The 143339-nt window shown below is 44.3% G+C and overlaps 4 protein-coding genes and 1 long non-coding RNA gene across 18 annotated transcripts in view; 4 read left to right on the plus strand and 1 right to left on the minus strand.

Annotated features, from left to right (window-relative positions):
• Window positions 1-7834: 7834 nt before the first annotated feature.
• Window positions 7835-41942, plus strand: LOC144599649 (uncharacterized). Of its 3 annotated transcripts, none has more exons than XM_078410807.1 (28): window positions 7835-8076; window positions 9535-9576; window positions 12024-12138; window positions 14218-14333; window positions 15365-15453; window positions 17390-17521; window positions 19512-19607; window positions 20517-20654; window positions 22322-22363; window positions 23948-24094; window positions 24200-24323; window positions 24428-24459; window positions 25169-25295; window positions 25850-25881; window positions 27438-27584; window positions 27690-27813; window positions 27918-27949; window positions 28667-28793; window positions 29348-29379; window positions 30936-31082; window positions 31188-31311; window positions 31416-31447; window positions 32157-32283; window positions 32837-32868; window positions 36385-36510; window positions 37485-37507; window positions 38223-38278; window positions 41438-41942. In XM_078410807.1, exons 1-28 carry the CDS (start codon window positions 7953-7955, stop codon window positions 41575-41577), a joined length of 2625 nt encoding a protein of 874 aa, XP_078266933.1. In that variant the 5' UTR covers window positions 7835-7952; the 3' UTR covers window positions 41578-41942. The 3 variants fall into 3 exon arrangements, with proteins under 3 accessions (XP_078266933.1, XP_078266935.1, XP_078266934.1); XM_078410809.1 differs by having other exon boundaries at window positions 30939-31082; XM_078410808.1 differs by having other exon boundaries at window positions 27441-27584.
• A 7439-nt stretch (window positions 41943-49381) lies between these two features.
• Window positions 49382-89196, minus strand: LOC144599650 (uncharacterized). 6 transcript variants are annotated; one of them, XR_013548019.1, is made up of 32 exons: window positions 89026-89196; window positions 86525-86566; window positions 83968-84166; window positions 81749-81864; window positions 80582-80670; window positions 78530-78661; window positions 76445-76540; window positions 75660-75797; window positions 73926-73967; window positions 73328-73534; window positions 72195-72341; window positions 71978-72089; window positions 71842-71873; window positions 70222-70368; window positions 70005-70116; window positions 69869-69900; window positions 68249-68395; window positions 68032-68143; window positions 67896-67927; window positions 66276-66422; window positions 66059-66170; window positions 65923-65954; window positions 62474-62597; window positions 62338-62369; window positions 61682-61828; window positions 61465-61576; window positions 61329-61360; window positions 56565-56690; window positions 55574-55596; window positions 54811-54866; window positions 52590-52701; window positions 49382-49605 (listed from the first exon to the last, which is right to left on the minus strand). XR_013548019.1 is itself a non-coding variant. In XM_078410810.1 (31 exons), the coding sequence occupies exons 1-31, from the start codon at window positions 89138-89140 to the stop codon at window positions 52664-52666; spliced, it is 3030 nt and encodes a 1009-aa protein (XP_078266936.1). In that variant the 5' UTR covers window positions 89141-89196; the 3' UTR covers window positions 52181-52663. The 6 variants fall into 6 exon arrangements, 5 of the variants coding, with proteins under 5 accessions (XP_078266936.1, XP_078266937.1, XP_078266938.1 ...); XM_078410810.1 differs by lacking the exon at window positions 49382-49605 and having other exon boundaries at window positions 52181-52701; XM_078410811.1 differs by lacking the exon at window positions 49382-49605 and having other exon boundaries at window positions 52181-52701; window positions 83968-84082; window positions 89026-89195.
• Window positions 89197-98530: 9334 nt separating this feature from the next.
• On the plus strand, window positions 98531-123875 carry LOC144599250 (ubiquitin carboxyl-terminal hydrolase 47-like). 5 transcript variants are annotated; one of them, XM_078410012.1, is made up of 16 exons: window positions 98531-98716; window positions 98896-98946; window positions 103647-103743; window positions 105367-105493; window positions 106141-106229; window positions 107690-107821; window positions 109729-109824; window positions 110422-110559; window positions 112671-112712; window positions 115041-115167; window positions 116632-116663; window positions 116777-116905; window positions 118230-118252; window positions 118563-118618; window positions 119733-119829; window positions 121948-123875. In XM_078410012.1, the coding sequence occupies exons 5-16, from the start codon at window positions 106179-106181 to the stop codon at window positions 122036-122038; spliced, it is 1014 nt and encodes a 337-aa protein (XP_078266138.1). In that variant the 5' UTR covers window positions 98531-98716; window positions 98896-98946; window positions 103647-103743; window positions 105367-105493; window positions 106141-106178; the 3' UTR covers window positions 122039-123875. The 5 variants fall into 5 exon arrangements, with proteins under 5 accessions (XP_078266138.1, XP_078266136.1, XP_078266135.1 ...); XM_078410010.1 differs by having other exon boundaries at window positions 105367-105482; window positions 118563-118623; XM_078410009.1 differs by having other exon boundaries at window positions 105367-105482.
• A 2955-nt stretch (window positions 123876-126830) lies between these two features.
• Window positions 126831-139567, plus strand: LOC144599252 (uncharacterized). Of its 3 annotated transcripts, none has more exons than XM_078410014.1 (4): window positions 126831-127166; window positions 127991-128088; window positions 128199-128372; window positions 139382-139567. In XM_078410014.1, exons 1-4 carry the CDS (start codon window positions 127106-127108, stop codon window positions 139424-139426), a joined length of 378 nt encoding a protein of 125 aa, XP_078266140.1. In that variant the 5' UTR covers window positions 126831-127105; the 3' UTR covers window positions 139427-139567. The 3 variants fall into 3 exon arrangements, with proteins under 3 accessions (XP_078266140.1, XP_078266141.1, XP_078266142.1); XM_078410015.1 differs by having other exon boundaries at window positions 127994-128088; XM_078410016.1 differs by lacking the exon at window positions 139382-139567 and adding an exon at window positions 132092-132476.
• Window positions 139568-141216: 1649 nt separating this feature from the next.
• The window catches only part of LOC144599253 (uncharacterized), a 2205-nt gene continuing 82 nt past the window's right edge, over window positions 141217-143339 (plus strand). Inside the window, exons 1-2 of the long non-coding RNA XR_013547983.1 lie at window positions 141217-141614; window positions 142140-143339. The exon at window positions 142140-143339 is cut by the window's right edge and continues 82 nt beyond it. This is a non-coding gene — a long non-coding RNA (uncharacterized LOC144599253). The remainder of the gene's footprint in view (window positions 141615-142139) is intronic.

The following is a 143339-nucleotide window of genomic DNA, read 5'->3' on the forward strand; positions in this document are numbered from 1 at the left end:
CATATGCAAACTGGAGGGATAGCACCTCATATTCCGCCTGTGTAGTTTCCAACACATCAGTGTGTACATTGAAATCTTGGATTTTAGGTAATATCCCCCTTCCCCCCTCTCTTTCGTGTACTCCCCCCTCCCCAGTGTGCATCCATTTTTCCCACCATTCTGCCCCCTTTTCTTCCCTTTATTCCCTTTACAGACAATGATGGTCCAATTCTATACTGCTATCATTGAATCCATCCTCACCTTCTCCATCATGGTCTGGTTTGGCTCAGCCACCAAGCACGACATCCGGAGGCTGCAACGGATCGTTCGATCAGCTGAGAAGGTTGTTGGCTGCAACCTTCCCCCAATTGACGAACTGTACACTGCAAGGGCCAGGAAGCAACCGGGCAAGATCATCTCTCACCCCTCTCACCCTGGCCACAAAATCTTTGAAGCACTTCCCTCTGGAAGGCGACTCCAGACTGTCAAAGCAGCCACAGCCAGACATAAAAACAGCTTTTTTCCATGAGTGATAGTTCTACTCAATAACCAAAGTCTGTAGTCTCTTTTTTGCTCTGGTTTATTTTCACCCACATGTTTAGACTGTAATGTTGTATCCTTATTGTTTTGATGTGGTTATGCTTTATTCGTAATTGTTAACTGTATGTTTGTGTTGCCATTTGTGAGCGGAGCACCAAGGCACATTCTGTGTATATGCGCATACTTGGCCAATAAACCTATTCATTCATTCATTCTTTGTCTACCTATCTCAAAATGAAACCTCCCTCACCTGTACCCACCTATCACTTGTCCTGTCCCATTACTTTCCTAGTTTTCTCCCCCTATTACAGTCAGTCTGAAGACGTATCCCAATCCGAAAGTCTGCCTACCCATCTTTAAACGATGATGCCTGACATGCCGAGTTACTCCAGCAGCTGCAGTTCCTTGTGATTGCACACTCTGGCCCTCTTTCTTCTTTCATTATAACATAGCTGAAACATGCCTCTTTGACTCAGCCTTTGGTTACCTGATCTAATATCTCTTTGGCATAATTTCTTTCATTTGGTAACACTCCTGTGAAGCATCAAAAAAGTGCTGGAGCAACTCAACGGGTCAGGCAGCATCTCTGGAGAACATGGATAGGTGACGTTTCCGGTCGGGATGAGCTTCTTGTGAAGCATTCACTTGCGCATGAAAAGGAATATCCCGGAGAGGCCAAGGAGGGTGAGTCAATTAATATATATGAGGTATTCAACATTATCAAGGACCACTCACACCCTGGGCACGTCTTCTTCACAACTCCTCCATCGGGCAGAAGATCCAAACGCCTGAAAGTACGTACCACCAGTTCACAGACTGCTTCTTCTCCGCTGTTATCAGAATCTTGAACAAACTTCTCACGAGCTAAAGGATATATTTCTCATCTCATAATCTACCTTGTTACAGACTTTGCATTTTATAAAATTCTGTTCTTTCTATATTGCTGTAACAGTATAGTCTGTCAATATAATTTTACAGTTTCATTTCTCTTTGCACTATCCTGTATTGATTGTATAAGAAAATAACTGCAGATGCTGGTACAAATCGAAGGTATTTATTCACAAAATGCTGGAGTAACTCAACAGGTCAGGCAGCATCTCGGGAGAGAAGGAATGGGTGACGTATCGGGTCGAGACACAGCTGCTGCACACTGTGTCTCTGAATGACCACTAAAACTACCAACAGAATAACTGACAATAATGGATGCCAAAATCATAATAATTAAAGTTTCTGGTTTTGTTTCATACATGATGTACAGTTGCATATTTTACAGTGTTACACAACTCTCTCCCCTCTATTTTGTTTGTGGCCATTTTCATTGTGCCTGAACCTTCCCCTCCCATGTTATCTTGTCAAAATATTTATCATTCTTTCTCCTGAGGGACAGTTTCGTAAACAGGATTGTAACAAAGAAAATCTCCAGAGCTGTGATCCCCAACGCTGTGACGATAAGCCAATTTTGTTTAATAGGGAAATATTCATAAACCAGAGTCATTGAAGTAAAACCTTGGAGTAAATGGGAAGATACTTTAAAGGTACATAAGCATATCCTGGAAAGAGTCACAATTGGTTTTCCTATTCTATGAAAATGCCCCCTGAAAGAATGGATGAAAGAGGAGCCCAACTATTCCAAATTGCCACCACACAATATTTTCAAACCACTTCCTCGAAGCTTTTCTGCCCATGATCATGATTCTAATTTTAGCCACGGGCTCATGAGAAGATTTAAAGAACTTGAACTTGTTTGACAAAAATGCTTGAAATTCAGAAAATCAAGTCAGGTTGTACGTCATCTCAGGCTGAATTCATATGTTCCGTGACATTTTTTGAGTCGAGACCCTGCTCCGAACTCCAACATTCCTCATCTCCACCTCCGGGTCTTTATCTCTGGCAAGGAATCCTCGCCTTGCAGTCGTTACCTCTTCTCTCGACACCAACATTTCTCTTCAACACTGTCTCTTTTTTTGTGTAAGCCAGCATTTGCAGTTCCTTGCATCTTTCTCCCTCTCTTGCTTCACGTCATAAGGTCATAAGTGGTAGGAGTAGATTTAGGCCATTTGGAGCATCATGTCTACTCCGCCATTCAATCATGGCTGTCTCGCACTTCTATCCCCATTCTCTTACCTTCTCCCTGTGACACCGGTACGAATCAAGAATCTATTTATCTCTGCCTTAAAAATATCCACTGACAGCCTTCACAGCCTTCTGTAGCAAAGAATTGCACAGATTCACCACTCTCTGACTAAAGATATTTCTCATCTCAAGTTAAGTCAAGTCAAGTATATTTGTCACATACACATACACGATGTGCAGTGAAATGAAAGTGGCAATGCCTGCGGATTGTGCAAAAAAATAAATTACAATTACAGCATATAAATTAAAATTAATACAGAAAAGAAAATGTAGTCCCTGGAGTTATAATAGTTAACAGTCCTGATGGCCTGTGGGAAGAAACTCCGTCTTTTCATTGGTTTGTTCGACAAGGAGAGATTGAGCAGATGGAATCTCTACTTTCCTGCATTTAGAAGAATAAGAGGTGATCCCATTGAAACATACAACCTCTTTTTTGGGTTTGACAGGGTCCCCTGAATGTGAGAATGGTCCCTCTGGTGAAGTTGTCTAGAACCATGAGTCACAGTCTCAAAATAAGAATAGAGCTTACAGGTGCCATTTGAGACAAAAGTGACATCTCTTCTCCCAGCAGAGAGAGAACATTTGGAATTCTCCATCCAGGAGTGCTGTGGAGCCTTGCTTTCAAAGACGGAGAAGGACCAATTTTGAGATATTAAGAGATCGTGTGCAGGGCGGCATGGTAGCACAGCAGTAGAGTTGATGCCTTACAGTGCCAGGAACCCAGGTTCAATCCTGACTATGGATGCTTGTCTGTACAGAGTTTGTACATTCTCCCCATGACCTGCATGGATTTTCCTCCCACATTCCAAAGAAGTACAGGTTTGTTGGCTCATTGGCTTGGTATAATTGTCCCGTGTGGGTAAGATAGTGTTAGTGTGCGGGGATCGCTGTCCGCGCTGTCTCAGTGGGCCTAAGGGCCTGTGTCCAAGCTGTATCTCTAAACCAACCTAAATTAATAAGGGTTAACACAGTCAAGTGGTGCTGAAATAAAAGATCAGCCATAATCGTACTGAACAATAGAGCTTGCAGTAAGGGCCAAATAGCCTACATCACATTCCATTTGTTAGCTTTTGTTCTTAAGTTCAAAGAATGAAATGCAAATATTTGTTTCAGTGTTTCCTTTGGAATCCTGATTGAGATTTCTCTCGAACACCCTCCTTCTAAAAATCGATATCAGCAATGTTTCTGCACTATTCCACTCTTCTCTGGAAATTGGAGTTTATTGGACCATGATAATGTTGCAATGTAAAATTTGCAGCAAACATAAAATATTTTCAAAGTTGTGCATCAATAATCAAGTGCTTCACTTGGGGAACTGTATATGTCAGTAGTCACCTGTTCGCAGGGATATCAGTTCACAAGCAAATGAAGACAAACCACATTCAAGAAGCACAAATACAAAATTTATCAGAACAATGAAGGAATTGGAAAATCTTGCTAATACGTCAGCGTGATGTTTGTACATAAATACCAAAAACCTGATGCAAGTACCAGTAAGTTACAGATAGTACATATAAGCATTTGCCCAAGATTACAATCTGATCCAAAATGTAATCTTTCTCTCTTCATTCCAGTTTTGTTGATACTAACTACAGAGGCGTATTTCCCCCCCTCAGAACTAAATAGCAAGTCTCTGCAACACAATGCCTGAGCTTAACGATTGTTCCTAACACTAAAATGTCAGTTGACTTTGTTAATGCAAAGTCTCGCAAACAATGCTGATGTTGATTATAAAGCACAGATGATCTCTTTTGATACAGTGCGGGGCATTTTATTGCGCAAGAGTACATAGTTGGGTATATCAGGAAATGTACAAAATGTAAAAATGATGCTCTGGCCCGTCTCCCGCATGCCTACTTCTGGTCTTACTGGAAATGAGACAATTGAGAATGGGTCGACTAATATGTGCCCTTGTGCTTAATTTAGAAATCATAATGTGGCTGCTTACTTAGGAATGAATGCTGTTTCATACAGACCAGCTTATTGTGTGACAGCTAAACACTCACTTACTGCAGCATTTCTGCCTCACAGTCAAAACCTGTGTGAGCAATGATTTTGTACCAAACAAACCACTGGATAGAGTCAGAGTCAAACAATGCAGCAACAGGCCCTACAGCCTAGCTTGCCCATGCCGACCAACATGCCCTCAACTTCACTAGTCCCACTGCCTGCATTTGGCCCATATCCCTCTAAACCTAAGACAGACACAAAAAGCTGGGAGTAACTCAACCGTGTCAGGCAGCATTTCTGGAGAAAATGAATAGGTGACATTTCATGTCAAGACCCTTTTTCAGACTTTAGACATGTTTAGTATGAAGAAGGGTCTCGACCCAAAACATCACCTATTCCTTTTCTCCAGGGATGCTGCCTGATCTGCTGAGATACTCCAGCTTTTTGGGTCTATTTTCGGTTTAAACCAGCATTTGCAGTTCCTTCCTACACATTCCCTCTAAACCTATCCTATCCATGTTTTTGTCCAAATGTTTTTTTTACTGTTGTGGTAGTACCTGCATCAGCTACCTGCTCTGGCAGCTTTTTCCATATACCTACCACCCTTTGCATAAAAAAATGATGCCTCTCAGGTTCCTATTAAATCTTTCCTCCCTCACCTGAAACGTATGTCCTCTGGTTTTTGATTCCCCAACTCTGGGTATAAGATTCTGTGCTATCTCATCTCAGCATCAGCAGAAAATCTAGCAACCTTACTTTCAAAGCCTTCATCCAAATAATTTCTATAAATGGAGACAAATGTTCAGTTGACTTTTCAATTCAAGACCCTACATTTGGAGTGAAAGAGGAAAGAGTAGGCCAGGGAATTAAAATGGCTGATGATGGGAGATCAAGGTGGCTACAGTGAACAGTGCTACACAAAGCGCCCACCACAAACTTCCATCAAGCCCTCAAATTCACATGGACACCTCTCTTCCCTTTCTTGATCTCTCTGTCTCCATTGCTAGATGCAGGAAAAATGTTCCCAATGTTGGGAGAGTCCAGAACCAGGGGCCACAGTCTTAGAATAAAGGGGAGGCCATTTAAAACTGAGGAGAGAAGGATTTCACCCAGAGAGTTGTGAATTTGTGGAATTCTCTGCCACAGAGGGCAGTGGAAGCCAAATCGCTGGATGGATTTAAGAGAGAGTTCGATAGAGCTCTAGGGGCTAGTGGAATCAAGGGATATGGGGAGAAGGGAGGCACGGGTTATTGATTGTGGACGATCAGCCATGATCACAATGAATGGCGGTGCTGGATCAAAGGGCCGAATGGCCTCCTCCTGCACCTATTTTCTATGTTTCGATGTTTCTAGAGACAAACTAACCACTGACATCTACCACAACAAACCAACTGGTTCCCACGTCGACCTTCTTCCCACGATCTCCCCCAGCTGCCTCTAGTCCTGTTCATTTCCCCGCACCCCACCTGTTCATCTCCACACACTCCTCGCACTGGAGCCCCTCCCCACCCACCCACCTCTGCTCCACCTATCTGCCACCACCTCTGCCTTATTTTGTTTCATGCTTTGCCTTTGTGCCCCAGCTGACCACCTCAGCCTATGTCACTATCCCAACCTTTCCCTACCTGACCCTTATCTACCAATCAACCCGTCCTCCCATTGATCCACCTAGTGCTTCTCACCTCTCGCCCCACCCCTCCCTTCACCTCTCGCCCCACCCCTCCCTTCACCTCTCCATATGGGCAAACTCCTCTCTCCCCTTTTCAGTTCAGCACCCGAAACGTCGATTTCTCTCCACAGATGCTGCCCGACCCCCCCAAAATCTTCCAGCATCTCTCTTTTATTTTGCTCCAGGTTCCCGCATCCTAAACATCGTTGTAGACCAGGTACACCCCTTCATGGCAATGGTATTCCCTGATGGCAGTGGCCTCTTTCAGCAGGATAATGCGCCCTGCCACACTGCACACATTGTTCGGGAATGGTTTGAGGAACATGATGAAGTGTTCACGGTGTTGCCCTGGCCTCCAAATTCTCCAGATCTCAATCCGATTGAGCATCTGTGGGATGTGCTGGATCGACAAGTCCGATCCACAGCGGCTCCACCTCGCAACCTACAGGACTTGAAGGATCTGCTGCTGATGTTTTGGTGCCAGATACCACAGGGCACTTCAGGGGTCTTGTAGAGTCCACGCCTCGGTGGGTCGGCGCTGTTTTGGCGGCACATGGAGGACTAACAGCATATTAGGCAGGTGGTCATAATATTTTGGCTCATCAGTGTATATCGTTATGTCATTTTATTTATATATATATGGGATGAATAAAGTCCTATCGTTTTATATATATATATATATAAAACGATTGAACTTTATTCATCCCATCACTGCATATATATAGGTGTGTGTATTGTACGCACACATCTATATATGCAGTATACATAAAAGACATCCATATATACATCCATATATGCAGTACACATAAAAAACTAACAATTATAGTGCAAAAAGACAAAACCAAGGCCCCCAAGTCTATGTAGTTCAGAATTTATTGGAGGTTGTGTAGAAAGGAACTGCAATGCTGGTTTAAATCAAAGACAGACACAAAAAGCTGGAGTAACTCAGCGGGACAGGCAGCATCTCAGGAGGGAAGGAATGGGTCGAAACCCTTCTTTAGACAAGTTAGGGATAAGGGAAACGAGAGATGTAGATGATGATGTAGAGAGATAAAGAACAACGAATGAAAGATATGCAAAAAAGTAACGGTGATAAGGGAAACCTTATTGGAGGTTGTAGTATATAATATCCTGATGGCCGTAGGGAAGAAGCTGTTCCTGAACCTGGATGTCCTGAAAGCATGAATTGACAGGTTCTTGATTAGTAAGGGTATTGAAGTTTTCAGGGGGAAAAGGCAAGAGCATAGGGTTGAGGGAAAGATAGATCAGTTATGATTGAATTGCCGAGTAAACTCGATGGGTTGAATGGACTCATTCTGCTCTTATCACTTATGAACAAATTAACTTATAACAATAATAAACTCAAATCAAACCTAAAGGATCCAAAAACATAATCGATGACAACAGACACCAGGGAACCAGCACCTGGAACCTCAGTTTGAAGGGAAGCAGGTGGTTTTAAATCCCAACAAAGCAACACTCTGCCGTTCACCTTGTTTGCAACACGGGGCCAATTACAGTAAATTGAAACATGAACTTCCTTCTCCTTTCGCTCCGTGTGGACAGTCGTATGGTTCACAGAACAAACGAAACCGAAAGTCCAAGCTTCGTTTTTGTAAAATAACGAAAAAGTTGAGAGCGGTCGGGTTCCGTCGATATAAAAAGAAGCGCCGTTTTACTGATGTGGCCTTTTAAAACTATTCGCAGAATTATCGTGCGGACGCTGAAGTGGCTTTATGCGTTTGTCCCGTTTGGCCAGTTCATGGTCCGGTTTATCAACTGGAAGCCGTTGGCCCGTTATCACAGTAAGTTGTTGTTTGGTCATAGCCGCGCTACCGCAAAGACACATCTTTTAGCATTGAACCAACAATAAGACGAATCCTCGACTTGTCAAATTGAGGCACTTTTGCAAAACGTGTGCGATATTTTACCAATTTGTGACCCCCCTCTCCCCCTTCCTCCCCCTTCCTCCCCCTTCCTCTCCCTTCCTCTCCCCCCCTCTCTCCCCCCTCCCCCCCTCTCCCCCCCTCTCCCTCCCCCCTCCCTCTCTCCCCCCCTCTCCTCTTCCCCCCTCTCCTCTTCCCCCCTCTCCTCTTCCCCCCTCTCCTCTTCCCCCCTCTCCTCTTCCCCCCTCTCCTCTTCCCCCCTCTCCTCTTCCCCCCCTCTCCTCTTCCCCCCTCTCCTCTTCCCCCCTCTCCTCTTCCCCCCTCTCCTCTTCCCCCCTCTCCTCTTCCCCCCTCTCCTCTTCCCCCCTCTCCTCTTCCCCCCTCTCCTCTTCCCCCCTCTCCTCTTCCCCCCCTCTCCTCTTCCCCCCCTCTCCTCTTCCCCCCCTCTCCTCTTCCCCCCCTCTCCTCTTCCCCCCCTCTCCTCTTCCCCCCCTCTCCTCTTCCCCCCCTCTCCTCTTCCCCCCCTCTCCTCTCCCCCCTCTCCTCTCCCCCCCTCTCCTCTCCCCCCCTCTCCTCTCCCCCCCCTCTCCTCTTCCCCCCCTCTCCTCTTCCCCCCCTCTCCTCTTCCCCCCCTCTCCTCTTCCCCCCCTCTCCTCTTCCCCCCCTCTCCTCTTCCCCCCCTCTCCTCTTCCCCCCCTCTCCTCTTCCCCCCCTCTCCTCTTCCCCCCTCTCCTCTTCCCCCCCTCTCCTCTTCCCCCCCTCTCCTCTTCCCCCCCTCTCCTCTTCCCCCCCTCTCCTCTTCCCCCCCTCTCCTCTTCCCCCCCTCTCCTCTTCCCCCCCTCTCCTCTTCCCCCCCTCTCCTCTTCCCCCCCTCTCCTCTTCCCCCCCTCTCCTCTTCCCCCCCTCTCCTCTTCCCCCCCTCTCCTCTTCCCCCCCTCTCCTCTTCCCCCCCTCTCCTCTTCCCCCCCTCTCCTCTTCCCCCCCTCTCCTCTTCCCCCCCCTCCTCTTCCCCCCTCTCCTCTTCCCCCCCTCTCCTCTTCCCCCCCTCTCCTCTTCCCCCCCTCTCCTCTTCCCCCCCTCTCCTCTTCCCCCCCTCTCCTCTTCCCCCCCTCTCCTCTTCCCCCCCTCTCCTCTTCCCCCCTCTCCTCTTCCCCCCCTCTCCTCTTCCCCCCCTCTCCTCTTCCCCCCCTCTCCTCTTCCCCCCCTCTCCTCTTCCCCCCCTCTCCTCCTCCCCCCCTCTCCTCCCTCCCCCCTCTTCTCCCCACCCCCCTCTTCTCCTCCCCCCCTCTTCTTCTCCCCTCCCCACTCTCCCCCCTCCCCTCTCCCCCTATTTGATGTGTGTGATGACTTCATAACATTTTTGGTAATGTTTTGCAGAATGCAAGAGTATAATGGGTTGGTCAAATGGCAAGAACCAAGGTAAAGAAACATCGCTGGCAAACCCTCAAAATACAGTGTAGATCAACCGAATTGGGGGGGGGGGGTGCTGCAGGCCTGGACACCGCCTCCCGGCCTGGGTGACCATCATTGGTGGAGCGGGGATGGGGAAGAGCCCTGTCCCGTCCCGGTGTGGGGATGTTCAGTGCGGTGGATAGACAGCGGTAGCTCTCCCTCTGACAGCCCTCGGGGGGGCCAGAGAATGTTGCTGCGCTGATGCCACTGGACTCTGGGCAGTGTGGGGAAGGCACTGAGCCGGCCGGGGAGAGGAGGGGGGTAAGGCGGATCTGAGGGCAGGCCCAGCGCCAGGCCCAGGCCTCGGCCTACACCTCCACCAACGCCCGGCCTCACCGCTGCTGCTGCTGCTGCCTTTCCCCTTGGCTCAACTCAGGCTAAGGTTACCCGGTCATGCCCAGGCCCAGGCCCAGGCTCCAGCTGCTTCCCCTGGAACCAGGCATGGCTCTCCCACCCCCAAGGGACAATAGACAATAGGTGCAGGAGGAGGCCATTCGGCCCTTCGAGCCAACACCGCCATTCAATGTGATCATGGCTGATCATTCTCAATCAGTACCCCGTTCCTGCCTTCTCCCCATACCCCCTGACTCCGCTATCCTTAAGAGCTCTATCTAGCTCCCTCTTGAATGCATTCAGAGAATTGGCCTCCACTGCCTTCTGAGGCAGAGAATTCCACAGATTCACAAGTGGCCGAGCCCTGCTTGTACCCGAGGGCCACAGAGGAGGGCGAGGAGAGAGCGGAGGCCGCAGTCACAGGGTCCCAGCCCTGACCATGGCAAAAATACTGGGCAGGTTCTGAACCGGGCAAAGTAAACCAAAGTGCATCGCTGACAATGGCGTCTGGAATCAGTCTGAACAAAGCAGGAAATGGATCTTCATTTTTATGCAGAAAAGACATTGATTGAAATAATGTAGAATTTTCTTTCCTACAAAAGATACGAATTTAATAAAAGTTTAAAAATCTAAAAAAAATTGGTGGAGCGGGAGCACATGGCCGCCGGCGTGGGGCGCGGGGCGCGGGGCACGGGGCGTGGGGCGTGGGGCGTGGGGTGGTGATGTCACCTTGTCCCGTATTTGGGAGTGAGATAGATGGCATCCCTAGTTTAAAGCCTAATAGGAATAGCAGAGGTGTGGATGTGTGCAGTCACCCTCATGGTCCGACCATCTCCATCTCAAATCCTCCACGGTTCCATATGTCTGAAATGTTTATTTTTATCATAGTTTGGCGGAAAGGCTATGGGTAAGATGTCGAAGATTCAATTCTAAGTACAATGAGATATCACACCCAAGGATTAGTGTTCTAAGACGGAGGGAACAAATAAATTAGGCGATCTGATAAAAGAATGGATATAATAATAATATATTCCTTTATTTGTCCCGCACCGGGGAAATTTACACATTTGATGAAAGAATGGGTTGACTGGGTGTATATTCACTGGAATTTAGGATGAAAGGGTATCTTATAGAAACATATAAAATTCTTAAGGGATTGGACAGGCTAAATGCAGGAAAAATGTTACCCATGTTGGGGGAGTCCAGAACCAGGGGTCACAGTTTAAGAGTAAGGGGTAGGCCATTTAGGGCTGAGATGAGGAAATACATTTTCTCACAGAGAGTTGCGAATCTGTGGAATTCTCTGCCACAGAAGGCAGTGGGGGCCAATTCACTGGATGTATTCAAGAGAGAGTTAGGTATAGCTCTTGGGGCTAACAGAATCAAGGGGAGAAAGCAGGAACAGGGTACTGATTTGAATGATCAGCCATGATCATATTGAATGGTGGTGCTGGCTTGAAGGGCTGAATGGCCTACTCCTGCACCTATTTTCTATGTTTTGTAAGTATATATACGTTCATCTTATTGATTGCCATTTTCAGTCAATTCACCTTGATCTCACTCAACCTAGCCTTCTATGCTTGTCTGTACATTTGCCTGCAGTCATAAGTTCATAAGTTATGGGAGAAAAATTATGCCATTCGGCCCACCAAGTCTACTCTGCCATTCAATCGTGGCTTATCTATCCCTCTCGACCCCACTCTTCTGCCTTCTCCCCATAACCCCTGACACCAGTCTCTATTTGTGTAACACTTGACCTCTTCCTACCCTCATTTCACTGTGCTCTCTGAGGTGATCATTCAGTCAACCATTGCATCCCTGATCCTTAATATACCCTGAATAATTCTCTTTAATGCTCTATATTCTTTTTTTTCAAAATCCTGTTAAAATCTTTTCTGAAGTCTGCTTTCAACAACTGGGCAAAGCATCTTAATTAATCTCATCCCCTTTGGCCCAAGCTAAACCTTTTTGCTTTCTTACATCGTGACAATTATGTAGGTAATTGCAATGGAAAAACCTTGAACAGAATAGATACCACTGGGATTCAAAAACAACTTTTCCTTTCACTTCAAATTACTCAGGATCAAATTCAGAAATGAATTTTGTCGGATTGAATAATCAGGGAGCCACATGTTATCTGAACACATTACTTCAAACATGGTTCATGACTCGAGAAGTTAAAGATTGCATTAGCAGGTAAGATGGCCACTCTATTTGTAGCATTTTTATGTAATAAATATTGTTTCTGTTCACCGCTATATTTTTACGTAGAAAAAATGTTTCTATTGACTACTATATTTGTGGTAATTCTTTGTAGAGATTTTTCTGAAAAGTAAATATTCTGTTTGACAAAATAAATCAGAATTTATAAATTGATGGTGAACTGATATTTGGAAAAGATAATGCAACCCAGAAAATTGCAAGTAAGATATTATTAGGGGAGGGAATGTGATGGAGATTCCCACAACTCAAAGCTGTGTATTCTTCAGTACTAATTTATAAACAGAAAGTATTGGAAATACACAGAAAGCTGAGCAGAAACTGTGAGGTGAGAAATGAGAAAAAGGGCAGCACAGTGGTGCAGCAGTAGAGTTGCTGCCTTACAGTGCCAGAGACCCAGGGTTTGATCATGACTACGGGTGTTTGTACAGCGGTTGTACGCTCTCTATGACCATGTGGGGTTTTTCCAGATGTTTTGGTTTCCTCCCACACTACAAAGACATACAGGTTTGCAGGTTAATTGTCTTCATTAAAATTGTAAATTGGCCCTAGTGTGTAGGATTGTGCCAGTGTATGGGGTGATTGCTGGTTAGCGTGGACTTGGCAGATTGAAGGGCCTGTTTCCGTGCTGTAACTCTAAAGTCTAAAGAATTGATCATTTACAACAGCTGTGTTTTTTTTTGCTTGTTCATTATTCAATCCTGATTGGCAAACTACATTTAAAAAATGGATGTAGAAATTAGAAAGATGAAAATTATTTGATCGTTACAAGATTATTTTGAAATTAAAATATGTATGGGATAGATATTCTGAGTTTAGTTCTTTTCACAGAAGGCACAGTTTATTCAAAGGTTGAAGGTGGGGATTTCTACTTGTCATTGAACTCCAGGTTTCCAAGTCTGAGGAAGGATCTCGACCCAAAATATCACCCATTCCTTCTATCCAGAGATGCTGCCTGTCCCGCTGAGTTACTCCAACATTTTGTGTCTACCTTCAATGTAAACCAGCATCTGCAATTCCTTCCTACACACTTCAGGTTTTCTATGTGAGGTTAATATTTAGTGTTAGCTGAATCAGGTTTTTCAAATTTTTGGTTTCAGGGGGAAAGAGGAGTCTGGAGGTAACTTTTTCACACTAAGAGTGGTGGGTGTATGGAGCGAGCTGCCTGGGGAGGTAGTTGAGGCAGGGACTATTGCAACATTTAAGAAACAATTAGACAGGTAGATGGATAGGACATGTGTGGATGGGTATGGGCCAAACACAGGCAGGTGGGACAAGTGTAGATGGGACATGTTGGCCAGCGTGGGCAAGTTGGACAGGGGCATGTTTCTGTGCTCTATGACTCTAAACCAGTGTGGGGCTTGATATGCAAACTACTCTGCATATGCCCAAAATACACTTGCAACGTTCTGAATGTGGCAGGCAAAGGGAGTCATGCCAAACATTTGCACGTACAGGTGTTGGAAATAATTAAAAACAAATCTATACCTGTGGCTTTGAAACCAAGGGTCCATTGCCAAGGGTCTAAGCTGCACTGCCACAGTGTTCAGGTTGAAAAATGTAACATGTGGTTTTCACTTTATGGAATCATACATTAGAAAATTAGAATGCCAATTTCAAACTGTAACAAAAGAGAATCAATATCCAAAGTATTCTATCACGCGAAGTGGGATACCATCCAAAAAATTAGCCCGTTCATTTAAAGTCTGAGGAAGGGTCCTGACCCGTAACATCGCCTATCCATTCCCATCGCATTAGCTGTCTGACCCACTGAGTTCCTCCAGCACTTTGGTTTTGCTCCAAATTCTAGCATTTGCAGTTCCTTGTGTCTCTATTAAAGATGTTTTTCTACCTACATAGCAGCCCCTTAACTACCTGGAAGCTCATATAACAGGTGTTGCAAGTTTTTGTACTTTCAATTTGAGAATTGAAGCATGAAATTTAATTCCTTGAAGTTTTATGTGCCCAAGTAGTTATTCCTGTTTTAAATATGATTGCTATTTATTCGGAGGCTAAAATCAATTTTGAAATTACCTATTTCATTTTGTTTTCCAGATCACAAAGTCCAGATCTTTTAATAGTTGCGCTGAAAGAATTGTTTGAACAATTAACAAGTGAACAGACTAACTCCGTGTGTACAAAAAAGTTGACCACCTGTTTGCAATTAGATGGTAAGCACGAGATAAGTCAGTGCTTTCATCAGCTAGCAGCTCTTTTATATTTTAAAAAGTGTTTTTCCAATTGTTTGAATTGTGTCTATTGATCTATTTACAATTAAGTTGGTCCATGAGTGGAGCCAGTATTGTAGAGTCACGAAGGAAGGGCAAATCCAAAGCCTAAAAATTAAATCATATATTATCAATACTGTAGGGGTGTACATGTTTATGGGCGTGAAATTACAATTACGAGTCATGGCCTTACAATTGCCATGACAGTTGTTAAAACATTGGACATGTAATTCAGAGACCTGAGTTCAAATTCCAAATATGCAGAATTTAAATTGTTTCATTTGGAAGAAAAACCCAGCCAGTTTCACGGATAATATCCACAAAAGCTACTGGTTGTCTTAAAAATCCATCCGGATTACTAATGTTCTTTAGAGGAAGAACACTGCCATTCTAGCTTACATATGACCCCATTATGTGATGGACTTTGATGTGATGGGCTCTTAAAATGGCTTAGATCAGTTCAAGGTCAGTTCAGAATGGGCAATAAATGGGCAGTAAAATGCTTGCAAATTAATTGTACATTCATGGAAGCATGGGGGGAAAAAACCCTTTTGGTAACACCATTGCTCTGCAAAGCTGATTTGGTGCTCACCTAGGTGGTATTATAGATAGCGACGATGGTTTTGAAAATTGACTGCAGGGCAAGTTGATGGTTAGTGCAGTCACAATGGGGCCGGAGAGATTTCTACAAAAACATAGAAAATATTTGAGGTTGACAATCTTCCATCACAATTTGGCGAAAGATCGTCAACGTGAAATGTCACCTCTATTTTCCTTTCTCCACAGAGGTTGTTTGACCTGCTGAGTATTCCCAGCATTTCTTTGGTTATTTATGCAATTCATATTTTACAATTAATCCTCAAGAAAATATAATCTACTGTTATCTGTACTTACCAGGAAATCGATGCTAATGTTTTTAAGGTATTTGTTAAGCTTGCATGCTCACTTCAACATTTTTGAACAATTTTGTAAAGTTTCCAAACAGAACGATATTGAAGTATGTTTCCGTAATCTGATGAGCAACCTGAGCACCAGAATGGTCGAGGAGAACAATATTCTGAAGGTAAGATTGATCCATGGTTGTACTCGACATAATTAGCTTTTAAACGGTGCTTCTGTTTAGAGTCATAGAGTGATACAGCGTGGGAACAGGCCGTTCGGCCCAACATGCCCACACCTGCCAACATGTCCCGGTTACATGAGTCCCTCCTGCTTGTGTTTGGTCCATATCCCTCCAAACCATGCACCTGTCTAACTTTCTTAAGCATTGGGACAGTCCCAGCCTCAACTACCTCCTCTGGCAGCTTGTTCCATACACCCACCATCCTCTGTGTGAAAAAGTTACCATCAAATTCCTATTAAATATATTCCCCTTCACTTTAAACTTGGGTCCTCTGGTCCTTGATTCACCTGGTTCTGGTTGATTACTACACAAACACCTCATAAGTGGTTATCTCGCACAGGTTGGAGTGAGTAGATGAGTGATTAAATTTTGAAGTGGGCCTTTTTGACCAGGTTGAGGAGATCTAGTTGCTCAATCCTCTTTTTAAATGACTGAACATCAGGAGCGGCACGTGTGATGGGTGGTAACATATTCTATTCCCTTATCGTCCTTGGGTAAAGGGAATATTGGTAGCAAAGTTTATTGAAATTTAGCAAGTTGATGATGTAGGGACCAGTATTTTGTCTTGTTTCATGGCGGTTGGTGCTCTGGGATGAGGGAAGATTTGATGGCGTGATTTTGTGAATCTCCTTGTAAATGGCAATAAGTCTTAGCCTGGTTCTGCGGAGCTCTAGTGTATCTATCCGAGAGAAGTCAGCATATTATGCATAGATAACATAATAAACAAAAAAAAACAATGAATTAAAAACCCTTTTTATTGCTAAAAACTGGCAGTCCTTCATGCAACCAAGGCAGTTCATAGTTTAGTTTATGTTTGTAGATCTCAAGAGTCTGATGGTTCTTGGGTGGAAGCAGTTCATGAACCGGGAAGTCACAGTTTCAGACTCCAATACCATCCTCCTGGTGGCAGGATTGAAATGAGAGCATCCCCTACAATCGCCTCTCCTTCAATGAGCTCAAATCTCCATGTGCGGTACACACCATGGGTGCAGAATATCCGATCTTCCTCTGGGTTAGCAGACCCCATCCATGCTCCACTGAATGATTTGGTACTGAAATGCATGCTTGGCGACATGAGGAAGGAAATACAGATAGTTGACCAATAAGTCTCGATCAGTACAGTTAAAGTTCCTCTGATCGTTTTTATTACTTACCTGATGAAAAATTAGCACCTCCATCAAACCATTAGTTCATTTCCATGTGCCCAAACCCTGAAAGACACCTACATCCATCCCATCAGTCACTTCTGTAATCCTCAGAACAATTTTCATCACTAGGCAATGGTTGAAGCTTTGACGTATTGGTAGGCTCAGAGTCATCTAGGCTCAGACTCACAGAGAGAACAACAACAGACCACTTCTCACCTTTGCGCCAAACTCCATGTGAAGTTCCGTACGGGGCTAAATAAGATTGATTGAAAGGTGCAGCATGGAAACGGGCCCTTCGGCCCACTGAGTTCATACTGACCATAGCTCACCCGTTCGCACTAGTTCTATGTTATCCCACTTTCGCGGCCCCATGCTGCACGCTAGAGTTAATTTACGGAGGCCAATTAACCTACAAACCAGCATGTCTGGGATGTGGGAGGAAACCGGAGCAACCGGAGGAAACCACATTGTCACAGGGAGAATGTGCAAACTCCACATGGACAGCACCAAGGTCAGGATCAAACCGGGGCCTTTGGTCCTGTGAGGCAGCAGCTCTACAGCTGCGCCACTGTGCCACAAGCACGGACAAGGCGTTTGTTCACAAGTAATTTTATTCCTTAATAAATTTTATAATGTGATTTTTAAAATATTGTTTTTCTTTTCAGTATTATTAAATTCCTACTCATGGACCATAAGCTCAATTTTCTTCATTGTCTTGTGTCTTTCAGATTTATCAGGTCACGATGGTTCACTCAATTATGTGTTCAAAATGCAAGGAACCGTTGGACAACGAGAATCTTTTCCTTGATATACCTCTATCTATGTGTTCAGCTAATACTTTTGTAAAGTTTAAATGTATGGTAAGTTTAAAAAGTGCAAGTCAAATATGTTGAACATTTGGAGTTTCCCAGCAGTTATGCTGGAAAATGTAATCAATGACCTGCACGAGTTTAGACTTGGAAAAAGTCCAAATACTGTAGTGAGTAAAATTTTAATGGAAAGGAACCGATCATGAGAAATCAGTAGGTAGACACAAAATGCTGAAGTAACTCAGCGGGGACAGGCAGCATCTCTGGAGAGAAGGAATGGGTGATGTTTTGGGTTGAGACCCTTCTTCAGACTAATGTCAGAGAAGTGGGCGGGACACAGATAGAATGTAGTCGGAGACAGTAAGACTAGTGGGAGAACTGGGAAGGGGAGGGGATGGAGAGAGAGGGAAATCAAGGGCTATTTGAAGTTGAAGAAGTCAATGTTTATACCTCTGAGGTGTAAACTACCCAAGTGAAATATGACGTGCTGTTCCTCCAACTTGTGCTGAGCCTCTCTCTGATAATGGAGGAAGCCCAGAACAGAAAGGTCAGATTGGGAATGGGAGGGGGAGTTAAAGTGCTGAGTAACTGAGAGATCAGGTAGCTTAAGGTGTTGAGCGAAACGATCGCCGAGCCTGTGCTTGGTCTTGCGATCGTTTCACTGAACACCTCCGCTCAGTCCTCCAGTCTAATTCTATGATATTGGGGTTAGGGTATTGACATGGATAGAGAATTGGTTGGCATACAGGAAGCAAAGAGTAGGAATAAACGGGTCCTTATCAGAATGGCAGGCAGTGGCGAGTGGAGTGCCGCAAGACTCGGTCGGTGCTGGGGCCACAACTATTTACAAAAACAAATTAATGATTTGGATGATGGAATTAGAAGTAACACTAGCAAGTTTGCAGATGACACAAAGCTGGGTGGCATTGTGAACTGTGAAGAGGATGTTAGGAGGATGCAGGGTGACTTGGAAAGGTTGCGTGAGTGGGCAGATGCATGGCAGATGCAGTATAATGTAGATAAATGTGAGGTTATCCACCTTGGCGGCATAAACAAGGAGGCAGATTATTGTCTCAATGGCGTCAGATTAGGTAAAGGGGAGGTGCAATGAGTCCTGGGTGTCCTTGTGCAACAGTCACTGAAGGTAAGCGTGCAGGTACAGCAGGCAGTGAAGAAAGCTAATGGCATCTTGGCCTTCATAACAAGAGGATATGAATATAGGAGCAAAGAGGTCCTTCTGCAGTTGTATGAGACCACATCTGGGTATTTTATGCAGTTTTGGTCTAATTTGAGGAAGGACGTCCTTGCTATTGAGGCACTGCAGCGTATTGAGGCACTGCAGCGTAGGTTAATGAGGTTAATCCCTTGGATGGCGGGACTGTCATATGAGGAAAGATTGGAAAGACTGCGCTTGTATTCACTGGAGTTTAGAAGGATGAGAGGGGATCTTATAGAGACGTATAAAATTATAAAAGGACTGGACAAACTTGATGCAGGAAAAATGTTCCGAATGTTGGGGGAGTCCAGAAACATGGCCCACAGTCTAAGTATAAAGGGGAGGCCATTTCAAACTGAGGTGAGAAGAAAAATGTTGAACCAGAGAGTTGTGAATTTATGGAATTCTCTGCCACAGAAGGCTGTGGAGGCAAATTCACTGGATGAATTTAAAAGAGAGTTAGATAGAGCTCTAGGGGATAGTAGAATCAAGGGATATGGGGAGAAGGCAGGCACAGGTTACCGATTGTGAATGATCTGTCATGATCACAATGAGTGGTGGTGCTGGCTCGATGGGCTCCTCCTGCACCTATTTTCTATGTTTCTCTGTTTCTGGCCCTCCAGTCCCAGCAACGCCATTTTCTGCACCCTCTCTGGGAAGAATCACAATCTTCCCATTTTATGGCAACCAAAACTACCCACAATACTCAAGCTGCAGTCTCAGCAACTTGTACACCCTTGGCATAATGTCTACTTCTTGTACTCAATGCCTCGTGTTTTACACATGTACAGGAACATTTCTATTCTGATCTGTTTCTTGGTAAAGGAAGAATCTCTTGGCGCGTTTTTGAGCGTGGAAACGATGGAAGGCGACAACAAATGTTATTGCGACGTCTGTGGGGAAAAGACTGAATCAACATCAGTAAGTTTTTTTGAATTGGTCATCCTGGTATTTCTAATTCTTCATTACCTGTTAAAGGGAGAAGTAATAGATGCAGGTGACTGGCAGAAAATCATATTTTTCAAGGTGAAATTAGTTCTTAGCCCTTAGTTATTGCTGGATGTGAGCACAGTGTCTTCACTGGCAGGGTCTGTGTAACCACAGCATGCAGGTTCATTTGCAATATATTCTCATAAGTTCATAAGTTATAGGAGCAGCATTAGGCCATTTGGCCCATCAAATCTACTCCACCATTCCAAACTCCACCATTCAATCAATAGACAATAGACAATAGGTGCAGGAGTAGGCCATTCGGCCCTTCAATGTGATCATGGCTGATCATTCTCAATCAGTACCCCGTTCCTGCTTTCTCCCCATACCCCCTGACTCCGCTATCCTTAAGAGCTCTATCTAGCTCTCTCTTGAATGTATTCAGAGAATTGGCCTCCACTGCCCTCTGAGGCGGAGAATTCCACCTGAGGCAGAGAATCATGACTAATCTATCTTCCCCTCTCAATCCCATTCTCCTGCCTTTTTGACACCCACACTAATCAAGAATCTATCAATCTCTGCCTTAAAAACATCCATTAACTTGACCTCCACAGCCTTCTGTGGCAATAAATTCCTCGGATTCCCTACCTTCTGACGAAAGGAATTCCTCTTCATTTCCTTCCTAAAGGTACGTCCTTTTATTCTGAGGCTATAGCCTCTGGTCCTAGACTCTCCCACTAGTTGACAACATCCTCTCCACACCCACTCAATCTAGGCCAAGGATATATAATACAAAGTGGTGGACGGATGGGACATATGAAATGCGACCATTTATTCAAATTTCTGCCTTGTGTTGATGTAACAGTAAAAGAAGGTTCATCTCCACCTTGCGTTTTGCAGAGATATTATTTTAAGAAGTTGCCACAAATTCTTACATTTCAACTAAAACGATTTGAATTTGACTACAACTATATGCAATATCGGAAAATTAAAGATTGCATTAATCTTCCATCAGATTTGAAATTTAAAAAATCTCAGGTAAGATGCTTGTCATTAGTGCTTTTATCTATATACTAAAACTCTCGTTTGTTATCTTATTTGTGACTGAACTTCAGCCAAAACGGTACACGATATCGCGACAATTTTAGGCCCACCTTACTCACAATTGTCACTTTAGTGATAATGCAAGTAGATTTATTGAAATCGGTGTTATATTTTTAACTTTAACATTTTAAAGTTTAAAAGGAGGGGAAGGGAGGGGGAAAGGGGGAGTGGGGAGAAGGGAGAGGGGAGGGGGGGGGGGGGGGGGGAAGGACAGGGTCCTGCACCAATGCACGAGAGGTTTGGGCCCAACGGGTCCACTTTGTCTGGTTTTAGTTAAAAATAGCAATGAGTTTTAATTTATGGCACATTCCGCAATAGTGCCATTTACATTAGGCATTTGTGCTGTGATTTACAGAACCGGAGGGGCTTAAAAGCATTCCCTGTAGTAACTGCTAGCAACATTTATTTATTTAAAACACAGACTTTTAATTTTCCACATTATCTCACTGAGGTCGCTAACTCTCACTCAATTTTGTTGTTCTTCCATTCCTTGTTTTTGCATTGTTTGAGATTGTAGCATGTAATATATTATGCAGAGACAAGCTTCAATATTACGCCAAAAAGTTACACCTTCCAGGTCTTTTGAGTTTTCACTGGGTTTTTAGTTTAGGCACGTTTGGCAAGATGTTTGAACAGGGGTCAATGTCTGTGGCTCTGATGCATTGAGTGGTAGATAGCTCTAGATACTCTGATTAATCCAGCCTGCCTCCCACAAGTATGATACCTAGACAATACAGTCATTATTTTCTTCACTTTTACTAAAACTATGCCATCTCTGGGAGAGGTGATAAAGAACCGACTGGCGTCACCAATGGATTGTGTGGTTTCAGGTTTAGGGCTCTGCAGTCTATGTCTGTGTCAAGGAGTGTTAAAACAGCAAATACATGGAACTGTGACTTCAAGTTGGTACTTCCCAGCATTTGGCAGCTTATTTGGACGAATAACATATATTTCTGGTGTAACACTATTGCATAGTGTTGGAATCTTTTATGCAATGTGCATCTGTTTATCCTGTCTAAAAGGAAAAGGACCAAACTGGCAGTATGGTGGCGCAGCGGTAGAGTTGCTGCCTTACAGTGCCAGGGTCCTGGGTTCGACCCTGACTGCAGGTGCTGTCTGTATGGAGTTTGTACGTTCTCCCCGTGACCTGCATGGGTTTTCTCCAGGAGCTCCGGTTTCCTCCCACACTCCAAAGAAATACGGGTTTGTAGGTTAATTGGCTAGGTGAAATTGTAACTTGTCCCTAGTGTGTGAAGGACAGCGTTAGTGTGCGGGGAACGCTGGTCGGCGCTGACTCGGTGGGCCGAAGGGCCTGTTTCCGCACTGTTTCTCTAAACTAAAAACTAAACTAAACGAAGCTGCTTTCAAAATCATATTCTATCAAAGACTGAACTGTGTTGAGTTGCTCGTATTAAACTCATGCAAGATCAGTGACTGCTGGCTGCATCCATCGAAACATTGAAGTCAACAGAACCATGTACATCTGCGACATGATGACATGATCAGCTGCTGTTATCTTTAGTCATCAGAGATAAAGATCTCCCCTGGAAAGTGCAATCATATTAGTTTTATTGTTTAACAGCAGGTCTTTTTTTGCTTAGGTTGACTACAACGAATGGCGTCTAAAATTACCAGTGAACAAGGTAGGAAATGCATAAATGAATTAATTTTGCTGGAGTTTATGTCTCAGTTACTGTGTATCTTTTCTCCGTTATTTGGTTCAATGGCACTTTATTGTCACATGTACCTAGTAGGTACAGTGAAATTGTTTTTTCCAAACGGTTCGGTAACAATCACACTGTACATGAGGTACAATTATATTTAAGTACAAGAATGTAAGAATAGTAGATCGCACTGCTGTACATTTCTGGTGCCTTGTACCCTTCAAGTTGTGAGTTGTTTAAAAATGTTCGTCTTAACTTGGCCACAAAGGCCAGTTGTTCTGGCGGCGGCACTGGGTTGGAGTTGAAAGGATCAGCCTGGCCAGGCAATATGTTGATGTTCTCCACTGCTGTTCCACTACTCTATGCCACTGCTGGCCGCGTCCGATCCATTTGGAGCAGGGCCCGATCTAATGGAGCCCCAGGCTGCTGCAGGGCCTCCGGCGGACCACTCCGCCAACTCCTCCAACGGGACGTATCGACGTACGAACACACCATCCCTCGCCTCACGGCCACATCTCAGCCGCTGAGCTCCAGGGTGCCTCCTGCAGCCGACTGCGAAACCCCCAAAGGGCACAGGAGGTAAGTCCCCAGCCCACTCACCAGCACCATTGTTTTACTCTGCCTGCTGCCGCTGCCACCTTGGTGACAATATTCATAATCAGAAAAACTATGTGTGACTATGTGCAAGACTGGTTTATTGGTGAGTGTAGATGGCGTCAGTCAGAGCAAGATTCTACAGAGGACAAGGTACGGAGGCAGAAAATGCTGACCAAGATTCAGGGCCCTTTTACCTTTTTGAAGTCATTTATAGTTCCTGGCCTAGTTCATCCTTTCTCCCACAGTAACCAGTTGAATGCATATTTCAATCCAACAATCAATCATTCAATCCCATGGTTGCTTCATAGTGAATCAATGGCACTAAAGTGGAATAAGACTTCTCTCAGCCCACTCTCATGCAAATTGCTGATCTGCTGCCTGCCTCCTTCAGGTTTTTTTTAACGTTCTTTCCCAGACAATTACTTATTGCAAATTGTATTTGAATCTCTGCAACCAAACTTTATCTTGCCTGCTTCCATTTTACTAATCCAGTTCTATCGGGAGCATCTCCATCACTGGATTAGCTTCCTCTAGAATCTCAAAGATGTATTCTTGATCTTATTTATTGTCTATTGGCATGATCTTGTGTTGACATGCCTGTTGCTTCTGCATGTGTGTTCATGCTCAATTTCTACCTCCTCTGAATGACAACTCCTCGATTGCATCTGACGGACCACATGTCTGAAACGCAATGGCAAAATGAACCACAATTTCCCTCAGCTAAGCGTTAGGGGCCGATCTGGCAATCTGAATGGTAAACTAAATGAATGGCTTTGACACGTTTCAATTTTGACTTGGGGTTCAATTATGCTGCAGCAATGTGCATAATGTGCCGAAAACCCTCTTGTTCATAGTCCAGGGAAACCAGGGAGAAGGTAGGACCACTCAAGGATAAAGGAAGGAATTAGTGTTTGGAGTCTGTGAATGTAGGCGTGGTATAAGTATTTTGCATTTGCTTTCAACAAGGAGAAGGACATGGAGGACAGCGATATCAGTGTGGACAATCCTGATGTGCAAGGGCAGTTTAAGATTACGAAGGAGGAGGTGTTGACGAGGAATAAGGTGGATAAAAACCCAGGACCTGATGGGATCCATCGCAGGCAATTGAGTGAGGTAAGAGAGGAGATTGCGGGAACATTGATCTTTGCATCGTCTCCAGCCACAGGCAACAGCAACGCTATTCCTTTGATAAACAATTGATATCATGCTCTCTTCCAGGAGAATAATTCTGGGAATAACTACAGTTTTTGGGCCATGGAACAAGGGCAAAGTGAGCTTTCAACTCTGCAAAGGCAGGAAGAATATTCTGTGAATGATGAAGAGAGAACAACTGAGGCTCCAGGTTTGTTAGAATCACAGTGCAAGGGGCTTGCTTGATCTCGTGTGAATGTAATTATGGGGCTTTCAAAAACTCTTCTGATATGTTTATTTCATTCTCTCTTTTAGGTCAGTCAGAACAAGATTCTACAGAGGACAAGGTAAGGAAGCAGACCTGCGGGTCAAATCCCAAAGACATGCGGGTCTGGCGTTCCTATGTAAATTGATCTTAAACGGTCCGGAGTTAATATTAGTGTGGGATAACATGGAACTGGTGTAAATGGCTGATCAACGGTCAGCATGGATTCGGCGTGCCAAAGGGCCTGTTTCCGTGATGTATATTTTAATCCAACAAGCAAACAATCAATCCCATATTTGCCTCATAGTTAATTGCACTGAAGTGGATTAAGATTTCCATCAGCCCACTCTCATGTAAATTGCTGATCTGCTTCCAGCCTCCTTCAGCTTTTCTTTTTAATAATCTTTCCCTGTCAATAACTTATTGCAATATGAATTTAAACATGTGCAACCAAATTCTGCTTTGCCTGGTTCCATACTTTCAAATGCAACTGAACTGAGAGTATCTCCAGCATTGGATCAGTTTGTTCTCGTATGATCTCTATGATCTTGTATATTGACCATCGGTGTGATTGTGTGTTGACATGACTGTTATTTCTGCAAGTGAGCAAATGCACAATTTCCAACCCCTCTCCGATTGAAAACTCCTCAATTGCATCTGATACATCACATGTCTGACACACAATGGCAACTTGAGCTATGATTTTCCTTCAGCTAAAAAATGATTCCATGATCTGGCAATGTGAAAGATAAACTAAATTAATGGCCTTTGCACATTCTGCTCTCTTTCAGGAGACTCGTGCCTCAAGTAAATACTGCGATGAGGTGACGGAAGGAGAACTAAGTTCCACTTCACCTCTGCAAGGGCAGAGCGGAAATTCTGAGAATTGTGAAGGGGGAACATCTGAGGCAGTTCAAGGTTTGTTGGAATCACCAGGGATAATCATCCACACCAGAGCAAGAAACTTGACTGACCTCATGTGATTACAATTAAACAACTCTCTTCTTACACAGAAACATAGACAATAGGTGCAGGAGTAGGCCATTCCATTTGGCCCTTGGAACCAGCACCACCATTCAATATGATCATGGCTGATCATCCCAGATCAGAATCCCGTTCCTGCTTTCTCCAGTGAATAAAAAGTGCGGCATACCGAGTCTGCGCTGACAGGCAATCCCTATACACTAGCTTTTCCTACACAACAGGGACAATTTATAATCTTTACCGAAGCCAATTAACTACTAACCTGTATGTCTGGAGTGTAGGAGGAAACTAGAGCACCCAGAGAAAACCCACACGGTCACGGGGAGAATGTACCATCTCCATAGTACAGACAGCGCCCGTAGTCAGGATCGAACCCGGGTCTCTGGCGCTGTATGGCAGCAACACTACCGCTGTGCCACTGTGCTGTGCTGCCCCTGTACCCCTCTGTGCCTCTCTTCTGATGTGTTTTTTTTAATTCTCTCTATTAGATCAGTCGGAGCAAGTTTCCACAGAGGACATGGTAAGGAAGCAGCAAATGCTGAACATGGTCCAGTGCCCTTTTACCTTTTCTTTACAATCGCACATAGTCCCTGGTATAATTCATCCTTTCTCCCACAGTAAGCAGGTCAATGAAATCCACCTATGCCCAATTAATTCTATATGCTTTGTAGAAATACACCTTGGAAGTGATACTACAAGGAGATCATTGCAGATACAAAATGAAAAGAATGGCTTTGATGCATTTAAATTTCGGTTCAGTTAGCCCACAGCATGTAGATAACTAAGAAGGCAATACGGAGAGAAAAGATGAGGTACGAGGGTAAACTAGCCATTAATATAAAGGAGGATAGTAAAAGCTTTTTTAGGTATGTGAAGAGGAAAAAAATAGTCAAGGCAAATGTGGGTCCCTTGAAGACAGTAGCCGGGGAATTTATTATGGGGAACAAGGAAATGGCAGACGAGTTGAACCGGTACTTTGGATCTGTCTTCACTGAGGAGGATACAAACAATCTCCCAGATGTTCTAGTGGCCAGAGATCCTAGGGTGACAGAGGAACTGGAGGAAATCCACATTAGGCAGGAAAAAGTTTTGGGTAGACTAATGGGACTCAAGGCTGATAAATCCCCAGGGCCTGATGGTCTGCATCCCAGGGTGCTTAAGGAGGTGGCTCTAGAAATTGTGGACGCATTAGTGATTATTTTCCAATGTTCTATAGATTCCGGGTCAGTTCCTGTGGATTGGAGGGTAGCTAATGTTATCCCACTTTTCAAGAAAGGAGGGAGAGAGAAAACGGGAAATTATAGACCAGTTAGTCTGACATCAGTGGTGGGGAAGATGCTGGAGTCAATTATAAAAGACGAAATTGCGGAGCATTTGGATCGCAGTAACAGGATCGTTCCGAGTCAGCATGGATTTACGATCATTCAATCCCATGGTTGCTTCATAGTCAATCAATGGCACTAAAGTGGAATAAGACTTCTCTCAGCCCACTCTCATGCAAATTGCTGATCTGCTGCCTGCCTTCTTCAGGTTTTTTTTAACGTTCTTTCTCTGAATTTCTGAATCTCTGCAACCAAACTTTGCCTTGCCTGCTTCCATTTTACTAATCCAGTTCTATCGGGAGCATCTCCATCACTGGATTAGCTTCCTCTAGAATCTCAAAGATGTATTCTTGATCTTATTCATTGCCTATTGGCATGATCATGTGTTGACATGCCTGTTGCTTCTGCATGTGTGTTAATGCTCAATTTCTACCTCCTCTCTGAATGACAACTCCTCGATTGCATCTGACGGACCACATGTCTGAAACGCAATGGCAAAATGAACCACAATTTCCCTCAGCTAAGCGTTGGGGGCCGATCTGGCAATCTGAATGGTAAACTAAATGAATGGCTTTGACACGTTTCAATTTTGACATGGGGTTCAATTATGCTGCAGCAATGTGCATAATGTGCCGAAAACCCTCTTGTTCATAGTCCAGGGAAACCAGGGAGAAGGTAGGACCACTCAAGGATAAAGGAAGGAATTAGTGTTTGGAGTCTGTGGATGTAGTATTTTGCATTTGCTTTCACCAAGGAGAAGGACATGGAGGACAGCGATATCAGTGTGGACAATCCTGATGTGCAAGGGCAGTTTAAGATTACGAAGGAGGAGGTGTTGACGAGGAATAAGGTGGATAAAAACCCAGGACCTGATGGGATCCATCGCAGGCAATTGAGTGAGGTAAGAGAGGAGATTGCGGGAACATTGATCTTTGCATCGTCTCCAGCCACAGGCAACAGCAACGCTATTCCTTTGATAAACAATTGATATCATGCTCTCTTCCAGGAGAATAATTCTGGGAATAACTACAGTTTTGGGGCCATGGAACAAGGGCAAAGTGAGCTTTCAACTCTGCAAAGGCAGGAAGAATATTCTGTGAATGATGAAGAGAGAACAACTGAGGCTCCAGGTTTGTTAGAATCACAGTGCAAGGGGCTTGCTTGATCTCGTGTGAATGTAATTATGGGGCTTTCAAAAACTCTTCTGATATGTTTATTTCATTCTCTCTTTTAGGTCAGTCAGAACAAGATTCTACAGAGGACAAGGTAAGGAAGCAGACCTGCGGGTCAAATCCCAAAGACATGCGGGTCTGGCGTTCCTATGTAAATTGATCTTAAACGGTCCGGAGTTAATATTAGTGTGGGATAACATGGAACTGGTGTAAATGGCTGATCAACGGTCAGCATGGATTCGGCGTGCCAAAGGGCCTGTTTCCGTGATGTATATTTTAATCCAACAAGCAAACAAGCAAACAATCAATCCCATATTTGCCTCATAGTTAATTGCACTGAAGTGGATTAAGATTTCCATCAGCCCACTCTCATGTAAATTGCTGATCTGCTTCCAGCCTCCTTCAGCTTTTCTTTTTAATAATCTTTCCCTGTCAATAACTTATTGCAATATGAATTTAAACATGTGCAACCAAATTCTGCTTTGCCTGGTTCCATACTTTCAAATGCAACTGAACTGAGAGTATCTCCAGCATTGGATTGGTTTGTTCTCGTATGATCTCTATGATCTTGTATATTGACCATCGGTGTGATTGTGTGTTGACATGACTGTTATTTCTGCAAGTGAGCAAATGCACAATTTCCAACCCCTCTCCGATTGAAAACTCCTCAATTGCATCTGATACATCACATGTCTGACACACAATGGCAACTTGACCTACGATTTTCCTTCAGCTAAAAAATGATTCCATGATCTGGCAATGTGAAAGATAAACTAAATTAATGGCCTTTGCACATTCTGCTCTCTTTCAGGAGACTCGTGCCTCAAGTAAATACTGCGATGAGGTGACGGAAGGAGAACAAAGTTCCACTTCACCTTTGCAAGGGCAGAGCGGAAATTCTGAGAATTGTGAAGGGGGAACATCTGAGGCAGTTCAAGGTTTGTTGGAATCACCAGGGATAATCATCCACACCAGAGCAAGAAACTTGACTGACCTCATGTGATTACAATTAAACAACTCTCTTCTTACACAGAAACATAGACAATAGGTGCAGGAGTAGGCCATTCCATTTGGCCCTTGGAACCAGCACCACCATTCAATATGATCATGGCTGATCATCCCAGATCAGAATCCCGTTCCTGCTTTCTCCAGTGAATAAAAAGTGCGGCATACCGAGTCTGCGCTGACAGGCAATCCCCATACACTAGCTTTTCCTACACAACAGGGACAATTTATAATCTTTACCGAAGCCAATTAACTACTAACCTGTATGTCTGGAGTGTAGGAGGAAACTAGAGCACCCAGAGAAAACCCACACGGTCACGGGGAGAATGTACCATCTCCATAGTACAGACAGCGCCCGTAGTCAGGATCGAACCCGGGTCTCTGGCGCTGTATGGCAGCAACACTACCGCTGTGCCACTGTGCTGTGCTGCCCCTGTACCCCTCTGTGCCTCTCTTCTGATGTGTTTTTTTTAATTCTCTCTATTAGATCAGTCGGAGCAAGTTTCCACAGAGGACATGGTAAGGAAGCAGCAAATGCTGAACATGGTCCAGTGCCCTTTTACCTTTTCTTTACAATCGCACATAGTCCCTGGTATAATTCATCCTTTCTCCCACAGTAAGCAGGTCAATGAAATCCACCTATGCCCAATTAATTCTATATGCTTTGTAGAAATACACCTTGGAAGTGATACTACAAGGAGATCATTGCAGATACAAAATGAAAAGAATGGCTTTGATGCATTTAAATTTCGGTTCAGTTAGCCCACAGCATGTAGATAACTAAGAAGGCAATACGGAGCGAAAAGATGAGGTACGAGGGTAAACTAGCCATTAATATAAAGGAGGATAGTAAAAGCTTTTTTAGGTATGTGAAGAGGAAAAAAATAGTCAAGGCAAATGTGGGTCCCTTGAAGACAGTAGCCGGGGAATTTATTATGGGGAACAAGGAAATGGCAGACGAGTTGAACCGGTACTTTGGATCTGTCTTCACTGAGGAGGATACAAACAATCTCCCAGATGTTCTAGTGGCCAGAGATCCTAGGGTGACAGAGGAACTGGAGGAAATCCACATTAGGCAGGAAAAAGTTTTGGGTAGACTAATGGGACTCAAGGCTGATAAATCCCCAGGGCCTGATGGTCTGCATCCCAGGGTGCTTAAGGAGGTGGCTCTAGAAATTGTGGACGCATTAGTGATTATTTTCCAATGTTCTATAGATTCCGGGTCAGTTCCTGTGGATTGGAGGGTAGCTAATGTTATCCCACTTTTCAAGAAAGGAGGGAGAGAGAAAACGGGAAATTATAGACCAGTTAGTCTGACATCAGTGGTGGGGAAGATGCTGGAGTCAATTATAAAAGACGAAATTGCGGAGCATTTGGATCGCAGTAACAGGATCGTTCCGAGTCAGCATGGATTTACGATCATTCAATCCCATGGTTGCTTCATAGTCAATCAATGGCACTAAAGTGGAATAAGACTTCTCTCAGCCCACTCTCATGCAAATTGCTGATCTGCTGCCTGCCTTCTTCCGGGTTTTTTTAACGTTCTTTCTCTGAATTTCTGAATCTCTGCAACCAAACTTTGCCTTGCCTGCTTCCATTTTACTAATCCAGTTCTATCGGGAGCATCTCCATCACTGGATTAGCTTCCTCTAGAATCTCAAAGATGTATTCTTGATCTTATTCATTGCCTATTGGCATGATCATGTGTTGACATGCCTGTTGCTTCTGCATGTGTGTTAATGCTCAATTTCTACCTCCTCTCTGAATGACAACTCCTCGATTGCATCTGACGGACCACATGTCTGAAACGCAATGGCAAAATGAACCACAATTTCCCTCAGCTAAGCGTTGGGGGCCGATCTGGCAATCTGAATGGTAAACTAAATGAATGGCTTTGACACGTTTCAATTTTGACATGGGGTTCAATTATGCTGCAGCAATGTGCATAATGTGCCGAAAACCCTCTTGTTCATAGTCCAGGGAAACCAGGGAGAAGGTAGGACCACTCAAGGATAAAGGAAGGAATTAGTGTTTGGAGTCTGTGGATGTAGTATTTTGCATTTGCTTTCACCAAGGAGAAGGACATGGAGGACAGCGATATCAGTGTGGACAATCCTGATGTGCAAGGGCAGTTTAAGATTACGAAGGAGGAGGTGTTGACGAGGAATAAGGTGGATAAAAACCCAGGACCTGATGGGATCCATCGCAGGCAATTGAGTGAGGTAAGAGAGGAGATTGCGGGAACATTGATCTTTGCATCGTCTCCAGCCACAGGCAACAGCAACGCTATTCCTTTGATAAACAATTGATATCATGCTCTCTTCCAGGAGAATAATTCTGGGAATAACTACAGTTTTGGGGCCATGGAACAAGGGCAAAGTGAGCTTTCAACTCTGCAAAGGCAGGAAGAATATTCTGTGAATGATGAAGAGAGAACAACTGAGGCTCCAGGTTTGTTAGAATCACAGTGCAAGGGGCTTGCTTGATCTCGTGTGAATGTAATTATGGGGCTTTCAAAAACTCTTCTGATATGTTTATTTCATTCTCTCTTTTAGGTCAGTCAGAACAAGATTCTACAGAGGACAAGGTAAGGAAGCAGACCTGCGGGTCAAATCCCAAAGACATGCGGGTCTGGCGTTCCTATGTAAATTGATCTTAAACGGTCCGGAGTTAATATTAGTGTGGGATAACATGGAACTGGTGTAAATGGCTGATCAACGGTCAGCATGGATTCGGCGTGCCAAAGGGCCTGTTTCCGTGATGTATATTTTAATCCAACAAGCAAACAATCAATCCCATATTTGCCTCATAGTTAATTGCACTGAAGTGGATTAAGATTTCCATCAGCCCACTCTCATGTAAATTGCTGATCTGCTTCCAGCCTCCTTCAGCTTTTCTTTTTAATAATCTTTCCCTGTCAATAACTTATTGCAATATGAATTTAAACATGTGCAACCAAATTCTGCTTTGCCTGGTTCCATACTTTCAAATGCAACTGAACTGAGAGTATCTCCAGCATTGGATCGGTTTGTTCTCGTATGATCTCTATGATCTTGTATATTGACCATCGGTGTGATTGTGTGTTGACATGACTGTTATTTCTGCAAGTGAGCAAATGCACAATTTCCAACCCCTCTCCGATTGAAAACTCCTCAATTGCATCTGATACATCACATGTCTGACACACAATGGCAACTTGACCTACGATTTTCCTTCAGCTAAAAAATGATTCCATGATCTGGCAATGTGAAAGATAAACTAAATTAATGGCCTTTGCACATTCTGCTCTCTTTCAGGAGACTCGTGCCTCAAGTAAATACTGCGATGAGGTGACGGAAGGAGAACAAAGTTCCACTTCACCTCTGCAAGGGCAGAGCGGAAATTCTGAGAATTGTGAAGGGGGAACATCTGAGGCAGTTCAAGGTTTGTTGGAATCATCAGGGATAATTATCCACACCAGAGCAAGAAACTTGACTGACCTCATGTGATTACAATTAAACAACTCTCTTCTTACACAGAAACATAGACAATAGGTGCAGGAGTAGGCCATTCCATTTGGCCCTTGGAACCAGCACCACCATTCAATATGATCATGGCTGATCATCCCAGATCAGAATCCCGTTCCTGCTTTCTCCAGTGAATAAAAAGTGCGGCATACCGAGTCTGCGCTGACAGGCAATCCCCATACACTAGCTTTTCCAACACAACAGGGACAATTTATAATCTTTACCGAAGCCAATTAACTACTAACCTGTATGTCTGGAGTGTAGGAGGAAACTAGAGCACCCAGAGAAAACCCACACGGTCACGGGGAGAATGTACCATCTCCATAGTACAGACAGCGCCCGTAGTCAGGATCGAACCCGGGTCTCTGGCGCTGCACGGCAGCAACACTACCGCTGTGCCACTGTACTGTGCTGCCCCTGTACCCCTCTGTGCCTCTCTTCTTATGTGTTTTTTTTATTCTCTCCATTAGATCAGTCGGAGCAAGTTTCCACAGAGGACATGGTAAGGAAGCAGCAAATGCTGAACATGGTCCACTGCCCTTTTACCTTTTCTTTACAATCGCACATAGTCCCTGGTATAATTCATCCTTTCTCCCACAGTAACCAGGTCAATGAAATCCACCTATGCCCAATTAATTCTATAACCTTTGTAGAAATACACCTTGGAGGTGATACTACAAGGAGATCATTGCAGATACAAAATGAAAAGAATGGCTTTGATGCATTTACATTTCGGTTCGGTTAGCCCACAGCATGTAGCTCACCCCTTGACACCACAAAGTCTTCCTGTCATGATTTCAATTTCAACAATGAAGGCAACAGAAAAGGTTTTGAGGCATTAAGGTGACGTTCAAAATTCTAAAAGCACAGCTGAATGGCGTGCGATTGGTGAAGTTACTTCCCTTCATTAGAAGTTAGCGTACACAACTATTGAGCTTCTTCTTGTGTTTGAGGCAGCAGAAGTTATGAAGCTGCTTCTGCTTCTGCTGTCTCTGTTTGTTGTCGTTCGCCTGACTGAGGTCAGTTGACAGGGCTCACCACGGGGAGGTCGACAACATGAGCCCCTATATATTGAGCTTCAATGCGTCTTTTACATCATCGCACTCTAGTAATGACTATTTTGGGGTTAATCAACTGTCAGGCAGTTTCTTCCCAACTGTTATCTGAACCATCCTATCACCATTTAGAGAGTTGTCCTTGAGCTACCATCTACCTCATTGGAGATCCTCGGACTATCTTTAATCGAACTTTATCTTACACTTAATGTTCCTTTTACCTTGTATCTGTACACTGTGGAAAGCTTGATTGGCTTCATGTCACTGTGTTTTCACTGACTGGATAGCACGCAAGCTTTTCACTGTAACTAGGTACATGTGACAATAAACTAAACTAAACTCAACACATTGCATAAATGTACATAAATTATGTTTCCTGCAAGAATGGGGAAACTGAGCCTTCAGTTCACTAACACATTATTGGTGCAAACTATGTGGCTTTGTAGTGGGCTGACTTTCTAATGGGGATGCTTCACTTAAGAAGTGAAACATTCCTCTCTGTGGCTTCGATCAGGTATAAAAAGAATATTTAACCATTATTTTGAACTGCAATATATAACTTAACACTCATAGCTGCCTTAATCAATACAAGTCTAAAATTTATCCTTTATACCTCACACAACTTCTACATCAAAATCCAACCTGACTGGATTAGTCAATGGAACTCATGAAATGTCATGCTTAGAAAGAAAAGTTTACAGATAACGACTGAGTAGAATCTTTCTCACCAATTTCCTCAGATTCCCCCCAGACAATAGCACTAAAGATGAGGGGGCAATAAATGAACGGACCAACGATGTTGTATCGACCAAACGTAATGGGGAGCGTTCATATGAGGAACATATAAAAATAAATATAAAAGGAAGAACGTATAAAAGAGCCAATGACGTTTCACTGCCAGATTGACATTCTGCAATATAATTTATTCTTTCTCACTCACACTCAAAAGCATGTACATCTTTGGAGTGTGGATGGAAACTGAACAGCTTGGAGAAAACCCATGCGGTCACGGGAGAAAGTACAAACTCTGTACAGACAGCACCCGTAGTCAGGACCGAACCCGGGTCTCTGGTGCTGTAAGCACTGTAGAGTAGCAACTCTACCACAGTGCCGCCCATCCCAGCACTTCCACCTTCCCAGGTTTATAAGATCTTTTAGGTTGGTACCACACTTTTACGCAGGGTGGAAATGTCAAAGAATAAAGGGGGAATTTTAAAGGAGACTAGCGAAGAGGGCCCCTTTGGCCCATTCCCACACCCCCCATTCTCTCCTCCCCCAACCCCAATCTTACTCTCCCCACACCCCCCCTTCCCCCACGACCTCCCCTTTTCCCAGTACCCCTATTTCCCCCACCACCAATCCCCCTCCGGACGACCCCTGTTGTCCCCCTCCCCAGTCCCCATTCTCAGACCCCGCCACCATTCTCTCTCCCCCAGACACACTCTTACTCTCCCCCAACCCCCGGGGGGGGGGGGGGGGGGAGCGCATCAGTGAAAGGTCCGGGGGAGCGGGGGTGCGCATCAGTGAAAGTTCCGGGGGGGGGGATAGCGGGGAGATGGTCTCCCGGGTGTGGGAGAGAGGAGAGAAGCAAGGGGAGAGAGGAGAGGTGAGCCCATACGCACAGACGCACCACGCTGAAAGCCTTCAATAAATCAGTAGGAGGGGGGTTGCACGAGCTCTTATCACATGGGCATTTTGACGTCACACGCTGAAGGCCATGGAAAAAACGGCTGGAATTTTTAAAATATACTAAAACCTCCGTAACTTAAAAAATACACGACCGAATCAAATAAAAAAATCATTTTCCAGCAGCGTTCAGCGTGGTGATTAAGGCGGTGCAAAAATTGTGGTGCTATGGTTCACCGTTTTTGCAAAATCAACCGAAATAACTGAGAGAAAAAAAGTCTTGACTTTTAAACCTGTGTAACTTAAAAAATACACGACCGAATTAAATAAAAACATCATTTTCGGCAAGCGTCCAGCGGTGTGATTTGACGGTGCAAAAATTGTGGCGCTACGATTTACCGTTTTGCCGTAATCAGCCGAAATCAGTGAAATTGAGGAGATGCCGCGCATGCGTACTGAGCACAGCGCCCGCCTGAAAACCTTCAATAAATCAGGGGGGGCAGCGCTTTAAAACCTCTGTAACTTAAAAAATATGCGAACGAATTAAATAAAAAAATCATTTTCCAGCAGCGGTCCGTGCGGCGATTAAGGCGGTGCAAAAATCGTGGCGCTACGGTTTAACGTTTTGCCGTAATCAGCCGAAATCACAGATATATATATACATATACAAGATCTGACTTTTAGTATAATAGATGTGCAGGGCAGTTTTTTTACACAAAAGTTGGTGGGTGCCTGGAACATGCTGCCGGGGGTGCTGGTGGAGGCAATCTGATGGAAGCTTTTAAGAGGCATTTAGATAGCAGAATATGGATTGTGTGCAGGCGGATGAGCTTATTTTATCTTGACATCATGTTTGGCACAGATGTTTTATAAATTCACAAGTTGACAAGTTATAGGAGTAGAATTAGGCCATTCGGCCCATCGTGGCTACTCCGTCATTCAATCATGGGTGATCTCTGCCTCCTAATCCCATTTTCCTGCCTTCTCCCCATCACCCATGACACCTGTTCTAATCAAGAGTTTCTCAATCTCTGCCTTAAAAATATCCACTGACTTGTCCTCCACAGCTCTCTGTGGCAATGAGTTCCACAGATTAACTACCCTGACTAAAGAAGTTCCTCCTCGCCCCCTTTCTAAAAGTGCGCCCTTTAATTCTGAGGCTATGACCTCTGGTGCTGGACTCTCCCACGAGTGGACACATCCCTTCTACATCCACTCTATCTATGCCTTTCATTGTTCTGTAAGTATCAATGAGGTCCCCCCTCAACCTTCTAGACTATTGATAAGAAATGTATATAGTATGAAAAAAATAATGCTGTCTCATTTCTCTACTTTAGGAGAAAAAGTATGAACTATTTGCAATATGGCACCACCTTGGAAGTTATGGAGGCGGCCGCTATTATGCTGAAATAAAATCGGGCTCTGGTGACTGGTACACCTTTGATGATAGAGTTGTTAAAAAGGTGAAAATTATTCATGGAATGATAAATTGTCCAAAGCACTAATGGAAAGTCCGTTTCTCAATTGCAGGAAAGGACAGCATAGAATCCAGAGCCAGACCATTTTCTTAGTTTCTGTCTGTAATAAAATTAAATTCCTTCAAAAAGGATCAAAGTAACAGCTGAGTATGAATAAGTGATTCAGTGCAGTAAGTGGATCAGGTGAAGTGGAATATTTGTGGTGGTTTTAACTACCACTGGTCCATTTTAAAGCTGATCCCCCCCCCCCCCCCCCCACACAGACACATTTTTCAGGTACAAGTTACAGCCAAGAGGCAAGAGTGTTTAATAGTCATATTAACAACCATGGAACAATGAAATTCTTACATTCAGCACTACAACAGCCCTGTAACACAATACAGATCGATAATATATAATAAATACAAAATATCAATCACTAACAATAACTCCAGTAATAGTGCACAAAAAAAGACGCAAGTGCTTAGAGCAACCCAAGACAGTTCATAGTTCGACACAAAATGCTGGAGTAACTCAGCGGGTCAGGCAACATCTCTGGAGAAATTGGATAGGTGACATTTTGGGTCGGGACCTTCTGTCACCTGAAGAACCTTCTTCAGACTTTCTTTAGTCCTGACCCGAAACGTCACCTATTCACAAAATGTTCCTGAGTCTGATTGTGCTCCAGCCTTGTCTTTAGCATTCCTATTGCGGACTGCAAGAAGATGTAAGTGCAGACTTCCCCATGTGCTTGCTGTAATTTTCATTTGTACAGAATATATAAATAAACTTACCCTGAGCTAAGATGGGTCACTAACTACTGCACTGAATTTGTTAACAATTATTTTTTAGTATTGTTCACAATAATTATGTTTTTGGTTTCTGAACTGCTTCACATAACATCTTCCTGCCAGCTAATGACATTTTTATGTTCTCCTTTTCACGTCATCAATAAATATTCATCATCATGTTTCGTAAAGATCGGAAAAAATATCACTCTAAGGTAAAGAGTAAATTTAACATATAATCCTTTTTATATGAAAATGTTTGAGTTAAAATGCATTGGTACAAATTATTTTTGCAAGGTACTAGTAAGAAATCACCCAATGAACTTGTAGCCTTGTCCGTTAGATAGATTCATAATGTAATCAAAGATCGACACAAAGTGCTGGAGTAACTCAGCGGGTCAGGCAGCATCTCTGGAGAAAAGGAATAGGTGACGTTTCGGGTTGAGACCCTTCTTCAGACTGAGAGTCGGGCGAGAGGGAAACCAGAGGTATGAAAAGGTACAGAACAAAATAAGGGCCAGCACCGATGACCAAGGACAGGTGGAGCCAACCACATGATCCATTGTTGGTTGTGGCAGAGGTGATAATGAAGTGATATGAACAGTGAAACTACCAGGGCGACTAGGGTGGGGGAGGGATGGAGCGAGAGGGAATGGAAGGGGTTAGTTGAAATGAGAGAAATCACTAGACGGCTGGGTTGTAAGCTGCCCAAGTGAAATATGAGGTGTTGTTACTCTGAAAATGTAATCAGTTGCTTTGTGTTGGAGAAATTGCAAAATCCTTAAATTCACTTGCAAACCAAATAGAAGGGCAGAGAAGAGGGTAATTAACAGACCTGATAGGAACATTGTGCATGTTGATACATATTGGGATAGGCCATGACACATATTCTGCTCTTTTTAAAAAACTTAATTGTTTGATATTTTCTAGTTCCACAACTGCCGACATGGTCATGTACCGACTGATAGACACAAACAAGGAAGCAGGTATGATGATCTGTGGAATTCAACAGTAATTTCTTTATTTCAGCAAATCATTGACATATATACCCAATGCAATGGATTTATTAGGCTATGATAATTACAAATATCTTATTGCTGGATGCTTAAAATAGACTTTTGAGGCACAGCTGATTACCTTGTGCATATCATCAACCTTTGAACACTCTTTGAGCACTTATTTTGTAAAATTCTCCGAGGGCTTCCATAATAAGAGAGTCCAGTGTTTATCTTACTGGACACACTGCAGAGCTCAACAGGAGAAAGAAGATGTATGTTCATGGGCACCACGCTAATAGTTTCAGTAAACAGGAGGAGTAGATGGACCCATGCAGATTAGCACTAGTTTCAGCAGGTGAGATGGATGGGGAATAAAGTGGACTGCTTCCTTTCTGAATGCACAAGTCATTTTTGGATCTTCTTCACAAGAACAGAAAGTGCAGGAGGTAAGTACTTGTACTATAACAACATTCAAAAGGCATTTGGACAAGTACATGGATAGGAAAGGATTAGAGGGATATATTTAATCCGCCGTCATGGTCTCAACTTCCACTGCTTCGCCGATGATATCCAGCTCCTCATCTCCACCAAGTCAATCTCCCCCACCACACACTCCACACTGACAAACTGCATCACTGAAATAAAATCTTGGCTTCAATCAAACTTCCTCAAACTCAATTGCAACAAATCTGAAATCATCATCATTGGTCCAAAAACGCTCACCAAATCCACCCAAAACTTCATCCTCAACATTGATGGTCTCCCAGGATCCACCTCACCTCACCTCACATCCGGAATCTTGGAATCATCCTTGATCAAACCCTCTCCTTCGACAAACACATCAAACACATCACAAAGACAGCCTTCTTCCACCTCAAAAACATTGCCCGTCTCCGTCCATCCCTCTCCTCCACAGCTGCAGAAACCCTCATCCACGCCTTCATCACTTCCCGTCTGGACTACTGCAACAGCCTCCTCTATGGCGCACCCTCAAAAATCATCAACAAACTTCAATACATTCAAAACTCCGCTGCCCGTCTACTCACACACACCTCGATCCGTGACCATATCACCCCCGTCCTTTATAAACTCCACTGGCTCCCCATCCCCCAGAGAATCCAGTACAAAATCCTCCTCATAACCTACAAAGCCCTCCATAACCTGGCCCCATCCTACCTGACCGACCTCCTCCACAGGCACACTCCCACCTGCACCCTCCGCTCTGCCGCTGCCAATCTCCGATCCCCCCACATCCGGACCAAACTCAGATCCTGGGGGGACAGGGCTTTCTCCATCGCTGCTCCCACCCTATGGAACTCACTACCCCAAACCGTTAGAGACTCCTCCACACTCACCACATTCAAAACATCGCTGAAGTCTCACCTGTTCAGTACTGCCTTCAACCACTGAAAGTCACCTCACCTTCTGTCTCCTTTCTCTGTTCATTTATTTATTTACTTATTTATCTATTTATTCATTTCCCTATGTTCTCAAAATCTCTGTAAAGCGTCTTTGAGTATATGAAAAGCGCTATATAAATAAAATGCATTATTATTATTATTATTAAATGCGGGCAGGTGGGATTAGTGTGGATGGGGCATCTTGGTCGGCAGGTGCAAGTTGGGCTGAAGCATTCATTTCAAGACGACTAGAAATTAAAACTAAGGATGTAATGCTGAGACTTTACATCCTTAAATGTGGTCAGCCATCATTTGGAATATTGTGAGCTCATTCCATTGGAAGCAAGGTACTAGCATAGATAGAACATTAGCTGACTGGTATAAGACAAAGAGTGGGAATAAAGGGGGCCTCCTCTGCTTGGCTGCCTGTGACTAGTGGTGTTGCACAGGGATCAGTGTTGGGTCTGCTACTTTTCATATATGTTAATATAATGATGATGGAATCTGATGGTTTTGTGGCCATGTTTGCGGATGATACGAAGATAGGTGGAGGGGCAGGTAGTGTAAAGAAAGCAGGGAGGCTGCAGAAGGACTTGAACAGGTTGGCAGAATTCCCAGAAGGATAATTTGCAGGTTGTGTCTGTAAGGAAAACAAATGCAATGATCAAGGACTAGAATATAATAACAAGGATACAATGCTGAGGTTTTTTAAGGCATCGGTCAGACCACATTTGGAATATTGTGAGTAGTTTTGTGCCCCATTTTTAAGGAGAGATGCGCTGGTGATAGAGAGGGTCCAGAGGAGATTTATGAGAATGATCCTGGGGATGATTGGGTTAATGTATGAGACACGTTTGATGGTTCCAGGACTGCGCTCGCTGGAGTTTAGAAGGGGGATCTATTGAAGCCTACCGAATAATGAAAGGCCTAGACAGAGTGGACCAGGAGAGGGTTTTCATTTGTGGCAGACTTTGGGATCAGAAGGCACAGCTCAGAATAAAAGGATATGCCTTTAAAATGGAACCAGGAAGAATTTTGTTAGCCAGAGGATGGCGAATCTGTGGAATTCATTGCCGCAGACAGGTATGGAGGACATCATTGGGTATTTTTAAAGTGGAGATTGGTAGGTTTTGATTAGTAAGGGCTTTAGCGCGGAAACAGGCTCTTACCCCACCAAGTCCATGCCGACCAGCAATCATCCCGTACACGCCCTATCCTACACACTATGGACAATGTACAATTTACAGAAGACAATTAACCTACAAACCTGTATGTCTTTGGAGTGTGGGTGAAAACCTGGGCACCCGGAGAAAACCCATGCGATCACAGGGGGAACGTACAAACTCCATACAGACAGCACCGTAGATCAGGATCGAACCACGATCCCTGGCACTGTAAGGCAGCGACTCTACCATTGCCCCACTGTGCCGCCCTGGAGTCAAAGGTGACAGGGAGAAGGGAGGAGAATGTGGTTGAGAGGAAAAAATAGATCAGCCATGATCGAATGGCGGAGCAGAATTGATGGGCTTAATTCTGCTACTACATCTTATGATTATATAACAACAGGGGCGTTTAAGAGGCAGGGAAATGGAGAGACATGGATCACATGAAGGCTGTAGAGTTTAGTGTAACTTGGCATCATGTTCAGCATGAACTTTGTGGGGTGAGGACCTGAGACTATTCTGTACAGTTCCATGTTCTTAGTAATTTATTTTAATTAATATTATTGATGTTTCTTTACTGCCAGGGTCTGATGCCACAACACCCGAGCAGTGTCAGACACAAAAACCCATACCCGGAACACAGGAATACAGGAGTCAAAGCACAGTCAAATGTGATAATTACACTGGAATAGTTAAAGACAGCCGTAAGTCACGAATAGTGTGACAGGTGTGAAGTTAATTGTTCATGGTCTGAATTTCTTTTGATATTATCTTAAAACTCATTGGAATAATACGTAGTTGTAATGAACTGGCTGCAAATTCTTTTTTACAATTAAGATGAAGTATGGGTCTACTAACTGCAATAATGTTAATGTGGCAATATTAATGTAAGGACTTTAACTGTTATAAAATGTTTAGTATTACTTAAGGACATCCATGGGAGATGGGTATTAGACCTCGCCGATGGAAAATTATTTTCAAGCGAAACATAAAGCAAATTAAGTGCCCTCCTTTTGTAAGGAGGATATAAGTCACAATGTTTTTATTCCTGTTCCTAATCATGGATAATTTATCTATATGATGCTTTCACAATGCTTTTTTTGTGCTTAAATGTTCTAAAATGTATTTTTTTAAATAAAAATATTTTTGCTCAGAAATGTTTTCAAATCTAATTTCATTAAGCTGGAAAGGGTGCAGGAAATATTCACAAGGATGTTACCGGGAGTGGAGGGCGTGATTTATAATGAGAGACAGTGCATGTTCTGGCTTTTTTTCCCTCCAGTGAAGTAAACTGAGGAGTGACCTTATCGAGGTAATAAATATAAAATCCTGAGGGGCATAGATAGGGTGAATTGTTTTTTCCCCAGGGTAGCAGTATCTAAAACTAGAGGCATAGATTAAAATTGGGAGAGGAAAGTTTGAAATGGGTCTAGATGGGCAATTTTTTCACAGAGGGTGTAAGGTTTGTGGAACAAAATGCCAAAGGAAGTGGCAGAGTTGGGTTCAATTGCAACGTTTCAAAGATATTTGACAGCTGCATGGACAGTAAAGGTTCTGAAGGACATGGGTTAAATGCAGGCGAATGGGACCAGCTCAGGTTGGCAGCTTGATTGTACGAACGATATGGACTGAAGGGTCTGTTTCTATGCTGCATAGCTCTATGACTCGAATGAAAAATAAATTATAATGGAAAATGTGAGATTCAAGATATGGATGGGAAAGTTAAAATTATCTCCTTGATCCTCCTTGCATTTGTATCTCAAAGTATGAGGACATTTGCGTAGATAGAGTAGCAGCTTATACTTGGAAACATCCTCGTTAAGTAGATCCGAGCATATCTCGCATCATCCATTCGCCATACCTGTTAATGAAAATCAGCCTATGTTGAGAACTTACCTTAGATAGGTCTTCTTTAAGTCACTTACTTATCCAGCGCTCCCTAGTGCATGCAACCCCACACTTCCACCTCCCAAGTGACCTCCGTCCCTCTCCCCAACTCATGAATTTAGTCCAGCAGAAGCCCCCCTCAGGCACCGACGGATAAAGATTGTACATTAAATCATTCAACTTATGCAAAACCACAAGCCAAAATTTACTGAGTTTCAAATAAGGAAATACTATTGACTTACTGTTGCTTGTTAACAATCTGCAACAAAACTAGTTTGAGTTTGTAAATAGTTCTGGTATGTGTATCTTCAAAAGTGCAACTAAAAATACCCAAATCCAGTTAAAAAAAGCTTTTGTTGCGGGCTAACCAAATTTGCTACTAAACTAGTAAATTAGCTTGTTCAACATTCAGTAATGAATGATAAGGAATTCTCTCCAAGCATATGGAGGGAAGATTGAAACTACTGGACCTCAGTTTCTGCTTCACCATTTCTCTCCCTAGAAACAATCTGAAAATGAACCAGACAGTTCACATCACTACTGTCTCTGTTGACCTTAAAAGGGGCATCTGGAATCTTTAAAAAAACTCAGCAGATCAAGTGGCAGCTGTGGGGGCAAAAGACATAAGTCGACACTCCTGGACGAGACTCTGCCTTATCAGGACTGACAAGGAAGAGGAAGGGTGAGGGAAAGGTGGACAGAAGCTGGCAGGAGATAAGTGGAAGCACACGGGGAGTGGGACCAGGTAAGGGAGTGGGAGGAGGGAGGGAATGGGGGAAATGAACAAAGGGGAAAGAAAACTGGGTGGGCAGCTGAGTATGTGCAGGAGTAGAATCTGAGGTGTGAGTTATCAGAAATTGGAAAATTCAGTGTTTGCAACATTGTATTCTACATTATCGAGGTGGAATATGAAATGCCTTTCTTCCAGTTTGCATTTGCTCTGCAGCAATAAGAAGGCCGAGGACACTCAGAAATGGGAGCAGGAAGGAATTAAAATAGCAGTTAAAAATTAATGCAACTGGAAGCTTGAGACGGTTGTAATGGACATAACAGGTGCCCCACAAAATGGTCGCCTAGTCTATGCTTGGATTCCTCACCAGAGCAAGCCATTTTGTGAGCACTGAATGCAGTGAACTAGGTTGGAACAGGTGCAGATGAACTGCTGCTTCATCTGGTAGGACTGTTTAGGTCCCTGAATGGTGGTGACAAGGAAGCAGGTGAAGAGGCAGGTGTTTTTGCCACCTACAGTTGCAAGTAAAAGTGTCAGGGTACGAGGAGAGGCAGAGAGGGATGAGTGGACTAAGCAATCATGAAGAAAGTGGCCTTTACAGTGGGCTTATCCCACTAACCACATAATAAAACATGGAGCAAGTGAGCTCAGCGACACAAACAAGGACATGTGAGCCCCATAATGTTAGGAATAGACGGCAAGCTCTTAAAATGGATTGAGGTGTTTTTGACAAGGAGACACCAACGAGTTCTCTTGTAGGGAGAGACGTCTATGGAAAAAAAAAAATTCTCATTCTCTCTCTCTCTCTCTCTCTCTCTCTCTCTCTCTCTCTCTCTCTCTCTCTCTCTCTCTCTCTCTCTCTCTCTCTCTCTCTCTCTCTCTTTTTTTATTTTATTTCTAACCGATTTATTGAAGGTCTTCAGCGTGTGACGTCACAATGCCCCTGTGAGATGAGCTCGCGCTGGCCCCTCCTCCCCCCCCCCACAACTCATGCAGATATATAATAATAATAATAATAATAATGCATTACATTTATATAGCGCTTTTCATATATTCAAAGACGCTTTACAGAGATTTAGAGAACATAGGGAAATGAATAAATAGATAAATAAGTAAATAAGTAAACAAACAGAGAAAGGAGACAGAAGGTGAGGTGACCTTCAGTGGTTGAAGGCAGTACTGAACAGGTGAGACTTCAGCGATGTTTTGAATGTGGTGAGTGTGGAGGAGTCTCTAATGGTTTGGGGTAGTGAGTTCCATAGGGTGGGAGCAGCGATGGAGAAAGCCCTGTCCCCCCAGGATCTGAGTTTGGTCCGGATGTGGGGGGATAGGAGATTGGCAGCAGCAGAGCGGAGGGTGCAGGTGGGAGTGTGCCTGTGGAGGAGGTCGGTCAGGTAGGATGGGGCCAGGTTATGGAGGGCTTTGTAGGTTATGAGGAGGATTTTGTACTGGATTCTCTGGGGAATGGGGAGCCAGTGGAGTTTGTAAAGGACGGGGGTGATATGGTCACGGATCGAGGTGTGGGTGAGTAGACGGGCAGCGGAGTTTTGAATGTATTGAAGTTTACTGATGATTTTTGAGGGTGCGCCATATATGTATAACATGTGGACCTGCAGCCACAACGGTAAACCACAGAGCCACAATGTTAGCGCCACCTTAATCACCACTGTCCTCGCGACTGTTTATAACAAGTTTTACTTAAATTGGTCGTATATTTTTTAAGTTACAGACATTTTAAACTATGAGACTTTCATTTCTAACCACATTTTTTCAAAGTGCTGTGCGTCTGACGTCACCACGCACGGCCTCTCCTCACTCGCAGAAAGAAGATGGACGCCGTTAGTGGAGCCGCCCGCCCACCCGCAATCACCGCCTCCCCTCTCCTCACTCCCCTCACTCTCCCCGCTCTCCCACACCCGAGCAGGAGGGAGATGGTCGGACTGATGGTCCGCTCATCCGCCCCCTCAACCCACGCCACGGCTTCCTCGAGTCCCCCCTCCCGCCCGGCCCCAGCACCGTTACCGCACACAGGCCGCAGTGCAGCGGGAAGCTTCTCCTTCAGCGGCCGCTTCCACCGATGGCGGCGTCAACGAGGGCCGCTGCAACCGACGGCCCATCGGTACTTCAGACAAATGGCGGCCTCCTCACGCTCCGCCATCTTGTGCGCACCTCCCGCCGCGCCTCTCTCCTCTCACCCCTCGCTTCTCTCCCCTCCCGACGCTCCCAGATCAGCCGCTGCCCGACTCGAGTAGTCCTACCTCCGCCGCCCGACTCGAGTGGTCCGGAGCTCCCTCCTCCTCCCTGCACGCTCGGTAAGTGTCTTTCGCCGCCAACGGCTCCACGGAGGGTAGTGGACGTGGGGGCCGAGTGGGTGGAGGGAAGGGTGGGGGTAGGAGGGGGGTGAAGGTGGGGGGAGGAGAGAGTGGGGGAAAGGTGGGGGAAGGGGGGTGAGAGTAGGTGAGGAGAGAGTGGGGCGAAGGGGAGAGTGGGACAGCGGGGGTGGTTGGGGGAAAGGGAGCGGGGGGTGGGGGGAACTGAGAATTGGGGTGGGGCGAGTGTGGATGGGTGGGTGGGGTTGAAGGTGGGGGGAAGAGAGTGGGGGTGGGGGGGACAGTGGGGATGGGGAAGCGGGGACCGTGGGTGGGGGAGGGGGACAGTGAGAATGGGGGTGGGGCGAGTGTGGATGGGTGGGTGGGGTTGAAGGTGGGGGGAAGAGAGTAGGGGTGGGGGACACAGTGGGGATGGGGAAGTGGGGACCGTGGGTGGGGGACAGTGAGAATGGGGGTGGGGCGAGTGTGGATGGGTGGGTGGGGTTGAAGGTGGGAGGAGAGAGGTGGGGTGGAGGAGAGAAAGGGGATGGGGGAGAGTGAGAGTGGGGCTGCGGGAGGAGAGAATGGGGGGAGAGAAGGATGGGGGTGAAGGTGGGGATGGGGAGGGTGAAGGTGGGGAGAGGGGTGGGGAGGAGAGAGGGGGATGGGGAGAGTGGGGCTGGGGGAGGAGAGGGGTGGGGGGAGTGGAGGAGAGATTGGCGGGGAGAGGCAGTATGGGGAGGAGAGAATGGGGGTGAGGGGGAGTGGGAGGAGCAGAGAGTGGGGGTCAGGGAGTGGGACTGGGGAGAGGGACAGTGGGGGGGGTGGGTGAGGAGGGGGGAGGAGAGAGGGGGTGGGGGAGATTGGGGCTGGGGAGAGGAGAATATGAGGGGTGGGGCGAGGAGAGAGTGGGGGAACGGGGGTGGGGGGGAGGAGAGAGTGGGGCAAATGGGGGTGGGGGATGAGAGAGTGGGAGAAAGGGGGGCTGGGGAGTGTGAGAGTGGGGCTGAGGGATGAGAGAATGGGGGGTGGGGGGAGGGGAAAGTGGTGGAAAGGGGGGTGGTGGGGAGAGTGTGAGTGGGGGTGGGAGGGAGAGGGACGGGGAGGAGGGTGGGGGAGAAGGGACAGTGGGGGTCAGGGAAGATGGGAGAGTGGGGGTGGGGGGTTAAGGGTGATTGAGTAGGGGCTTGAGGGTGCTACACAAATACAGGAGAGGCTTTGGGTCCAGGGCTCCTCGGTCATCGGATCCTCGGATTTCCCCAGGTTACAATGGAAACCCTACGAGGACGGGCCCACTTGGTCTCAATTAAAGGCGTGCAGGTCGCATTGTGACGTCACACGCTGAGGACGATTCCTCTTATGGTTTCCATTGTGACCTGGGAAAATCACGTTTTTTCTTTAAAATAAATTGCTTTTTAAAAACAAAAAAAAAGAATCTCAATGAAATAGAGATCCTATGTAAAATAAAAAGGCCACTCCATCCCTTCCCTCCCTCCCCCACTCACAAACTCCACCCCTCTCAGGCACTCCATCAATGAAAATCATTTCTCTTTAAAATCTTGTTTTCTTTTCTGCATTGGTCTAGCACCCTCCCACACTGCATCCCCCATCAACCCCCCTCCTCCCCAAAAACTCTTCCCCTTCCCCCCCCCATTCAATCCCCCCTTCTCCACTCTTAGGGGATCTCTGGTGGCGCTGCAGCCTTTCCTGCCCGTTGGGTTTCCATTGTGACGTGGAACATGGAAGTATTACTGTGCAGGCGTGGCTAACGTCCACAGCAGGTGGAAAAGGAATTTATTAAAGTCAAAAATGTGAATAACTCAAAACATAACAATTTGAACGTTAAAGATTTATTTTATTAACTTGTCAGTTTCTGTTTTGCGTGCTTCCTCTCGTTGATCATCGAGACGTTGAGTTCTTCTTGCGTCTTTTGTTCCCTTCTGTTTCGCATTCTTTCTCGTTGACCCTCAGTTTTTTGTTGTCGCATCTCTTGTCCCCCCTCTGTTTTGCTTTCTTTCTCGATGATCCTTGACACGTTCAGTTATTTGTTGTTCCTCTTGTTCCCTTCTGCTCCTCACTCTCTTTCGATGTCTCTTTGTGTCGTTCCTTCCTTGACCAAGCTGCGATTTGTTTGCTCCCTCCTCTTGGCACGATCTAAAAAATATAGAAATATTACGATGTATATATTTTAAAAATCTAAATAAAAACCTACTTATTAATGAACATGAAAGCATTAGATCAAAATGGCAATTAAAAATAAATAAATAAATAACCCTCAAAAAGGTTCTTTAGTACCTGTCACTTTCTGTTTTGCGTTCTTTCTCGTTGATCCTCACACGTTCCGTTATTTATTGTTGCTCCTCTTGTTCCATTCTGCTCCTCACTGCCTCTCAATGTCTCTTTGCTGTTGGGGAGGGGGGGGGAGGGGAGGGGGGGGAGAATGGGGGGAGGAGAGTGGAGGTGGGGGGGAAGGGTGGGTGGGGGGAAAGGGTGGGTGGGGGAGGAGAGAAGGGGTGGGGAGGAGGGGGTGGAGGGAGAGTTGGGGTGGGAAGGAGGGCAGGGGTGGGGGGAGGAGAGAGGGGTGGGGGGAGAGTGGGGGTGGGAGTTGGGGTGCGAAGGAGGGCAGGGTAGGGGTGGGGGAGGAGAGAGAGGGGGTGGGGGGAGGAGAAGGGGTGGGGAGGAGAGAGAGGGGGTGGGGGAGGAGAGAGAGGGGGTGGGGGAGGAGAGAGAGGGGGTGGGGGAGGAGAGAGGGGGTGGGGGAGGAGAGAGAGAGAGGGGGGTGGGGAGGAGAGAGAGAGGGGGTGGGGGAAGAGAGAGAGAGAGGGGGTGGGGGAAGAGAGGGGGTGGGGGAGGAGAGGGGGTGGGGAGGTGCGGTAGGAGAGATGGGGTGGGGGAGGAGAGAGTGGGGGTGGGGGGAGAGTTGAGGTGGGAAGGAGGGCAGGGTGGGGGTTGGGGAGAGTGGGGTGGGGGGAGAGTGGGGTGTGGGCAGGGAGAGTGGAGTGGGAAAGAGGGCAGGGTGGGGGGAGAGGGGTGTGGGAAGGGAGAGTGGGGTGTGGGCAGGGAGAGTGGGGTGGGAAACTGGGCAGGGTGGGGGGAGAGTGGGGTGTGGGCAGGGAGAGGGGTGAGGAGGAGGGCAGATTGGGGGTGGGGAAGAGGGAAGATTGGGAGTGGGGAGGAGGGCAGATTGGGGATGGGGAGGGATGGGGGAGGGGTGCGGGCAGGGAGAGTTGGGGGAGGGGTGCGGGCAGGGAGAGTGGGGGTAGGGGAAGAGGAGGGAGGTGTGGGCGAGTGGAGGGGAGGGGGAATAGGGGTGAGGAGGGGGAAATGGGGGTGGAGGCAGGGCTGGGAGGAGGGGAGGGAGGTAGGGGTGAGGGGAGGGGGGAATAGGGGTGGGGATGGGGTGGAAGCAGGGCTGGGGGAGTAGGGGTAGGGGAGGGGCAATTGGGGGAGGGTTGTGGGGGTGGGGGCAGGGGAGGTGGGTAGGGGGGATGGAGTGGGTCAGTGGGGGAGGAGGGGGGGATTGAGTGGGGGGGTTGAGGGTTCTACAATACAGGAGAGGCTTTGGGTCTAGGCCTCACTCAATCACCCTCTCCCCTTCCCTGTCCCCCCTCTACGAGGAATGGGCCCAACGGGTCAGTTGGTCTAGTATGGGTTAATTGTCTTACATTCATACCGCTCAGGAACACACCCTTCAGCCCACTCTGCGCATGCCATCAAATGTGCATCTATCTTTCCTAAGCTAAACGCAAAATGGTGGTGGAATTCAGCAGGTCAGGCAACATTTGTGAAGGTGACGTCAAAAAAGAGATGGGGGCGAGATAAAAGCCTAGCAAGTGATAGGTAGACAGACAGAGGGAGAGAGAAAGATAGAGAGAGGGAGGGAGAAAGAGAGGGAGGGAGAGAGAAAGAGAGGGGGAGAGGGAGGGAGAGAGAGAACGAGGGAGAGAGGGAGGAAGAGAGGGAGGGAGAGAGGGAGGGAGGGAGAGAGAGAGAGAAAGGGAGATAAAGGGAGGGAGAGAGAGAAGGAGGGGAGAGAGAGGAGGAGGGGGGGGAGGAGGGGGAGGGGGGGAGGAGGGAGGGGAGGAAAAAAAGACACCTGATGTCACAGGAGTTTCAATAGACGTCTCTCCCTCCAAGAGAACTCATTGGTGTCTCCTTGTCAAAAAGATCTCAATCCATTTTAAGAGGTTGCCGTCTATTCCTAAGATTATGGGGCTCACATGTCCTTGTTTGTGTCGCTGAGCTCACTTGCTCCATGTTTTATTATGTGGTTAGTGGGATAAGCCCACTGTAAAGGCCACTTTCTTCATGATTGCTTAGTCCACTCATCCCTCTCTGCCTCTCCTCATACCCTGACACTTTTACTTGCAACTGTAGGTGGCAAAAACACCTGCCTCTTCACCTGCTTCCTTGTCACCACCATTCAGGGACCTAAACAGTCCTACCAGATGAAGCAGCAGTTCATCTGCACCTGTTCCAACCTAGTTCACTGCATTCAGTGCTCACAAAATGGCTTGCTCTAGTGAGGAATCCAAGCATAGACTAGGCGACCATTTTGTGGGGCACCTGTTATGTCCATTACAACCGTCTCAAGCTTCCAGTTGCATTAATTTTTAACTGCTATTTTAATTCCTTCCTGCTCCCATTTCTGAGTGTCCTCGGCCTTCTTATTGCTGCAGAGCAAATGCAAACTGGAAGAAAGGCATTTCATATTCCACCTCGATAATGTAGAACACAATGATGCAAAATTGAATTTTCCAATTTCTGATAACTCACACCTCAGATTCTACTCCTGCACATACTCAGCTGCCCACCCAGTTTTCTTTCCCCTTTGTTCATTTCCCCCATACCCTCCCTCCTCCCACTCCCTTACCTGGTCCCACTCCCCGTGTGCTTCCACTTATCTCCTGCCAGCTTCTGTCCACCTTTCCCTCACCCTTCCTCTTCCTTGTCAGTCCTGATAAGGCAGAGTCTCGTCCAGGAGTGTCGACTTATGTCTTTTGCCCCCACAGCTGCCACTTGATCTGAGTTTTTTTAAAGATTCCAGATGCCCCTTTTAAGGTCAACAGAGACAGTAATGATGTGAACTATCTGGTTCATTTTCAGATTGTTTCTAGGGAGAGAAATGGTTGGAAAACAAGGTGAAGCAGAAACTGAGGTCCAGTAGTTTCAATCTTCCCTCCATATGCTTGGAGAGAATACCTTATCATTCATTACTGAATGTTGAACAAGCAAATTTACTAGTTTAGTAGCAAATTTGGTTAGCCCGCAACAAAAGCTTTTTTTAACTGGGTTTGGGTATTTTTAGTTGCACTTTTGAAGATACACATACCAGAACTATTTACAAACTCAAACTAGTTTCTGTGCAGATTGTTATCAAGCAACAGTAAGTCAATAGTATTTCCTTATTTGAAACTCAGTGAATTTTGGCTTGTGGTTTTGCATTAATTGATTGATTTAATGTACAATCTTTATCCGTCGGTGCCTGAGGGGGGCTTCTGCTGGGCGAAATTCATGAGTTGGGGAGAGGGACGGAGGTCACTTGGGAGGTGGAAGTGTGGGGTTGCATGCACTAGGGAGCGCTGGATAAGTAAGTGACTTAAAGAAGACCTATCTAAGGTAAGTTCTCAACATAGGCTGATTTTCATTAACAGGTATGGCGAATGGATGATGCGAGATATGCTCGGATCTACTTAACGAGGATGTTTCCAAGTATAAGCTGCTACTCTATCTATGCAAGTGTCCTCATACTTTGAGATACAAATGCATGGAGGATCAAGGAGATAATATTAACTTTCCCATCCATATCTTGAATCTCACATTTTCCATTATAATTTATTTTTCATTCGAGTCATAGAGCTATGCAGCATAGAAACAGACCCTTCAGTCCATCACGTTCGTACAATCAAGCTGCCAACCTGAGCTGGTCCCATTCGCCTGCATTTAACCCATGTCCTTCAGAACCTTTACTGTCCATGCAGCTGCCAAATGTCTTTGAAACGTTGCAATTGAACCCAACTCTGCAACTTCCTTTGGCATTTTGTTCCACAAACCTTCCACCCTCTGTGAAAAAATTGCCCATCTGGACCCATTTCAAACTTTCCTCTCCCAATTTTAATCTATGCCTCTAGTTTCAGATACTTCTGCCCTGGGGAAAAAACAAATCACCCTATTAATGCCCCTCAGGATTTTATATTTAGTAGCTCGATAAGGTCACTCCTCAGTTTACTTCACTGGAGGGAAAACAGCCAGAACATGCACTGTCTCTCATTATAAATCACGCCCTCCACTCCCGGTAACATCCTTGTGAATATTTCCTGCACACTTTCCAGCTTAATGAAATTAGATTTGAAAACATTTCTGAGCAAAAATATTTTTATTTAAAAAAATATATTTTAGAACATTTAAGCACAAAATAAGCATTGTGAAAACCCCATATAGATAAATTATCCATGATTAGGAACAGGAATAAAAACATTGTGACTTATATCCTCCTTACAAAAGGAGTGCACTTCATTTGCATTATGTTTCACTTGAAAATAATTTTCCATCGGCGAGGCCTACTACCCATCTCCCATGGATGCCCTTAAGTAATACTAAACATTTTATAACAGTTAAAGTCCTTACATTAATTTTGCCACATTAACATTATTGCAGGTAGTAGACCCATACTTCATCTTAATTGTAAAAAAGAATTTGCAGCCAGTTCATTACAACTACGTATTATTCCAATGAGTTTTCAGATAATATCAAAAGAAATTCAGACCATGAACAATTAACTTCACACCTGTCGCACTATTCGTGACTTACGGCTGTCTTTAACTATTCCAGTGTAATTATCAAAGTTGACTGTGCTTTGACTCCTGTATCTCTTCTGTGGGTTTTTATGTCTGACACTGCTCGGGTGTTGTGGCATCAGATTCTGCCAGTAAAAAAACATAAATAATATTAATTAAAATAAATTACATAGAACATGGAACTGTACAGAATAGTCTCAGGTCCTCACCCCACAAAGTTCATGCAGAACATGATGCCAAGTTACACTAAACTCTACAGCCTTCATGTGATCCATGTCTCTCCATTTCCCTGCCTCGTAAACGCCCCTGTTGTTATATAATCATGGTTCGATCCTGATCTACGGTGCTGTCTGTATGGAGTTTGTACATTCCCCCTGTGACCGCTTGGGTTTTCTCCGGGTGCTCCGGTTTTCACCCACACTCCAAAGACATACAGGTTTGTAGGTTAATTGTCTTCTGTAAATTGTACATTGTCCATAGTGTGTAGGATAGTGCTAGTGTACGGGATGATTGCTGGTCGGCATGGACTTGGTGGGGTAAGAGCCTGTTTCTGCGCTAAAGCCCTTACTAATCAAAACCTACCAATCTCCACTTTAAAAATACCCAATGATGTCCTCCATACCTGTCTGCGGCAATGAATTCCACAGATTCGCCATCCTCTGGCTAACAAAATTCTTCCTGGTTCCATTTTAAAGGCATATCCTTTTATTCTGAGCTGTGCCTTCTGGTCCCAAAGTCTGCCACTAATGGAAACCCTCTCCTAGTCCACTGTGTCTAGGCCTTTCATTATTCGGTAGGCTTCAATAGATCCCCCTTCTAAACTCCAGCGAGCGCAGTCCTGGAGCCATCAAACGTGTCTCATACATTAACCCAATCATCCCCAGGATCATTCTCATAAATCTCCTCTGGACCCTCTCTATCACCAGCGCATCTCTCCTTAAAAATGGGGCACAAAACTACTCATAATATTCTAAATGTGGTCTGACCAATGTCTTAAAAAACCTCAGCATTGTATCCTTGCTATTATATTCTAGTCCTTGATCATTGCATTTGTTTTCCTTACAGACACAACCTGCAAATTATCCTTCTGGGAATTCTGCACTAGCACTCCCAAGTCCTTTAGCCATTTTAATTTCTGAATCCTCTCCCCATATAGAAAATACTTTACACCTTTATTCCTTCTATTGAAGTGCATGATCATATAATTTGCTACACTGTATTCCCTCTGCCACTTCTTTGCCCACTCTGCCAACCTGTTCAAGTCCTTCTGCAGCCTCCCTGCTTTCTTTACACTACCTGCCCCTCCACCTATCTTCGTATCATCCGCAAACATGGCCACAAAACCATCAGATTCCATCATCATTATATTAACATATATGAAAAGTAGCAGACCCAACACTGATCCCTGTGCAACACCACTAGTCACAGGCAGCCAAGCAGAGGAGGCCTCCTTTATTCCCACTCTTTGCCTTATACCAGTCAGCTAATGTTCTATCTATGCTAGTACCTTGCTTCCAGTGGAATGAGTTCACAATATTCCAAATGATGGCTGACCACATTTAAGGATGTAAAGTCTCAGCATTACATCCTTAGTTTTAATTTCTAGTCGTCTTGAAATGAATGCTTCAGCCTAACTTGCACCGGCCGACCAAGATGCCCCATCCACACTAATCCCACTTGCCCACATTTGGCCTACATATATCCCTCTAAACCTTTCCTATCCATGTACTTGTCCAAATGCCTTTTGAATGTTGTTATAGTACAAGTACTTACCTCCTGCACTTTCTGTTCTTGTGAAGAAGATCCAAAAAATGACTTGTGCATTCAGAAAGGAAGCAGTCCACTTTATTCCCCATCCATCTCACCTGCTGAAACTAGTGCTAATCTGCATGCGTCCATCTACTCCTCCTGTTTACTGAAACTATTAGCGTGGTGCCCATGAACATATATCTTCTTTCTCCTGTTGAGCTCTACAGTGTGTCCAGTAAGATAAACACTGGACACTCTCTGGTTATGGAAGCCCTCGGAGAATTTTACAAAATAAATGCTCAAAGAGTGTTCAAAGGTTGATGATATGCACAAGGTAATCAGCTGTGCCTCAAAAGTCTATTTTAAGCATCCAGCAATAAGATATTTGTAATTATCATAGCCTAATAAATCCATTGCATTGGGTATATATGTCAATGATTTGCTGAAATAAAGAAATTACTGTTGAATTCCACAGATCATCATACCTGCTTCCTTGTTTGTGTCTATCAGTCGGTACATGACCATGTAGGCTGTTGTGGAACTAGAAAATATCAAACAATTAAGTTTTTTAAAAAGAGCAGAATATGTGTCATGGCCTATCCCAATATGTATCAATATGCACAATGTTCCTATCAGGTCCGTTAATCACCCTCTGCCCTTCTATTTGGTTTGCAAGTGAATTTAAGGATTTTGCAATTTCTCCAACACTAAGCAACTGATTACATTTTCAGAGTAACAACACGTCATATTTCACTTGGGCAGCTTACAACCCAGCCGTTTAGTGATTTCTCTAATTTCAACTAACCCCTTCCATTCCCTCTCGCTCCATCCCTCCCCCACCCTATTCGCCCTGGTAGTTTCACTGTTCGTATCCCTTCATTATCACCTCTTCCACAACCAACAATGGATCATGGTTGGCTCCACCTGTCCTTGGTCATCGGTGCTGGCCCTTATTTTGTTCTGTACCTTTTCATACCTCTATTTTCCCTCTCCCCTGACTCTCAGTCTGAAGAAGAGTCTCAACCCGAAACATCACCTATTCCTTTTCTCCAGAGATGCTGCCTGACCCGCTGAGTTACTCCAGCACTTTGTGTCGATCTTTGATTACATTATGAATCTATCTAATGGACAAGGCTACAAGTTCATTGGGTGATTTCTTACTAGTACCTTGCAAAAATAATTTGTACCAATGCATTTTAACTCAAACATTTCTTATAAAAGGGATTATATGTTAAATTTGCTCTTTACCTTAGAGTGATATTTTTTCCGATCTTTATGAAACATGATGATGAATATTTATTGATGACATGAAAAGGAGAACATAAAAATGTCATTAGCTGGCAGGAAGATGTTATGTGAAGCAGTTCAGAAACCAAAAACATAATTATTGTGAACAATACTAAAAAATAATTGTTAACAAATTCAATGCAGTAGTTAGTGACCCATCATAGCTCAGGGTAAGTTTATTTGTATATTCTGTACAAATGAAAATTACAGCAAGCACAAGGGGAAGTCTGCACTTACATCTTCTTGAGGTCCACAATAGGAATGCTAAAGACAAGGCTGGAGCACAATCAGACTCAGGAACATTTTGTGAATAGGTGACGTTTCGGGTCAGGACTAAAGAAAGTCTGAAGAAGGTTCTTCAGGTGACAGAAGGTCCCGACCCAAAATGTCACCTATCCAATTTCTCCAGAGATGCCGCCTGACCCGCTGAGTTACTCCAGCATTTTGTGTCGAAGTATGAACTGTCTTGGGTTGCTCTAAGCACTTACGTCTTTTTTTGTGCACCATTACTGGAGTTATTGATAGTGATTGATATTTTGTATTTATTATATATTATCGATCTATATTGTGTTACAGGGCTGTTGTAGTGCTGAATGTAAGAATTTCATTGTTCCATGGTTGTTAATATGACTATTAAACACTTGCCTCTTGGCTGTAACTTGTACCTGAAAAATGTGTCTGTGTGGGGGGGGGGGGGGATCAGCTTTAAAATGGACCAGTGGTAGTTAAAACCACCACAAATATTCCACCTCACCTAATCCACTTACTGCACTGAATCACGTATTCATACTCAGCTGTTACTTTGATCCTTTTTGAAGGAACTTAATTTTATTACAGACAGAAACTAAGAAAATGGTCTGGCTCTGGATTCTAAGCTGTCCTTTCCTGCAATTGAGAAACGGACTTTCCATTAGTGCTTTGGACAATTTATCATTCCATGAATAATTTTTACCTTTTCAACAACTCTATCATCAAAGGCGTACCAGTCACCAGAGCCCGATTTTATTTCAGCATAATAGTGGCCGCCTCCATAACTTCCAAGGTGGTGCCATATTGCAAATAGTTCATACTTTTTCTCCTAAAGTAGAGAAATGAGACAGCATTATTTTTTTCATGCTATATACATTTCTTATCAATAGTCTAGAAGGTTGAGGGGGGACCTCATTGATACTTACAGAATAATGAAAGGCATAGATAGAGTGCATGTAGAAGGGGTGTGTCCACTGGTGGGAGAGTCCAGCACCAGAGGTCATAGCCTCAGAATTAAAGGGCGCACTTTTAGAAAGGGGGCGAGGAGGAACTTCTTTAGTCAGGGTAGTTAATCTGTGGAACTCATTGCCACAGAGAGCTGTGGAGGACAAGTCAGTGGATATTTTTAAGGCAGAGATTGAGAAACTTGATTAGAACAGGTGTCATGGGTGATGGGGAGAAGGCAGGAAAATGGGATTAGGAGGCAGAGATCACCCATGATTGAATGACGGAGTAGCCACGATGGGCCGAATGGCCTAATTCTACTCCTATAACTTGTTAACTTGTGAATTTATAAAACATCTGTGCCAAACATGATGTCAAGATAAAATAAGCTCATCCGCCTGCACACAATCCATATTCTGCTATCTAAATGCCTCTTAAAAGCTTCCATCAGATTGCCTCCACCAGCACCCCCGGCAGCATGTTCCAGGCACCCACCAACTTTTGTGTAAAAAAACTGCCCTGCACATCTCATTTAAAATTTCCCCTTTATTCTTTGACATTTCCACCCTGCGTAAAAGTGTGGTACCAACCTAAAAGATCTTATAAACCTGGGAAGGTAGAAGTGCTGGGATGGGCGGCACTGTGGTGCAGTGGTAGAGTTGCTACTCTACGGTGCTTACAGCACCAGAGACCCGGGTTCGGTCCTGACTACGGGTGCTGTCTGTACAGAGTTTGTACTTTCTCCCGTGACCGCATGGGTTTTCTCCAAGCTGTTCAGTTTCCATCCACACTCCAAAGATGTACATGCTTTTGAGTGTGAGTGAGAAAGAATAAATTATATTGCAGAATGTCAATCTAGCAGTGAAACATCATTGGCTCTTTTATATGTTCTTCCTTTTATATTTATTTTTATATGTTCCTCATATGAACGCTCCCCATTATGTTTGGTCGATACAACACCGTTGGTCCGTTCATTTATTGCCCCCTCATCTTTAGTGCTATTGCCTGGGGGGAATCTGAGGACATTGGTAGCTAACCTAGTAGGCTAACTAGCTGGTCCAACGTGGACAGAGAAATACAGCATAGAAAACACAGAGGAGTGCATCGCAGGAAAAGGACTTCGACCCACATATGATGCCAAGATAAACTCAGCTCAGCTAACTGATCATTCTCAATCAGTACCCCGTTCCTGCCTTCTCCCCATACCCCCTGATCTCCGCTATCCTTAAGAGCTCTATCTAACTCTCTCTTGAATGTATTCAGAGAATTGGCCTCCACTGCCCTCTGAGGCAGAGAATTCCACAGATTCACAACTCTCTGACTAAAAAGGTTTTTCCTCATCTCTGTTCTAAATGGCCTACCCCTTATTCTTAAACTGTGGCCCCTGATTCTGGACTCCCCCAACATTGGGAACATGTTTCCTGCCTCTAAAGTGTCCAACCCCTTAATAATTTTATACGTTTCGATAAGATCCCCTCTCATCCTTCTAAATTCCAGTGTATACAAACCTAGTCGCTCCAGTCTTTCAACATATGACAGTCCCGCCATTCCGGGAATTAACCTAGTAAACCTACGCTGCACGCCCTCAATAGCAAGAATATCCTTCCTCAAATTTGGAGATCAAAACTGCACACAGTACTCCAGGTGCGGTCTCATTAGGGCCCTGTACAACTGCAGAAGGACCTCTTTGCTCCTATACTCAACTCCTCTTGTTATGAAGGCCAACATTCCATTGGCTTTCTTCACTGCCTGCTGTACCTGCATGCTTCCTTTCAGTGACTGATGCACTAAGACACCCAGATCACGTTGTACATCCCCTTTTCCTAACTTGACACCATTCAGATAATAATCTGCCTTCCTATTCTTACCACCAAAGTGGATAACCTCACACTTCATATCATATCATATCATATATATACAGCCGGAAACAGGCCTTTTCAGCCCACCAAGTCCGTGCCGCCCAGCGATCCCCGCACATTAACACTATCCTACACCTACTAGGGACAATTTTTACATTTACCCAGCCAATTAACCTACATACCTGTACGTCTTTGGAGTGTGGGAGGAAACCGAAGATCTCGGAGAAAGCCCACGCAGGTCACGGGGAGAACGTACAAACTCCTTACAGTGCAGCACCCGTAGTCAGGATCGAACCTGAGTCTCCGGCGCTGCATTCGCTGTAAAGCAGCAACTCTACCGCTGCGCTACCGTGCCGCCTTATCTACATTAAACTGCATCTGCCATGCATCCGCCCACTCACACAACCTGTCCAAGTCACCCTGCAACCTCATAGCATCTTCCTCACAGTTCACACTGCCACCTAGCTTTGTATCATCGGCAAATTTGCTAATGGTACTTTTAATCCCTTCATCCAAGTCATTGATGTATATTGTAAATAGCTGCGGTCCCAACACCGAGCCTTGCGGTACCCCACTAGTCGCTGCCTGCCATTCTGAAAGGGACCCATTTATCCCCACTCTTTGCTTTCTGTCTGTCAACCAACTTTCTATCCATGTCAGTACCCTACCTCCAATACCATGTGCTCTAATTTTGCCCACCAATCTCCTATGTGGATTGTCCACACTGTTCTCGCTGTCCTCCATGAACTTCTCCTTGGTGAAAGCAAATGCAAAATACTTGTACCACGCCTACATCCACAGACTCCAAACACTAATTCCTTCCTTTATCCTTGAGTGGTCCTACCTTCTCCTTGGTTTCCCTTGACTATGAACAAGAGGGTTTTCAGCACATTATGCACATTGCTGCAGCATAATTGAACCCCAAGTCAAAATTGAAACATGTCAAAGCCATTCATTTAGTTTACCATTCAGATTGCCAGATCGGCCCCTAATGCTTAGCTGAGGGAAATTGTGGCTCATTTTGCCATTGCGTTTCAGACATGTGGTCCGTCAGAGACAATCGGGGAGTTGTCATTCAGAGAGGAGGTAGAAATTGAGCATGAAAACACATGCAGAAACAAGAGGCATGTCAACACATGATCATGCCAATAGACAATAAATAAGATCAAGAATACATCTTTGAGATTCTAGAGGAAGCTAATCCAGTGATGGAGATGCTCCCGATAGAACTGGATTAGTAAAATGGAAGCAGGCAAGACAAAGTTTGGTTGCAGAGATTCAAATACAGTTGCAATAAGTCATTGTCTGGGAAAGAACACAATAAGTCATTGACTGGGAAAGAACGTTAAAAAAACTGAAGGAGGCAGGCAGATGATCAGCAATTTGCATGAGAGTGGGCTGAGAGAAGTCTTAATCCACTTTAGTGCCATTGATTGACTATGAAGCAACCATGGGATTGAATGATTGATTGTGGATTGAAATATGCAGCACATAAACAGGCCCTTTGGCACACCGAGTCCATGCTGACCATTGATCGCCCATTTGCGCCAGTCCTCTGTTATCCCGCATAAATACTCACTCCTTACAGTTTAGGGGCAATTTACAGAGGCTAATTAACCTACAAGTCTTTGGGATGTGGTAGGAAGGCAGAGCACCCATACGAAACCCACAAGCTCACAAGGGGAATGTGCAAACTGTATACAGACAGCAACCAAGGACTGGATCGACCCCGGGTCTCTGAAGCTGTGAGGCAGCAGCTCTACCACCTGTGCCACTATGACTCCCAGGATGTCAGCAGTCAAGATTCCTTTCATTGTGTATCTGCAATGATTTTTTATAGTATCACTTCTCAGGAGGGAATTTCCACAAAGCTTATTGAATTCGTTAGGCACAGGTGGATTTCATTCAACTGGTTACTGTGGGAGAAAGGATGAATTAGGCCAGGAACTATAAATGATTTCAAAAAGGTAAAAGGGCCCTGAATCTTGGTCAGCATTTTCTGCCTCCATACCTTGTCCTCTGTAGAATCTTGCTCTGACTGACGCCATCTACACTCACCAATAAACCAGTCCTGCACAGTCACACATAGTTTTTCTGATTATGATATTGTCACCAAGGTGGCAGCGGCAGCAGGCAGAGGAAAACAATGGTGCTGGTGAGTGGGCTGGGGACTTACCTCCTGTGCCCTTTGGGGGTTCTGCAGGAGGCTGCAGGAGGCACCCTGGAGCTCGGCGGCTGAGGTGTGGCCGTGTGAGGCGAGGGATGACGTATGGAACCAGGCAAGGCAGAATTTGGTTGCACATGTTTAAATACATATTGCAATAAGTTATTGACAGGGAAGGATTATTAAAAAGAAAAGCTGAAGGAGGCTGGAAGCAGATCAGCAATTTACATGAGAGTGGGCTGATGGAAATCTTAATCCACTTCAGTGCAATTAACTATGAGGCAAATATGGGATTGATTGTTTGCTTGTTGGATTAAAATATACATCACGGAAACAGGCCCTTTGGCACGCCGAATCCATGCTGACCGTTGATCAGCCATTTACACCAGTTCCATGTTATCCCACACTAATATTAACTCCGGACCGTTTAAGATCATTTTACATAGGAACACCAGACCCGCATGTCTTTGGGATTTGACCCGCAGGTCTGCTTCCTTACCTTGTCATCTGGAGAATCTTGTTCTGACTGACCTAAAAGAGAGAATGAAATAAACATATCAGAAGAGTTTTTGAAAGCCCCATAATTACATTCACACGAGATCAAGCAAGCCCCTTGCACTGTGATTCTAACAAACCTGGAGCCTCAGTTGTTCTCTCTTCATCATTCACAGAATATTCTTCCTGCCATTGCAAAGTTTGCCCTTGTCCCATGGCCCCAAAACTGTAGTTATTCCCAGAATTATTTTCCTGGAAGAGAGCAGGATATCAATTGTTTATCAAAGGAATAGAGTTGCTGTTGCCTGTGGCTGGAGACGATGCAAAGATCAATGTTCCCGCAATCTCCTCTCTTACCTCACTCAATTGCATGCGATGGATCCCATCAGGTCCTGGGTTTTTATCCACCATATTCCTCGTCAACACCTCCTCCTTCGTAATCTTAAACTGCCCTTGCACATCAGGATTGTCCACACTGATATCGCTGTTGTTCATGTCCTTCTCCTTGGTGAAAGCAAATGCAAAATACTTGTACCACGCCTACATCCACAGACTCCAAACACTAATTCCTTCCTTTATCCTTGAGTGGTCCTACCTTCTCCCTGGTTTGCCTGGACTATGAACAAGAGGGTTTTCGGCACTTTATGCACATTGCTGCAGCATAATTGAACCCCAAGTCAAAATTGAAACGTGTCAAAGCCATTCATTTAGTTTACCATTCAGATTGCCAGATCGGCCCCCAACGCTTAGCTGAGGGAAATTGTGGTTCATTTTGCCATTGCGTTTCAGACATGTAGTCCGTCAGATGCAATCGAGGAATTGTCATTCAGAGAGGATGTAGATTAAACTATACATCATGGAAACAGGCCCTTTGGCACACCGAGTACATGCTGACCGTTGATCAGCCATTTACACCAGTTCCATGTTATCCCACGCTAATATTAACTCCGGACAGTTTAAGATCAATTTACATAGGAATGCCAGACCCGCATGTCTTTGGTCTGCTTCCTTACCTTGTCATCTGGAGAATCTTGTTCTGACTGACCTAAAAGAGAGAATGAAATAAACACATCAGAAGAGTTTTTGAAAGCCCCATAATTACATTCACACGAGATCAAGCAAGCCCCTTGCACTGTGATTCTAACAAACCTGGAGCCTCAGTTGTTCTCTCTTCATCATTCACAGAATATTCTTCCTGCCTTTGCAGAGTTGAAAGCTCACTTTGCCCTTGTTCCATGGCCCCAAAACTGTAGTTATTCCCAGAATTATTCTCCTGGAAGAGAGCATGATATCAATTGTTTATCAAAGGAATAGCGTTGCTGTTGCCTGTGGCTGGAGACGATGCAAAGATCAATGCTCCCGCAATCTCCTCTCTTACCTCACTCAATTGCGTGCGATGGATCCCATCAGGTCCTGGGTTTTTAACCACCTTAATGCTTGTTAACACCTCCTCCTTCATAATCTCAAACTGCCCTTGCACATCAGGACAATAGACAATAGAAAATAGGTGCAGGAGAAGGCCATTCGGCCCTTTGAGCCAGCACCGCCATTCAATGTGATCATGGCTGATCATTCTCAATCAGTACCCCGTTCCTGCCTTCTCCCCATACCCCCTGACTCCGCTATCCTTAAGAGCTCTATCTAACTCTCTCTTGAATGTATTCAGAGAATTGGCCTCCACTGCCCTCTGAGGCAGAGAATTCCACAGATTCACAACTCTCTGACTAAAAAAGTTTTTCCTCATCTCTGTTCTAAATGGCCTACCCCTTATTCTTAAACTGTGGCCCCTGATTCTGGACTCCCCCAACATTGGGAACATGTTTCCTGCCTCTAAAGTGTCCAACCCCTTAATAATTTTATACGTTTCGATAAGATCCCCTCTCATCCTTCTAAATTCCAGTGTATACAAACCTAGTCGCTCCAGTCTTTCAACATATGACAGTCCCGCCAATCCGGGAATTAACCTAGTAAACCTACGCTGCACGCCCTCAATAGCAAGAATATCCTTCCTCAAATTTGGAGATCAAAACTGCACACACTACTCCAGGTGCGGTCTCATTAGGGCCCTGTACAACTGCAGAAGGACCTCTTTGCTCCTATACTCAACTCCTCTTGTTATGAAGGCCAACATTCCATTGGCTTTCTTCACTGCCTGCTGTACCTGCATGCTTCCTTTCAGTGACTGATGCACTAAGACACCCAGATCACGTTGTACATCCCCTTTTCCTAACTTGACACCATTCAGATAATAATCTGCCTTCCTATTCTTACCACCAAAGTGGATAACCTCACACTTATCTACATTAAACTGCATCTGCCATGCATCCGCCCACTCACACAACCTGTCCAAGTCACCCTGCAACCTCATAGCATCTTCCTCACAGTTCACACTGCCACCTAGCTTTGTATCATCGGCAAATTTGCTAATGGTACTTTTAATCCCTTCATCCAAGTCATTGATGTATATTGTAAATAGCTGCGGTCCCAACACCGAGCCTTGCGGTACCCCACTAGTCGCTGCCTGCCATTCTGAAAGGGACCCATTTATCCCCACTCTTTGCTTTCTGTCTGTCAACCAACTTTCTATCCATGTCAGTACCCTACTCCAATACTATGTGCTCTAATTTTGCCCACCAATCTCCTATGTGGATTGTCCACACTGTTCTCGCTGTCCTCCATGAACTTCTCCTTGGTGAAAGCAAATGCAAAATACTTGTACCACGCCTACATCCACAGACTCCAAACACTAATTCCTTCCTTTATCCTTGAGTGGTCCTACCTTCTCCTTGGTTTCCCTTGACTATGAACAAGAGGGTTTTCAGCACATTATGCACATTACTGCAGCATAATTGAACCCCAAGTCAAAATTGAAACATGTCAAAGCCATTCATTTAGTTTACCATTCAGATTGCCAGATCGGCCCCTAATGCTTAGCTGAGGGAAATTGTGGCTCATTTTGCCATTGCGTTTCAGACATGTGGTCCGTCAGAGACAATCGGGGAGTTGTCATTCAGAGAGGAGGTAGAAATTGAGCATGAAAACACATGCAGAAACAAGAGGCATGTCAACACATGATCATGCCAATAGACAATAAATAAGATCAAGAATACATCTTTGAGATTCTAGAGGAAGCTAATCCAGTGATGGAGATGCTCCCGATAGAACTGGATTAGTAAAATGGAAGCAGGCAAGACAAAGTTTGGTTGCAGAGATTCAAATACAGTTGCAATAAGTCATTGTCTGGGAAAGAACACAATAAGTCATTGACTGGGAAAGAACGTTAAAAAAACTGAAGGAGGCAGGCAGATGATCAGCAATTTGCATGAGAGTGGGCTGAGAGAAGTCTTAATCCACTTTAGTGCCATTGATTGACTATGAAGCAACCATGGGATTGAATGATTGATTGTGGATTGAAATATGCAGCACATAAACAGGCCCTTTGGCACACCGAGTCCATGCTGACCATTGATCACCCATTTGCGCCAGTCCTCTGTTATCCCGCATAAATACTCACTCCTTACAGTTTAGGGGCAATTTACAGAGGCTAATTAACCTACAAGTCTTTGGGATGTGGTAGGAAGGCAGAGCACCCATACGAAACCCACAAGCTCACAGGGGGAATGTGCAAACTGTACACAGACAGCAACCAAGGACTGGATCGACCCCGGGTCTCTGAAGCTGTGAGGCAGCAGCTCTACCACCTGTGCCACTATGACTCCCAGGATGTCAGCAGTCAAGATTCCTTTCATTGTGTATCTGCAATGATTTTTTATAGTATCACTTCTCAGGAGGGAATTTCCACAAGGCTTATTGAATTCGTTAGGCACAGGTGGATTTCATTCAACTGGTTACTGTGGGAGAAAGGATGAATTAGGCCAGGAACTATAAATGATTTCAAAAAGGTAAAAGGGCCCTGAATCTTGGTCAGCATTTTCTGCCTCCATACCTTGTCCTCTGTAGAATCTTGCTCTGACTGACGCCATCTACACTCACCAATAAACCAGTCCTGCACAGTCACACATAGTTTTTCTGATTATGATATTGTCACCAAGGTGGCAGCGGCAGCAGGCAGAGGAAAACAATGGTGCTGGTGAGTGGGCTGGGGACTTACCTCCTGTGCCCTTTGGGGGTTCTGCAGGAGGCTGCAGGAGGCACCCTGGAGCTCGGCGGCTGAGGTGTGGCCGTGTGAGGCGAGGGATGGCGTATGGAACCAGGCAAGGCAGAATTTGGTTGCACATGTTTAAATACATATTGCAATAAGTTATTGACAGGGAAAGATTATTAAAAAGAAAAGCTGAAGGAGGCTGGAAGCAGATCAGCAATTTACATGAGAGTGGGCTGATGGAAATCTTAATCCACTTCAGTGCAATTAACTATGAGGCAAATATGGGATTGATTGTTTGCTTGTTGGATTAAAATATACATCACGGAAACAGGCCCTTTGGCACGCCGAATCCATGCTGACCGTTGATCAGCCATTTACACCAGTTCCATGTTATCCCACACTAATATTAACTCCGGACCGTTTAAGATCATTTTACATAGGAACGCCAGACCCGCATGTCTTTGGGATTTGACCCGCAGGTCTGCTTCCTTACCTTGTCATCTGGAGAATCTTGTTCTGACTGACCTAAAAGAGAGAATGAAATAAACATATCAGAAGAGTTTTTGAAAGCCCCATAATTACATTCACACGAGATCAAGCAAGCCCCTTGCACTGTGATTCTAACAAACCTGGAGCCTCAGTTGTTCTCTCTTCATCATTCACAGAATATTCTTCCTGCCATTGCAAAGTTTGCCCTTGTCCCATGGCCCCAAAACTGTAGTTATTCCCAGAATTATTTTCCTGGAAGAGAGCAGGATATCAATTGTTTATCAAAGGAATAGAGTTGCTGTTGCCTGTGGCTGGAGACGATGCAAAGATCAATGTTCCCGCAATCTCCTCTCTTACCTCACTCAATTGCATGCGATGGATCCCATCAGGTCCTGGGTTTTTATCCACCATATTCCTCGTCAACACCTCCTCCTTCGTAATCTTAAACTGCCCTTGCACATCAGGATTGTCCACACTGATATCGCTGTCCTCCATGTCCTTCTCCTTGGTGAAAGCAAATGCAAAATACTTGTACCACGCCTACATCCACAGACTCCAAACACTAATTCCTTCCTTTATCCTTGAGTGGTCCTACCTTCTCCCTGGTTTGCCTGGACTATGAACAAGAGGGTTTTCGGCACTTTATGCACATTGCTGCAGCATAATTGAACCCCAAGTCAAAATTGAAACGTGTCAAAGCCATTCATTTAGTTTACCATTCAGATTGCCAGATCGGCCCCCAACGCTTAGCTGAGGGAAATTGTGGTTCATTTTGCCATTGCGTTTCAGACATGTAGTCCGTCAGATGCAATCGAGGAATTGTCATTCAGAGAGGAGGTAGAAATTGAGCATTAACACACATGCAGAAGCAACAGGCATGTCAACACATGATCATGCCAATAGACAATAAATAAGATCAAGAATACATCTTTGAGATTCTAGAGGAAGCTAATCCAGTGATGGAGATGCTCCCGATAGAACTGGATTAGTAAAATGGAAGCAGGCAAGACAAAGTTTGGTTGCAGAGATTCAAATACAATTTGCAATAAGTCATTATCTGGGAAAGAACGTTAAAAAAAACCTGAAGGAGGCAGGCAGCAGATCAGCAATTTGCATGAGAGTGAGCTGAGAGAAGAAGTCTTATTCCACTTTAGTGCCATTGATTCACTATGAAGCAACCATGCGATTGAATGATTGATTGTTGGATTGAAATATGCATTCAACTGGTTACTGTGGGAGAAAGGATGAACTAGGCCAGGAACTATAAATGATTTCAAAAAGGTAAAAGGGCCCTGAATCTTGGTCAGCATTTTCTGCCTCCGTACCTTGTCCTCTGTAGAATCTTTCTCTGACTGACGCCATCTACACTCACCAATAAACCAGTCTTGCACAGTCACACATAGTTTTTCTGATTATGATATTGTCACCAAGGTGGCAGCGGCAGCAGGCAGAGGAAAACAATGGTGCTGGTGAGTGGGCTGGGGACTTACCTCCTGTGCCCTTTGGGGGTTCTGCAGGAGGCTGCAGGAGGCACCCTGGAGCTCGGCGGCTGAGGTGTGGCCGTGTGAGGCGAGGGATGGCGTATGGAACCAGGCAAGGCAGAATTTGGTTGCACATGTTTAAATACATATTGCAATAAGTTATTGACAGGGAAAGATTATTAAAAAGAAAAGCTGAAGGAGGCTGGAAGCAGATCAGCAATTTACATGAGAGTGGGCTGATGGAAATCTTAATCCACTTCAGTGCAATTAACTATGAGGCAAATATGGGATTGATTGTTTGCTTGTTGGATTAAAATATACATCACGGAAACAGGCCCTTTGGCACGCCGAATCCATGCTGACCGTTGATCAGCCATTTACACCAGTTCCATGTTATCCCACACTAATATTAACTCCGGACCGTTTAAGATCATTTTACATAGGAACGCCAGACCCGCATGTCTTTGGGATTTGACCCGCAGGTCTGCTTCCTTACCTTGTCATCTGGAGAATCTTGTTCTGACTGACCTAAAAGAGAGAATGAAATAAACATATCAGAAGAGTTTTTGAAAGCCCCATAATTACATTCACACGAGATCAAGCAAGCCCCTTGCACTGTGATTCTAACAAACCTGGAGCCTCAGTTGTTCTCTCTTCATCATTCACAGAATATTCTTCCTGCCATTGCAAAGTTTGCCCTTGTCCCATGGCCCCAAAACTGTAGTTATTCCCAGAATTATTTTCCTGGAAGAGAGCAGGATATCAATTGTTTATCAAAGGAATAGAGTTGCTGTTGCCTGTGGCTGGAGACGATGCAAAGATCAATGTTCCCGCAATCTCCTCTCTTACCTCACTCAATTGCATGCGATGGATCCCATCAGGTCCTGGGTTTTTATCCACCATATTCCTCGTCAACACCTCCTCCTTCGTAATCTTAAACTGCCCTTGCACATCAGGATTGTCCACACTGATATCGCTGTCCTCCATGTCCTTCTCCTTGGTGAAAGCAAATGCAAAATACTTGTACCACGCCTACATCCACAGACTCCAAACACTAATTCCTTCCTTTATCCTTGAGTGGTCCTACCTTCTCCCTGGTTTGCCTGGACTATGAACAAGAGGGTTTTCGGCACTTTATGCACATTGCTGCAGCATAATTGAACCCCAAGTCAAAATTGAAACGTGTCAAAGCCATTCATTTAGTTTACCATTCAGATTGCCAGATCGGCCCCCAACGCTTAGCTGAGGGAAATTGTGGTTCATTTTGCCATTGCGTTTCAGACATGTAGTCCGTCAGATGCAATCGAGGAATTGTCATTCAGAGAGGAGGTAGAAATTGAGCATTAACACACATGCAGAAGCAACAGGCATGTCAACACATGATCATGCCAATAGACAATAAATAAGATCAAGAATACATCTTTGAGATTCTAGAGGAAGCTAATCCAGTGATGGAGATGCTCCCGATAGAACTGGATTAGTAAAATGGAAGCAGGCAAGACAAAGTTTGGTTGCAGAGATTCAAATACAATTTGCAATAAGTCATTATCTGGGAAAGAACGTTAAAAAAAACCTGAAGGAGGCAGGCAGCAGATCAGCAATTTGCATGAGAGTGAGCTGAGAGAAGAAGTCTTATTCCACTTTAGTGCCATTGATTCACTATGAAGCAACCATGCGATTGAATGATTGATTGTTGGATTGAAATATGCATTCAACTGGTTACTGTGGGAGAAAGGATGAACTAGGCCAGGAACTATAAATGATTTCAAAAAGGTAAAAGGGCCCTGAATCTTGGTCAGCATTTTCTGCCTCCGTACCTTGTCCTCTGTAGAATCTTTCTCTGACTGACGCCATCTACACTCACCAATAAACCAGTCTTGCACAGTCACACATAGTTTTTCTGATTATGATATTGTCACCAAGGTGGCAGCGGCAGCAGGCAGAGGAAAACAATGGTGCTGGTGAGTGGGCTGGGGACTTACCTCCTGTGCCCTTTGGGGGTTCTGCAGGAGGCTGCAGGAGGCACCCTGGAGCTCGGCGGCTGAGGTGTGGCCGTGTGAGGCGAGGGATGGCGTATGGAACCAGGCAAGGCAGAATTTGGTTGCACATGTTTAAATACATATTGCAATAAGTTATTGACAGGGAAAGATTATTAAAAAGAAAAGCTGAAGGAGGCTGGAAGCAGATCAGCAATTTACATGAGAGTGGGCTGATGGAAATTTTAATCCACTTCAGTGCAATTAACTATGAGGCAAATATGGGATTGATTGTTTGCTTGTTGGATTAAAATATACATCACGGAAACAGGCCCTTTGGCACGCCGAATCCATGCTGACCGTTGATCAGCCATTTACACCAGTTCCATGTTATCCCACACTAATATTAACTCCGGACCGTTTAAGATCATTTTACATAGGAACGCCAGACCCGCATGTCTTTGGGATTTGACCCGCAGGTCTGCTTCCTTACCTTGTCATCTGGAGAATCTTGTTCTGACTGACCTAAAAGAGAGAATGAAATAAACATATCAGAAGAGTTTTTGAAAGCCCCATAATTACATTCACACGAGATCAAGCAAGCCCCTTGCACTGTGATTCTAACAAACCTGGAGCCTCAGTTGTTCTCTCTTCATCATTCACAGAATATTCTTCCTGCCATTGCAAAGTTTGCCCTTGTCCCATGGCCCCAAAACTGTAGTTATTCCCAGAATTATTTTCCTGGAAGAGAGCAGGATATCAATTGTTTATCAAAGGAATAGAGTTGCTGTTGCCTGTGGCTGGAGACGATGCAAAGATCAATGTTCCCGCAATCTCCTCTCTTACCTCACTCAATTGCATGCGATGGATCCCATCAGGTCCTGGGTTTTTATCCACCATATTCCTCGTCAACACCTCCTCCTTCGTAATCTTAAACTGCCCTTGCACATCAGGATTGTCCACACTGATATCGCTGTCCTCCATGTCCTTCTCCTTGGTGAAAGCAAATGCAAAATACTTGTACCACGCCTACATCCACAGACTCCAAACACTAATTCCTTCCTTTATCCTTGAGTGGTCCTACCTTCTCCCTGGTTTGCCTGGACTATGAACAAGAGGGTTTTCGGCACTTTATGCACATTGCTGCAGCATAATTGAACCCCAAGTCAAAATTGAAACGTGTCAAAGCCATTCATTTAGTTTACCATTCAGATTGCCAGATCGGCCCCCAACGCTTAGCTGAGGGAAATTGTGGTTCATTTTGCCATTGCGTTTCAGACATGTAGTCCGTCAGATGCAATCGAGGAATTGTCATTCAGAGAGGAGGTAGAAATTGAGCATTAACACACATGCAGAAGCAACAGGCATGTCAACACATGATCATGCCAATAGACAATAAATAAGATCAAGAATACATCTTTGAGATTCTAGAGGAAGCTAATCCAGTGATGGAGATGCTCCCGATAGAACTGGATTAGTAAAATGGAAGCAGGCAAGACAAAGTTTGGTTGCAGAGATTCAAATACAATTTGCAATAAGTCATTATCTGGGAAAGAACGTTAAAAAAAACCTGAAGGAGGCAGGCAGCAGATCAGCAATTTGCATGAGAGTGAGCTGAGAGAAGAAGTCTTATTCCACTTTAGTGCCATTGATTCACTATGAAGCAACCATGCGATTGAATGATTGATTGTTGGATTGAAATATGCATTCAACTGGTTACTGTGGGAGAAAGGATGAACTAGGCCAGGAACTATAAATGATTTCAAAAAGGTAAAAGGGCCCTGAATCTTGGTCAGCATTTTCTGCCTCCGTACCTTGTCCTCTGTAGAATCTTTCTCTGACTGACGCCATCTACACTCACCAATAAACCAGTCTTGCACAGTCACACATAGTTTTTCTGATTATGATATTGTCACCAAGGTGGCAGCGGCAGCAGGCAGAGGAAAACAATGGTGCTGGTGAGTGGGCTGGGGACTTACCTCCTGTGCCCTTTGGGGGTTCTGCAGGAGGCTGCAGGAGGCACCCTGGAGCTCGGCGGCTGAGGTGTGGCCGTGTGAGGCGAGGGATGGCGTATGGAACCAGGCAAGGCAGAATTTGGTTGCACATGTTTAAATACATATTGCAATAAGTTATTGACAGGGAAAGATTATTAAAAAGAAAAGCTGAAGGAGGCTGGAAGCAGATCAGCAATTTACATGAGAGTGGGCTGATGGAAATCTTAATCCACTTCAGTGCAATTAACTATGAGGCAAATATGGGATTGATTGTTTGCTTGTTGGATTAAAATATACATCACGGAAACAGGCCCTTTGGCACGCCGAATCCATGCTGACCGTTGATCAGCCATTTACACCAGTTCCATGTTATCCCACACTAATATTAACTCCGGACCGTTTAAGATCATTTTACATAGGAACGCCAGACCCGCATGTCTTTGGGATTTGACCCGCAGGTCTGCTTCCTTACCTTGTCATCTGGAGAATCTTGTTCTGACTGACCTAAAAGAGAGAATGAAATAAACATATCAGAAGAGTTTTTGAAAGCCCCATAATTACATTCACACGAGATCAAGCAAGCCCCTTGCACTGTGATTCTAACAAACCTGGAGCCTCAGTTGTTCTCTCTTCATCATTCACAGAATATTCTTCCTGCCATTGCAAAGTTTGCCCTTGTCCCATGGCCCCAAAACTGTAGTTATTCCCAGAATTATTTTCCTGGAAGAGAGCAGGATATCAATTGTTTATCAAAGGAATAGAGTTGCTGTTGCCTGTGGCTGGAGACGATGCAAAGATCAATGTTCCCGCAATCTCCTCTCTTACCTCACTCAATTGCATGCGATGGATCCCATCAGGTCCTGGGTTTTTATCCACCATATTCCTCGTCAACACCTCCTCCTTCGTAATCTTAAACTGCCCTTGCACATCAGGATTGTCCACACTGATATCGCTGTCCTCCATGTCCTTCTCCTTGGTGAAAGCAAATGCAAAATACTTGTACCACGCCTACATCCACAGACTCCAAACACTAATTCCTTCCTTTATCCTTGAGTGGTCCTACCTTCTCCCTGGTTTGCCTGGACTATGAACAAGAGGGTTTTCGGCACTTTATGCACATTGCTGCAGCATAATTGAACCCCAAGTCAAAATTGAAACGTGTCAAAGCCATTCATTTAGTTTACCATTCAGATTGCCAGATCGGCCCCCAACGCTTAGCTGAGGGAAATTGTGGTTCATTTTGCCATTGCGTTTCAGACATGTAGTCCGTCAGATGCAATCGAGGAATTGTCATTCAGAGAGGAGGTAGAAATTGAGCATTAACACACATGCAGAAGCAACAGGCATGTCAACACATGATCATGCCAATAGACAATAAATAAGATCAAGAATACATCTTTGAGATTCTAGAGGAAGCTAATCCAGTGATGGAGATGCTCCCGATAGAACTGGATTAGTAAAATGGAAGCAGGCAAGACAAAGTTTGGTTGCAGAGATTCAAATACAATTTGCAATAAGTCATTATCTGGGAAAGAACGTTAAAAAAAACCTGAAGGAGGCAGGCAGCAGATCAGCAATTTGCATGAGAGTGAGCTGAGAGAAGAAGTCTTATTCCACTTTAGTGCCATTGATTCACTATGAAGCAACCATGCGATTGAATGATTGATTGTTGGATTGAAATATGCATTCAACTGGTTACTGTGGGAGAAAGGATGAACTAGGCCAGGAACTATAAATGATTTCAAAAAGGTAAAAGGGCCCTGAATCTTGGTCAGCATTTTCTGCCTCCGTACCTTGTCCTCTGTAGAATCTTTCTCTGACTGACGCCATCTACACTCACCAATAAACCAGTCTTGCACAGTCACACATAGTTTTTCTGATTATGATATTGTCACCAAGGTGGCAGCGGCAGCAGGCAGAGGAAAACAATGGTGCTGGTGAGTGGGCTGGGGACTTACCTCCTGTGCCCTTTGGGGGTTCCGCAGTCCACTGCAGGAGACACCCTGGAGCTCGGCGGCTGAGATGTGGCCGTGTGAGGCGAGGGATGGCGTGTTCGTACGTCGATACGTCCCGTTGGAGGAGTTGGCGGGGTGGTCCGTCAGAGGCCCTGCAGCAGCCTGGGGCTCCATTAGATAGGGCCCTGCTCCAAATGGATCGGACGCGGCCTGCAGTGGCATAGAGTAGTGGAACAGCAGTGGAGAACATCAACATATTGCCTGGCCAGGCTGATCCTTTCAACTCCAACCCAGTGCCGCCGCCAGAACAACTGGCCTTTGCGGCAAGTTAAGACGAACATTTTTAAACAACTCACAACTTGAAGGGTACAAGACACCAGAAATTTACAGCAGTGCAATCTACTATTCTGACATTCTTATACTTAAATATAATTGTACCTCATGTACTGTGTGATTGTTACCGAACTGTTTGGAAAAAACAATTTCACTGTAACTAGGTACATGTGATAATAAAGTGCCATTGAACCAAATAACGGAGAAAAGATACACAGTAACTGAGACATAAACTCCAGCAAAATTAATGCATTTATGCATTTCCTACCTTGTTCACTGGTAATTTTAGACCCCATTCGTTGTAGTCAACCTAAGCAAAAAAAGACCTGCTGTTAAACAATGAAACTAATATGATTGCACTTACCAGGGGAGATCTTTATCCCTGATGACTAAAGATAACAGCAGCTGATCATGTCATCATGTCGCAGATGTACATGGTTCTGTTGACTTCAATGTTTTGATGGATGCAGCCAGCAGTCACTGATCTTGCATGAGTTTAATACGAGCAACTCAACACAGTTCAGTCTTTGATAGAATATGATTTTGAAAGCAGCTTCGTTTAGTTTAGTTTTTAGTTTAGAGAAACAGTACGGAAACAGGCCCTTCGGCCCACCGAGTCAGCGCTGACCAGCGTTCCCCGCACACTAACGGTGTCCTGCACACACTAGGGACAAGTTACAATTTTACCTAGCCAATTAACCTACAAACCCGTATGTCTTTGGAGTGTGGGAGGAAACCGGAGCTCCTGGAGAAAACCCATGCAGGTCACGGGGAGAACGTACAAACTCCATACAGACAGCACCCGCAGTCAGGGTCGAACCCAGGACCCTGGCACTGTAAGGCAGCAACTCTACTGCTGCGCCACCATACTGCCAGTTTGGTCCTTTTCCTTTTAGACAGGATAAACAGATGCACATTGCATAAAAGATTCCAACACTATGCCAATAGTGTTACACCAGAAATATATGTTATTCGTGCAATTAAGCTGCCAAATGCTGGGAAGTACCAACTTGAAGTCACAGTTCCATGTATTTGCTGTTTTAACACTCCTTGACACAGACATAGACTGCAGAGCCCAAAACCTGAAACCACACAATCCATTGGTGACACCAGTCGGTTCTTTATCACCTCTCCCAGAGATGGCATAGTTTTAGTAAAAGTGAAGAAAATAATGACTGTATTGTCTAGGTATCATACTTGTGGGAGGCAGGCTGGATTAATCAGAGTATCTAGAGCTATCTACCACTCAATGCATCAGAGCCACAGACATTGACCCCTGTTCAAACATCTTGCCAAACATGCCTAAACTAAAAACCCAGTGAAAACTCAAAAGACCTGGACGGTGTAACTTTTTGGCGTAATATTGAAGCTTGTCTCTGCATAATATATTACATGCTACAATCTCAAACAATGCAAAAACAAGGAATGGAAGAACAACAAAATTGAGTGAGAGTTAGCGACCTCAGTGAGATAATGTAGAAAATTAAAAGTCTGTGTTTTAAATAAATGAATGTTGCTAGCAGTTACTACAGGGAATGCTTTTAAGCCCCTCCGGTTCTGTAAATCACAGCACAAATGCCTAATGTAAATGGCACTATTGCGGAATGCGCCATAAATTAAAACTCATTGCTATTTTTAACTAAAACCAGACAAAGTGGACCCGTTGGGCCCAAACCTCTCGTGCATTGGTGCAGGACCCTGTCCTTCCCCCCCCCTCCCCTCTCCCTTCTCCCCCCCCCCTCCCCTCTCCCTTCTCCCCTCTCCCCCACTCCCCCTTTCCCCCTCCCTTCCCCTCCTTTTAAACTTTAAAATGTTAAAGTTAAAAATATAACACCGATTTCAATAAATCTACTTGCATTATCACTAAAGTGACAATTGTGAGTAAGGTGGGCCTAAAATTGTCGCGATATCGTGTACCGTTTTGGCTGAAGTTCAGTCACAAATAAGATAACAAACGAGAGTTTTAGTATATAGATAAAAGCACTAATGACAAGCATCTTACCTGAGATTTTTTAAATTTCAAATCTGATGGAAGATTAATGCAATCATTAATTTTCCGATATTGCATATAGTTGTAGTCAAATTCAAATCGTTTTAGTTGAAATGTAAGAATTTGTGGCAACTTCTTAAAATAATATCTCTGCAAAATGCAAGGTGGAGATTAACCTTTTTTTTACTGTTTCATCAACACAAGGCAGAAATTTGAATAAATGGTCGCATTTCAAATGTCCCAACCGTCCACCACTTTGTATTATATATCCTTGGCCTAGATTGAGTGGGTGTGGAGAGGATGTTGTCAACTAGTGGGAGAGTCTAGGACCAGAGGCTATAGCCTCAGAATAAAAGGACGTACCTTTAGGAAGGAAATGAAGAGGAATTCCTTTCGTCAGAACGTGGGGAATCCGAGGAATTCATTGCCACAGAAGGCTGTGGAGGTCAAGTCAATGGATATTTTTAAGGCAGAGATTGATAGATTCTTGATTAGTGTGGGTGTCAAAAAGGCAGGAGAATGGGATTGAGAGGGGAAGATAGATTAGTCATGATTGAATGGTGGAGTTTGGAATGGTGGAGTAGATTTGATGGGCCAAATGGCCTAATGCTGCTCTGATAACTTATGAATTTATGAGAATATATTGCAAATGAACCTGCATGCTGTGGTTACACAGACCCTGCCAGTGAAGACACTGTGCTCACATCCAGCAATAACTAAGGGCTAAGAACTGATTTCACCTTGAACAGGTAATGAAGAATTAGAAATACCAGGATGACCAATTCAAAAAAACTTACTGATGTTGATTCAGTCTTTTCCCCACAGACGTCGCAATAACATTTGTTGTCACCTTCCATCGTTTCCACGCTCAAAAACGCGCCAAGAGATTCTTCCTTTACCAAGAAACAGATCAGAATAGAAATGTTCCTGTACATGTGTAAAACACGAGGCATTGAGTACAAGAAGTAGACATTATGCCAAGGGTGTACAAGTTGCTGAGACTGCAGCTTGAGTATTGTGGGTAGTTTTGGTTGCCATAAAATGGGAAGATTGTGATTCTTCCCAGAGAGGGTGCAGAAAACGGCATTGCTGGGACTGGAGGGCCAGAAACAGAGAAACATAGAAAATAGGTGCAGGAGGAGCCCATCGAGCCAGCACCACCACTCATTGTGATCATGACAGATCATTCACAATCGGTAACCTGTGCCTGCCTTCTCCCCATATCCCTTGATTCTACTATCCCCTAGAGCTCTATCTAACTCTCTTTTAAATTCATCCAGTGAATTTGCCTCCACAGCCTTCTGTGGCAGAGAATTCCATAAATTCACAACTCTCTGGTTCAACATTTTTCTTCTCACCTCAGTTTGAAATGGCCTCCCCTTTATACTTAGACTGTGGGCCATGTTTCTGGACTCCCCCAACATTCGGAACATTTTTCCTGCATCAAGTTTGTCCAGTCCTTTTATAATTTTATACGTCTCCATAAGATCCCCTCTCATCCTTCTAAACTCCAGTGAATACAAGCGCAGTCTTTCCAATCTTTCCTCATATGACAGTCCCGCCATCCAAGGGATTAACCTCGTTAACCTACGCTGCAGTGCCTCAATACGCTGCAGTGCCTCAATAGCAAGGACGTCCTTCCTCAAATTAGACCAAAACTGTATACAATACCCAGATGTGGTCTCATACAACTGCAGAAGGACCTCTTTGCTCCTATATTCATATCCTCTTGTTATGAAGGCCAAGATGCCATTAGCTTTCTTCACTGCCTGCTGTACCTGCACGCTTACCTTCAGTGACTGGTGCACAAGGACACCCAGGACTCATTGCACCTCCCCTTTACCTAATCTGACGCCATTGAGACAATAATCTGCCTCCTTGTTTATGCCGCCAAGGTGGATAACCTCACATTTATCTACATTATACTGCATCTGCCATGCATCTGCCCACTCACGCAACCTTTCCAAGTCATCCTGCATCCTCCTAACATCCTCTTCACAGTTCACAATGCCACCCAGCTTTGTGTCATCTGCAAACTTGCTAGTGTTACTTCTAATTCCATCATCCAAATCATTAATTTTTTTTTGTAAATTGTTGTGGCCCCAGCACTGACCGAGTCTTGCGGCACTCCACTCGCCACTGCCTGCCATTCTGATAAGGACCCGTTTATTCCTACTCTTTGCTTCCTGTATGCCAACCAATTCTCTATCCATGTCAATACCCTACCCCCAATATCATAGAATTAGACTGGAGGACTGAGCGGAGGTGTTCAGTGAAACGATCGCAAGACCAAGCACAGGCTCGGCGATCGTTTCGCTCAACACCTTAAGCTACCTGATCTCTCAGTTGCTCAGCACTTTAACTCCCCCTCCCATTCCCAATCTGACCTTTCTGTTCTGGGCTTCCTCCATTATCAGAGAGAGGCTCAGCACAAGTTGGAGGAACAGCACGTCATATTTCACTTGGGTAGTTTACACCTCAGAGGTATAAACATTGACTTCTTCAACTTCAAATAGCCCTTGATTTCCCTCTCTCTCCATCCCCTCCCCTTCCCAGTTCTCCCACTAGTCTTACTGTCTCCGAATACATTCTATCTGTGTCCCGCCCACTTCTCTGACATTAGTCTGAAGAAGGGTCTCAACCCAAAACATCACCCATTCCTTCTCTCCAGCGATGCTGCCTGTCCCGCTGAGTTACTCCAGCATTTTGTGTCTACCTACTGATTTCTCATGATCTGTTCCTTTCCATTAAAATTTTACTCACTACAGTATTTGGACTTTTTCCAAGTCTAAACTCGTGCAGGTCATTGATTACATTTTCCAGCATAACTGCTGGGAAACTCCAAATGTTCAACATATTTGACTTGCACTTTTTAAACTTACCATACATTTAAACTTTACAAAAGTATTAGCTGAACACATAGATAGAGGTATATCAAGGAAAAGATTCTCGTTGTCCAACGGTTCCTTGCATTTTGAACACATAATTGAGTGAACCATCGTGACCTGATAAATCTGAAAGACACAAGACAATGAAGAAAATTGAGCTTATGGTCCATGAGTAGGAATTTAATAATACTGAAAAGAAAAACAATATTTTAAAAATCACATTATAAAATTTATTAAGGAATAAAATTACTTGTGAACAAACGCCTTGTCCGTGCTTGTGGCACAGTGGCGCAGCTGTAGAGCTGCTGCCTCACAGGACCAAAGGCCCCGGTTTGATCCTGACCTTGGTGCTGTCCATGTGGAGTTTGCACATTCTCCCTGTGACAATGTGGTTTCCTCCGGTAGCTCCGGTTTCCTCCCACATCCCAGACATGCGGGTTTGTAGGTTAATTGGCCTCCGTAAATTAACTCTAGCGTGTAGCAAGGGGCCGCGAAAGTGGGATAACATAGAACTAGTGCGAACGGGTGAGCTATGGTCAGTGTGAACTCAGTGGGCCGAAGGGCCCGTTTCCATGCTGCACCTTTCAATCAATCTTATTTAGCCCCATACGGAACTTCACATGGAGTTTGGCGCAAAGGTGAGAAGTGGTCTGTTATTGTTCTCTCTGTGAGTCTGAGCCTAGATGACTCTGAGCCTACCAATACGTCAAAGCTTCAACCATTGCCTAGTGATGAAAATTGTTCTGAGGATTACAGAAGTGACTGATGGGATGGATGTAGGTGTCTTTCAGGGTTTGGGCACATGGAAATGAACTAATGGTTTGATGGAGGTGCTAATTTTTCATCAGGTAAGTAATAAAAACGATCAGAGGAACTTTAACTGTACTGATCGAGACATATTGGTCAACTATCTGTATTTCCTTCCTCATGTCGCCAAGCATGCATTTCAGTACCAAATCATTCAGTGGAGCATGGATGGGGTATGCTAACCCAGAGGAAGATCGGATATTCTGCACCCATGGTGTGTACCGCACATGGAGATTTGAGCTCATTGAAGGAGAGGCAATTGTAGGGGATGCTCTCATTTCAATCCTGCCACCAGGAGGATGGTATTGGAGTCTGAAACTGTGACTTCCAGGTTCATGAACTGCTTCCACCCAAGAACCACCAGACTCTTGAGATCTACAAACATAAACTAAACTATGAACTGTCTTGGTTGCATGAAGGACTGCCAGTTTTTAGCAATAAAAAGGGTTTTTAATTCATTGTTTTTTTTTTGTTTATTATGTTATCTATGCATAATATGCTGACTTCTCTTGGATAGGTACCCTAGAGCTCCGCAGAACCAGGCTAAGATTATTGCCATTTACAAGGAGATTCACAAAATCACGCCATCAAATCTTCCCTCATCCCAGAGCACCAACCGCCATGAAACAAGACAAAATACTGGTCCCTACATCATCAACTTGCTAAATTTAAATAAACTTTGCTACCAATATTCCCTTTACCCAAGGATGATAAGGGAATAGAATATGTTACCACCCATCACACGTGCCGCTCCTGATGTTCAGTCATTTAATAAGGGGATTGAGCAACTAAATCTCCTCAACCTGGTCATAAAGGCCCACTTCAAAATTTAATCACTCATCTACTCACTCCAAACTGTGCGAGATAACCACTTATGAGGTGTTTGCGTAGTAATCAACCAGAACCAGGTGAATCAAGGACCAGAGGACCCAAGTTTAAAGTGAAGGGGAATATATTTAATAGGAATTTGATGGGTAACTTTTTCACACAGAGGATGGTGGGTGTATGGAACAAGCTGCCAGGGGAGGTAGTTGATGCTGGGACTGTCCCAATGCTTAAGAAAGTTAGACAGGTGCATGGTTTGGAGGGATATGGACCAAACACAAGCAGGAGGGACTCATGTAACCGGGACATGTTGGCAGGTGTGGGCATGTTGGGCACGCTGTATCACTCTATGACTCTAAACAGAGGCACGTTTAAAAGCTAATTATGTCGAGTACAACCACGGATCAATCTTACCTTCAGAATATTGTTCTCCTCGTCCATTCTGGTGCTCAGGTTGCTCATCAGATTACGGAAACATACTTCAATATCGTTCTGTTTGGAAACTTTACAAAATTGTTCAAAAATGTTGAAGTGAGCATGCAAGTTTAACAAATACCTTAAAAACATTAGCATCGATTTCCTGGTAAGTACAGATAACAGTAGATTATATTTTCTTGAGGATTAATTGTAAAATATGAATTGCATAAATAACCAAAGAAATGCTGGGAATACTCAGCAGGTCAAACAACCTCTGTGGAGAAAGGAAAATAGAGGTGACATTTCATGTTGACGATCTTTCGCCAAATTGTGATGGAAGATTGTCAACCTCAAATATTTTCTATGTTTTTTGTAGAAATCTCTCCGGCCCCATTGTGACTGCACTAACCATCAACTTGCCCTGCAGTCAATTTTCAAAACCATCGTCGCTATCTATAATACCATCTAGGTGAGCACCAAATCAGCTTTGCAGAGCAATGGTGTTACCAAAAGGTTTTTTTCCCCCCATGCTTCCATGAATGTACAATTAATTTGCAAGCATTTTTCTGCCCATTTATTGCCCATTCCGAACTGATCTTGAACTGATCTATGCCATTTTAAGAGTCCATCACATAATCACAGAACTGATCTAAGCTATTTTAAGACCCATCACATCAAAGTCCATCACATAATGGGGCCATATGTAAGCTAGAATGGCAGTGTTCTTCCTCTAAAGAACATTAGTAATCTGGATGGATTTTTAAGACAACCAGTAGCTTTTGTGGATATTATCCGTGAAACTGGCTGGGTTTGTCTTCCAAATGAAACAATTTAAATTCTGCATATTTGGAATTTGAACTCAGGTCTCTGAATTACATGTCCAATGTTTTAACAACTGTGCTACCATGGCAATTGTAAGGCCATGACTCGTAATTGTAATTTCACGCCCATAAACATGTACACCCCTACAGTATTGATAATATATGATTGAACTTTTAGGCTTTGGATTTGCCCTTCCTTCGTGACTCTACAATACTGGCTCCACTCATGGACCAACTTAATTGTAAATAGATCAATAGACACAATTCAAACAATTGGAAAAACACTTTTTAAAATATAAAAGAGCTGCTAGCTGATGAAAGCACTGACTTATCTCGTGCTTACCATCTAATTGCAAACAGGTGGTCAACTTTTTTGTACACACGGAGTTAGTCTGTTCACTTGTTAATTGTTTAAACAATTCTTTCAGCGCAACAATGAAAAGATCTGGACTTTGTGATCTGGAAAACAAAATGAAATAGGTAATTTCAAAATTGATTTTAGCCTCCGAATAAATAGCAATCATATTTAAAACAGGAATAACTACTTGGGCACATAAAACTTCAAGGAATTAAATTTCATGCTTCAATTCTCAAATTGAAAGTGCAAAAACTTGCAACACCTCTTATACGAGCTTCCAGGTAGTTAAGGGGCTGCAAGATAGGTAGAAAACATCTTTAATAGAGACACAAGGAACAGCAAATGCTAGAATTTGGTGCAAAACCAAAGTGCTGGAGGAACTCAGTGGGTCAGACAGCTAATGCGATGGGAATGGATAGGCGATGTTACAGGTCAGGACCCTTCCTCAGACTTTAAATGAAGGGGCTAATTTTTTGGATGGTATCCCACTTCGCGTGATAGAATACTTTGTGCATCCTCATGGATATTGATTCTCTTATGTTACAGTTTGAAATTGGCATTCTAATTTTCTAATGTATGATTCCATAACGTGAAAACCACATGTTACATTTTTCAACCTGAACACTGTGGCAGTGCAGCTTAGACCCATGACATTGACCCTTGGCAATGGACCCTTGGTTTCAAAGCCACAGGTATAGATTTGTTTTTAATTATTTCCAACACCTGTACGTGCAAATGTTTGGCATGACTCCCTTTGCCTGCCACATTCAGAACGTTGCAAGTGTATTTTAGGCATATGCAGAGTAGTTTGCATATCAAGCCCCAAACTGGTTTAGAGTCATAGAGCACAGAAACATGCCCCTGTCCAACTTGCCCATGCTGGCCAACATGTCCCATCTACACTTGTCCCACCTGCCTGTGTTTGGCCCATACCCATCCAAACATGTCCTATCCATCTACCTGTCTAATTGTTTCTTAAATGTTGCAATAGTCCCTGCCTCAACTACCTCCCCAGGCAGCTCGCTCCATACACCCACCACTCTTAGTGTGAAAAAGTTACCTCCAGACTCCTCTTTCCCCCTGAAACCAAAAATTTGAAAAACCTGATTCAGCTAACACTAAATATTAACCTCACATAGAAAACCTGAAGTGTGTAGGAAGGAATTGCAGACGCTGGTTTACATTGAAGGTAGACACAAAATGTTGGAGTAACTCAGCGGGACAGGCAGCATCTCTGGATAGAAGGAATGGGTGATATTTTGGGTCGAGATCCTTCCTCAGACTTGGAAACCTGGAGTTCAATGACAAGTAGAAATCCCCACCTTCAATCTTTGAATAAACTGTGCCTTCTGTGAAAAGAACTAAACTCAGAATATCTATCCCATACATATTTTAATTTCAAAATAATCTTGTAACGATCAAATAATTTTCATCTTTCTAATTTCTACATCCATTTTTTAAATGTAGTTTGCCAATCAGGATTGAATAATGAACAAGCAAAAAAAAACACAGCTGTTGTAAATGATCAATTCTTTAGACTTTAGAGTTACAGCACGGAAACAGGCCCTTCAATCTGCCAAGTCCACGCTAACCAGCAATCACCCCATACACTGGCACAATCCTACACACTAGGGCCAATTTACAATTTTAATGAAGACAATTAACCTGCAAACCTGTATGTCTTTGTAGTGTGGGAGGAAACCAAAACATCTGGAAAAACCCCACATGGTCATAGAGAGCGTACAACCGCTGTACAAACACCCGTAGTCATGATCAAACCCTGGGTCTCTGGCACTGTAAGGCAGCAACTCTACTGCTGCACCACTGTGCTGCCCTTTTTCTCATTTCTCACCTCACAGTTTCTACTCAGCTTTCTGAGTATTTCCAATACTTTCTGTTTATACATTAGTACTGAATAATACACAGCTTTGAGTTGTGGGAATCTCCATCACATTCCCTCCCCTAATAATATTTTACTTGCAATTTTCTGGGTTGCATTATCTTTTCCAAATATCAGTTCACCATCAATTTATAAATTCTGATTTTTTTTGTCAAACAGAATATTTACTTTTCAGAAAAATCTCTACAAAGAATTACCACAAATATAGTAGTCAATAGAAACATTTTTTCTACGTAAAAATATAGCGGTGAACAGAAACAATATTTATTACATAAAAATGCTACAAATAGAGTGGCCATCTTACCTGCTAATGCAATCTTTAACTTCTTGAGTCATGAACCATGTTTGAAGTAATGTGTTCAGATAACATGTGGCTCCCTGATTATTCAATCCGACAAAATTAATTTCTGAATTTGATCCTGAGTAATTTGAAGTGAAAGGAAAAGTTGTTTTTTGAATCCCAGTAGTATCTATTCTGTTCAAGGTTTTTCCATTGCAATTACCTACATAATTGTCACAATGTAAGAAAGCAAAAAGGTTTAGCTTGGGCCAAAGGGGATGAGATTAATTGAGATGCTTTGCCCAGTTGTTGAAAGCAGACTTCAGAAAAGATTTTAACAGGATTTTGAAAAAAAAGAATATAGAGCATTAAAGAGAATTATTCAGGGAATATTAAGGATCAGGGATGCAATGGTTGACTGAATGATCACCTCAGAGAGCACAGTGAAATGAGGGTAGGGTCAAGTGTTACACAAATAGAGACTGGTGTCAGGGGTTATGGGGAGAAGGCAGAAGAGTGGGGTCGAGAGGGATAGATAAGCCACGATTGAATGGCAGAGTAGACTTGGTGGGCCGAATGGCATAATTTTGCTCCCATAACTTATGAACTTATGACTGCAGGCAAATGTACAGACAAGCACAGAAGGCTAGGTTGAGTGAGATCACGGTGAATTGACTGAAAATGGCAATCAATAAGATGAACGTATATATACTTACAAAACATAGAAAATAGGTGCAGGAGTAGGACATAAAGCCCTTCAAGCCAGCACCACCATTCAATATGATCATGGCTGATCATTCAAATCAGTACCCTGTTCCTGCTTTCTCCCCTTGGTTCTGTTAGCCCCAAGAGCTATATCTAACTCTCTCTTGAATACATCCAGTGAATTGGCCTCCACTGCCTTCTGTGGCAGAGAATTCCACAGATTCGCAACTCTCTGTGTGAAAATGTATTTCTTCATCTCAGCCTTAAATGGCCTACCCCTTACTCTTAAACTGTGACCCCTGGTTCTGGACTCCCCCAACATGGGTAACATTTTTCCTGCATTTAGCCTGTCCAATCCCTTAAGAATTTTATATGTTTCTATAAGATACCCTTTCATCCTAAATTCCAGTGAATATACACCCAGTCAACCCATTCTTTCATCAAATGTGTAAATTTCCCCGGTGCGGGACAAATAAAGGAATATATTATTATTGTATCCATTCTTTTATCAGATGGCCTAATTTATTTGTTCCCTCCGTCTTAGAACACTAATCCTTGGGTGTTTTATCTCATTGTACTTAGAATTGAATCTTCGACATCTTACCCATAGCCTTTCCCCAAACTCTGAGAAAAATAAACATTTCAGACATATGGAACCGTGGAGGATTTGAGATGGAGATGGTCGGACCATGAGGGTGACTACACGCATCCACACCTCTGCTATTCCTATTAGGCTTTAAACTAGGGATGCCATCTATCTCACTCCCAAATACGGGACAAGGTGACATCACCACCCCGCGCCCCACGCGGGCGGCCATGTGCTCCCGTTCCACCAATTTTTTTTAGATTTTTAAACTTTTATTAAATTCGTATCTTTTGTAGGAAAAAAAATTCCATATATATCTACATTATTTCAATCAATGTCTTTTCTGCATAAAAATGAAGGTCCATTTCCTGCTTTGTTCAGAATGATTCCAGACGCCATTGTCAGCGATGCACTTTGGTTTACTTTGCCCGGTTCAGAACCTGCCCAGTATTTTTGCCATGGTCAGGGCTGGGACCCTGTGACTGCGGCCTCCGCTCTCTCCTCGCCCTCCTCCGTAGCCCTCGGGTACAAGCAGGGCTCGGCCACTTGTGAATCTGTGGAATTCTCTGCCTCAGAAGGCAGTGGAGGCCAATTCTCTGAATGCATTCAACAGAGACCTAGATAGAGCTCTTAAGGATAGCGGAGTCAGGGGGTATGGGGAGAAGGCAGGAACGGGGTACTGATTGAGAATGATCAGCCATGATCACATTGAATGGTGGTGCTGGCTCGAAGGGCCGAATGGCCTCTTCCTCCACCTATTGTCTATTGTCCCATGGGGGCGGGTTTGCCGCCTCCGTACCGGCGGGAGAGCCAGGCCTGGTTCCAGGGGAAGCAGCTGGAGCCAGGGTCTGGGCCTGGGCATGACCGGGTAACCTTAGCCTGAGTTGAGCCAAGGGGAAAGGCAGCAGCAGCAGCGGTGAAGCCGGGCGTTGGTGGAGGTGGAGGCCGAGGCCTGGGCCTGGCGCTGGGCCTGCCCTCAGATCCCCCTTACCCCCCTCCTCTCCCCGGCCGGCTCAGTGCCTTCCCCACACTGCCCAGAGTCCAGTGGCATCAGCGCAGCAACATTCTCTGGCCCCCCGAGGGCTGTCAGAGGGAGAGCTACCGCTGTCTATCCACCGCACTGAACATCCCCACACCGGGACGGGACAGGGCTCTTCCCCATCCCCGCTCCACCAATGATGGTCACCCAGGCCGGGAGGCGGTGTCCATGCCTGCAGCACCCCCACCCCCCCCCCCCAATTCGGTTGATCTACACTGTATTTTGAGGGTTTGCCAGCGATGTTTCTTTACCTTGGTTCTTGCCAATTGGCCAACTCATTATACTCTTGCATTCTGCAAAACATTACCAAAAATGTTATGAAGTCATCACACACATCAAATAGGGGGAGAGGGGAGGGTGGGGAGGGGAGAAGAGGGGGGGGAGAAGAGGGGGGGGGAGGAGGGGGGGGGGAGGGGGGATGAGGGGGGGAGGAGACGGGGGGGGGAAAGAGGGGGGGGGAAGAGGGGGGGAGGGGGGTCGAGGGGGGGAGGAGGGTGGGGGGGAGGGGGGGAGAGAGAGGGGGGGAAGGGGGGGGAGAGGGGGGGAAGGGGGGGAAGAGAGGGGGGGAAGAGAGGGGGGGCGAGAGAGGGGGGGAAGAGAGGGGGGGGAAGAGAGGGGGGGAAGAGAGGGGGGGAAGAGAGGGGGGGAAGAGAGGGGGGGAAGAGAGGGGGGGAAGAGAGGGGGGGGAAGAGAGGGGGGGAAGAGAGGGGGGGAAGAGAGGAGGGAAGAGAGGGGGGGAAGAGAAGGGGGGGGAGAGAAGGGGGGGGAGAGAAGGGGGGGGAGAGAAGGGGGGGAGAGAAGGGGGGGAGAGAGGGGGGGAAGAGAGGGGGGGAAGAGAGGGGGGGAAGAGAGGGGGGGGAAGAGAGGGGGGGGGAGAGAGGGGGGGAAGAGAGGGGGGGAAGAGAGGGGGGGAAGAGAGGGGGGGAAGAGAGGGGGGGAAGAGAGGGGGGGAAGAGAGGGGGGGAAGAGAGGGGGGGAAGAGAGGGGGGGAGAGAGAGGGGGGGAGAGAGAGGGGGGGAGAGAGAGGGGGGGAGAGAGAGGGGGGGAGAGAGAGGGGGGGGAGAGAGAGGGGGGGAAGAGAGGGGGGAAGAGAGGGGGGGAAGAGAGGGGGGGAAGAGAGGGGGGGAAGAGAGGGGGAGAGAGGGGGGAAGAGAGGGGGGGGAAGAGAGGGGGGGGAAGAGAGGGGGGGGAAGAGAGGGGGGGAAGAGAGGGGGGGAAGAGAGGGGGGGAAGAGAGGGGGGGGAAGAGAGGGGGGGAAGAGAGGGGGGAAGAGAGGGGGGGGGGAAGAGAGGGGGGGGAAGAGAGGGGGGGGAAGAGAGGGGGGGGAAGAGAGGGGGGGGAAGAGAGGGGGGGGAAGAGAGGGGGGGGAAGAGAGGGGGGGGAAGAGAGGGGGGGAAGAGAGGGGGGAAGAGAGGGGGGGAAGAGAGGGGGAGAGAGGGGGGAAGAGAGGGGGGGGAAGAGAGGGGGGGAAGAGAGGGGGGGGAAGAGAGGGGGGGAAGAGAGGGGGGGAAGAGAGGGGGGAAGAGAGGGGGGGAAGAGAGGGGGGGAAGAGAGGGGGGAAGAGAGGGGGGGGGGAAGAGAGGGGGGGGAAGAGAGGGGGGGGAAGAGAGGGGGGGGAAGAGAGGGGGGGGAAGAGAGGGGGGGGAAGAGAGGGGGGGGAAGAGAGGGGGGGGGAAGAGAGGGGGGGGAAGAGAGGGGGGGGAAGAGAGGGGGGGGAAGAGAGGGGGGGGAAGAGAGGGGGGGGGAAGAGAGGGGGGGGGAAGAGAGGGGGGGGAAGAGAGGGGGGGGGAAGAGAGGGGGGGGGAAGAGAGGGGGGGGAAGAGAGGGGGGGGAAGAGAGGGGGGGGAAGAGAGGGGGGGGAAGAGAGGGGGGGAGAGAGGGGGGGGAGAGAGGGGGGGAGAGAGGGGGGGAGAGAGGGGGGGAGAGAGGGGGGGAGAGAGGGGGGAGAGAGGGGGGGAGAGAGGGGGGGAGAGAGGGGGGGAGAGAGGGGGGGAGAGAGGGGGGGAGAGAGGGGGGGAGAGAGGGGGGGAGAGAGGGGGGGAGAGAGGGGGGGAGAGAGGGGGGGAGAGAGGGGGGGAGAGAGGGGGGGAGAGAGGGGGGGAGAGAGGGGGGGAGAGAGGGGGGGAGAGAGGGGGGGAGAGAGGGGGGGAGAGAGGGGGGGGGAGAGAGGGGGGGGAAGAGAGGGGGGGGAAGAGAGGGGGGGGAAGAGAGGGGGGGAAGAGAGGGGGGGAAGAGAGGGGGGGAAGAGAGGGGGGGGAAGAGAGGGGGGGAGAGGGGGGGGGGAGAGGGGGGGGGAGAGAGGGGGGGAAGAGGGGGGGGAAGGGGAGGGGGGGAGAGGGTCACAAATTGCTGGAATAACTCGGCAGGTTAGGAAACCATGAAGAGGCGACGTTTTGAATCGGGACCCTTCTTCAGTCATTGGGAAGTTGGCCACATACAACAGGGTTAGGGTTAAAGAAGGGTCTCGACCCGAAACGTCACCCATTCCTTCTCTCCTGAGATGCTGCCCGACCTGCTGAGTTACTCCAGCATTTTGTGAATAAATACCTTCGATTTGTACCAGCATCTGCAGTTATCTCTTACATACAACAGGGTAATGGAGAGAGAATTGATTTCCGCAGAATTAGTAAAATATCGCACACGTTTTGCAAAAGTGCCTCAATTTGACAAGTCGAGGATTCGTCTGATCGTTGGTTCAATGCTGAAAGATGTGTCTTTGCGGTAGCGCGGCTATGACCAAACAACAACTTACTCTTATAAAGGGCCAACGGCTTCCAGTTGACAAACCGGACCACGAACTGGCAAAACGCATAAAGCCACTTCAGCTTCCGCACGATAATTCTGCGAATAGTTTTAAAAGGCCACATCAGTAAAACGGCGCTTCTTTTTATATCGACGGAACCCGACCGCTCTCAACCTTTTTCGTTATTTTACAAAAACGAAGCTTGGACTTTCGGTTTCGTTTGTTCTGTGAACCATACGACTGTCTACACGGAGCGAAAGGAGAAGGAAGTTCAAGTTTCAATTTACTGTAATTGGCCCCGTGTTGCAAACAAGGTGAACGGCAGAGTGTTGCTTTGTTGGGATTTAAAACCAACCTGCTTTCCTTCAAACTGAGGTTCCAGGTGCTGGTTCCCTGGTGTCTGTTGTCATCGATTATGTTTTTGGATCCTTTAGGTTTGATTTGAGTTTATTATTGTTATAAGTTCATTTGTTCATAAGTGATAAGAGCAGAATGAGTCCATTCAACCCATCGAGTTTACTCGGCAATTCAATCATAACTGATCTATCTTTCCCTCAACCCTATGCTCTTGCCTTTTCCCCGAAATCTTCAATACCCTTACTAATCAAGAACCTGTCAATTCATGCTTTCAGGACATCCAGGTTCAGGAACAGCTTCTTCCCTACGGCCATCAGGATATTATATACTACAACCTCCAATAAGGTTTCCCTTATCACCGTTACTTTTTTGCATATCTTTCATTCGTTGTTCTTTATCTCTCTACATCATCATCTACATCTCTCGTTTCCCTTATCCCTAACTTGTCTGAAGAAGGGTTTCGACCCATTCCTTCTCTCCTGAGATGCTACCTGTCCCGCTGAGTTACTCCAGCTTTTTGTGTCTGTCTTTGATTTAAACCAGCATTGCAGTTCCTTTCTACACAACCTCCAATAAATTCTGAACTACATAGACTTGGGGGCCTTGGTTTTGTCTTTTTGCACTATAATTGTTAGTTTTTTATGTGTACTGCATATATAGATGTATATATGGATGTCTTTTATGTGTACTGCATATATAGATGTGTGCGTACAATACACACACCTATATATATGCAGTGATGGGATGAATAAAGTTCAATCGTTTTATATATATATATATATAAAACGATAGGACTTTATTCATCCCATATATATATAAATAAAATGACATAACGATATACACTGATGAGCCTAAACATTATGACCACCTGCCTAATATGCTGTTAGTCCTCCATTTCTTGCCAAAACAGCGCCGACCCACCGAGGCGTGGACTCTACAAGACCCCTGAAGTGCCCTGTGGTATCTGGCACCAAAACATCAGCAGCAGATCCTTCAAGTCCTGTAGGTTGCGAGGTGGAGCCGCTGTGGATCGGACTTGTCGATCCAGCACATCCCACAGATGCTCAATCGGATTGAGATCTGGAGAATTTGGAGGCCAGGGCAACACCGTGAACACTTCATCATGTTCCTCAAACCATTCCCGAACAATGTGTTTAGTGTGGCAGGGCGCATTATCCTGCTGAAAGAGGCCACTGCCATCAGGGAATACCATTGCCATGAAGGGGTGTACCTGGTCTACAACGATGTTTAGGATGCGGGAACCTGGAGCAAAATAAAAGAGAGATGCTGGAAGATTTCGGGGGGGTCGGTCAGCATCTGTGGAGAGAAATGGACATCGACGTTTCGGGTGCTGAACTGAAAAGGGGAGAGAGGAGTTTGCCCATATGGAGAGGTGAAGGGAGGGGTGGGGCGAGAGGTGAAGGGAGGGATGGGGCGAGAGGTGAGAAGCACTAGGTGGATCAATGGGAGGACGGGTTGATTGGTAGATAAGGGTCAGGTAGGGAAAGGTTGGGATAGTGACATAGGCTGAGGTGGTCAGCTGGGGCACAGAGGCAAAGCATGAAACAAAATAAGGCAGAGGTGGTGGCAGATAGGTGGAGCAGAGGTGGGTGGGTGGGTGGGGAGGGGCTCCAGTGCGAGGAGTGTGTGGAGATGAACAGGTGGGGTGCGGGGAAATGAACAGGACTAGAGGCAGCTGGGGGAGATTGTGGGAAGAAGGTCGACGTGGGAACCAGTTGGTTTGTTGTGGTAGATGTCAGTGGTTAGTTTGTCTCTAGAAACATCGCAACATAGAAAATAGGTGCAGGAGGAGGCCATTCGGCCCTTCGATCCAGCACCGCCATTCATTGTGATCATGGCTGATCGTCCACAATCAATAACCCATGCCTCCCTTCTCCCCATATCCCTTGATTCCACTAGCCCCTAGAGCTCTATCGAACTCTCTCTTAAATCCATCCAGCGATTTGGCTTCCACTGCCCTCTGTGGCAGAGAATTCCACAAATTCACAACTCTCTGGGTGAAATCCTTCTCTCCTCAGTTTTAAATGGCCTCCCCTTTATTCTAAGACTGTGGCCCCTGGTTCTGGACTCTCCCAACATTGGGAACATTTTTCCTGCATCTAGCGATGGAGACAGAGAGATCAAGAAAGGGAAGAGAAGTGTCCATGTGAATTTGAGGGCTTGATGGAAGTTTGTGGTGGGCGCTTTGTGTAGCACTGTTCACCGTAGCCACCTTGATCTCCCATCATCAGCCATTTTAATTCCCTGGCCTACTCTTTCCTCTTTCACTCCAAATGTAGGGTCTTGAATTGAAAAGTCAACTGAACATTTGTCTCCATTTATAGAAATTATTTGGATGAAGGCTTTGAAGGTAAGGTTGCTAGATTTTCTGCTGATGCGGAGATGAGATAGCACAGAATCTTATACCCAGAGTTGGGGAATCAAAAACCAGAGGACATAGGTTTCAGGTGAGGGAGGAAAGATTTAATAGGAACCTGAGAGGCATCATTTTTTAATGCAAAGGGTGGTAGGTATATGGAAAAAGCTGCCAGAGCAGGTTGCTGATGCAGGTACTACCACAACAGTAAAAAAAACATTTGGACAAAAACATGGATAGGATCGGTTTAGAGGGAATGTGTAGGAAGGAACTGCAAATGCTGGTTTAAACCGAAAATAGACCCAAAAAGCTGGAGTATCTCAGCAGATCAGGCAGCATCCCTGGAGAAAAGGAATAGGTGATGTTTTGGGTCGAGACCCTTCTTCATACTAAACAAGTCTAAAGTCTGAAAAAGGGTCTTGACATGAAATGTCACCTATTCATTTTCTCCAGAAATGCTGCCTGACACGGTTGAGTTACTCCCAGCTTTTTGTGTCTGTCTTAGGTTTAGAGGGATATGGGCCAAATGCAGGCAGTGGGACTAGTGAAGTTGAGGGCATGTTGGTCGGCATGGGCAAGCTAGGCTGTAGGGCCTGTTGCTACATTGTTTGACTCTGACTCTATCCAGTGGTTTGTTTGGTACAAAATCATTGCTCACACAGGTTTTGACTGTGAGGCAGAAATGCTGCAGTAAGTGAGTGTTTAGCTGTCACACAATAAGCTGGTCTGTATGAAACAGCATTCATTCCTAAGTAAGCAGCCACATTATAATTTCTAAATTAAGCACAAGGGCACATATTAGTCGACCCATTCTCAATTGTCTCATTTCCAGTAAGACCAGAAGTAGGCATGCGGGAGACGGGCCAGAGCATCATTTTTACATTTTGTACATTTCCTGATATACTCAACTATGTACTCTTGCGCAATAAAATGCCCCGCACTGTATCAAAAGAGATCATCTGTGCTTTATAATCAACATCAGCATTGTTTGCGAGACTTTGCATTAACAAAGTCAACTGACATTTTAGTGTTAGGAACAATCGTTAAGCTCAGGCATTGTGTTGCAGAGACTTGCAATTTAGTTCTGAGGGGGGGAAATACGCCTCTGTAGTTAGTATCAACAAAACTGGAATGAAGAGAGAAAGATTACATTTTGGATCAGATTGTAATCTTGGGCAAATGCTTATATGTACTATCTGTAACTTACTGGTACTTGCATCAGGTTTTTGGTATTTATGTACAAACATCACGCTGACGTATTAGCAAGATTTTCCAATTCCTTCATTGTTCTGATAAATTTTGTATTTGTGCTTCTTGAATGTGGTTTGTCTTCATTTGCTTGTGAACTGATATCCCTGCGAACAGGTGACTACTGACATATACAGTTCCTCAAGTGAAGCACTTGATTATTGATGCACAACTTTGAAAATATTTTATGTTTGCTGCAAATTTTACATTGCAACATTATCATGGTCCAATAAACTCCAATTTCCAGAGAAGAGTGGAATAGTGCAGAAACATTGCTGATATCGATTTTTAGAAGGAGGGTGTTCGAGAGAAATCTCAATCAGGATTCCAAAGGAAACACTGAAACAAATATTTGCATTTCATTCTTTGAACTTAAGAACAAAAGCTAACAAATGGAATGTGATGTAGGCTATTTGGCCCTTACTGCAAGCTCTATTGTTCAGTACGATTATGGCTGATCTTTTATTTCAGCACCACTTGACTGTGTTAACCCTTATTAATTTAGGTTGGTTTAGAGATACAGCTTGGACACAGGCCCTTCGGCCCACTGAGACAGCGCGGACAGCGATCCCCGCACACTAACACTATCTTACCCACACGGGACAATTATACCAAGCCAATGAGCCAACAAACCTGTACTTCTTTGGAATGTGGGAGGAAAATCCATGCAGACAAGCATCCATAGTCAGGATTGAACCTGGGTTCCTGGCACTGTAAGGCATCAACTCTACTGCTGTGCTACCATGCCGCCCTGCACACGATCTCTTAATATCTCAAAATTGGTCCTTCTCCGTCTTTGAAAGCAAGGCTCCACAGCACTCCTGGATGGAGAATTCCAAATGTTCTCTCTCTGCTGGGAGAAGAGATGTCACTTTTGTCTCAAATGGCACCTGTAAGCTCTATTCTTATTTTGAGACTGTGACTCATGGTTCTAGACAACTTCACCAGAGGGACCATTCTCACATTCAGGGGACCCTGTCAAACCCAAAAAAGAGGTTGTATGTTTCAATGGGATCACCTCTTATTCTTCTAAATGCAGGAAAGTAGAGATTCCATCTGCTCAATCTCTCCTTGTCGAACAAACCAATGAAAAGACGGAGTTTCTTCCCACAGGCCATCAGGACTGTTAACTATTATAACTCCAGGGACTACATTTTCTTTTCTGTATTAATTTTAATTTATATGCTGTAATTGTAATTTATTTTTTTGCACAATCCGCAGGCATTGCCACTTTCATTTCACTGCACATCGTGTATGTGTATGTGACAAATATACTTGACTTGACTTAACTTGAGATGAGAAATATCTTTAGTCAGAGAGTGGTGAATCTGTGCAATTCTTTGCTACAGAAGGCTGTGAAGGCTGTCAGTGGATATTTTTAAGGCAGAGATAAATAGATTCTTGATTTGTACCGGTGTCACAGGGAGAAGGTAAGAGAATGGGGATAGAAGTGCGAGACAGCCATGATTGAATGGCGGAGTAGACATGATGCTCCAAATGGCCTAAATCTACTCCTACCACTTATGACCTTATGACGTGAAGCAAGAGAGGGAGAAAGATGCAAGGAACTGCAAATGCTGGCTTACACAAAAAAAGAGACAGTGTTGAAGAGAAATGTTGGTGTCGAGAGAAGAGGTAACGACTGCAAGGCGAGGATTCCTTGCCAGAGATAAAGACCCGGAGGTGGAGATGAGGAATGTTGGAGTTCGGAGCAGGGTCTCGACTCAAAAAATGTCACAGAACATATGAATTCAGCCTGAGATGACGTACAACCTGACTTGATTTTCTGAATTTCAAGCATTTTTGTCAAACAAGTTCAAGTTCTTTAAATCTTCTCATGAGCCCGTGGCTAAAATTAGAATCATGATCATGGGCAGAAAAGCTTCGAGGAAGTGGTTTGAAAATATTGTGTGGTGGCAATTTGGAATAGTTGGGCTCCTCTTTCATCCATTCTTTCAGGGGGCATTTTCATAGAATAGGAAAACCAATTGTGACTCTTTCCAGGATATGCTTATGTACCTTTAAAGTATCTTCCCATTTACTCCAAGGTTTTACTTCAATGACTCTGGTTTATGAATATTTCCCTATTAAACAAAATTGGCTTATCGTCACAGCGCTGGGGATCACAGCTCTGGAGATTTTCTTTGTTACAATCCTGTTTACGAAACTGTCCCTCAGGAGAAAGAATGATAAATATTTTGACAAGATAACATGGGAGGGGAAGGTTCAGGCACAATGAAAATGGCCACAAACAAAATAGAGGGGAGAGAGTTGTGTAACACTGTAAAATATGCAACTGTACATCATGTATGAAACAAAACCAGAAACTTTAATTATTATGATTTTGGCATCCATTATTGTCAGTTATTCTGTTGGTAGTTTTAGTGGTCATTCAGAGACACAGTGTGCAGCAGCTGTGTCTCGACCCGAAACGTCACCCATTCCTTCTCTCCCGAGATGCTGCCTGACCTGTTGAGTTACTCCAGCATTTTGTGAATAAATACCTTCGATTTGTACCAGCATCTGCAGTTATTTTCTTATACAATCAATACAGGATAGTGCAAAGAGAAATGAAACTGTAAAATTATATTGACAGACTATACTTTTACAGCAATATAGAAAGAACAGAATTTTATAAAATGCAAAGTCTGTAACAAGGTAGATTATGAGATGAGAAATATATCCTTTAGCTCGTGAGAAGTTTGTTCAAGATTCTGATAACAGCGGAGAAGAAGCAGTCTGTGAACTGGTGGTACGTACTTTCAGGCGTTTGGATCTTCTGCCCGATGGAGGAGTTGTGAAGAAGACGTGCCCAGGGTGTGAGTGGTCCTTGATAATGTTGAATACCTCATATATATTAATTGACTCACCCTCCTTGGCCTCTCCGGGATATTCCTTTTCATGCGCAAGTGAATGCTTCACAAGAAGCTCATCCCGACCGGAAACGTCACCTATCCATGTTCTCCAGAGATGCTGCCTGACCCGTTGAGTTGCTCCAGCACTTTTTTGATGCTTCACAGGAGTGTTACCAAATGAAAGAAATTATGCCAAAGAGATATTAGATCAGGTAACCAAAGGCTGAGTCAAAGAGGCATGTTTCAGCTACGTTATAATGAAAGAAGAAAGAGGGCCAGAGTGTGCAATCACAAGGAACTGCAGCTGCTGGAGTAACTCGGCATGTCAGGCATCATCGTTTAAAGATGGGTAGGCAGACTTTCGGATTGGGATACGTCTTCAGACTGACTGTAATAGGGGGAGAAAACTAGGAAAGTAATGGGACAGGACAAGTGATAGGTGGGTACAGGTGAGGGAGGTTTCATTTTGAGATAGGTAGACAAAGAATGAATGAATGAATAGGTTTATTGGCCAATTATGCGCATATACACAGAATGTGCCTTGGTGCTCCGCTCACAAATGGCAACACAAACATACAGTTAACAATTACGAATAAAGCATAACCACATCAAAACAATAAGGATACAACATTACAGTCTAAACATGTGGGTGAAAATAAACCAGAGCAAAAAAGAGACTACAGACTTTGGTTATTGAGTAGAACTATCACTCATGGAAAAAAGCTGTTTTTATGTCTGGCTGTGGCTGCTTTGACAGTCCGGAGTCGCCTTCCAGAGGGAAGTGCTTCAAAGATTTTGTGGCCAGGGTGAGAGGGGTGAGAGATGATCTTGCCCGGTTGCTTCCTGGCCCTTGCAGTGTACAGTTCGTCAATTGGGGGAAGGTTGCAGCCAACAACCTTCTCAGCTGATCGAACGATCCGTTGCAGCCTCCGGATGTCGTGCTTGGTGGCTGAGCCAAACCAGACCATGATGGAGAAGGTGAGGATGGACTCAATGATAGCAGTATAGAATTGGACCATCATTGTCTGTAAAGGGAATAAAGGGAAGAAAAGGGGGCAGAATGGTGGGAAAATGGATGCACACTGGGGAGGGGGGAGTACATGAAAGAGAGGGGGGAAGGGGGATATTACCTAAAATCCAAGATTTCAATGTACACACTGATGTGTTGGAAACTACACAGGCGGAATATGAGGTGCTATCCCTCCAGTTTGCATATGGGCTCACTCTGGGGATGGAGAAGGACCAGGACAGTATAGAAATGGGAAGGGAAGTTATAATAGTTAGCAGATGGGAGATCCGGTAGGCTTTGGTGACCAGGTACAGAAACATTTACCTTGTCAATGCCTGGTCTCGCCGATGTAAAGGCGGCCGCATCGTTGATACCGAATGTAGCAGATGAGGTTAGAGGAGGTGCATGTCACACATGGAAGGGCTGCTGGGGGCCCTGGATGGAGGTGAGGGAGGAGATGTAAAGGCAGGTGTTACATCTCCTCGGTTGCAAGGGAAAGCACACGGGGAGCAGCATTACATCCGTGATGTTCGATTGTGGAAAGCCTCACCTTGGGAGCAGAAGCGATGGAGAGGGAGAAATTGATAGTAGGGATGGCATCCTTGGAAGAGCCAGGATAGGAGGAGGAGTAGTCATGATCGTTGTGGGATAAGGGGTTGTAAGCTAGTGGGTTTGTCGTAGATGTCAGTAGACACAGTAGACATCTCCACTGTAATGGAGTCAGAGTCATTGAGGCATATAGTCATAGAGTCATATAGCATGGAAACAGGCCCTTCAGCCCAATTCGTTCATGCTGACCATAATATTCCTTGTAAGCTAGGCTCATTTGTCAATGTTTGGCCCATATCATCCTAAACCTTTTCTATCCATGTACCTGTCCAAGTGTCTTTTAAACTGTTATAGTACCTGCCTCAATACCCTCCTCTGGCAGCTCGTTCCATACACCCACCACCCTCTGAGTGAAAACGTTACACACTAGGTTCCCATTAAATCTTCCCCCTCTCACTATAAACCTATGTTCTCTGGTTCTTGCATCTGCCCAGTGACAAAGACTGTACATTCACACTATCCATTCCCCACATGATTTTATATCACAACTCAGCCTTCTGTGCGAAAGGAATAAAGTCCTTGCCTGCTCAGATGCTCCCTGTAGTTCAGGCCCTCGAATTTTGGCAACATCTTTGTTTAGCCTCTGCACTCTTTCCAACTTAATGAATGAATAAATAAATAGAGGCCTCTTAAATAGAGGCCCAGCATTAGTCACCCTCCAGTCATCTGGGAACCTTAGTTTTTTTTACCCAGAGGGCGGTGTGTACCTGGAATGTGCTGTCAGGGGGTGGTGTTGAAGGCAGATACTTTGGTGCCATCTAAGAGATTTTAGCATAGGCACCTGGATATGCAGGGAATGGAGGGATGTGGATTATGTGCAGGGTTGGTCTTGACATTATGTGAGGCACAGACGAAGGGCCTCACATAATGTACTGTTCTATGTTCTATGCTAACAGTGCGGCAGAGTTTACAGGATTTTTCTCCACTTTTAACCTGGACCTGACTGATTGTGTTTCACAGGAAACTGAAACTTAAATTCACTTCGACAACAAACGCCCTGTTGTTCATTGGGAAACAAATTCCATCACGTTGCTGATGGAAACTGAAAGTGAAATTTGAAGGGCTGTTTCCTTATGGCGAGGGAGAAAAACAAATATCTTCTCTGTGATATCAGAGTGTGGACATCCCGTAGATTGTGGACCAGATTACTACGAGTCGATTTGGGCTTGAATTTTCCAAATATATTTGGTTGATTCAGTTAATTTAAACGAGTTTACGAACTGTAGAGGTTTCTCACAGATCCAGGTAAGGAACTCCACTGACACCTCTTAAGATAAATCATTTTAACGCCGAGTTAACAATCGCAGGAGTCCTTGCGCCGATTGAGCGTAACTGTATGAATAAACGTGAGAGTGCCTAGCTTTAGTTCTCCCTCTGTCGTGGCATTGCGCAGATATTACAACTATGCCGGTAATGTTTTACAGCTGCAGAAAATTAAAAAAAAAAAAAGATGGGCAATACCATGGATAAATCAGGTAAGTTGCGAAAAACAGCGGGTTAAACTCGTAAACGCGACAAGCCAGGTAACAGCTGCGAGGAGAGAGAAACGAACAGCGTTTCAGATCCACCTGGAAAGTGCAAATATGCATCCTCCAACCCGCACCCCCCCACCTCCCTTCTCCTCCCCCTCACCCCTGCTATGTACAGTGCAGCCAAAAGGCAGTCCATGATCTTCTGGCAAATCAGTGGATAAGGGAGAAGGCAGGAGAATGGGGTTAGGAGGGAGAGATAGACCAGCCATGATTACATCAGTCTGAAGAAGGGTCTCGACCGGAAACATCAGTCCCATTCCTTCTCTCCAGACATGCTGCACGTCCCGCTGAGTCACTCCAGCATTTTGTGTCTTTCTTCGGTTTTATCCAGCATCTGCAGTTCCTTCCTACACATTAAGCCATGATTGAATGGCGGAGTAGACTTGATGGGTCGAATGGCCTAATTCTGCTCCTATCACTTATGACATTATAAATCTCCAGAGTCTCTATCAAAGCTAGAAACTCCACACACATTTTCGACTCTCTGGACTTGTGAGTGTATATATCCCCAGCCTATTGCAAGGAGGCTTCTGACCAGCAAGGATTTCATCGAGCAAGGCATTTTTTGTGTTCCATTCTTTAGAAACATAGAAACATAGAAAATAGGTGCAGGAGTAGGCCATTCGGCCCTTCGAGCCTGCACCGCCATTCAATATGATCATGACTGATCATTCAGCTCAGTAGCCTGTACCTGCCTTCTCTCCATACCCCCTGATCCCTCTTAAATATAGCCAATGAACTGGCCTCAACTACCTTCTGTGGCAGAGAATTCCACAGACTCACCACTCTCTGTGTGAAGAAATGTCTTCTCATCTCGGTCCTAAAAGACTTCCCCCTTATCCTTAAGCTGTGACCCCTGGTTCTGGACTCCCCCAACATCGGGAACAATTTTCCCACATCTAGCCTCTCCAACCCCTTAAGAATTTTATATGTTTCTATAAGATCCCCCCTCAGTCTTCTAAATTCCAGCGAGTACAAGCCCAGTCTATCTAGTCTTTCCTCATATGTAAGTCCCGCCATCCCAGGAATCAATCTGGTGAACCTTCTCTGTACTCCCTCTAAGGCAAGAACGTCTTTCCTCAGGTTAGGAGACCAAAACTGCACACAATACTCCAGGTGCGGTCTCACCAAGGCCCTGTACAACTGCAGCAGAACCTCCCTGCTCCTAAACTCAAATCCTCTTGCTATGAATGCCAACATACCATTCGCTTTCTTCACTGCCTGCTGCACCTGCATGCTTGCTTTCAATGACTGGTGCACCATGACACCCAGGTCACGTTGCATCTCCCCTTCTCCCAATCGGTCACCATTCAGGTAATACTCTGCTTTCCTGTTCTTGCCGCCAAAGTAGATAACCTCACATTTATCCACATTATATTGCATCTGCCATGCATTTGCCCACTCGCCTAATCTATCTAAGTCACTCTGCAGCCTCCTAGCATCCTCCTTGCAGCTAACACTGCCACCCAGCTTCGTGTCATCCGCAAACTTAGAGATGTTGCATTCAATTCCCTCGTCCAAATCATTAATATACACTGTAAATAACTGGGGTCCCAGCACTGAGCCTTGCGGTACCCCACTAGTCACTGCCTGCCATTCCAAAAAGGACCCGTTTATTCCTACTCTTTGCTTCCTGTCCGCCAACCAATTTTCTATCCACCTCAACACTGAACCCTCAATACCGTGTGCTTTAAGTTTGTACACCAATCTCCTATGTGGGACCTTGTCGAAGGCCTTCTGAAAGTCCAGATATAACACATCGACTGGTTCTCCCTTATCCACTCTACTAGTTACATCCTCGAAAAATTCTATAAGATTCGTCAGACATGATTTGCCTTTGGTAAATCCATGCTGACTTTGTCCGATGATTTCTCCACTTTCCAAATGTAATGCTATCACATCTTTAATAACTGACTAGCATTTTCCCCACTACCGATGTTAGGCTAACTGGTCTATAATTCCCCGTTTTCTCTCTCCCTCCCTTTTTAAAAAGTGGGATTACATTAGCTACCCTCCAGTCCTCAGGAACTACTCCAGAATCTAAAGAGTTTTGAAAAATTATCACTAATGCATCCACTATTTCTGAGGCTGAGGCACTCTGGGATGCAGCCTATCTGGCCCTGGGGATTTATCTGCCTTTAATCCATTTAATTTACCTAACACCACTTCCCGACTAACCTGGATTTCCCTCAGTTCCTCCATCTCTTTAGACCCCCGGTCCCCCGCTATTTCCGGCAGACGGTTTATGTCTTCCTTAGTGAAGACAGAACCAAAGTATTTGTTCAATTGGTCTGCCATCTCCTTGTTCCCTATGATCAATTCACCTGTTTCCGACTGCAAGGGACCTACATTTGCCTTAACTAATCTTTTTCTCTTGACATATTTATAAAAGCTTTTGCAGTCTGTTTTTATGTTCCTTGCCAGTTTTCCCTCATAATCTATTTTCCCTTTCCTAATTAAGCCCTTTGTCCTCCTCTGCTGGACTCTGAATTTCTCCCAGTCCTCTGGTATGCTACTTTTTCTGGTTAATCTGTATGCTTCATCTTTTGTTTTAATACTATCCTTGATTTCCCTTGTTAGCCACGGATGCACTACCTTTCCTGGTTTGTTCTTTTGCCAAACTGGGATGAACACTTGTTGTAGTTCATCCATGCGACCTTTAAATGCCTTCCATTGCATGTCCACCGTCAACCCTTTCAGCATCAATCGCCAGTCTATCTTGGACAATTCTCGCCTCATACCCTCAAAGTTACCTTTCTTTAAGTTCAGAACACTTGTTTCTGTATCGACTTTGTCACTCTCCATCCTAATGAAGAACTCTACCATATTATGATCACTCTTGCCCAAGGGGCCTCGCACAACAAGACTGCTAACTAACCCTTCCTCATTACTCAATACCCAGTCTGGAATGGCCTGTTCTCTCGTTGGTTCCTCGACATGTTGGTTTAGAAAACCATCTCTCAAACATTCCAAGAAATCCTCTTCCTCAGCACCCCTGCCAGTTTGGTTCACCCAATCTATATGTAGATTGAAGTCACCCATTATAACTGCTGCGCCTTTAGTGCATGCATTTCTAATTTGCTGCTTGATGCCATCCCCAACCTCCCTACTGCTGTTAGGTGGCCTGTACACAACTCCCACTAGCGTTTTTTGCCCCTTAGTGTTTCGTAGCTCTACCCATATCGATTCTACTTCCTCCAAGCTAATGTCCTTCCTTTCCACTGCTTTAATCTCCTCTCTAACCAGTAACGCTACCCCACCTCCTTTTCCTTTCTGTCTATCCCGCCTGAATATAGAATATCCCTGGATGTTGAGCTCCCAGCCTTGGTCACCCTGGAGCCATGTCTCCGTAATCCCAACTATATCATAATCATTAATAACTATCTCCACATTTAATTCATCCACCTTATTACGTATACTCCTTGCATTGAGGCACAAAGCCTTCAAGCTTGTTTTTACAACTCTCTTACCCCTTGTACGATTATGTTGAAAAGTGGCCCTTTTTGATTTTTGCCCTGGATTTGTCTGCCTGCCACTTTTACTTTTCACCTTGCTACCTGTTGCTTCTACCCTCATTTTACACCCCTCTGTCTCTCTGCTCCAGCTCCCATCCCCCTGCCACATTAGTTTAAATCCTCCCCGACAGCACTAGCAAACACTCCCCCTAGGACATTGGTTCCATTCCAGCTCAGTTTAGTTTAGAGATACAGCGCGGAAACAGGCCCTTTGGCCCACCGTGCCGACCGCCGATCCCCCACACTAACACTATTCTACACACACTAGGGACCATTTACAATTTTACCAAAGCCAATTAACCAACACACCTGTACATCTTTGGTAGGAAAGAAAAACTACAGATGCTGGTTTAAATGGAAGGTAGACACAAAATGCTGGAGGAACTCAGCAGGTCAGGCATCATCTCTGGAGAGAAGGAATGGGTGACGTTTCTGGTCGAGACCCTTCTTCAGACATCTTTGGAGTGTGGGAGGAAACCGGAACACCCGGAGAAGACCCAAGCAGGTCACGGGGAGAAAGTGCAAATGCTGTACGCTCTCCTCTGCATCACTAACTCCCCATGAATTGGACTTGGGAGGGATAAGCAAAATGGGAAAAGCAAAAATTCCAAAGTCTTCTCCGGGCAATTGAAATGAAAACAGCAAATATTGATAAAACTCCACAGGTCAAGCAGCATCTGCAGAAAGAGAAACCGCTAACACACCAGGCCCGAGATACTTTGTCAGGGTCTTTACTGAGTTTTCCCAGCATTTTTTTTTTCTACGTAAAGGAAATGAGGATATGTGTCTTGGGGAATGCACTATATTCACCCATCAACTGCAGATGAGCAATTCATGTCATATTTTCTTGTTGATATTCAGAGTTTAAATTTAATCATAATTGGCAGCAGAATATGGGAGCTGGTTTGCTGACAGTTGAGGTGAGATTGATATTTAAGACTAAACGATATCTTAACATAAAGAGTGACCCCATGGAAACAAATAAGACCCTGAAGGATTCTGACCTGGGGAACTAGCGTAGTAAAGAAGATGGAGCTTGGAGCAAATTAGCCAGGCTCATAATGACTTGGAAATACTTTGAATCTAATCAACCTTTCCTTTGAATTCCATATTTTAAAACATACGAAGACTTTGTTGGATTGGAAAATCAGGGCGCCACGTGTTACCTGAACACATTGCTTCAAACATGGTTTATGACACCAGAAGTCAGAGAATGCATCACCAGGTAGGTAGTAAGCAAATCCTTGAACTGAAAACAGTCATGACCGCTGCCACCCAGCTCTGACCTCCCGTCCTCTCTGTGTGGAGTTGTCCCATGCTCCCTGCGACTGCTTGGTTTCCGAAAGGGGCTCCTGTTTTCGGGTGTGTTGGTCAGTTGTAACTGTACATTACCACGAGTGTACATGGATGGAAGGAGAATCAGGGTAGAGTGTGGAGAAGTTATGGAGAAGTAGGTGGGGATAGAATTGTTCTGAGAATTGGCAGAGACGTGATGAGCTGAATGACCTCCAGCACTGCCATGGGAAAATATGAAAACATTTGTGAATGCTTACTTGGAAAGTGAGAATCAATATATGAGGCAATTCAAGGATAAACTAAGCCTTGGTGGTGGGAGTGCAGTACCTTTTGGACACATTGTATCCTGCTTAGACAATGGAGGTGGCAGATAGGGGTGGGATGGTTGAATTGTCTCAATGGTGGAGTCTTAATATGATCTCTTAATACAAACTCCCCCCTCCCTCACACACACACTATTCAGTACAGGCAGATTCATCAAACTTAGAATAGCTATTTTAGAAAATGGGGGAAAAAAAGAAAATATTAGAAACAGTCCTTCATTCTTCTGAAATTAATCTACACTATTGGGTTGGGTAGCAAAACATCTGCATTCAGTTAGTCCAGTAATCTTATTTATCAAGCAGTTAAAATTAGGGTTATAGATAAAGGATGGCATTAAATTGCATCTAGCGTTTACAAAGCTGCGGGAGATAACCACTTATGAGGTGTTTGTGCAGTAATCAACCAGAACCAGAACCAAAGCTCACTTTGAAAAGCAAAAATAATAATGACAATTATTTTACAATACCAAAGCAGGCAGCTAAAAAAAACAATCGTCAATTTAAGACTTTGTCTTTCAATATTCCACTGGGTGTGAATGTACTATCTAAAACTCTCATTTGTTTGTTTGTTTGTGATCGAACTACAGCCAAAACGGTACACGATAGCGTGACAATTTTAGGCCCACTTTACTCACTGTCATCGCTTTAATGGTAATGCAAGTAGTTTTATTGAAATCGGTGTTATATTTTTTAAGTTATTTACATTTTAAAGTTTAAATCTATCCTAGGGAGGGAGGGGGTGGAGGGGCGGAGGAAGGAGGAAGGAGGATGGATAAGGGGGTTGAGGAGTTAGTGGGGGAGGGGAAGGGGAGGGGATTGGACGGAGGGGGTGAAGGGAGGGAGGATAAGGGGGTTGGAGGGGAGGGTGTGGAGGGAGGGGTGGAGAGGAATAGGGGAGGGGGGAGGAGAAGGTGCTGCACCAATGCAGGAGAGGTTTGGGCCCAACGGGTCCACTTGGTCTAGTTTTGAATAAATATGTCTGGGGCAAGGTTTCTCAAAAGGTTAGTTTGAACATCAAATAAGATTTTCTATTTTCCGCTTGGATGACATTTTTCACAGTATTTGTTGACCTTTGTTATGTGCTTTAGCGCAATTCAATTATGATTGTTAACCCTTCAGAGTCTCTAATGAACTTGGGATATCTTCATTGGAAAATAAAAAAATTATATTGTTCTTGAATTGCAAGCATTATTATTTGTCTTCAATGTACACATTCCATATTTGTCTAGCGCCAAATCAGATGCCGCGCTTGTATGTGTACTGCAGGACCTATTTAACAATTTAGAAGGCAGTGAGAATACTTCATTGAGGACAGATGAGTTGACAACACTCTTGAGAATGAATGGTAAGCTTTAGGTATGTATTTCTCTTTATCATTTCTGAATGTATCTATTAATCAAAAAAAATGTACAACTCTTAATTTGTCACTTGAGAGTGTATTGTCTATTTGTCAGTTAGAGTCAGAGTATCAGTTAGAGTAACATGGAAATAAGTCCTTCGGTTCAATTCATTCATGCCGACCAAAATGCCCCATTTACACAATTGCCCAGTTTGGCCCATATTCCTCTATCTATCCAATCGATCTACCTGTCCAAATGCTTTTAAATGTTGTTATTCTACCTACCTTAATCACTTCCTCTGGCAGCTCGTTCCATATACCCACCACCCTCTGCAGAACAAATTCGATCTTCGGGATCCTATTAAAATTGTCCCCTCTCATTTTAAACCTATGCCTTCTAGTCTTTGAATACTTACCCTGGAAAAAAGACTTTGAGCACTCTGTTACAGTATGGGGGAAATCGCTGTTCGGACTCGCTGTGCCGAAGGGCCTGTTTCCATGCTATATCTCTAAATCAATTATGTTAATTGACGAAGAGAAAAAGAAAATAGTCACCTGGGGTTTAATCAGAGATCAAGAATGATCTGATTGAGTGAAAAACAAACGATTGGGACTCAGAAACCTGCTCCTAATTCTATGCTCACTTCTAACAATTGCTCTTAAGTTTATCAACAGCATGATATTGAGGAATGTTTCCGCAACATGATTAACAAGCTCCACACTGCAATGGAACCAGAGCAAAACATTCTGAAGGTAAAATGGATCTGTGGAGTTGCTTTCCGACAACTTAGTTTAGCTTCTGACTCAGTCTTCATTTATCTGGACTGATGTTTGTGATATTCACAATTCTGGTTCAATTTTTAATCAAAAAAAATAATGTTCAGAGTATATTAATTGACATCATGAAATGAAAGTTCATAAGGATTTCCAATAAGCTTTTTTTTTTAATTACCTCAGAGAGATAGTATTTTATAGTTGATTTTCAATGATCAGTTTTATAACTAGAGTTAAATACTCAGAAGTTCTAATAGATGATTTTCTTGCTTTGAAACACAGTCTACAGTGTTCTTATGTATTTTGGTTTATTAGATCAGAATGCTAATTAAAAGCAAGAAACCGTGTCTGCTTCTTGGGATTGTCAAAGTTATTCATTGTAAAGATTGTAGAGCACAAAAGGTACAGCATAGGAACAGGCCCTACAGCTTGCAATGTCTCTGCATGAACAAGGTGCCAAGCTAAACTAATCTCATCTGCCTGCAAATGCTCCATACACCTCCACTCCCTGCATATCCACGTTCCTATATAAAAGCCTATCAAATGTCACTATGGTTTTTGCCTCCACCACTATCCCTGGCAGGCATCCAGCACCCTCTATGTAAAAAACGGCCCACGCGTCACTTTTACACATTGCTCCTTTCACATTAAAGCTATGCCCTCCAGTCTTTCACAGTTCCACCGCAGGAAAATCCACCACCTAAATGACACTGATCACAGACACAATATTCGGCTTTGGACATGCCATTGGTTTCTATCCAATTTGGACAGGGAGAGGACACCTCATTTGATTGACCATCATAAGAGCCCATCTCCTCAGCACTTGTCTGTCTCTATAGTGTTAGAAAGTTGGACAACGTGCTAGTTCCAGGAAGAGCAATCCAAAGGTTAGTCACCGACGTCTTTAAAAATGCATCAAGAAATTACATAAAACATTACTACCCGAAGTCAATGATCCAACAATTGAAATGCAGTGAAGCCACAGATCTATCAAGGAAGAGGCTAGCATTTCCCTTATATCTGGACATACCAACCTTCTAACGTGTGTTCGCCCGCTACCAAATCCAATATCACAGTGCATCCTGACGTGCAAAGCCAGAGCTGTGACCATGCCCATGTCATTGTCCTTGTGAAGGGTCAGCAGAAACTCCAAATGTATCAAGCAATGTAGGGAATGGCAGGGTTATTCCGGGCCTTGTCCAAACTCTGTGAAGTTACAGGCAAATCGCTGGCAGGGTGTCATTTTGTAGCCCAGATACATTGTGGGCTTTTAACTAACCAAAATAGTTTCGATATCTCAAGAAAAATCAAATGTTTGTCAGTGCCTTCAATGAAACATTGGGATGGGACGTAAAATAATTTTTGTTTTAAATTCGGTATTGCAGGAAACCTTAAATAACTGATCGTTGGCTTGGTGCTCATTAGACAATGTGTTCTAGTTTTATCAGATCAATATGGTTCAATCCTTGAAGTGTTCGTGGTGCACCAGCCATATTCAGATTGACTGTCCCTTCCTAGATTTGCCTCTACTCATTCACTCAGCCAACTCTTCAAGAAAGTTTGAACATTTGGTGAGTCGCAACAAGTTATAAAACAAATAAATTAGTCGGAAGATAGACACAAAAGGCTGGAGTAAGTCAGCGGGTCAGACAGCATCTCTGGAGAAAATTCTCCAGAGATGCTGTCCAACCCATTGTGTTACTCCAGCTTTTTGTGTCTATCTTTGGTTTAAACCATCTGCAGTTCCTTCCTACAAATAACTTAGTCCTATATTGCATTCAAGTTATTCTTTCACTTAAGTGAGACAATTATGTTGGTTCTGTTATGGAGTTCAGTAGAAATGGTGCATTAATTATCCAAATAGACTGAAATACTGAGAAACTGCAGGGATTTACAATATGATTCCCTACATGCTTGCTATATTGAATGGAAAAATAGTTAAGATTATTTTATTATACTTAATCTCTCTAGCTGATATTCATGGTCTCCTCATTTCTTCGGATTTAAAACGGAATTTCTGTGTTTTGTTAATAGGACAGTTAGAAAGTAAATACAGGTCTAGATTAACTTCCTCCCAAATGGTCTCATCTAAACCATAATTTGTCCTTTCAATTTATTTTTTTAAAGAAATATAATGTTCTCGGATTCAGAACAGATTTGTGTTCTTGATTTCCTGAAATCTTTCGTACACTGAAAATTCTTCCCAGTAACTCTGGATAATTAAGAAGAAAACGTTAACTGGAGCAATAAATCACTATAGCTTCTTCTACAGCACCTACAAACCGTCACCTTGGGTAGTCTAATAGGGCATAGGAAACATGCATGAGAAATCTACTTTCTGCACGTTGCCTCCAAGTTACTTTGACTTTATAACAGTTTACCATTCACCCATTGCCATCATGTCAACACCTTTGAACTTAATCAATAACAGCACCTGGATAGTTCTTGCAAAAAATTGGATTACAGTTATTCAAGAAGGTTCGATGATTTGGCAAGAAGTTGGCAGAATGGAACATCACATGGGAAAATGTGAGATTATTAACTTTGGAAGAAAAAATAAAAAAGCAAATTATTAATTAAGCCGGGAGAGATTACAAAATGTTGCCACACAAAAGAGATCTGAAGGTTCTAGTCGTTCTTATATTTTACTCCAGATATCTTCAAGTTCTTCTTCTTCTTTCTTATGTCAACTACAACAATCAAAAGTGCAATTGGTGCTTCAGAATACCGTAGTTGGCACTTTGCTGCAAATGTTGCCCGTTCCGTAGAACTACCCAGGGTGGACGACGAGGATGTAAAGCATTCAAGTTGAAAACCAAGTTCTAAGTTCCAATGATCCTCACATGCAGACAATGAAATAGTTGTTTAATATTACAAAGGGAACAAGTTTTTAATTGGGTTGAAACACAACCAAAAAAAATGCAGTAAATACTTAGCATTTGGGAATACGTGGGGAGAGAAACAGAGGTTCATGTTTCAGATTGACGATCAATCGTCAGAATTAGCGAAGAGATCCCGACCTGAAACATCAACTCTGTTTCTCTCTCCACAGATGCTGAGGATTTATAGCATTTTCTGTTTTTGTTTTACATTTCCAGTAACTGCAGTTCTTTTCTCATTTTCACATAATTGGATTGAATCAGTGCTTTAATATTTTAATGTCCCTTTATAAAGCAATTGAAATAAAGCCAGTTAATATTTTCATCTATGCAGCATTGTTATTGCTAACCTGTTCATCTGGCATAAATAGTACAGAGGTTACCAATCCTAAACCAATCTGACTACATAACTCTTCCAAGAAATACCGGTGAGGAACTGCAACAATGTGATTTTGAACTGCATCATGTGATTCATGATGAGGAACTGCAACAATGTGATTTTGCATCTCTTGCATGCATTAAAGCCAATGTGAATACCTAACCACCAGCATACTAGATATGCTGGTGGAATTTTTCTGACTTCTTATTTTCCTTTTAAGGAAATGGCTCTTCGGGAGTTTTTGAAGGAACAAACTATGGAAGATGACAATGCATGCTACTGTGACAGCTGTAACACAAAGACTAAAACAAAAATAGTAAGCTTTCAATATTGCTGTGAAGGCATTTGTATCATTCCACAAAACATTAACTCTTAGGGGTAAGAGGAAACAGTTGGAGCAACTAAATGGATGGAAACTGTATCTCAATGTGGAGTCATCTCCTTCAGCCCCTTAGTAAGCTTGACGTCATTCATAGGAAGAGTGTTATTATATTCACATAGGAAATAGGGATATTTGTATTTATAATTCTTTAGAACCCCCTACATACTGATGTAGTATTTGAAACGTACTAGAAATTTGAAAGAGATGCTTCCAAGATGGCGCCCAACCCAGGCGATTATTTGACTGCTTGCCACAGAAGCAGGTCTACAATCACATAATACAATCGCTCTTATACTCTTAAATCTCTATACACTGTAAATGGCGCGATTGTAATCATGTATTGTCTTTCTGCTGACTGAATAGCACACAACAAAAGCTTTTCACAGCACCTAGGTACACGTGAGAATAAACTAAACTAAACTGTACTATATTTCAGTATTGCGTCAACTTAACAAATTAATGATTTCCAAAAGTTAGAATCATCTCTTTCTTTTTGCGTGTATTACACATATTCCATCATATATTTTACAGAGATACTATTTTAACCATTTGCCAAGGATTCTCACTTTCCAACTAAAACGAGTTAACATTGATGGCTTCAGAATGCGATATCAGAAAATTAATGATTACGTCACTTTGCCGCTAAGTATTGAGTTTAATAAATCCCAGGTAAGACATTTGCCATTGTTACTGGTGCTAATAGTTCAGTATAAACTCCTCTTCTAAATTTCTATTTTACTGGAGGTAAATTCACACTGACTTTCAATTATTTGTTATTCTCCTTTTGTACTTTAATTGTGACTGAATCAGGCGGAGAGACGCTAGAAAGCATCGTCCTTCAGTTGCTGCAAATAATAGTAGGCAGTGTCTGTCATTGTTAATTTTAATACATTCTTTTTAATGTTTCATATTCTTCACTTCCACCATTTTGTGCAGCTGAAACTATTTCACCCGTGTTTTACTACTTCATGCATCACCACATGGGATTTTTAATTTTTTTTACTGGTGAAACATATTATTGGCCCACAAGATTCAGTTTCATCTTGGAAAGATATAACTTAATTTAGTTTTGCTGTTAGCACGTGGTACTTTCTCCATAATTCTATTATTATAGATGGTTTCTACTTCTATATTATTGGAAACTTGAAGAGCCTCTGATTCATTAGCCTAACCTGCACAATTATGACCAATAGGTATCATAGTTCATACTTTTTCATAAATCCGTTTGTCTTAGGAGGAGGTTATTTGGCCCTTTGGTTTTATGTCACCCCTCAAAGCTATCCCGTGTATTAAATTCTTCCAATTATTACACTGTAACGTATCATAGAAACATAAATAGAAACATAGAAAATAGGTGCAGGAGGAGGCCATTCGGCCCTTCGAGCCAGCACCGCCATTCATTGTGATCATGGCTGATCATCCACAATCAATAACCCGTGCCTGCCTTCTCCCCATATCCCTTGATTCCACTATCTATCTAACTCTCTCTTAAATCCATCCAAATAGCCTCCACTGCCCTCTGTGGCAGAGAATTCCACAAATTCACAACTCTCTTGGTGAAAACGTTTCTTCTCACCTCAGTTTTAAATGGTCTCCCCTTTATTCTAAGACTGCGGCCTCTGGTTCTGGACTCGCCCAACATTGGGAACATTTTTCCTGCATCTAGCTTGTCCAGTCCTTTTATAATTTTATGTTTCTATAAGATCCCCTCTCGTCCTTCTAAACTCCAGTGAATACAAGCCTAATCTTTTCAATCTTTCCTTAGATGACAGTCCTGCCATCCCAGGGATCAATCTCGTGAACCTACGCTGCACTGCCTCAATTACAAGGATGTCCTTCCACAAATTAGGAGACCAAAACTGTACACAATACTCCAGATGTGGTCTTATTAGGGCCCTATACAACTGCAGAAGAACCTCTTTACTCCTATACTGAAATCCTCTTGTAATGAAGGCCAACATGCCATTAGCTGAAGGCCAACATGCCATTAGCTGAAGGCCAACATGCTATTAGCTGAAGGACACCATTCCATTAGCTGAAGGACACCATGCCATTAGCTGAAGGCCAACATGCCATCAGAGTATCCTCTCATACTTGGTCATTAACAATCCTCTGTTCTTCTACCACTCACACACACTGGTGGCCAATTAACTCAATCACCGGGTCATCTTTGTGATGTGAGAGGAAACTGGAGCATCTGAGAGAAACCCACATTATAAAAGGGAGAACCTGCATCCTCCACAGTGACTGCACTGGAGGCCAGCATTGAGTCCAGATTACTAGAACTGTGAGGCAGCTGCACTGCCTACTGCACCACAATGCTGCCTCATGCACTCTACATTGTGGGAAAAATGAGAAGTCAGTAAAGGAATAAGTTAATGGCGCCAATGGATTATGTGGCCTCAACCTTTGTGCTCCATCATTTTGTCTTTTATTGGAGGTGCTTGTAAGTTCCAATAACAGTCAGCCCACATCTTTATCAGCATGTGTAACTTAATTGCAAAGCTATCTCAGATGCATGACACGGTGCATTTGGCATAATGTTGGCATCTACTAGCAGTTTACAATGATCATTATAATCATTCCTTGTTCTGAATTACACGACATGAAATTAATTTTAAAGGAGAAATTCATCTTTGGTTGCAACTGCTGGTTTTGCTTCCTCACCTTTGGAGTCAATGGCTCAAATGTGTTTAGCACCAATGTCAACAGATGTACATCGTTATTTAATATGGCCCATTTTATAATTCATTGTAGTTTTTCTTTTACTCTGTATACAGGATAACTGCAATGAATGGATTCTAAAAGCAACCAGGGGAAAGGTAAGAAAACAGCAGGAAGAAAAATAAAATGAAATGTGTTATAGGTAGGTGATTGAATCTTGCAATATATACTTTAGACAAATCACTAAAATTAAAATTAGCCTTCTAAAGATTTGATCTTTGTATTGATGACCAATGCAAAATGTACAATGCAAAGTGCCTCATATAATATTTTTTATTTCTTTCTCCTTGAGGCTAATTACATAGTGACTATTATCATAATGAATCATCATATTTAGAACATGGATCCAAATAGATTTCAGCTAAACTCCTGACAGTTGCAGTTTTTTTCCTCCAAAGTTGAGCCTGCTAGAACATTAGTTAAAGAATATCTCATCTCAGTTTCATGGGTCTGACACACCCTTTAATATTGAATATCCGTGTAAAAGTGTGTGAATGTGGTCTTATATAAAACATATGATTTGGTTCACTTCACTGAAGGCAGGGCAGCACTGTGGCGCAACGGTAGAGATTCTGCCTTACTGTGCCAGAAACCTGGGTTCGATCCCGACTGAGGGTGCTGTCTGTACAGAGCATGTGACCACAGGGGTTTTCTCTGGGTGCTCCAGTTTCGTTCCATGCTTCAAAGACGTGTAGGTTTGAAGGTTAGTTGGCTTCTGTGAGTAGGATGCAACTCTAGGATGACATAGAACTAGAGTATGGATGAACATTGGTCGGCACTGGCACGGTGGTTCATAATAATAATAAAAAATCCTTTATTCGTCCCTCAACGGGGAAATTTGCAGGGTTACAGCAGCAAAGTGGATAGCAAAAATAAATAAGCATTCATTAAAAAATAAAATAACAGTAATGATCTTTATTTACTGGTCTGCTGGGAGCAGTGCTGATTGTGCAGTCTGATGGCAGCAGGAAGAAAGGACCTTCGATATCTCTCCTTCATACACTTGGGGTGAAGTAGTCTGTCACTGAAGGAGCTGCTCAGTGTCCTGCATGGGGTGGGAGTCGTTGTCCAGCAGTGATGATAGCTTTGCCATCATCCTCCTCTCTCCCACCGCCTGCACTGAGTCGAGGGGGCATCCCAGGACAGAGCTGGCCTTCTTGACCAGTTTATCAAGTCTCTTCCTGTCAGCAGTTGAGATGCTGCTGCTCCAGCAGACCACGCCTTTTAAAATGGCTGATGCAACCACAGTGTCGAAGAAGGTTCTCAGGAGTGCCCCCTGCACTCCAAAGGACCCAAGTCTCCTCAGCAGGTACAGTCTGCTCTGGCCTTTCTTATACAGTGCATTAAGATTATCAGTCCAGTTCAGTTTATTGTTCAGGTAAACACCCAGGTACTTATAAGTGTCCACTCTCTCAATGTCCATTCCCTGGATGTTCACTGGTGTCGAGGGGGTGTGGCGGCGCCTGCGGAAATCCACCACCATCTCCCTGGTTTTCCCCGCGTTGATCTGTAGGCGCTTCCGCTGGCACCAGTCCACAAAGTCCTGGGTCAGTTCTCTGTGCTCTCTGTCATCGTCATCTGTGATGAGGCCGACGATGGCAAAGTCGGCCTCATCATTCGAAGGGCCTATTTCCACACTGTACCTCTACTGATCTGCAGGAGAATTGTACCCGTCAAGAAGTTGATAAGCCTAATTTGGTTGAAAATAAGTGCTCCAATTTGGGACAGAACTTTGGCTTTTTTTTCTCCAAGAGGTTTGCAGGTCTTTAGAGCTTTCTTCCTCAGGAGATTGTGGGAGAATTCTTGAACATTTCTGGGGTGGAGATGGATGAATGTTTGATAGACAAATTGATTAAAGAATACCATAAGTAGACTTGAATAATAAGTTGAGGATTATAATCAGATCAACCATGATCTTATTAAATAGTGGAGCAATTTGGTGGATGGGATGACTGACTATCAGACAAGGGAGCCATTCATGGCCACAATGGGAAGGTGGAGACCGAGGTTAAATTACTGGACACCTGATCACTGCATGTAAAATGGAAATTAATAGACCAGATTTATCATGTCTAATCTGGATGAAATAGTGTCAATTGCCTTTGTGTCTACAGTAAAGTTTGTTTGTGCCTGCTTAAAATCTGGAAATAAGTAACTTGTGCCGACTGCAGGACCTTTAATAGGAAATGTAAGTACAGTATAAATGAACTGATACCTTGCTTGAAATGAGGCTTCATGTTGCAGGCTGAGCAGAAGCTCTGTTCAGAAACTCGGCCCCGTTGACATAAGGTCATAAGGTCGTAAGTGATAGGAGCAGAATTAGGCCATTCGGCCCATCAAGTCTACTCCGCCATTCAATCATGGCTGATCTATCTCTCCCTCCTAACCCCATTCTCCTGCCTTCTCCCCATAACCCTCTCACACAGGAGAATGATGTCCAGAATACTCATTGCCCAGAGAGTACTGACAGAGGACAATCCTTCGCTCCAACTCAGGCAATGCAAGCTGGAGATGCTGTGGATGGTGAAGGGAGAAAGGTTGAGGCTGTTCAAGGTTTGTTGGAACCATTAAGGGCAAATCAGTGGCCTGGTTTGTGGACCAGCATGCCTATTACAAAAAAAACCACGCTGGTCTCTTGACTTTTAAAAACCCGAGGGACTGAGCTGTCGGGAGAGGTTGACCAGGCTCGGGCTTAATAATAATATATTCCTTTATTCGTCCCACACCGGGGAAATTTACAGTGTTACAGCAGCAAAGTGGATAGCAAGAGAGCAAGAGATCATTCATTATAAATACATAAAAGATACATAAATTGTCCTCAGTTTTCTGTGTGTTCGTAGCTGTTATTGTTGACTAGTCTGCTGGGAACAGTTCAGGTTGTGAAGTCTCACAGCAGCGGGAAGGAAGGACCTCCTATATCTCTCCTTCACTCACTTGGGGTGAAGGAGTCCGTCACTGAAGGAGCTACTCAGTGCAGTGACAGAGTCCTGCATGGGATGGGAGTCGTTGTCCAGCAGCGCTGTTAGCTTTGCCATCATCTTCCTCTCTCCCACCGCCTGCACTGAGTCGAGGGGGCAACCCAGGACAGAGCTGGCCTTCCTGACCAGCTTGTTGAGTCTCTTCCCTTCCGCCGCTGAGATGCTGCTGCTCCAGCAGACCATTCCATAGAAAATGGCCGATGCAACCACCGTGTTGTAGAAGGTCCTTAGGAGTGCCCACTCCAAAGACGTACAGGTACGTAGGTTAATTGGCTTGGTAAATGTAAAAATTGTGTGTAGTGGGTATAGGATAGTGTTAATGTGCGGGGATCGCTGGGCGGCGCAGACCCGGTGGGCTGAAGGGCCTGTTTCTACACTATATCTCAAAATCTAAAATCTAAAAAAATAAAAATAAATAAAAGGACCTGAGTCCTCCTCACAGATAAAGCCTGCTCTGGCCCTTTCTGTATAGCGCTTCAGTGTTTTCAGTCCAGCCCAGTTTATTGTTGAGGTGGACACCCAGGTTCTTATAAGAATCCACCCTCTCGATGTCCATTCCCTGGATGTTCACCGGTGTCGGGAGGACCTGGCTGCGCCTGCAGAAATCCTTTATTCCTTGTAGCGTGGTAGGATGAGGGGTGATGTTATAGAGGTGTACAAAATCATGAGAGGAATAGATCGGGTAAATGCAGAGTCTTTTGCCCAGAGTGGGGGGATTGAGAACTGGAGGGCACAGGTTTAAGGTGAGGAGGGAAAGACTTAATGGGAACCTGAGGGGTAACATTTTCACACAAAGGACGGTGGGTGCATGGAATGAGCAGTTGGACGAGGTACTTGAGGCAGGTACTATTGCAATTTTTAACAACATTTAGACAGATACATGGACAGGGTGGGTTTCGAGAGATATGGGCCAAAAGTCAGCAGGTGGGGCTGGTGTAGATGGGGTATGTTGGTTGGCGTGGGCAAGTTGGGCTGAGGGGCCTGTTTCCGCACTATTATTCTATAACATCTTGCATCTTTCTTTTATTCTCCCCTTAAGATCAATCAGGCCAAGATTCCTCAGAAGAAAAGGTAAGGAAACAGAAAAGATTTAAAGCAGGAAGAAATGTTAAAAATCAACATTCAGAAAATTAATCTTACACAAAACAAGAAATAACATCTTTTGTTCCCCTTCTTTATTTTAGGAGAAAAAGTATGAGTTGTTTGCAATTTGGCACCACGTTGGGGGATTTGGTGGTGGACACTATTACGCTGAAATTAAATCAGTTGCTGATGGTAACTGGTACTGCTTTAATGACAGAACTGTTGAGCAGGTAACTATGTCAGCAAAGTAAGAATCTCCAGGGTATTAATAAATAGCACGTCTCTCACTTCTTGGAAAGAGTGGAGTAGAATTAGACAGCCAAATGATCTGAAGCTGTCATGAAGTATTTTTGGTTTATGTTCTGGAATTTCAAAAATGGAGAGAGAATATCACCTGGAAATTAATGGATCAGTTAATGGCAGAAAGCTTGTAGAGTCTGCAGACTTTAGACTTTAGAGATACAGTGTGGAAGGCCCTTAAGCCCACCTAGTCCACGCCGTCCAACGATCACTGCATACACTAGCACTATCCTACACACTTAGGATGATTTACAGAAACCAATTGGCCTACAAACCTGTACATCTTTGGAGTGTCGTAGGAATCCAGAACAACCCGAGAAATCCCACGCGGTCACGGGGAAAATGTACAAACTCCATACAGACAGCACCTATATTCAGGATTGAACCCGGGTCTCTGATGCTGTAAGGCAACAAATCTACTTCTGCATCACTGTGCCACCCTATTATTTTGCTCCAAAATGGGCAGATGAAATAGGGCCAGGACAGTAGGCTTTAATGATGGTGGTATTTACCTTCAATTTATCTTCAACATCTGGAATTGACATTGTACCAGAATCATACCACACGATGCAAGTTCTTACAGGCATCGCATCCATTTTCATTTGCGAGCCCAGGTCTAATTGACAGTCCCAAAGTAATCCAATTCTTATTGAAGGAGTGACGTCAAAATTGACACTGGGGCAAAACAGTTCAGTTGTGGACTTATCATTGCAAACCTTAGTATGCCTGAAGACTGAGGCTTCAGCTGCTATTGAACTAGTGTTACATCTTGTAACAGCAAAGGACAATGTGCCACCTGGGATCAAGATAAGGCTCAGGGTTTTGAAAATGGAGCGAGCCGACAGGTGAAGGCCCAATTGACTCCTGATAGAAGTGGGATCTAGCCACACACTGGAAGATCAGAGGCTGGGAAGGAGGAGCAGTGGGAATTTTAGAGGTCAGCATGGAAAGGATTGTGCCATAGTTGATATCAGCCTTGTATTTACTACCTCTAATACATCTTACAGTCCAGATTGAGCAACCAAGAGGAAGTGAGCATAGCTCAGAGCACAATGCAAGCATTATGTACTTTCCCCTTTACATTATATATTTATAATGTAAAATACATTGTATACATTATGTATTTTCTCCATATTGCGTATTTTTCAATAATCACTACATTAATTGTATCAAGATTTGTAACCCTCATGAGTTTTTTTTGTTCCCATTTTACATGCTATTTGTGAATATCGTTGATCATGATCTTCCTTTAAGAGGGGAAAGGACATTTCTCTGAGGTAAAGATGATATTCATCTATCCCGTAGTCTGCAATGTATTTTTGAATTGTAATAAATATTGTTATGTGATTTCTGCAAGAGGCTTGACATAACTCACTAAAATAACATAAGGCCGTAAATATAGGATGGATGTGCTTATAATATAACGGGATGTTTAAAATACAGAAGAAAATTAATAATTAACTCAGATGGCAGAGTAAATCGTAAAGCTAAGGAAATGGGAAGTGAAATAATTTAATATGAACAATATACATATTAATTCAAATTTGAAAAGAAATGGGACATATTTTGTTCCATCCTATTTTGCAGGTCCAAAACAGCCTACTTGATTATGTACAGAGTGCCAGAAACAAACAGCATATCAGGTTTGGTGATGTGTCGAATTCAATTCAGTAATTGTTTTATCCAACTAAGTAATTTATTTACAGAATACCACGTGTTAAACCCACGAGTTGAAGTTTCATTTTTATGTTTAAAAAAACCCCCCAATATTTTATTTTCCTTCTCACCTCAAAATTTGAGGTGCCATAACTTTCTGCACCAGTTCTCCACCACAGAGTGAATTCTATGTTCTGCGCCTTTCCAACTAAGGATGGGTGGAGCCCACAATGGCCCATTGTTGGCTATGGGAAAGTGATAACGAGTCATACAAACAGTGAATCTACGCAGGAACTAGTACGACAACTAGGGTGGGGGAGGGACGGAGAGAGAGGAGATGCGAAGGTTACCTGAAGTTAGAGATTTCAATATTCTTACCGCTAGGTTGTAAGCTGCCCAAGCGAAATATGAGGTGCTATTCCTCCAATTTGCATCTGGCCTCACTCTCACAGTGGAGGAGGCCCAGGCCAGAAAGGTCAGTGTGGGAATGGGAAGGAGAGTTTAAGTATTTGGCCACCGGGAGGTCAGGTAGGCCAAGGCGGACTGAGCAAAGGTGTTCAGCGAAACCAGTCTGCGATTGTCTCGCCGATATATAGGAGTCCACACCTGGAACAGCTGATACAATAGACGTTGGAGTCGAAGCAGGTGAGCCTCTGCCTCACCTGAAAGGACTGTCGGGGTCTTTGGACGGAGTCGAGGGAGGAGGTATAGGGACAAATGATTCATCTCCTGCCATTGCTGGGGAAGCTACCTGGGGAGGGGGTGGTTTGGGTGGGAAGAGATGAGTTAACCAGGGAGTTGTGGAGGGAACAATGTCTGTGGAAAGCAGAAAGGGGTGGAAATGGGAAGATGTGGCTCGTGTGGAATCCCGTTGGAGGTGGTGAAAATGTTAAGAGGATTATGTGCTTTGTGCAATGGTTGAAAGGGTGAAAGGTGAGGACTAGGGGGACTAGATTGCCTGCAAACCCTCATTAAAGAGGCTCACACCTAAAGAGCTCCTCTATTAATGATTTCCTCAAAATTTAATTAATTGTTTGCTGTTTGCTGTTTGCTGTAGACCTTGAGCACTGCTTTATTTGTCCATTTTTTACTACCCAACAGCAGCTGAAGACTCAGATGACTGGACAATCCCTGTTCGAGTCCATTGCAAGATTAATAAATCAACTGCTTACTTGTTTGACAACTTCGCCTCAAGAAAGTGAGTCTGTTTTTCTTGCATGATCTTATAGAGATTACTAAGAGAAGGAGAATGTTTGATTAATGCCGTTTTGTCAAGGGTTTCAAATGAACTGTGAGAAGAAGGCGAGGAGGGCATAAGGCCAGACAATGTAGAATTAACTGCTTTAGGAGAAAGAGATGGAGGTGCAGGAGGAGGAGGCAGGCACAATAGTGGCATTTAAAAGGCTTTTGGATAGGCACATGGATATGCAGGGGCTGGGTTGACATGGATCACTTGCAGGCTGGAAAGATTGGTTTCACCTGGCATCATGTTTGGCATGCACATTGTGTGTTAAATTGCCTGTTCCTGTACTGTATAACAATATAACAGTATAACAGAGCTTTATTTGTCGTTCGGTACCGAAGTACCGAACGAAACTACATAGCAGTCATAGAAAGAAAAAAAAGAAAAAAAAGAACACAAGACACATAACCCCAACACAAACGTCCATCACAGTGACTCCAAACACCCCCTCACTGTGATGGAGGCAACAAAACTTCCACTCTCTTCCCCACGCCCACGGACAGACAGCTCGTCCCCGACCGACCCGCACAGTCCCCGCACCGGGCGCTGAAAAGTCTCGCGGCCGAACCGGGCGATGAAAGGCCCGCGACCAAGCTTTGCGCAGCTAAGTCCCGTGGTCGAGCCGCACCGGGCGATGTCAAGTCCGCAGCCGAGCCGCACCAGCGATGAAAAGCCCCGCAGCCGAGCTGCACCGGGCGATGTTAAGCCCCGCGGCCGAGCCGCACCAGCGGTGAAAAGTCCCGCAGCCGAGCTGCACCGGGCGATGTTAAGCCCCGCGGCCAAGCCGCACCGGGATGTAAAGTCCAGCGGCCAAGCCGCACCGGGATGTAAAGTCCAGCGGCCAAGCCGCACCGGGTGATGTAAAGTCCAGCGGCCAAGCCGCACCGGAATGTAAAGTCCAGCGGCCAAGCCGCACCGGGTGATGTAAAGTCCAGCGGCCGAGCCGCAGCGGGCGATGTTAGGCCCCGCAGCCGAGCCGCACCCCGCGCCGTGAGGAAGAGAAAAGTCCCGTCCCCCCCCACCCACCCACCCACACCACCACCCCTTCCCACACATACACAACCAAAAAAATATATATAAAAACCATCCCAACACCGACACACAACAAAAAAAGGGAAAAAAAAGACGGACAGACTGCTAGTCAGCCGCTGCCGTTAGGCGCCGCCACGTGATGATGTAAAGTCCAGCGGCCAAGCCGCACCGGGATGTAAAGTCCAGCGGTTGTTGAGTTTAGTTTAATTTGGAGATACACCATGGAAACAGGCTCTTTGGCCCACTGAGTCCACGCCAACCAGCGATCCCCACACACTAACACTATCCTCCAGAAACAAGGAACAATTTATAATTTTACCAAGCCATTAGCCTACAAATTTGACGAAGGGTCGCAAGGTCACCGTTCCTGAGTTACTCCAGCTTTTTGTGTCTATCTTCAGGCTACAAACCTGTCCATCTTAGGACTATGGGAGGAAATTGTAGCACCTGGAGAAATCCCACGCAGGTCACAGGGAGAACATACAAACTCCATACAGACAGCACCGTAGTTAGGATTGATCCCGGATCTCTGGCACTGTAAGGTAGCAACTTTACCGCTGTGCCACCATGCTGCCCCTTCTATATTCTATGCTGCATTTACTTTTCCATCATGGACAGGTACCAATGTAAACTCTGCCTCAGCCCATGTTACACCTTCAGGGGAAGTGGAATAAAGCAGGCTCCATGACAAGCATCAGGAAAAATGCAATAATCTGTGCTTGTGTGCTTAACTTGAAGTTGTTTTTTTGTTGCATTTGCAACCATGTGTTCTGAATTCACACTTTCAAACAACCATTCCAGATTAGCTCAGTCCTCAAATGAACAGCCATTGATAAAAATACATTCTGAATGTTTTCCAACAATAATACCACTGTATAAAAATGACCAGGAAGGGCTTAAAGCATTTGTCGAATAAATGAAAGACATGATCATGTTATCTCCTTTGACTGCATTTGTGCAAACATTCTACTGATCAAAATATGGAAACCAAGATTTTCTATTTACACAGAAAACAGTAATTGTTTTAACACTGTTTTCCAGGAAATTGTCAACTACAAAAAGTCGTGGCAGAAGATATAAAAATGTATTAGTAGGTGCCACTCAAAACTGGACATTGAAACGAGGGAATTAGCCTCATAAAATGATTAAATATTATTGCTTATGTGGAATTGCTGCTTTTAAAAATTAAGATATCTATGAAAATGAAGATGATTTAAAAAAATTGTATGTATATATTCAAAAGTGAGATTTAAAATAAAAGTCTGCTTTCTGTAATTATCAATTTTCTTCTTTGACCACTGTACAAATGGTACAGCAAAACATTGACTGGTTCAATTTCCACAGTGTTGTTTACCCAAGTTGTATCCAAATGTTGCCCTGATTTTTAATGACAGGAAATCATTCTTAATCTTGAACTTCTCACTTTCTTGAGATCAGTCCTTTGCGAATGTCAACAGCTGATACCAAATCTCCTGAAATAAATGCAAATAGAACATATGCTCCTCGAATCAAGTGGCTGATTTTTTTTCCTGTTCATACTTTTGATATTGAATATCCAGAGACCCAGATTCAATCCTGACCTCAGATACTATCTGTGTAGACTTCACATATTCTCTCTGTGACTGTGTGGGTTTCTCTGATTCATAGAATGTGGGTTAGTAGGTTAATTGGTCAACCGTAAATGTGTGAATTGTCCTTGGTGTGCAGATGAGTGGCACAATCAGAGTGGAGGTGATGAGAGACACAAAAAGCTGGAGCAACTCAACGGGTCAGACAGCACCTCTGGAGAGAGGTATCTCAGAGATGCTGTCTGACCTGTTGAGTTAAGCCAGCTTTTTGTGTCTATCGCAGAGTTGATGAGAATGTGAGGAGAATAAAAATGTGATTGGTGTGGGATTAGTGTAAAATAGGTAATATATGGTCGACATGCACTTGGTGAACCAAAGGGCCTGTTTCCAAACTATATGTATCCATGGCTCTATGATTAAAACTGTGCAGTTGACAATTCGTATCTTAATGTCTTGGGTAACTCCTACTCCACCAATATTCCTTCCTCTGTCTTCACAATTTGGACCTTTTCTATCCTTATACTTTTTGCCTCTTCATCTCTGGCCTTTGTCCAACCATCTTCCTCACCTGTATCCACCTATCGCTTCCTAGACTTTGTCCTGCCCTCACCTCACTTTCAGCTTTCTTGCCCCCCACCCCACCTGGCTACGGGTGTTGGAAGTTATGGGGAGAAGGCAGGAGAATGGGGTTAGGAGAGAGAGATAGATCAGCCATTATTGAATGGTGGAGTATTGATGGGCCAAATGTCCTATTTCTGCTCCTATCACTTATGAACAATCAGACTGAAGAAAGGTCCCGACCCAAACCTTCACTTTTCCATGTTCTCCAGCAATGCTGCCTGACTCCACAGTCAAAAAGGCCCAACAGAGGATGTACTTCCTGCTGCAGCTGAGGAAACACAATCTGCCACAGGCAATGATGGTCCAATTCTATACTGCTATCATTGAGTCCATCCTCACCTTCTCCATTATTGTCCGGTTTGGCTCAGCCACCAATCACGACATCCGGAGGTTGCAACGGATCGTTCGCACAGCTGAGAAGATTGTTGGCTGCAACCTTCCCCCCATTGACGAACTGTACACTGCAAGGGCCAGGATGCAACCGGGCAAGATCATCTCTGACCCCTCTCACCCTGGCCACAAACTCTTTGAAGCACTTCCCTCTGGAAGGCGACTCCGGACTGTCAAAGCAGCCACAGCCAGACATAAAAACAGCTTTTTTTCCACGAGTAGTAGTTCTACTCAATAACCAAAGTCTGTAGTCTCTTTTTTGCTCTGGTTTATTTTCACCCACATGTTTAGACTGTCATGTTCTATCCTTATTGTTTTGATGTGGTTATGCTTTATTCGTAATTGTTAACTGTGTGTTTGTGTTGTCATTTGTGAGCAGAGCACCAAGGCACATTCCTTGTATATGCACATACTTGGCCAATAAACATTTTCAATTCACTGAGTGACTCCAGTGCTTTGCATCTTTTTTGGTAAACTAGCATCTGCAGTTCCTCGTGTCATCATTCCATGGAGCCCAGGAAGTCCTGCAGACCCAGGCATCTCTGGCAGGAAGCAGTAATTGATGTTAAGTTGAGGAGAAGAATCAAGGACATGGACTGAATGTCAGAGGAATTTTATTGATTTCACACATGTATCTAAGGGCAAGGATCCCCTCCCAATCCAATCTCCCATCAGCTGCACGTCCATCCTCACACTCTGGCTCAGCACTCTCACTCACTTAATGCAAAGAGTAGTAGTAAACGGATCCTTTTCAGAATGGCAGGCAGTGACGAGTGGAGTGCCACAAGGCTCGGTGTTGGGGCCGCAACTATTCACCATATATATTAATGATTTGGAAGAAGGAATCAGAAGTAACACCAGCAAGTTTGCAGATGACACAAAGCTGGGTGGCAGCGTGAACTGCGAAGAGGATGTTAGGGGGTTGCAGGGTGACCTGGACAGGTTGAGTGAGTGGGCACATGCATGGCCGATGCAGTGTGAGGTTATCCAATGTGAGGTTATCCACTTTGGCGGCAAAAACAAGGAGGCAGATTATTATCTCAATGGTGTCAGAACCAGGGGCCACAGTCTTAGAATAAAGGGGAGGCCATTAAAACTGAGGTGAGAAGGAACCTGAAGAGGGATATGGGCCAAATGCAGCCTAGTCGGACGAGTGTAGATGGGGCTTGTTGGTCATTGTGGAAAAGTTGGGTTGAAGGGTCCGTTTCTACACTATGACTCTGAAGACCTTTATTGAGGTCCTTCATGATAGGCTAGTCTGGAAGGTGAGATCACATGGAATTAAGCTAACTAATTGAATACAAAATTAGCTTGGTGGAAGGAGTCAGAGGGTGGTAGTAGAGGGTTTTTATTCAGGTGGAAGGCTTGTGACTGGTGGTATGTCACAGAGGTCAGTGTGGGTCCACTGTTGTTCATCATCGAAATAATGCTTTGGATGACAATGTTCATAAGGTCATAAGAAATAGGAGTAGAATTAGGCCATTCGGCTCATCAAGTCTACTCCGCCATTCAATAATGGCTGATCTATCTCTCCCTCCTAAGCTCAACTTAACTCAACTCAACTCAACATCATATCCAAACATGTCTTTCACAACCTCCTCTCTTCCAAGACTCACCCCTGATATTTTCATCCATCAATTGAATTTAAAGATGGAATTAAAGATCCATGGAATCATATCTAAAATTGTTCTTTCTAACTTTGTAACCCTTGCTTTCCCTCTCTCTCCATCCCTCCCCATCCCACTTCTCCAACTAGTTTCACTGTCCTCCTGATTTAATTGTACTGAATGCATGCCTCGTTTTCACCTTCCCCTCAGTTAACAATGAATCATTCTACATTTTCCTTGAGCCGCGTCCCCTTTGATCATTCATTTTCACACCTTACCTTTCCATATCTCTATATCTCTTTCTCCCCTGACTCTCAGTCTGAAGAAGGGTCTCGACCCAAAACGTCACCCATTTCTTCTCTGCAGAGATGCTGCCTGTCCCGTTGAGTTACTCCAGCATTTTGTGTCTATCTTCTAGAATTCCACGTTAGCCTATTAAGTAGCACTTTAATAAAAAATCCTTTGGAGTCCATGTCAATTGTATTTACCTCATTGATCCTCCCTCTTATTTCATCAAAGACACATGATCAAGTTCCTTAGAGAAAACTCCCTCCAGGATTTTCTGCAACTCCTCACCAATTTCCTTACCCCTAGCCTGAGGGTGGGAACATGCTATGCTGGTGAGACCAGGAATATTGTGTGTGGGCCTTGTCTTCTACCTAAGGGAGTTTAATGAGAGGTCACCTGGTGGATCCTGTAATGGTGGACAGGCATGGAGAGGTTATCATTTGGGGAGAGGCTGAGAGTGGGCTAGGTCTGCATATTGCTAAGTTTAAGAGAGAGAGATTGCATTGAAACAACCAAAATATTTACAGGGCTTGGCATGTTAGATGCATGGATGAAGAATATGCCGGCTAGGGTACCTCGAATCAAGAATCAGAGTATGAAAATAAGGTGTCAGCCGTTCAAAATATTCTATCTAAAATTTTAGTTCGTTCACACTTTGAATATTGTGTGCAGTTGTGGCTGCTCCTTTACAGATTATGTACAGTTGTGGTTGCCACATTTCAGGTAAGATAAGATAAGATTTGAACAGAGTGCAGAAGATGTTTGGAGGCACAAGGAAGTGCAGATGCTAGTTTAAAAAAAATATGGCATGGAATAATTTAGCAGATTATGCAGGTAGGGTCCCATCTGAAGAAGGATCCCGACCCGAAACCTGTCCATATTCTCCAGATATGCTACCTGACCAGTTGAATTACTCCACCATTTTGTGTCTTTTTTGCAGAAGATGTTCAGCAGGATCTGCCTGGTTTGGAGTGTATTGGCGATTAGAAGTTGGACAAACGTGGAGTGTTTTCTCTGTGGTGTGGGAAGCTGAGAGGTGGCCTGGTAGACATGTATAATATTATGAGAGACAGAGATTTAGGCTGGCAGAATCTTTGTTTCCAATAGTAGAGATGACAAATACTGAAGGGCATAGATTTAACGTAAGAGGTCGGAAAGTTCAAAGGAGATGTATTTGGCAAGTTTTGTTTTGCAGAGGGTGTAGGTGACTGGAGCACGTTGCCTGGGGAACTGGTGGAAGTGGTACAATTACAATGTTTAAGAGGCATTACGACAGAAATGGGGATAGGTGGCGAATAACCATGTTCGGAAAAATAATATTAATGTAAATTGGCATCATGGACGGCGCAGACGTGATGGGCCGAAGGGCTTCACGTTCACCACTGTTCAGTGGTTGGTGAGCAGATGAATCAGGTTAGGTCATTATTGTTAGGGACGAGGAGGATATTTTTAACAGATAAAAATAAACAAGCAGTGCAGACAAAACATGAAAAAATGAGGAGAATTTACCGTTACAAGGAAGCGTTGCGCCTGGGAGTAAATTATCGGAATAAATCTCCCTGTTCTGATGGGAGTGGTTGGATGCTTCGAATTTCACTGCGTGTGTTTGGGAAACTGCAATCTGGTTTTTTTTGATCGACAAAACTCACTGCTGTAGTGCAGACTCGTCAGACTGGAACATCAGCTGTAGTGCAGACTCGTCAGACGGGAACATCAGCCGGGGAAATGCGCCACCTTGCCAATAACTACCAACTGAAATTTGTTCAGAGACCGGACGATATCACAGGTAAAAATACTCATTCACAAGGAAATAAGAGCAGACTCCAAAGTAGCCAGAGCAAGGTCAAAAATTAGGCTAACAGTTGTTTACAACATCATTTGGTTCTGCCTTTGAGTGTTATTTTTTACACATTTGTCGATTTGACATATACTCTTTTTCTAGTGCACTAGTAATTAACCATTCCACATTCTCCCTGTGACTGCATTTGTTTTCTCCAGGTGCTCCGGTTTCCTCGCACATTCCAAAGAAGTGCAGGTTTGTTGGTTAATTGGCTTCTGTAACTTGCCCCTAGTGTGTAGGATGCAAAAGTGGAATGATATAGAATTAGTGTATGGGTGATCAATGGTCAGCGTGGACTCGGTGGCCTGAAGAGCCTGTTACACGCTGCATCTCTAAACTTAACTAAATTATGGAATTAGCTTAATTTGGCGTCGTAGGCAGTGCAGAACAGGTCAAAGGACCTGTTCCTCTGCTGCACTGTTCTATGTTCTCCAATGGCGAAAAACCCGCTAACCCCTTTCAAATCACACCAGGATACAGGCGAATTAAAACTGTTTTATAACCAATGGAAATTCTGCTTCTTTATTCATCTACATTTTGACTAAACAACTTTTCACTAAACAAGATCAAATTTCCCCAAATTATTCTGTCTTGTTTCATCGGTGCTGGCTCGAAGGGCCGAATGGCCTACTCCTGCACCTATTGTCTGTTGTCTATTGTCATCTAATCAAGTCGTTTTAATGAAAATACCTCTCGAGAATTTTTGGCTGGTCTATTCTTTATACCCAAGGCAGGTGGTGTGGTAATTCTAATGAGATGTTCTGTTGCAGGAGATGATGAACCAGGTGTTTTCAGAGTGGAATTGTCTTGTGGACATGCCACAGACCCCATTTCGTTCACTGAGTGGTGTCGGAGCCTTATGGACCAGGTGGGCTTTCTCAGGCAATCCATTCTGTTATACTACATGCTTAATCCGTTTTTTAATCGATTGTTAAATAGAGACAATTTTTTGCAATGTAATTTCAACTTATTTTCCAGGGTCACATGAAATTTCACTGCCCTGCTTCAGCGCATGGGACTAATGGAAAGTGTAATAAGGAATGGTCATACCAAGAGGTTCGTACATGTGCTCTGCTCTCTGTCGAGGAACGTCAGGTATTTGAAGAGAAGCTCGGCCTTCTCTCAGCTGCAAAATACTGCGAATACAAACAGGTAAACGGCAACTAGCATCTTACTCTTGGCTGGTAATATACCGGCTTCATCACCAAAACTGAGGAAGTTGAAATGTTGTGAGGAGATGCAGAAATGAGGTGATATGCACGGAAAGGTGGTAAACATATTTAAGAAATTGTCTACATGTTACTGCTATTTAATGGGGGGAAATAAATAAATAATAAAGTTGAATTTTTTCAGAAGTTGAAGTTTCCCAGAGACTCACTTTTCTGGAAAAGGGGGCCAACAGATTATTTTTTCTTATTTCCCTACAATTTCTGTACCCTCTTTTACCTAATATTTCCACAGGTGATTCCTGCACTCTCTGCAGACTCCCTTTCATGGTGGTCACCCATCTACTGTACTTTCTTCCTGTACCTTAGGTGTGACCATCACATTATAACTCCTACACACACTAGGAACAATTTACATTTTTTAATACTGAGCCAATTAACCTACTAACTTGTACTTCTTTGGAGTGTGAGAGGAAACCAAAGAACTACGGGAAGAACATACAAACTCTGTATAGACAGCACCAGTAGTCAGGATCGAACCCGGGTCTCTGGCGCTGTAAGGCAGTAGTGCTACCGCTACACCACCATGCTACCCTTTCTTTCAGTACTCCGTTATTTTTTATCTATTCAGGGTTGTTCTTGAAAAGTAGCGACCTGGGCTCTCATGGGTATAAACTGGTTCTGCATTTATTATTTACTCCTGTCAATCGTCTGTTAAAGGTTTCACTGGTCTACTAATTAAGGTACAGCGATATTCATATTACCATACAGCCATACTAAAAAAAGCAACAAGACACACAACTACATAAAAGTTAACATAAACATCCACCACAGCGGATTCCACATTCCTCACTGTGTTGGAAGGCAATAACGTCTAATCTTCTTCCCTCATTTTTCTCCCACGGTCGGGGCAGTCAAACCATCCGCAGTCGGGGCAATCGAAGCTCCCGCAACCGGCGGTCGAAGCCCCCGCTTCACGGTGATCAAAACTCCCGCGTCGGGGCAATCTAAGCTCCCGCGTCGGAGCAGTCAAAGCTCCTGCGGTTGGAGCTCCCGAAGTCGGTCTCTAACCAGGGACCGCGAGCTCCACGATGTTGAAGTCCACAGGCTCCTGTGGTTGGTGCTCAGAGGTCGATCCCTGGCAAAGGGATCGCAAGCTCCACGATGGTAAGTCCGCAGGCTCCCGCGGTTGGAGCTCCTGAAATCAGTCTCCAGCAAAGGTTGCCAATTCCTGCATTTATCTCCCAGCCCTCTTTGTCCTTAGAAGGTGATGGTGGGCTACCTTCTTGAACCAATCCAGTCTTTCTGGTGAAAACACTTCCCCAGTGTGATCAGGTAGGGAGTTCCAGGACTTAGAGTCAGCAACAATGAAGGACCAGCAACTTATTTTCGTGTCAGGATGGAGCATAACATGGAAGGGAGGGGAAAGTGAGGCCACACACAATTTGAAGGAACAGCACTTCATATTTCGCTTGGGCAGCTTACAACAAAGCGGTCTGAAGAAGGGTCTCGGCCTGAAACGTCACCTATTCTTTCTCCAGAGATGCTGCTTGTCCCGCTGAGTTGCCAGCTTTTTGTATCTATCTCCGAGACATTATTGTTCTTCAACCATTTCTCAGTAAGGACTAGTGTACCTTGCTCTATCTCAACCTCACATTGAATCTACATCTGTTTCTTACTTAGTTTGTGTGTGCTTGTTAAAAGTCTATTAATTTGGCCACATAACCTAAGATGCTCAGTGACTCAAATTCTTTCCTCATTTTTTCTCTTTCCCGGCTTAATTAATTTATAACTAAGTTTTTTTCCCATTTATAGCACTGGAATTGCAATCGCAACCTATTATTCTACTCTTATCTACATACATATTAGAGAAACATTATTAAAACTACCATTTTGAATGGAAGTTGTCAAATTTACATCAAGTTAAGTCAAGTTTATTCTCAAATACAGAAGTACACGTACAATAAAAAACTTTGTTTGCAGCAGCTTCACAGATACATACAACACACAAAAATATAAATTATACATTACACAAATTGAACAAATTATACATAAATTAAATAAAAGAACCAAAAAGACGGCAAGAAACAGGACATTCTTGCAAAACACAGCTTCACAGAAACATTGACCCATACAACACACAAAAACATAAATTATAAATAAATTGCACATAAATTCTACAAGAGAGAGTTTGAAGGAAAAGATTGCAAGAAACAAAACATTGGTGCAAAACACAATTGGAAAATCCCTTCCCACCCAAACCACGCCCTCCCCAGGTACTTTCCCCTGCAACCACAGGAGATGCAACACCTGTCCCTATGCCTGTCCCTATGCCTCTCTCCTCGACTCTGTCCAAGGACGCTGACAGTCTTTTCAGGTGAGGCAGAGGTTCACTTGTATCCCCTCCAATCTCATCTACTGTATCCGCTGTTCCAGGTGTGGACTCCTATATATCAGTGAGACCAATTGCAGGCTCGGCGATTGTTTAGCTGAACACCTCTGCTCAGTCCGCCTAAACAGTCCTCCTCAGTCCTCCCAGTTGCTGAACACTAACTCCCTCTCCCATTCCCACACTGACCTTTCTGGCCTGGGCCTTCTCCATTGTCAGAGTGAGGCCCAGCGCAAATTGGAGGAACATAATATTTCACTTGGGCAGCTTACATCCCAGCGGCAGGAATATTGACTTCTCTAACTTCAAGGAACTCTTGCCTTCTCTCTCTCCATCCCTCCCTCCTTCCCAGTTCTCCGACTAGTCTGACTGTCCTTGTTTACATTTTATCTCTCTTTGCTTTGCTGTTACCTTCTCCTAGATAACATCTTCTTTGATCTGCACCCCCTTTATCTAATTTTCACAACTTGCACTTCCTTATCTCTGTATCTCCCTCTCCCCTGACTCAGTCTGAAGAAGGATCTTGACCCAAAATGTCACCCATTCCTTCTAACCAAAGATGCTGTCTGTCCCGCTGAGTTACTTCAGCATTTGTGTCTATCCAAAATATAGATGTCATCCTGGAGTTCTGTTGCTGAGATGGGGTTAGGATTATCAAAGTTGTCCTAAAGTCCGTGCTTGCCCCACTTGCGGGATGATTATAGAGCATAAGGACATGTGCAAATACATGGTGTGCATCAGATGCCTACTTCCCACCCAATACATAAAACACCCACTCACCCTAAGTCACCAATACCCTTGAGAGCACGTATCTTATTTAAGCTTGTAGTTGTGCAAATTCTCCAAACAAAGCCATTTCCTTTCTTCTTTCTTATGCTTTTGGAAATATGATGGAAATCACTTCCTACTTTATATTTTGGATATCGCAAATAGGATGGATCAAGGAATGGTTGGACACTAAAGTAATGTAAAGGGACATTGTTCCATTTAGTTACTGTGGTAGAAACCTATTTGACCATAGAATTAAATATCAGATGAATATCACCCCAAGAAAACTCTGACTGAACCAGTGTTTGTTAATCGCTTAGAAATTGTGCCTAGCTAGAATTTGTTATTGTGATAATAATTTCATGCCTAAAATGCAGCAATCATTTAATTTATGTGGATACAAATATGTTGATGCAGGTGATGGAATAAGAATAGTTTTGAAGAAGCATAGTTAAATGCAAAGATCCTATCTTTATTCAATAGATTATCAGTCATATATTCTCTTAATTGCTAATTTCATTATCTATATTTTATTTCTAATGTCCCAGGTGCAATAGTTTTGTAGAACGGAAAGACCTGACTAACTTATCAGTGGATTGTGCAATCTGCCTGGCCAATGATGACATCCCTTTTGAATTCTGCTGGCAATGTTTGAAGGAGTGGAAGGGTCCAGCACCACGCTCTGATCGATGTGACAATAAACAATGCACTAACGTCCACCTGCAAGTCTTACAGAACTGTGGCAGAAAAGACCTACCCATGAGCAATGTTGCGGGATGATTATAGAGCATAAGGACATGTGCAAATACATGGTGTGCATCAGATGCCATATGACATTTTGCTTTGCTTGTCTTCAGGCAGAGGAGTTGGCTGCGCCTAACGGCTGCGGCTCTCTGGCAGTCTGTTGTCTTTTTTTCTTTTTTTTTGTTTGTGTCGGTGTTGGGATGGTTTTTGTTTCTGTTTTTGGCTGTGTGTGGGGGGGTGTGTGGGGGGGGTGGGGTGGGGTTGGGGGGTGGGGTGCGGTGTGGGGGGTGGTGTGGGGGGTGGGGCGGGGGGAAACCTTTCTTTTATTAGGTCTCTTCCCCGGGTCGCAGCTCGCCCGCGGGGCCTTCCATCGCCCGGCGCGGCTCGGCTGCGGGACTTAACATCGCCGGCGCGGCTCGGCCGCGGGACGTTTCAGTGCCCGGTGCGGCTCGGCCGCTGGACTTAACATCGCCCGGTGCGGCCGCGGGACGTTTCAGTGCCCGGCAAGGCTTGGCCGCTGGACTTAACATCGCCAGCGCGGCTCGGCCGCGGGACGTTTCAGTGCCCGGTGCGGCTCGGCCGCGGGACGTTTCAGTGCCCGGTGCGGCTCGGCCGCGGGACGTTTCAGTGCCCGGCGCGGCTTGGCCGCTGGACTTAACATCGCCAGCACGGCTCGGCCGCGGGACGTTTCAGTGCCCGGTGCGGCTCGGCCGCTGGACTTAACATCACCCGGTGCGGCCGCGGGACGTTTCAGTGCCCGGTGCGGCTCGGCCACGGGACGTTTCAGTGCCCGGTGCGGCTCGGCCGCGGGACGTTTCAGTGCCCGGTGCGGCTCGGCCGCGGGACGTTTCAGTGCCCGGTGCGGCTCGGCCGCGGGACATTTCAGTGCCCGGTGCGGCTCGGCCACTGGACTTAACATCGCCCGGTGTGGCCGCAGGACGTTTCAGTGCCCGGTGTGCCTCGGCCGCTGGACTTAACATCGCCCGGTGTGGCCGCGGGACGTTTCGGTGCCCGGGGCGGCTCGGCTGCGGGGCCTTCCATCCCCTTGCGGGGGCTGTGCGTGTCGTTTGCCTCGGTAGGGGTCGAGTTGCCTATCCGTGGGTGCGGGGGGAAGAGAGGGGAAGTTTTGTTGCCTCCATCACAGTGAGGGGGTGTTTGGAGTCACTGTGATGGATGTTTGTGTTGGGGTCGGGTGTCCTGTGTTCTTTTCTTTTTTGCTGTGTCTTGTGACTGCTGAAATTTCGTTCGGTGTTTGTGCCGAGTGACAATAAAGTGTTGTTATATACATCATCCACCCACCACACTAATTGTTCTAGACCTGTGGCCCCAAGGCAAACACGTATACCTGTATGGAATCAGACTGTAAAAAAGACAGAAAATAAGTCCGCACATCCCACTTCAACTTACAATCCACATAACATTCCCAACCACGCTCTCAATGTAAACGTACTTCCCCCCCGAAATTCCATTCCACGTAACATTCCCAACCACACTCTCAACGTAAACGTACGTCCCCCTCGAAATCTCATTGCACATCATCAAACTTCAAATCCCTCTTTAAATTCTGATAGACATTCCAATTGCTGTACAATTCTGTAACTCAATGATCTGGGTAAGAATTAATGAAGGCATAAAAAAATTTTTTGCATGATAAACATGTCTCTTCATTTTGTGACACCTTTCTATATATAATGGTGGGGGAAGGATCATTGAGAGCCTCATTAACTCTACGAGTATTTCCTGCGCGTAGATTAAATCTTCCTTCCTGGTTTTTTTTCGTTTTAGAGGTACTAACATGTAAAGGGTACTAACATGTAAAGTGCAATCGGTGTGCGAATATTCAAAAATAGGCTGGTCCATTAAGTAGTGGCCATTTTCAATTGTAATGTTCTTCAAAATTTATTCAAATGCTTTTTAAAAGGCAGGATTGGACAAAACAAAATTTGACAAAAGTACATTTAAATGACACAACAAATATGTCTTTGATAAATAGAAGTAGGTAGTGGCAGTTAATTAATTGTGATTTTAGATCTGCAGAACTACTCTGGGCAAAATGAATAGAATTAAGAATTTATTTGAATTATAATTTAGCTAATTGTAGTTATGTACAGATACACCCTGAGTTATGCAATGGGCGACTTATGTAAATTTGCACTTACGTAAACAATTCTGTACTCAGTCCCTCATGCAGTCAAGGGAGTTTGTAATTTGAAGAACACTGTACGTTCATTAAGGTTTACATTGGAAACAGGGTGGCATTAGCGACAGTGCTTACCCAGAAGGCCTTGCACCACAGAAAGTGCCCTAATGGCGAGAATTGGTGATCCCGTCAAAAGTAAAATCTGACTAATGTAAAGGTTCACAGAACATAACCCTAACTTAAAGCGGGGAGTGTTTGTACATGTCCTTGTACTGAAAATTTAAATATGTAATATATGGACTTTGGAAAGCATATGCTGTGATTATGTTAGTGGGAATTTAATCAGAATGTTATTGTGGAATAATATTAAATTACACATTGGAAGATATATGAGAAGTAATCATATGTGATAAATATCATTTTAATATCTTTAATAACTTTAATATCTTTTAATATCTCTAATATCTTTAAGCAATATTTAAACAGACAAATAATTATTCAGTTGCCCGATAAGTTGTTCACACAACACTTTGCTTTTTACGTTCTGTGATTCAATTTCAATAAAATATAAAATGGAATGAAAAATAAAGTAATTAACATTGTGTACTCCAAAACCTGAGATATTAATTTTTGACCTCATGATCTGCGCTGTTTGGAAGTCACTCGTGGAAAAGCCGACCTATCGAATGATTCTGAGCCCTGCTTCCAAATGACTTGAATGGGAACGCACCTGAGATAGGTTCCCTTTATGTAATTGATATACCAACATTTATTTGACTATCAATCCACCATGCACCTACCAACCTGCAACTTGAATCCCTCTTAACCTCAAAAGGATTGGAGGGTGTGCCTGGAGCAATCACTGTGATGGCTGTTTGTGTTAAAAATTGTAATTGTGTGTCTTGTGTTCTTTATTGTCTACTGCCGGACCCTGACGTGAGAGGACGCTGGCGCTATTTGATCGCCGCTTTTCCGTCAGGACAGTTCGTTTGTTTGTTTTTATGTCTTGACTGTTTTTGTAAAGCGTCTTTGAGCATTTGGAAAAGCGCTATATAAAATAAATGTTTATTATTATTATTATTATATGAAGAGTGGATGTGGAGAGGATGTTTCCACTTGTGGGAGAGTCTAGGACTAGAGGTCATAGCCTGAGAATTAAAGGGCGTTCTTTTAGGAAGGAGATGAGGAGGAATCTCTTTAGTTGGAGGCTGGTGAATCAGTGGAAATCTTTGCCACAGAAGGCTGTGGAGGCAAAATCAGTGGATATATTTACGGGAGAGATGGATAGATTTGATAGACTGGTGGAGTAGACAATAGACAATAGGCAATAGGTGCAGGAGTAGGCCATACGGCCTTTCGAGCCAGCACCACCATTCAATGTGATCATGGCTGATCATTCTCAATCAGTACCCCGTTCCTGCCTTCTCCCCATACCCCCTGACTCCGCTATCCTTAAGAGCTCTATCTAGCTCTCTCTTGAATGCATTCAGAGAATTGGCCTCCACTGCCTTCTGAGGCAGAGAATTCCACAGATTTACAACTCTCTGACTGAAAAAGTTTTTCCTCATCTCCGTACTAAATGGCCTACCCCTTATTCTTAAGCTGTCACCCTTGGTTCTGGACTCCCCCAACATTGGGAACATGTTTCCTGCCTCTAACGTGTCCACCCCTTAATAATCTTATATGTTTCGATAAGATCCCCTCTCATCCTTCTAGATTCCAGTGTATACCAGCCTAGACGTGATGGGCTGAGCGGCATAAATCTACTATCACTTATGACATTATGATTTTACCAGCACCACTACTAAGTTGATGACACAAAACCTCCACACATTGTGAGTAATCCCTGCACTAACTGCTGAATCTCTGCAGATTCCTGATTTCACCCACACCCATCCAGATACTCATTCATCTCACGGATTTCAAACGCACATGCTCATGATCTCCAATAACCAAATCTTTCACTCCAAACCTTTCACGGTGGCGCAGCGGTAGAATTACTGCCTTACAGCGCTTACAACGTCAGAGACTCGGGTTCGATCCCGACTACGGGTGCTCTCTGTCTGGAGTTTGTATGTTCTCCCTGTCACCAGGTGGGTTTTCTCCAAGGTCTTTGGTTTCCTCTCACACTCCAAAAATGGACATGGTTTGTAGGTTAATGGACTTGGTATAAATGTAAATTGTCCCTAACGTGTGTAGGATAGTGTTAATGTGTGGGGATCGCTGGTCGGTGCGGACTCGGTGGGCCGAAGAGCCTGTTTCCTAGCTGTATCTCTAAACTAAACTAAACAAAACACTGCACCCTCTACTAAGGTAGGTTCCCATTTAACTCTTATTCTTGTTATGCTGGCAAGCCAGAAGCTGTGTTCTGAATTATGAGTAAGATAGCAGAAGTTCTCAGAAAGAGCAAATGATAATCACTATTATTCTGTTTACTAATGTTGATTGAGGTAAAAATATTATCTGGAAGAACTGAATAAATTCACTAGCATCCGATAAAATAGAAACTAAACCCACTGAGTCCATGCTGACCATCATTACCCTTATTCACACTAATTCTATGTTACCCACATTTGCATCCACTCCCTGCATACTAAGGGCATTCTCCAGAAGCTGCACATCTGTGGGATGTGGGAAGAACTGGAGCACCGGGATGAAACTCACGCATCAAACCCACATGGTCACAGGAGGAACGTGCAAACTCCATGAAGGCAGTATCTGAGATCAAATGTGAGAGGGCAAATGTGGTAACGTTTCAAATGAAAATCCTCTGAACTTTCAGTATATCAGTCAATTGTCAGGCTGGGTAAATGGCTGGGCAACTGACATGAGATATTCAGTTCCCTCTCTACTTTGCAGTTAAAATGTACCATTGACAGGAGGCTCCATGAAGCTGAATGCATTATACATTTTATAAGTTATGAAGATTATAAATTTTAGGCATTAAATGGCATCAGCTTGGTTCAAATATTATGAATTGAGTACTATGATGCTAATTGTGTTTTTAACTGCAGCTTTAATTGCGTTGGGCAGCACAGTGGTGCAATGATAGAGCTGTTGCCTCACAACGTTAGAGAACCAGGTTCAATCCCAACTATGGCACTGACTGCGTGGAGTTTGTACGTTCTCACTATTACCACCTGCGTTTGCTTCAGGTGCTCCAGTTTCCTACCACATTCCAAAGATGTGTCGGTCTGCAGATTAATTGGCTTTGGTAAATTGCCCCTAGTGTGTAGGACACAGAAGTAGTGTATGTGTGATCGATGGATGGTGTGGACTCAGTGGGCTGAAAGGCCTGTTTCTGCGCTGTATCTCTAATCTAAACAAAACTAAGCCTTAATATAAATATCTGCCGCTAAATAACAAGGATTTGCAGAAGCTTGTTCGTAAAAAAAGACACAACTTTCTGGAGTAACTCAGTGGGATAGTCAGCATCTCAGGAGAACATGGATAAGTGACGTTTCAGGTCAGGACCCCTTCAGACTTAAAAATATATATATTATTGTGCAGGAGTAGGCCATTCGGCCCTTCGAGCCAGCACCGCCATTCAATGTGATCATGGCTGATCATTCTCAATCAGTACCCCGTTCCTGCTTTCTCCCCATACCCCCTGACTCCGCTATCCTTAAGAGCTCTATCTAGCTCTCTCTTGAATGCATTCAGAGAAATGGCCTCCACTGCCTTCTGAGGCAGAGAATTCCACAGATTCACAACTCAGGCAGAGAATTCCACAGATTCACAGACTTTATCCAGTTATTTTGGCCCCACTTTGACAAACTTGCATTCATCCAAATTTTGCAGTCTTCCCTCACCTAGGTTCTTGTTAAAATGTAGTAGGTGCATTCACCAAATATGAGGATCCACCATAGAGTCCAGGGGTGGGGAGGACTGGCTGGAGATTGGCACTTTGCTACAGATGGTGGGGGTCAAGGTATTGATGAGGTAGGGCAATTTGGAGAGCCAAGAGATTTTGTTGGTGTGGGGTTAGGCTGAAGAGTCAGGAACGCATAATTTGTGGTAAGATTGGTAGGTGGAGAGGGGGATGGGTAGGATAAATGAACATCACCTGAGGGTGCTCTAGTGGTTAGCAGTAATAGTTTCTGTCTTGTTTTAAGACCAGAGCGTTGTTTTAAAACCTGATTGTTCACAAAGTGCTTAACGAGAGACTGTAGCCTAGTTTTATTGGCAATACCCAAAAGGATAGTTCCACTGGGAATTAAATGATTTATTGCATGTTTGATGTAAGCACAATTTAACGCAGACTGAGAAGTGTCCGTCTGAATATTTGAACAAAATATTGTAACATTTAACGAAAGACCTTTGACTTATAATAGTATGTCTCTGGCCTCTTGTTTGCAGTAACTTTCTGCCTGTGTTTCCTGTAAGTGGTGTGCAGACTAGTTGAATGCTTTGTATGCAGTCTCTTGTGGTTCTGGTACAGTTATTTTGAAATGGGGCTTTCAAGGCACTTTTAGTTAGTTCCCTTCAAACACCTTTCTCCCCTTCTGCATTTGCAATATCATGCAGTCACAGGGAGAACATGCAAACTCCATATATTCACTAGAATTTAGAAGGATGAGAGGGGATCTTTTAGAAACATATAAATTCATTAAGGGATTATTGGACAGGCTAGATGCAGAAAAAATGTTCCCGATATTGGGGTAGTGCAGAACCGGGGGTCACAGTTTAAGAATAAGTGGTAGGCCATTTAGAACTGTGATGAGGAAAGACTTTTTTCACCCAGAGAGTTGTGAATCTGTGGAATTCTCTGCCACAAAAGGCAGTGGAGGCCAATTCACTGGATGTATTCAAGAAAGAGTTGGATATAGCTCTTAGGGCTAACGGAATTAAGGGATACGGGGAGAAAAAAGGAACGGGGTACTGATTCTGGATGATCAGCCATGATCATGTTGAATGGCCTACTCCTGCACCTATTTTCTATGTTTCTATACAGATTGCAACCGAGGTCAGAATTGAACCCGGGTCTCTGGTGCTATGAAGCAGCAGCTATACCAGCTGCACCACTGTGCTGCCCTTTGTCCATTTGGCAAGCAGACTTCTAAACCACACCCAATTTGTGTCATTCTGTTTTTGACTCTTGAGTTTCTATTTACTGGAACTTCAGTTTAATTTTCATCTACATTATTCTACTTTAGTTCACTTAATTCAGCTTTCCCAGATATTTGGTTTAGGTTTATTATTGGAACTCTAAGGTCTCTAAGACCCCCCTTGATTATGGCTGACCATGGGTGATCCATCCTGTTTGTTGGCTGCTTGCTCCAAACCTCGGCTAGAGCAGCGTCGATGTGTGGTCGGATGCAAGCCTGGGCGATGTCATATGAAGGACAGGCTGTTGCCCATGCAGCACGTTCCCCCCTCTCCACGTCGCTGATCGATGGAAAAGGAACAGCAGAGCCGTTACAGTTTGGCACCAGCGCCATCGCAGGAGCGGCCAGAATGAGGTTGTAGACAACGATGAACTGTCTTAGGGACTCTGACTCCGGATTTTTCTTGAGGTTTACTCCTGGAGCCTTTTCCATGACTGGAAATGGTCACAGGGCAGTGGAGGTTTTAGATCAGAGTTGTCCCACTCCTAGATGAGCTGCTTTCCCAGGCTGATGAGCCTCATCTGCCAGAGACTCGTGGGGGCAGGTGCGTCTACCTTCCCATCTATAGCACCTGCCCACTGCAGCCTTCATCCGCCTTCCCAGCCGTTGTGATGCTCCACTAAAGTCAGTCATCATCCTCCGCCTGTTTCACCGTTGAAGTCTTGGTTGGATTGCTCTTTGTCAGGGTCTCCCCCTCGATCTTACCGCCATGGGTGACCCTACCAGGAGCATAGCTCCAGATGGCATCGCTCTCAGGATCTCAGGACCACACAAGCTTCTCCACCACGACAAGGTGACAATCCAAGATGGCACATATACTGAGGTACAGCAAAAAGCTTCATTTGCATGTTATCCAAACAGATCAGATATATCATACATAAATACAATCAAGTCAAACTCAAGTACAATAGATAGAGCAATGGGGGCAGGTACAGAGTACAGAAGATAGAGTTCAGCATTGTAGCGCATAAGTTCCTTAGACAGTCCAATGTCCATAATGAAAGTAGAAGTGTATCAGAAAGTACCCTAGCTAATGGAAGGACCATTAGAAGCCTGTTAGCAGAGCGGGAAAGTTTTTCTTGAGTCATGAGAGGAATATAATGGGTGAATGCACAGAGTCTCTTGCATAAGGGAACCGAGAACCAGAGGACACTGTTGTAAAGTGAGAAGGTAAAGCCTTACGAGAAACCTGAGGGGTAACATTTTTACACAGTGTATGGAATAAGCTGCCAGAGTGGGTAGTTGAGGCAGGTACTATCACAATGTTTAGTACACATTTAGAGAGTTATATGGATAGGATAGTTTTAGAGGGATACTAGACCAAGTGGACTCATTGGGCCCAAACCTTCCTGCATTGGTGCAGCACCCTCTCCTACCCCCCCCCCCCCCCGCCCCCCTCCCTCCCGTCCCCTCTTCCCCTTCCCCCTCTCCATCCCCCTCAACCCCCCTTATCCACCTTCCTCCCCCCTACCTCCCCCCCCCTCCTCCTTCCTCCCTCCCTCCTCCCTAGGAGATAGATTTAAACTTTAAAATGTGAATAACTTAAAAAATATAACACCGATTTCAATAAAACTGCTTGCTTTACCATTAAAGCGGTGACGGTGAGTAAGGTGGGCCTAAAATTGTCAAGCTATCGTGTACCGTTTTGCCTGTAGTTCGATCGCAAATAAACAAACAAACAAACGAGAGTGTTAGTATATAGATGTGCCAAACTCAGGTAGATAGGACATGTTGGTCGGTGTGGTTGTCAAGTTGGGCCGAAGGGCTTGGCTCCACGACGATAGTTCGTTGTACTGTCATATAGTTGCAAAAGAGTTGCGCGGTGCTGCATTCCTTGTAAACACGCGGAAAGCGAAAGTGAAACCTTTGTACAGTTTTTTTAAAAGATTCTGCGAACTAACGAAGCGATAACAGAGCCGTCCACGGTCCGGGGTGCGGCGATGGGGAAAACATATCAAGTGTTCGTGATCGGCCTGAAAGGAAAACAAAATACTGTTGATATTGGAGAATCCGAAAATGATTTCAAAACGATGACAGTCCTAAGTTTAAAGAAGAAAGTGATGCAGAAATTGCTAACAGGTCCGTGAGTAAAATGTGCCGTCTAGCTTTAAAAAAAACCGTACTGGGATGAAATCGAGAAAGCAGTTTGTGTAATGGGGGTTGAAACATTTGGAATGGCAACATTGCATGCCATGGACTCGAAGGAAACGTGGTTGCGTGTGTGACTAATAAACGGGTGACTATAAACGGGACCAATGCTGCCTGGGTGTAAAGGCGAAGTTAGACGGTTTACCAAACAAGGCGGGCACAAGGAACTGCAGATCATGGTTTACAAATCAAAAGTGCTAGAGAACAAACTTAGCTGGACAGGCAGCATCTCCATAATGGACAAGCCACGTTTCGGGTCGGGACCCTTCTTCAGACTGGTTGTTGCTGGGGATAGGAAGCTAAAAAATAGGTGTGGAATGAATGGGTGGATGGGTGTGGGGGGTAGACAAAGCCTGGCAAGTGATCGGTGGAAAGGCATTCAGGATGGACTTGAGACAGTGTTCTTTTCTTCTCCCCCCCCCCCCCCCCCCTCCTCCCTCCCCCCTCTTTCTGCAGAGATCGGGAACACAAATGACCTCCGCCTGCTTTTTGCCAAAGAGGAACTGGAAGACGAGAAAACGTTGGCTGTTTACGGGATCCAGGACAGATCCACAATACTCGCCGTAGTGGGTCTGGTTGGGGGGGGGAGATGAACAGCGAGTGAGATTCTCACCCGTGAAGAAATCGTGTGGAAATGAAAATTCTAGGGAATGAACCGCGATGATCCCCATCTCGATGATCCGAAAATGGCATCACAACGATAATCTTAACAACCATACAAATTATGCTATCCAAAGTACCTTAGTATTTCTTTCAATATGGAGGGTTAACTATTGGTAACGATTTATGCAGAAGAGCTTTAACTTTTCACCTGTTGTTCTATACACTGTATTCTCATCTGTAAATCAATCCTGCATTGTCTCAATACTTTATTTGTATCGTCACTGGAATAGTCTTTGTATTTTCCCAAATGCACTGCCTATCAAGTAAACACAACGAGGCCGTTTTTGTATGCATGGTCTTTGCTCAAAACTTTATTTTCCTTTATCCTTTATGAATAAATATTTTAAATGTGTGCAGTGTTGTTGGACAAGTACACGATTGGTGTTTAAGATGGGAGGTGAAAATATTGGAGAGCTAAATGTGGAAAGATGACCAATGAAGGCAAGCATGCCAAATAACTTCATCGCCATTGTTCAGGGAACTATGCACTTCTACCCCTAGCCCTTTCAGTTCTACAACATTTTCCAGGCGCCTGACATTTGTTGTGCAAGTCTTGCCCTGGTTCAACTTACCAAAATGCAACATGTTGCACTTGTCTGAGTTCTATTCTATCCCCATTCCTTGGCTCACTTTCTCAGTTGTTCCAGATTGTAATCCTAAATAACCTTTTTTACTCTCCACTCTATCACCAATGTTGGCATTCGTCATCAACTTTGCCCAGTTCACTGTAGGGCAACAATGCAGGAACTACTGCCATTAATTGCTCCAATATATACTACTAGTCTCATAAAGAGAAGAAGGAAGCTTATTATTCTATATTTTGATGTTTATTTATCATGAACATTTAGTCATTGTATCCAGATCCTGCTCTGATTCCTAGTCAATCCACACATGAGATTTTACATACCATAGTACTAAGAACATTAAAGTAATAGTAAAATCACAAACAATTTCACTTATTCATAAAGGCTATGTTTCTGCCCACATATTGTT

This window comes from Rhinoraja longicauda, chromosome 13 (assembly GCF_053455715.1).
Source record: "Rhinoraja longicauda isolate Sanriku21f chromosome 13, sRhiLon1.1, whole genome shotgun sequence".
NCBI classification, from domain to species: Eukaryota; Metazoa; Chordata; class Chondrichthyes; order Rajiformes; family Arhynchobatidae; genus Rhinoraja; species Rhinoraja longicauda.

Bases quoted from the DNA above. Each gene is read 5' to 3' on its own strand.
- LOC144599649 (XM_078410807.1), top strand. From the start codon at position 7,953: ATGTGGCCTTTTAAAACTATTCGCAGAATTATCGTGCGGACGCTGAAG. The intron at 15,454-17,389 runs GTAAGATTGATC...TGTGTCTTTCAG, and splicing joins AGGAGAACAATATTCTGAAG to ATTTATCAGGTCACGATGGT. The intron at 31,083-31,187 runs GTAAGAGAGGAG...GCTCTCTTCCAG, and splicing joins ATCGCAGGCAATTGAGTGAG to GAGAATAATTCTGGGAATAA.
- LOC144599650 (XM_078410810.1), bottom strand. From the start codon at position 89,140: ATGTGGCCTTTTAAAACTATTCGCAGAATTATCGTGCGGAAGCTGAAG. The intron at 70,117-70,221 runs GTAAGAGAGGAG...GCTCTCTTCCAG, and splicing joins ATCGCATGCAATTGAGTGAG to GAAAATAATTCTGGGAATAA. The intron at 56,691-61,328 runs GTAAGGAAGCAG...TCTCTACTTTAG, and splicing joins AAGATTCTCCAGATGACAAG to GAGAAAAAGTATGAACTATT.
- LOC144599250 (XM_078410009.1), top strand. From the start codon at position 98,922: ATGGGCAATACCATGGATAAATCAG. The intron at 105,483-106,140 runs GTAAGCTTTAGG...ATTGCTCTTAAG, and splicing joins AACACTCTTGAGAATGAATG to TTTATCAACAGCATGATATT. The intron at 107,822-109,728 runs GTGAGTCGCAAC...TTTCCTTTTAAG, and splicing joins CAAGAAAGTTTGAACATTTG to GAAATGGCTCTTCGGGAGTT.
- LOC144599252 (XM_078410014.1), top strand. From the start codon at position 127,106: ATGCGCCACCTTGCCAATAACTACCAACTGAAATTTGTTCAGAGACCG. The intron at 128,089-128,198 runs GTGGGCTTTCTC...CTTATTTTCCAG, and splicing joins GTCGGAGCCTTATGGACCAG to GGTCACATGAAATTTCACTG. The intron at 128,373-139,381 runs GTAAACGGCAAC...GTTTCTATACAG, and splicing joins AATACTGCGAATACAAACAG to ATTGCAACCGAGGTCAGAAT.